At 45.0% G+C, this 143,790-nt stretch overlaps 3 protein-coding genes across 5 annotated transcripts; 2 read left to right on the top strand and 1 right to left on the bottom strand.

The window, feature by feature from the left end:
* Positions 1-24,381: 24,381 nt before the first annotated feature.
* On the top strand, positions 24,382-32,871 carry FABP3 (fatty acid binding protein 3; the record flags this gene model as incomplete). 2 transcript variants are annotated; one of them, XM_080691803.1, is made up of 4 exons in its annotated part: positions 24,382-24,454; positions 29,273-29,445; positions 31,586-31,687; positions 32,818-32,871. In XM_080691803.1, 4 exons carry the CDS (start codon positions 24,382-24,384, stop codon positions 32,869-32,871), a joined length of 402 nt encoding a protein of 133 aa, XP_080547929.1. The 2 variants fall into 2 exon arrangements, with proteins under 2 accessions (XP_080547929.1, XP_080547928.1); XM_080691802.1 differs by having other exon boundaries at positions 29,240-29,445.
* A 1,796-nt stretch (positions 32,872-34,667) lies between these two features.
* Positions 34,668-86,608, bottom strand: ZCCHC17 (zinc finger CCHC-type containing 17; the record flags this gene model as incomplete). 2 transcript variants are annotated; one of them, XM_080693104.1, is made up of 7 exons in its annotated part: positions 34,668-34,829; positions 53,045-53,193; positions 55,310-55,410; positions 59,444-59,535; positions 61,949-62,049; positions 77,051-77,108; positions 86,543-86,608. In XM_080693104.1, the coding sequence occupies 7 exons, from the start codon at positions 86,606-86,608 to the stop codon at positions 34,668-34,670; spliced, it is 729 nt and encodes a 242-aa protein (XP_080549230.1). The 2 variants fall into 2 exon arrangements, with proteins under 2 accessions (XP_080549230.1, XP_080549231.1); XM_080693105.1 differs by lacking the exons at positions 61,949-62,049; positions 86,543-86,608 and having other exon boundaries at positions 77,051-77,089.
* Positions 86,609-97,571: 10,963 nt separating this feature from the next.
* Positions 97,572-132,701, top strand: SNRNP40 (small nuclear ribonucleoprotein U5 subunit 40; the record flags this gene model as incomplete). Its single annotated transcript, XM_080692661.1, has 10 exons — positions 97,572-97,715; positions 103,405-103,534; positions 104,340-104,433; positions 107,080-107,245; positions 112,210-112,332; positions 119,430-119,550; positions 124,019-124,101; positions 126,968-127,029; positions 131,782-131,885; positions 132,652-132,701. The coding sequence occupies 10 exons, from the start codon at positions 97,572-97,574 to the stop codon at positions 132,699-132,701; spliced, it is 1,077 nt and encodes a 358-aa protein (XP_080548787.1).
* Positions 132,702-143,790: the final 11,089 nt, after the last annotated feature.

The raw sequence follows: 143,790 nt of genomic DNA, 5'->3' as shown, positions 1-143,790 counted from the left end.
GTACCAGGGCCCTTTAGGGACGAGGAAGTGTCTGCTGGATGGCTCTTCCACCAGTGTCTTCCAGGGTCCATCTGCCTCTTAACATTGGTTGGGGGCATACCTGTAATATCAGTACTTGGGACGCTGAGACAGGAAGATCTCAGGTTTGAGGCTAGCCTCAGCAATTTAGTGAGCCTCTCAGCAACTTAGACAGACTCTGTTTCAAGATAGAATATAAAAATAAAAAGCTCTGGAAGTATAGCTCAGCAGTAGAATGCCCCTGGGTTCAATCCCCAGTACCACAAACAACCACACGCAAAAAAAAAAAAAAAAAAAAAAATTGGTTTTGGTCTTAGAAGTCTCTCTTTGATTTTATAAGTGACCGGATTTCCTGCTCCGTCAGACACGCATTCTGTTCTAACCCTTCAATAATCCCATCCCGCACTTCCGCCGTGTCACCTGCAGCCACTTTTCCTGCAGTGTTAATGGTGTCATCCTCACGGCTGCTGTCATCCTTGTCACTCCAACTCAGAACCATACTGGCTGTTTAACTGTCAGTCATGCAAGAAAAACCAGAGACACTTTTTTTTTTTTTTTTTTTAGTACCAGGGCTAGAATCCAGGGGCATTCGTGTGTGTGTGTGTGCGTGTGTGTGTGTGTGTGTGTGTGTGTGTGTGTGTGTGTGTTACTGGAGATAGAACGATAGAACAGGGACCTTCTACCTCTAGGCTATAACCCCAGATCAATTTTATTTTTTATTTTGAAACAGGGTCTCACTAGTTGCTGAGGCCCTCACTAAGCAGCTGAGGCTGGCTGTGAACCTGCGATCCTCCTGTCTTGGCCTCCCAAGTACGGGGATTACAAGTGTGCACCACCAAGCATTCCACCTTCGAGCTATACCCCCAGCTGTGTGTGTGTGTGTGTGTGTGTGTGTGTGTGTGTGTGTGTGTGTGTGTGTGTGTGTTACTGGTGATTGACTGACCTAGGAGCATTCTACCTCTGAGCTACACCCATCCCTGTTTTATTTTTATATTTATTTATTATTTCTGTGTATGGTACTGGAGATTGAAACCAGAGGCATTCTACCTTTGAGCTACACTCCTAGCCTAATTTATTTCTTATTTGGAAACAGGGTTCTGCTGGGTTGATGAGTCTCACTACTTGCTGAGGCTGGCTGCAACCTCAGATCCTCCTGTCTCAGCCTTCCAAGTACTGGGATTTCAAGCATGTGCCACCACACACACCTGGCTTATTTTTTTGTTTTGAAACAGGGTGTAAGTTGCTGAGTCTTGCTACTTTCCTGAGGCTATCTTGAATCTGCAAGCATCCAATCTCAGACTCCAAGTACTGGGATTATAGGCCCGCGCCACCATTCCTGGATAAGAGCCCCGTTTTGTTTTGTTTTGTTGGTACTGAGGATTGGACCCAGGGGCATATTCATTCATTCCCCCCCCCATTTTGTGTGGTGCTGGGGATTGAACTCAGGGGCATTCTACAGCTGACCTACATTCCCAGCTCTATTTTTTAATTTTTTATTTGGAAACAGGGTCTCCCCAAGTTGCTGAGGCTGACTTTTAACCTGTGATCCTCTTGTCTCAGCCTCCCAAGTACTGGGATTGTAAACATGTGCCACCACACCTGGTGAGACTTTGTTTCAAAATAAAAATAAGGCCAGGCATGGTGAGATTTTGTTTCGAAATAAAAATAAAATAAGGCCAGGCATGGTGGCCCACGCTTGTAATCTCAGCATTCCAGAGGCTAAGACCAGAGGACTGCAGCTCACGGACAGCCTCAGCTACTTAATAAGGCTCTTTGCAACTCAGTGAGACCCTGTTTCAAAATAAAGAATAAAAAATAGGCTGGTTAGAGGCTAGGCTAGACAAATTAGCAAGCTCTTATCTACAAATAAAAAGTAAAGGAGCTGGGGGTGTAGCTCTGAGGTACAGTCCCACCCCACCCCACCCCCCCTCCCCCAGCACAATTCCTCACACTTAAAAAAAAAGCCAGGCATGGTGGCACACACCTGTAAACCCAGTACTCCAGTACTTGGGAGTCTGAGGGAAGGATCGAAGATTCAAGACGGGCCTCTGCAACTCAGTGAGGCCCTCTGCACCTCAACCCTCTCACCCGCGAGGTGAGAACGGCTACCTCTGCTTTTCAACAAGGCAGTAGGCACAGGGGACGTGGGGTGGCGTCTGAAGTTGAGTTGGTGTGAGTGGACGCCAGGTTATTCAACCCCCAAGCCCACCCTCTTCCGCTCTGATACGTGGTGCGGGCAGGGAGCGTGGGGGTCCTGGGCAGCGCGGAGAGGAGGCCTAGTGCAGCTCTGCGCAGCCAGAGTCCGGGTCTTGGGGCAAAGACCTGCAGCAAGACCAGGGCTTTGGCTGCGCACAGCCAGGCTCCGACCGCCTTAGACACCGGGGCAGGGACTGCAAGTGACTGATGTCAGGAAGCCCGGCCTAAGTCCCGGCTCTGCCTCTGGCTCTCAAGGTGACCTCCAGCAGCTCCCTCTCTTCCAGACCTCCGTTTTTCCCGTCGTCCCAAGTGCAGATGACTCAGGGCTTGGAGCCTCTGAGCCGGGCCGCGCACCTAGCTGGGCTCCGTAGCGCCCCCTGGCGGACAAACGGCGGCGTGCCTCCATCCGCTCCCAGGAGAGCGCTGGGAGAAGCTCCTGCCCTCTGGACCCTTGGCCCTGGGTGCGTGGAAGAGGCACCCAGAGCCTCACTTCCAAGTTTTTCTAGTAAAAAGGACCATGTCTCTCACACAGGCATCTTTAAAATACTGAGACTAGTAATAGAACATCACCTCTGTCTCCCTGCTCTAGGGTGTCCTGGGACTCCAGAGTTTTCTTTTTCTTTCTTTTTTTTTTTTTTTTTTTTTTTTTTTTTGGTGATACTGGGTGTGGAACCCAGAGGCTTTCTACCTCCGGCCTATACTCCCAGATGTATTTTATATTTTATTTGGAAACAGGGTCTCACTAAGTTGCTGAGAGCCTCACTAAGTAGCTGAGGCTGGCTTCGAACCTGCGCGATCCTCCTGTCTCAGCCTCCCAAGCGCGGGGATTACAAGCGTGCACCACCACGCCCGGCGACTCCAGAGTTTTCTGTGGATCTGGTCCAGGCGAGGCTGCTTCATGATGGGGTTATGTTTTTTCTTCATCTTGCAGGGGGTCCTGAGCTCCTGGAGCCAGGCCCTGGAGCCTGTAGGATCTCACATTGGCCATCGCGGGGACAGGTTGCATCCTCAACTCAGGGTCCTTGGCTTCTGACAGAAAGAACTTTAGCATGAGCCAATTTGAGACATGACAAGAAATTTGTTTAGGAGAGTAGGAAATACACATTCAAGGGAGAAAAGGGGAATGCGGGCCGCCCCAGATGTGAGAGAAGACCCTTTGGGAGCGCAGGACTCTTCTCTTCTTGGGGGTCTTCATGAAGGGAGGCAAAGGAGGTTGCGAGGATGACCTCAGCCAGTAGCCACAGGTGGCCGGGTCCGCTTCCGGGTCCTGAGCTGGCATTCCACTCCAGATACCTCCCTGAGGACAGTCAACAGAAACTTGGGTGTAACAGGCCTAGGCCAGGCTTCCATGTTAAGGTTACCTTTCCCTTGTTTGCTTTTAAGTCTTGGTCCTGCCTATCCATTTTATTGCTTCTGTCTTACCTCCGGACAAGTCACAGCACACACTCTCTGGGGCAGACAGCCTGAGTTCAAATCCTGCCTCCCTTTCTTACCAGCTGTGTGATCTTGGGCAGGTGACTTAATTTTCCTGTGTTTCGGTTTCCTTAGGTATGAGGATAAAACAGGGTACCCACCTCACAGGGTGGTGAGGATTAAATGAGAGCCGAGGGCAATGCCAGCCCCCTCCCTGCACATGCCAGCCCGCAGGACCAACTCAGACTGAGTGGCCAGCAATACCCATGACCTGCTGGACAGTGTCATGCACCAGACACAGTTCTAACCCTGGGCCTGATAGTGAGTCCCCCAAAGCTAACTCTAGATACCTCTCTGGGCACCTTAAGCTTCCACCCACCCCATCCCTGAGCATCAATCTTATCATTCTATTTTTCCTGAGGCTTCTTTTCTCCTCTCCCCTTACCCTCTCCCCCAGCCCAGGGCTCTCTTCTCTAACTATCACTTTATTCTTATCTAATGTTGCAACCAGGAGCCTGGGGAAAGGTGCTCAGGTCAAAGGGGGAGAGGGCAAGAGAAGCCCTCTGGGCGCAGAAGGACCGAGATGCAATGCTGCTTCTTCCCAGAAGAGGGCGCGCTGTTACTTGCAGCTGACGCGGCTTTAAGGAGCTCGGCCCTGCCCGGCGCCACCCAAGGCCAGAGCCAGCGCTGACCTATCATCTCACAATCACACCGAAGAAAAGCAAGGTTAAGAACCCCCCAGCTTCCAGATGGGGAGAGAGACTGAGGTTCCACAGTAGCACTGAGTCTGAGCTCTGCTGCAGGGTGTGGGACTCACAGCAGACACCCCAGCTCGCCCTGCCTCCCACCTGAGGTCCAGGAGACCTGCCGTCCAGGGACCGTCCAGGGACCGTCCAGGGACCGACCAGGGCGCAGAAGGGCTCTGGCGTGGGCTGCCACGAGCACGGGAAGCATTTCTTAGGCTTTTCATTCTTGACTCCCTCCCACACACGCCTCCAAATCAACCTTTTTTCTTTCTTTTATTTTTATTTACCGGGATTACTGATGTGTACCACCACACCCGTTACCTCCTTGCCCCGCTCCTAGCATCCTCTACCTCAGCTGAACTATGGGGTTTGAGTGAGGCCGCGAAAGGCACAGCTCATAGACTGGGCTGTCATAGCCAGACATCTGCCCCCAAGTGAGTCCCTTGGGTCAGGCCAGAAAGTCTCTTGTCCTAGAAAGGGAAAACAGCTCTGCACTGCAACTTAGTGAGACCTTGCTTCAAAATAAAGAATGATAAATAGGGCTGGGTGTGTAGCTCAGAGGTAGAATGCCTCTGGGTTCAATCCCTAGTACTGAGAAAGAAAAAGAAAAAAAGAATAAAATAGGGCCGGGGTGTAGCAGTACTGTTAAAAAAAAAAAAAAAAGGAATATGGGTGTTAAGAGACTTACAAGCAGGGGCCGTGGTGGTGCACGCTTGTAATCTCAGCATTTGGGAGGCTGAGACTGGAGGATCGTGGTTTGCGGACAGTCTCAGGTACTTGGAGAGGCCCATCTCAACTCAGTGAGACCCAGTTTCAAAAATAAAAAAAGAACGCTGGGCATGGAGTAGCTCAGAGGTAGAATGCCCCGAGTTCCATCCCCAGTACTAAAGAAAAGAGAGAGAGAGAGAGAGAGAGAGAGAGAGAGAGAGAGAGAGAGAGAAACTGACTCTGAACATGGTGGCGCACAGTTGTAATCCCAGTGCTTAGGAGGCTGAGACAGGAGGCTCACACAGATTCGTGAGACCCTGTTTCCAAATAAAGTATTAAATAGGTCTGGGAGTATAACCCAGAGGTAGAAAAGCCTCTGGAATCCACCCTCAATACCACAAAGAGAGAGAGAGGGAGGGAGGGAAGAAAGGAGAGAGAGAGAGAGAGAGAGAGAGAGAGAGAGAGAGAGAGAGAGAGGAAGGGAGAGAGAGGAGAGAGGGGGGAGAGAGAGAGAGAGAGAGAGGAGAGAAAGAGAGAGAGAGGAGAGAGGAGAGAGAAACAGAGAGAGGAGAGAGAGACAGACAGAGAGAGACAGAGAGATTCTTACAGTCTGCACGGTCCAGAAAACTACCCTGGTTTTATTTTTTTTTATTTGTAGCACAGAAAATTGAACCCAGAGACATTTTACTCTTAAGCTAAACCTCCAGCCATATATATATATATATATATATATATATATATATATATATATATATATATCTGGCTTCCTGAGAGTCTTTCTAAATTGCTGAGGCAGGCTTCAAACCTGCTGTCCTCTATCTCAGCCTCCCAAGTACTAGGATTACAGGCATGTGCTAGCACACCTGGCTTTGCCCTGCCTTTTTGGAATAATAAATCTTCTTGGAAGGGAATGAGGCTTTGTCTTTGAGATGTACCTCACCCCTCATCTGTTTAGATGTTGGGAGACCCAGCTGGGCATGTTGGTATACACCTGTAATCCCAGTACCTGGGATGCTGATTTAGGAGGAACTCTGGTTCAAAGCCAGCCTCAGCAGCTTAGTAAGGCCCCACCTCCCCCACCCCAGCAATTTAGTGAGATCTTATTTTAAGTTAAAAAATAAAAAGGGCTGTGCTGGTATTATAAAATTGCTCTGGTACTAATTTCCAAACTGTAAAAAGCAGTCAGAGCCTGGGTGCTGCGCAGGCGCTCAGGCGGGGGTGGAAGCCGTCACACCGCAGAGCTCCCCTCTCTCTCTCTCTGCCCTTTGGTCTGATGCTTAACCTATAACAAGAATGTAAAGGAAATTAAGGCCTTTCACCTTAAAAGGCCTAGAGACAATCAAAGCTTTTAGCTCTAAAAATATGTGGAGGCAATCAGTGCCTCTGTTTACCTCCTCTCCTGGGTATAGGAAGGGAAACTCCTTGTGTGCTGTGTCAAAGCACCCAGAGTTGATGAGGAACTGATTCAATAGAGGCCTGATACAATAGAGGTGGAAACCAGATAGATAATTGAGCCTTGCACTAGGTAAGCTGTCTGAGAGGCGAGAGGTTCCATTGCTGGGCTCTCCAGCCTGCAGGCAGGATGCTTTTCTTCTCTTCCCTTTATATTTCCTACTGGTTTTGTAATAAAGACTTGTTGAAGCTGAACCAAGCTGTCTATTAGTTTTAATTTCTCTATTCAACACATTCTAGTTGAACAGAGGAAAAAGAGCCCACAGCACCCTTACAACAATAACACTCAGGACAGAGGATTTCAGTGGTGTGTGTGTGTGTGTGTGTGTGTGTGTGTGTGTGTCTTGTGCTGGGGACTGAACTCAGGGGCATTCCACCTCTAAGCTACACCTTCAGCCCTATTTTATTTTTCATTCAGAAACAGGATCTTCCTAAGTTGCTGAGGCCCTCACTAAGTAGCTGAGGCTGGCCATGAACCTGCTGACCCTCCTGTCTCAGCCTCCCAAGTTCTGGGATTGCAAGCCTGCGCCAACACACCCGGCTGATTTCAGAGTCTTTTTTTTTTTTTTTTTAACCTCTGTTTCAGAGACCTTCAGTCCCCTGGTAGCTCTGCTGTCCTTCCCTCCCTCCCTCCCTCCCTCCCTCCCTTCCTTCCTTCCTTCCTTCCTTCCTTCCTTCCTTCCTCTTTTTCTTTCTTCCTTTCTTTTTCTTTTTTATACTAGGGATTGAATCCAGGACAATTTTATCTCCAAGATACACTCTCAGCCCTTTTGGTTTTTTTATTTTGAAATAGGGTCTCATAGCTGCTGCGGCTGGCTTTAATACCTGAAATCCTCCAGGCTCAGCATCCCAAGTCCTGGCATCACAGGCAGTTGCCTCCACACTCCATGTTTCCCAATCTCCCTTATGGCAAGACTGCATATGTGGCTAGTCTGTGGCCAAGAGAGAAATGTGGGGCTGCCAGGTCACAACTTTGACTGGGAGAGGTGTGTCCCTCCCTGCTGGCTGCCTGTGGGTGTGGTAGCCCTCCTGGACCACGTGGACGGCCACAACGGTCACAGCTCATGGCCCATCTCCTGTCGAGCCCCACATGTCCCAACATACCAGTCAGATCATGAAATTCCCTGCAGGAGCCCAATGACCAACAGACCTTCCTTCCTTCCTTCCTTCCTTCCTTCCTTCCTTCCTTCCTTAGGCCTCGTACATTCATGAATGTTAGGCAAGCGTCCTACCACTGAGGTATGAGCCACACCCCAGCCCCTCAGTGATTTATTTTCTTTGTGGTGGTACTGGGGATTGAACCCAGGGACCTTTTACATTTGAGCTACACCCCCAGCCCTATCTTACTTTTTGGTTTTGAAACAGGGTGTCAGTAAGTTGCAGAGAGCCTCAAACCTGCTGGTCCTCCCATCTCAGCCTCCCAAGTACTAGGGTTACAAGCGTGCGCCAGCACACCCAGCCCCTCAGTGACTTTCGATCACCTTCAGAAGAAAGACCAAGCTTCTCCGGACTGGAAGGCCCTCCCGCCTGGCCCTCGCTACCTTTCAGCTTTGTCACTTTCCATTTTTATCCTCTGCCCTCACCCAGGCCAGTCATCAGGAAGAGCTTGGCCTTCCTCTGCTATTCTTTCCTCTGCCTTCCCAGGTCCGCTCCCTGCACCTAGGAAACGCTGTGCCCTTCAAGACCCAGCCTAAGCCGGGAGTGGTGGCGCACACATGTAATCCCAGCACTTGAGAGGCTGACACAGGAGGATCGTGCAGGTTCGAAGCCAGCCTCAGCTACTTAGTGAGGGAAGCTCTCAGCAACGTAGTGAGACTGTTTCCAAATAAAATATAAAATAGGTCTGGGAGTGTAGCCCAGAGGTAGAAAGTCCCTGAGTTCCATCCCCAGTACCAAAAAAGAAAGAAAGAAAGAAAGAAAGAAAGAAAGAAAGAAAGAAAGAAAGAAAGACCCAGCCTAAAGAGCTACTCTGGTGTGAAGCCTCTCCTGATTCTCCTGGGAGGCACAGGGGAGTGGCTGCTCTTCGTGGTCTCCAGCCCTCCGCTAGCAGCAGCCATCTTCTCACCTCCTCGTCTTTCTGTGAGGGCAGGATCCAAGTCTAGGTAATTTGTTGTCTCAGCACAGGGCTAAACAGCAAGCCAATAAGCAGTCAAGTGCAGAGAAAGAGAGAGAGAGAGGATGTGTGTGTGTGCGTGCGTGTGTGTGCGCGCGCTTGTGCGTGTGCATGTGTGTGTGTATATGTGTGTGTGTGTCCTGCCCTGGCTGGAGGCCCAGGCCAAGGAGACAGGGAGCACATCTAGAAATAGCTCCAGACAGGCCGGGTGCCAGATAAACCAAGTCTACGCGAGAAGGTGGGGCAGGAGGGGCCCAGGGACACAGGGGAGAGGGCCGGCCATCAGTGGCCCTGCTGTGGGGCCACCGCCCTCAGGGTCTGTTAGCCGAGGTGGACGGTCTGCCTGACTGCTGGTGGGCTGTCCTGCACTCAGATCGCAGTGACCCTCAGTGACCAGTGAGTATTCTGGACTGGGCTGAGCGTCACCTGCTCCCTTGGCCCCATTTGTAGGGCAAAGGGGAGCCTGCCAGCCTACCCACTGATGCCGGGACGGACAGGCGTGAGGCAGGGACACTGGAAAAACTTGTCCTCTTTCCACTCTGCTCTGTGTTACCCTCTTCCCCACTTGGAAATTTCCTTCGTTTGAACCGCTGGCTGCCCCCACTTGGAGGACTGAAGCAACATCTGCCCTGCCCTCCACCTTGGAGTTGGAAGTTGAAGGAAAGAGACAGGGCAAGGTCGTCACAGCGCAAGGACGGCCCCTGGGGTGGGGGAAGGGCGGGGCCTGGCTCCCATCTGTAGGTTGGGCACCGGAACACTGGTACCTACATCATTACCTTTCCCCCTATTTTATTTTATTTGTGTGTGTGTGTGTGTGTGTGTGTGTGTGTGTGTGTGTGTGTGATTGGAGATTGAGCCCAGGCCGTTTTATCTCTGAGCTACATCCCCAGCCCTATTTTATTTTTATTTTGAAACAGGGTCTTGCTAGAATCTCACTACTTGCTGAGACTTTCCTCAGACCTGAGATCCTCCTGTCTCAGCCTCCCGAGTACAGGGATTACGGGTGTGCACCACCACACCTGGCTTCCCCTATTTTATTTTTATCTCATTTATTTTGTGATATGGGGGATTGAACACAGGAGTATTCTACCTCCGAACTACAACCCCAGCCTGATTTTTATTTTCTTATTTTGAAACAGGGTCTTGCTAAGTTGCTAAAACTGGCATGAACCTGCAATACTATTGTCTCTGGAATTGCAAGCATAGCTATATTAATTAATTAATTAATTAATTAATATATTTATTTGTTTGTTTATTTATTTATTTATTTTTGTGGTACTGGGATTAGACCCAAGGACACTATCTCCAAGTTATACTTTCATCCCAATTTAATTTTTTAAATTTATATATTTATTTATTTATTTTTGCAGTACTAGGGTTTGAACCCAGGGGCATTTTATATCCAAGCTACTCCCTAAGCCCTATTTTTTATTCTTTACTTAGAAATAGGGTCTCATTAAACTGTGGAGGGCCTAAGTAGCTGCAGCGGGCCATGAACGTGAGCTCCTCCTGCCTCAGCCTCCCAAGTACTGGTATTATAAGCTTTTGCCACATCGAAACAGAGTTTCACTAAGTTGCTGAGGCTGGCTCCGAACCTGTGAGGCGCCCAAATACTGGGATTGCAAGCATGTGCCATCATGCCCAGCTTTTTAAATTTTGAAACAGGGTCTCACTAAGTCACTGAGGGCTTTGCTAAGTCTCAAACCTGCAATCCTTCACTAGGCCTGCCTCACTAGGCTATTGTCAGGGTTACAGGAGAAGAAAGACAAAACGTGGCTGAGAGCGGTGTCCGCAGGTGCCACGTCCACATATCCAGTGAAGGTAAGGGACACCTCCCCAGGGCCGCCCTGCCCCTCCCCTCCCCATGGCCCTGCAAACAAGCCAGTGACCCTGAGCCCCCCAGGCGGAGAGCCCTGGCTCTGCACCTGCTTCCTGGAACACTTGTGGCTCTGGACACCTGACGCCAGGAGCAGCTCCCCACAGCCCTCACCCAGGGACACAGTGGTCTCTTGTTCTCACCAGCCAGGCTCAGCCACCTCCTGGAACCGCCTGCAGCCTTCCAGTCTTGAGCATGCTGTTCCTGAACAGAATGCACGCTGAGTGTGACCCCTGGGCCACCTGCCTGGTGCCAGGAGAGGGGATGCTTGGTGCCAGCATGAGGTGGTGAAAACAGGCCAGTGGCATAGGGGGTGGGAGGTGCTGTTTGTGAAGCATCTGCTTTACCTTTCTTTTTATTATTATTATTATTATTATTGCGGGTCTGGGGGTTGAACCCAGGGGCATTCGACCTCCGAGCTACACCCCCTGCCCTATTTTTTATTCTTTATTTTGAAACAGGGTCTCACCAAGTTGCAGGGGGCCTCACTAAGTAGCTGAGGCTGTCTGCGAACCTATGATCCTCCTGTCTCAGCCTCCCAAATGCTGGGATTACAATTGCGCACCATCAAGCCCATCTGGGTTTATCTTTCTAGTTATACATCCTCTAAACCAGTATTAGAGGTATTTAGATTTTTATAAAAGCAACTTTTCATTCTTTTCCCCTTTTCTTTCTTCTTTCTTTCTTTCTTTCTTTCCTTTCTTTCTTTCTTTCTTTCTTTCTTTCTTTCTTTCTTTCTTTCTTTTGTGGGGAGGTACTAGAGATTGAACCCAGTGCCATTCCACCTTTGAGCTCCACCCTTTATATATCTATTTATTTACTTTATTTTGAATCAGGGTCTTGCTCAATTTCCGAGGCTAGCCTCGAAGCTTTGATCCTTCTGTCTCAGCCTTCCAAGTACTGGGATTACAGGAGTGCACCACTGGACCAAGTGAGGTAACATTCTCATCTGATAGAAGAGGACTTGTTTGGGGGAGGAGGGAGAAGCCAGGATCAGCCCCAAGTCTGGGAACCTGGTTTCTTTACTTCCTGGGAACAACCCTATCCCCCCCAAAAAAGCCTCCCTGGAGATGCAGGCCACACAAACATCCAGAAGGGCAGTTCTCACCTGGGAGAACCTAGGGTGCCACTACACACCAGAAACGACCCAGTGTCCGGGCCTGGAGGATGGAGTGAGAGAGAGGACCAGAGAGAGGAGCTTTGGGCAGGAGGAAAGCTGAGAGCCCTGGTGGGGGCAGAACTCTCAAAAGTAGAGAATGCTGAAGAGGACCAGTAGCTTTCTTTGTTCCGGAGAGACTTTATCCACTATAGATATTGTTTAGCTGAGCATGGCGGTACACACCTGTAATCCCAGTATTTGGGAGGCTGAGACAGGAGGATCACAGGTTCAAGGCCAACTTGGGCAACTTAGACCCTCAGTAACTTAGTGAGATACTGTTTCAAAATAAGAAATAAAGTGCCGGGCGTGGTGGCGCACACTTGTAATCCCAGCATTCCGGAGGCTGAGACAGGAGGATCGCGGTTCGCGGACAGCCTCAGCTACTTAGTAAGGCCCTCTGCAACTCAGTGAGACCCTGTTTCAAAATAAAGAATAAAAAACTAGGCAGGGGATGTAGCTCGGAGGTCGAATGCCCCTGGGGTCCATCCCCAGACTTGCAAAGCAAGCAAGCCGGGAGTGGTGGCGCATGCTTGTAATCCCAGCATTCAGGAGGCTGAGACTGGAGGATCGCGGTTTGTGGACAGCCTCAGCTACTTAATGAGGCCCTCTGCAACTTAGTGAGACCCTGTTTCAAAATAAAAAATAAAAAATAGGGCAGGGGATGTAGCTTGGAGGTCAAATGCCCTTGGGTTCCATCCCCAGAGCCGCGAAAAAAAAAAGAAAAAAAGAAAAGAAAAAGAAAGAAGGAAAGAAAGGCAGGCTAGGGAATAGCTAAGAGGTAGAGGGCCCCTGGGCTCAATCTCCAGCAATACACACACACACACACACACACACACACACACACACACACACACACTTTGCCAGCCCTGTGCACAGCAGAGAGCAACCCAGAATAGTCTAGCCCTGGAGGGGCCTCCGAGTAACAGCAAAAACAGACTGAAACAAACAGACCGCATCGAAGCGGGGCAGGGACCATGGCAGCGGGAACAGAGCTGCCCGGAGACGGCACAGGTCAGGTGAAAGAGGACAAGGAGTAGAGTCAACTAGAAGATGGTCGGCGCTCGGCAGGAAGCAGCTAGAGAGAAGTGTGAGCCGGCAAGGTTGGAAGTTCAAGCGGCTGCGGCAGGAGGGGCAGAGGCGCTGGGCTGGCCCAGGGGCCTCCCCGGGCTGTGCTGAGCGCCTCGCAGCCAGGGAGAGGCCGGAAGAGAAGAGTCGGCCCAAGCTGCCTTCCCCAGCTTGCCCGTCTCGGGGCAGAGTCCTCGGGAGCCCGCTAGGTAGAATCCAGATGTTTTTCTTCACAGATGAATAAACTGAGACCCAGGGAGTTCGTGGCTTGCCTGAGGTCACCAGCTAGTGTATAAGTAACAGAGGCAAGGCTGGGACTCAAGTGAGTCTGACTCGAGTCCCTAAAGCTGGAGAGGTAGCTAGGTTCACGCTCACGAATTCATTCATTCATTCATTCATTGTCAGGGGCTGTTCTTGGAACAGGATTTCAGTAATAAATTCCATAATTCCAGCCATGGGTGGTGTTGCACGCCTGTAATTCCAGCATTTGGGAGGCTGAGACAAGGGGATCGCGGTTTGTGGACAGCCTCAGCTACTTAGTGAGGCCCTCTACAACTCAGTGAGACCCCGTTACAAAATAAAAAATAAAAAATAGGGCTGGGGGTGTAGCTCAGAGGTAGAATGCCCCTGGATTCCATCCCCAGTACCAATATATATATAATTTCCAAAATAAATTTTCAACTATATATATATATATATTAATTTCCAAATATATATAAATATATCCAAAATAAATAAATTTCCAACTATATAAAAATATACATTTATTAATTTCCAACTATATATAAATATATCCGAAATAAATAAATTTCCAAATATATATATATATATATATATATATATATTCCAAAATAAAGAATAAAAAAAATAGGGCTGGGGGGTGTAGCTTGGAGGTAGAGTGCCCCTGGGTTCCATCCCCAGTACCTCAAAAAATAAGTAAAATTAAAATAAGGCTGGGCGTGGTGGCGCATGCTTGTAATCCCAGCATTCGGGAGGCTGAAACAGGATGATCGCAGTTTGCGGACAGCCTCAGCTACTTAGAGAGGCCCTCTTCAACTCAGTGAGACCCTGTTTCAAAATAAAGAATAAAAAATGGGGCTGGAGGTATAGCTCGGAGGTAAAATGCCCCTGGGTTCCATCCCCAGTACCTCAAAATTAAATAAATTAAATAAATAAATAAAAATAACCTGGGCAAGATGGCACATTCCTATAATCCTAGTAATTGGGAGGCTGAGATCAGAGGATCCCAAGTTTGAGGACAGCCTAAACAAGTAATGAGGCTCTCATCAACTTAGCAAGACCCTGTTTCTTTTATTTATTTATTATTATTATTTTTTTTTGGTAGTACTGGGAGTGGAACCCAGAGGCTTTCTACTTCCGGACTATACTCCCAGACCCATTTTTTATATTTTATTTGGAAACGGTCTCACTAAGTTGCTGAAAGCCTCACTAAGTAGCTGAGGCTGGCTTTGAACCTGCGCGATCCTCCTGTCTCAGCCTCCCAAGCACGGGGATTACAAGCATGCGCCACCATGCCCGGCTGACCCTGTTTCAAAGTAAGATAAAATAGGGCTGGGGGTATAGCTTGGAGATAGAAAGCCCCTGGATTTAATCCCCAGTACCACACAACAAAATAAAATAAAGAGTAGGGGGTATAGCTAGGAGGTATAATGCTTCTGGGTTCAATTCCCAATATCCCCATAAGTAAGCAAATAAATTTATTTGACCAAAGAAACAGATGAGACAAGGCTAAAGAGCCTGGGCTAGTACCTGGGAGGCTGAGACAGGAGGACCGCAGGCTGAAGAACAGCCTCAGCAATTTAGAGACTTAGCAAGTTAGCAAGACCCTGTTTCTAAATAAATAAATATGGGCTGGGGGTGTGGCTCTGGGGTAAAATACCTCTGGGTTAAAAAAAAAAAAAAGTTTGGGCTTTATTCTATCAGCAACAGAGAAAGCAGCAGTTTCTGGGGAAAAGAGTTTCCCCCATCCGCCCCTAAGCCCCTGGCAGGGAGTGCTGTTCTTCTAGGGAACAGTCTGCCCTAGGAAGTGGTTTCTCAGAATCGAACTTGTGTTGAGCAAGCCTGTGCCCTGGGCCATCGTTTGTCCTCTCAAACACGACTATCCAGAACTCTTGAGGAACAAGGAAGCAGATTTCCTGGTGGCATCTGCTAGGGAACACCCCCTCGCCCACTCCGCCTGTGACTGCAGTCCCCTAAATGTGCTCAGGGGGCAGGGCTGCAGCTCTGTTACCCCGGATTCCCACTGAGCCCAACATAGCCCCTGGCATAGAGGGTGCTCAGTTAAGATGATTGGAATGGACACATTACTTAAAGAGGGAAAGGAGCTGGAGGTAGTGGCACACGCTTGTAATCCCAGTACTTGGGAGGCTGAGACAGATCACTGGTTTGAAGCCAATCTCAGTAATTTAGCAAGACTCAGGCTTGATCTAACAAGATCATGGCTGTGGACAGCCTCCGCTACTTAGTGAGACCCTCTGCAACTTAGTGAGACCTTGTTTCAAAATAAAGAATAAGCCAGGCCTGGTGGCTCACGTTTGTAATTCCAGCATTTGGGAGGCGGAGACCAGAGGATTGTGGTTCACAGACTGCCTCGGCTGCTTGGCGAGGCCCCCTTCGCAACTCAGTGAGACCCTGTTACAAAAATAAAAAGACTAAACTGAGCGTGGTTGTGCACGCTTGTAATCCCAGCATTTGGGAGGCTGAGACCGGAGGATCACGGTTCGCGGACAGCCTCAGCTACTTAGTGAGGCCCTCCTCAACTTTGTGAGACCCTGTTTCAAGATAAAGAATAAAAAATAGGGCAGGGGGTGTAACTCAGAGGTAGAATGCCCCTTGGTTCTATCTCCAGTACCACAAAAAAAGATAAATAATAATAATAGGGCAGGGGGTATAGCTTGGAGGTCGAATGCCCCTGGGTTCCATCCCCAGTACCACAAAAAAATAAAAAATAAAAAATAAAATAAAGAATAAAAAAATAGGGCTGGGGGTGTGTAGATCAGAGGTAGAATGCCCGTCCCCAGTACAACGAGAGAGAAAGAGAGAGAGAGAGAGAGAGAGAGAGAGAGAGAGAGAGAGAGAGAGAGAGAGAGAGAGACGGAAGAAGGATATTTATCTGCAACATCTAAAGGCTATCCCATGACATCAATGAGAACATATACTTGGGTCCTTTTAATTCAGTTTCTCAAAGGAACTTGGCTCATTCAGTTGTCCTGGAGAGGAGACCTGGAAGGGAGAATGAGACTGATGGAGGAAGAAGTTGATTTCTACACTTGGAATTGACTGGGTCCTCTGCTTACTTGAAGGAAAAGAATTTCAGCTCTGGGCGTGGTGGTGCATGCCTGCAATCCCTGTTTGTGGGAGGCTGAGACAGGAGGATGCAGGTTCAAGGACAGCCTCAGCAAGTAGTAAGACTCTCATCAACCTAGTGGGACCCTGTTTCTGAATAAAAAATCAAATCAGGGTGGAGTCTAGCTCTCTGGATTCAATCCCTAGAACCACAAAAATAAATAAGTAAATAAAATAAAATAAGGCTGAGGATGTAGCTCAGAGGCAGAATGCCCCTGGGTTCAGTCCCCAGTATCACACACACAAAGAAAGAATTTCAGCAAGTAACAGTCAGAAACATAGAGATTTATTCAGGAAAGTAAGAAATACACATTTCAGCGGGGCATCGTGGCGCACGCTTGTAATCCCAGCATTTGGGAGGCTGAGACAGTAGTATCGTGGTTTGTGGACAGCCTCAGCTACTACTTAGTGAGGCCCTTTGCAACTCAGTGAGACCCTGTTTCCAAATAAAGAATAAAAATATAGGGCTGGAGGTGTAGCTCAGAGGTAGAATGTCCCTGGGGTTCCATCCTCAATACTGAAAGAGAGAGGAGAGAGAGAGAGAGAGAGAGAGAGAGAGAGAGAGAGAGAGAGAGAGAGAGAAGAAGAAGAAGAAGAAGAAGAAGAAGAAGAAGAAGAAGAAGAAGAAGAAGAAGAAGAAGAAGAAGAAGGAAGAAGAAGAAGAAGAAGAAGAAGAAGAAGAAGAAGAAGAAGAAGAAGAAGGAAGAAGAAGGAAGAAGAAGGAAGAAGGAAGAAGAAGAAGAAGAAGAAGAAGAAGAAGAAGAAGAAGAAGAAGAAGAAGAAGAAGAAGAAGAAGAAGAAAAGAGGTAACACATTTAAGGGAGAATGTGAGACACCCTTTGGGGGTGCGGCAGGAGAAGGTATGTGAGGAGGACCTCAGTCCTGTGTCACAGGTGATTTAAGCCTTTTGCCCAGGCTGTCAGCAGCTTCACTGGGGCCATCCGTGAAAATTCAGCCAAGATTCTGGCCCTGGCCGAGTCTGTTCAAAGCACCACCGTCTTTGAATAAGGAATAAGCCCCCAACATGGGCCGGAAGTGTTTCTGTCAGTACTGGAAGGAGGTAGGGCTAAGTGATCTTTGAATGTATTATCCAAGACTTCTACCCAGTGAAGCTGAGCCGGGCATGGTGGTGCACACTTGTATCCCATCACTTGGGAGGCTGAGACAGGAGGAGCTCAGGTTCGAAGCCAGCCTCGGCATCTTAGTGAGACCCTGTTTTCAAATAAGAAATAAAATTGGGTTAAGGACTTAGAATGCCTCTGGGTTCAATCCCAAGTATCAAAAAATAAAATTCCCAAGGTGACTTTGGGTGATTTTGGGGTCACTTTCAGGTCCTGACCTTCACTCCCCCATTCCTGGGCGGCCACTCCTTTGTGTGATCTCTGTGGTCTGATCAACAGATAGCTCCCTGTAGATAGTAACAGAGACTTGGGTGTCACAGGCTTTATTACAGGATTGAACCCGGGGGCATTCCAGGTCCAAGCTACACCCTCAGCCCCAGATTTTATTTTTATTTTGAAACAGAGTCTGGCTAGGTTAAGGAGAATCTCACTACTTGCTGAGACTGTCCTTGAACCTGTGATCCTCCTGTCTCAGCCTCCAAAATACTGGGATTACAGGCCTGTGCCACCATGAAGGCCTACAGTTTTCCATGTAAAGTTACATTTTCCTTGTTCTCCTTTTGTTTTCTTTCTATTTATTTCTTCTATCTTATCTCAGAACTATCTGTTGAATATTTGTATGTGTAAGGTTGTTCACTTATTTGTTTTTTGTTTGTTTGTTTGTTTGTTTTTGGTTTTTGCAGGTCTGGGGATGGAACCCAAGGACATTCTACCCCCGAGCTACACCCCCTACCCTTTTTTTTTTTTTTTTTTTTTGGTGGTACTGGGGTTCCTGGAAGCCCTTCTACCTCCGGGCTACACTCCCAGACCTATTTTTTATACTTTTTTATTTGGAAACAGGGTCTCCTAAGCCAGCACGCGGCTGGCTTCGAACCTGCGCGATCCTCCTGTCTCCGCCTCCCAAGCGGGGGGGGGGGGGGGGGGGGATTACAAGCGTGCGCCACCACGCCGGGCCCCTGCCCTATTTTTTATTCTTTATTTGAAACAGGGTCTCACTGAGTTGCAAAGGGCCTCACTAAGTAGCTGAGGCTGGCTGCAAACCATGATCCTTCAGTCTCAGCCTCCCAAATGCTGGGATTCCAAAGCTCTTATTCTCTCTCTTTTGATTTTTTTTTTTTTTTTTTTTTGGCACTGAATTGAACCCCAGGGTATTCTACCTCTCAGCTACAACTCAGTCCTATTTTATTTTATTTTTATTTTTTATTTTTTGGTGGTACTGGGGTTCCTGGAAGCCCTTCTACCTCTGGGCTACACTCCCAGACCTATTTTATATATATATTTTTATTTGGAAACAGGGTCTCTTAAGCCAGCGTGGTTGGCTTTGAACCTGCGCGATCCTCCTGTCTCCACCTCCCAAGCATGGGGATTATAAACCTGCGCCACCACGCCCAGTTAACCCAGTCCTATTTTAATTAATTAATTAATTTATTTATTTTTGCAGGACTGGAGAATGAACCCAGGGGCATTTTTACCTCTGAACTACATCCCTGGCCCAATTTTTTTAAATATTTATTTTGTTTTTATATTTTTATTTTATTTTATATGTGTTGGGAGGAGTACTGGGGATTAGACCCAAGGGTATTCTACCTCCAAACTACAACCCAACCCAATTTTTCTTTATTTTAACGGAGTCTCACTAAGTTGCAGGGGGCCTCACTAAGTAGCTGAGGCTAGCCACAAACCTGGATCCTCCTGTCTCAGCCTCCCAAGTACTAGGATTTCAAATGTGTGCCACCATGCCCAATTCCTTATAATTTCTTTCTTTCTTTCTTTCTTTCTTTCTTTCTTTCTTTCTTTTCTTTTGTTCTTTCCTCTTTTTGTGGGTCTGGGGATGGAACCCAGGGGCATTCAACCTCTGAGCTACACCCCCTGCCCTATTTTTTAATATTTATTTATTTATTTATTTATTTATTTATTTATTTTGCAGGTCTGGGGATGGGACCCAGGGGCATTGGACCTCCTAGGTCGAATAGGCCCCTACCCTATTTTTTATTCTTTATTTGAAACCGGGTCTCACTGAGTTCCAGAGGGCCTCACTAAGTAGCTGAGGCTGTCCGCAAACCACGATCCTCTGGTCTCAGCCTCCTGAATGCTGGGATTATAAGTGTGCGCCACCACGCCAGGCTCCCTGGTGTGAAATTGCAGAGGACCTCATGAAGTAGCTGAGGCTGACCGTGAACATACGATCTTCCTTTCTCAGCTACAAAGTACTGGATTACAAGCATGCGCCACCATGTCCGGATTAGTGGTTTCGAACAGAGAAGTAGCTGAGGCTGGTCTCGAGCTCGAGATCATCCTGTCTCGGTCTCCCAAGTACTGAGATTACAGGTGTGTGCCGCCAAGCCCGCTGCCTTCCTCTCTGAGAGGGGAAAGGGGTCTCAGAGAGGAAGGGCTCATTCCAGTTCTCTAGTAAGCAATAGGCATTTAAACACACCAGGCACCAAGGGTGGGGATGGAGAGTGGGGAGCAAAGGGCTGTCTGAGACCTCAAGAGTCCATGACAGGCAGAGACAGAGAGTCTAGCTGCCATTACCAGCAAAAGAGAAAAGTTCCCAGTTGAAGTGCTGGGGGTAGGGTAGATGTGGTTGGCACCCTGTGGCTTGGGTCCTGAAGGGACAAAAGGAGGCCTCAAGGTCCCTGGGCCAGTGGGGCCCCAGCTTAGGGTCATTATCTCCTCCAGGCTCTTTCCCTTGTTAGTAGCACACTTCCTAATGGCAGGGTCCAGATGGCAGGGAGGCTCCAGGAAACATCAGAAGATGCTGAACAGGCCTCTCTCCTCCCTTGCCCCATGGCCCCATGGATCATCCGGTGCTGCCAGCCCATCTCATTGGCTCATTCCTGATTACTCATCTCTCCTCTTCTCCATCTTCTCAGCCTGTGGTTGCCATGGAAACACAGAACAGTGATATCACCACAGGCCAGAGCTGGGGAGATGCTGCTCTTGGCCAGCACTGGTTCTGCTGTCTGCCAGATGTTATAAGCCACATCTGGATATGCCCAGGGCAAGAAGAGCAGGAAAAGGACCAGGGCTCACCTTCCTCCCAGGAAAAGGAGGATGGCAGAGGACGCGAGTGCTCAGAGAGAAAGGGAGGGAACTGTACATCCTTAGAAGGAGCATGAAAATCAGGTGGATGGTAAAGGGAGTGTGACTTAGGAGTTGGCCTGGGAGACTCGGTCAGGGCATGGCAGTTGATCTGGGGTGTGTCTGAAGCACCTCTAAGCCACGCTGCTCATGTTGGGTAGGGCCCAAGAACGGAAAGAATTTCCAGGCAGCGCCTCCAACCCAGCGGATTCCAAAGGCCTCTACTGCCCTTGCTCACAGCTGCAGCAGTTTCTAGTTCTCAGAAATTAGAAAAGGAGAATTAGGCTAGACGTGGCAGTATGTCCCTGTAATTCCAGTACTTGAGAGGCTGAGACAGTAGGATCACAGGCTCACCACCTGTCTCAGCAATTTGGTGAGGTCTTCAGCAACTTAGCAAGACCTTGTTTCAAAATAAGAAAGGTAAAGCCGGGTGTGGTGGCGCACGCTTGTAATCCCAGCATTCGGGAGGCTGAGACCAGAGGATTGCAGTTTGCGGACAGCCTCAGCTACTTAGTGAGGCCCTCTGCAACTCAGTGAGACCCGGTTTCAAAATAAAGAATAAAAACTAGGGCCGGGATGTAGCTCGAAAGTCAAATGCCCCTCGGTTCCATCCCAGGACCCGCAGTAAATAAATAAATAAATAAATAAATAAATAAAATAGGTAGTTGGGCGTGATGGCACATGCTGCAATACCAGTATTTGGGAGGTTGAGATCGGAGGATCATGGTTCACAGACAGCCTTAGCTATTTAGTGAGACCTTCAGCAACTCAGTGAGACCCTATTTCAAAAATAAAGAATAGCCGGGCATGGTGGCACACGCTTGTAATCCCAGCATTTGGGAGGCTGAGACTGGAGGATCGCGGTTCATGGACAGCCTCAGCTACTTAGTAGTGAGGCACACCACAACTTAGTGAGACCCTGTTTCAACATAATAAAAAAAAAAAATGTAGCTCAGAGGTCGAATGCCAATGGGTTCCATCCCCACACCCGTAAAAAAACAAAAAGGAATAAAAATAGGGCTGGGGGTGTAGGTTAGAGTTAGAATGCCCCTGGGTTCCATCCCCAGTACCATAAAAAAGAAAGAAAGAAAGAAAGAAAGAAAGAAAGAAAGAAAGAAAGAAAGAGGAAAGAAAGAAAAAAGGCTGGAGGGGTGTGTAGGTTGGAGGTAGACTGACCCTGGGTGCCCTCCCCAGTACCAAAAAAAAAGAGAGGGAATGAATTAGAGAAGCAAAAAGAGAAATCTGCCTTGGGTGAGCCAGCGGTGAAGGTGAGGCCCAGGGTCTGTCTTAGGGGTGTTCTGCACCATCCAAAAATAAAAACAATGGCATAGGAGCAGCAGCAGCAAACATTTATTGAGTGAGCCGTGCTCAGCTTTTTTTTTTTTTTTTTTTTTTTTTGTACTAGAGACTGAACCCAGAGACATTCTACCTCTGAGCTACAACCCCAGCCCTATTTTATTTTATATTTTGATTTTTTTTGGCACTGAGGATTCAATCTAGGGGCATTCTACCTCTGAGCTACATCCCCAGTCCTATTTGTATTTGACAACAGGGGCTTGCTATGTTAATGAGAGTTTCACTATTTGCTGAGGCTATCCTCAAACCTACAATCCTGTCTCAGCCTCAGCAATGCTCAGCATTTTAAGTATATGTTCTCATTTGATCCCCAAAATACTTCTACTTCTACAATCAAACAGGGACTCAGAATGACTTAGGTGCCCAAGGCAACAGAGCTCATGTCCAGGGAAGTCAGGATGGAACACAGATCCTTCTGCCCGCAGCTGTCAGGCCAGCCCTGGCTCTCTACCACGGCACTGGGAGGCCCCTCTGGGAAGACAGCTCAGCTCCCGGGGTCTCTGGCCGCTCAGTCCTTGAGAGAGGAGCCCTGTGCCTGAAGGCTGTGCCCTTGAGCCACAAACTGCCCAAACCCCGCTGCCAGGCACCTGTTCTGGTAATGATGTCACCAGGGCTCCCTGCCCAGCCCTCAGGCCTGTCACTGTAAACTTTGGCAAAAATGGGTCTCGCAGGCTTCTGGCAACTAGGGGGAAGAGGACTCTTTCTTCCTGGCTCCTTTCCCAGAACAGTCGGGGGAAGGAACTTCCACGTGGAGAAGCGGAGGCCTGGGAAGGATGGCCGGAGCATTACAGGTGTGTGGCTGCCCTGTGCTGGCACTCACGGGGAGCCTAGACAACCTTCTTCAACTGCGCTCCGGTTTGCCCGTCCCTCCGGCCTAGGGCACTGCTCTGGCTTTGAACCTGTGATCCTCCTGTCTCAGCCTCCCAAGTACTGGGATTACAGATGTGTGCTACCAAGCTCATCTTGCAAGATCTTGTTTCAATTTTTTTTTTTTTTTTTTTTTTTGTGGTACTGGGGATGGATGGAAACCAGGGGCCTTCTACCTCCGGGCTACACTCCCAGACCTATTTTATATTTCATTTGGAAACTGGGTCTCTTAAGCCAGCTGAGGCTGGCTTTGAACCTGTGCGATCCTCCTGTCTCAGCCTCCCAAGCACGGGGATTACGAGCGTGCGCCACCACTCCTGCCCGGTTTATTTCAACATTAAAAAAAAAAAAAGAAGAAATAAATAAAAGAAAGGACAGGGGATGTAGCTTGGAGAAAGAATGCCTCTGGTTTCAATCCTCTGTACCACAAAAAGGGGAGGAGAAATTATAACACCTACTTTATGGCTTGTGTGTGTGTGCTGGGGATGGAACCCAGGGGCATGTTATCTCCAAGGTACACCCCCAGCCCTTTTGTTAAAAGTTACTTTTTATTTTGAAATAAGGTCTCTCCCAAGGTTGCTGGAGGCCTGGCTAAATTGCTGCTGCCCGCATGGAATCTGCGATCCTCCTTTCTCAGCCTCCCAAATACTGAGATTACAGGAGTGGGCCACAGCTGGATTTTTTTTTTCCGGGTCTGGGGATGGAACCCGGAGGCATTTGACCTCCGAGCTACACCCCCTGCCCCATTTTTATTCTTCATTTTAAAACAGGGTCTCACTGAGTTGCAGAGGGCCTCACTAAGTAGCTGAGGCTGTCTGCGAACCGCGATCCCCCTTTCTCAGCCTCCCAAACGGCTTGGATTTTGTTTGAAAGCACAATGTGATTATGTATTTAAAGCCCTGAGCACTCAACAGACACCGACACAGGGAGGCTCTTTTTATTACCCAAAGTGTTGTAAACTGCAAAGTCACAGCCTGCACGGTGGGCCGAGGGGAGCCGAGAGGAAGGCCTGGAGGTGGGGGCTGCAGCTCTCCCGCGGGCCGGGGAGGCGGCCTAGGGCCCCGAAGAGCTTCGGATTGACAGAATTTCAGGCGGGAGAAGGGGAAGAGCCCGAGCTCAGAGCTCAGAAGAGCCTGGAGCGCATCAGGGAAAGGTGGGGACTGGAGGAGACATCCCGCAGGGAGGGGTAAGCACGTGCGGGGCTGGCGCCGGGTAAGGGTCACGCTATTGCCCGGAGCAGGCGAGGGCACAGAGGCGGCTCGGCGGCGGCGGCGTGTGTGTGTGTGTGTGTGTGTGTGTGTGTGTGTGTGTGCGCGCGCGCGCGCGCGTGCAGGCGCGCTCTGGGCCCCGCTCACCTCCGGCCCATCCTGACCTTGCCCGCTGCCCTCGGAGCCTCCGGCTGGCCACCTCTAAGTGAGGACAGACAGCCCGCGCCAGCAAGGTCAGCCCGGGCTTCCCGGCGGGGACGGCGGCCCAGGGGTGTCGGTGGCGTGCGCCCTAGCCCGCGGGCTGCGCCCCAGCCCTTCCTCCTCGGGTTCCCGAGCGACCTGGAGGCCGAGAGGGCTGCAGGTCCGGCCAGCGGGGCGCGGGCTGGAGGCCGGTCCGCGGGGACGCGGCCAGCGGGCGCGCCGTCCCCTCCCTCCCCCGGCAGGTGGGGGAGGGGCTCCAGCCCCCCGGCGCGGCGCTCGCCGGGGCTTCCTATTTCGGGAGCGGGGGGCGTGGGCCTCGCAGCATCATGTGACGCAGGGGCTATTTAAAGTGGCAGCCCGAGCCGAGCCGCCGGTCCCGAGTCTCCGCACGCCGTCCGCCTCGCCGGTTCTTCCGCAGCCTCGCCCAGCCTCACCATGGTGGACGCATTCGTGGGCACCTGGAAGCTAGTGGACAGCAAGAATTTTGATGACTACATGAAGTCGATCGGTGAGCGAGCCCCAGGGCTCAGGATGCGGGCCTGGGAGGGGGCGGCCGCTGCGCTCCCGCCTTGCTCGTGCCCCGCGCGCCCGCAGCATCCGAGCCTCCGGGATGGACGGGGCTGGAGGACGGCGGGCGGGATGCGGAGGCCGCCGCCTGCCGAGGGCGCCTGGCGGGCACCACAGTCTCAACCTGGCCGGGGATGCCCAGCGCGGGAGGCGCAGGAAGGAGGCAGCTGAGTCCCTGGAGGTCGCGTTGGCAGGTGCTTTGGAGAAAGAGGAAGGAGGGTTTAGGTAAAAGCAAGAGCACTGACCGAAGAAGGCGGGAGCATAGTTTGGCGAGAAAAAAGGGTGTGGGTGGTCTAGGAATTGGAGGAAACCATCGGGAAAGGGAATGAGATAGACAGGGAGGGCACTGTGGTTTAAAGTAGGAGCGATCTAGGAGGAGGGAGATTGAGGGAGAAAAGTCAGTGGCGAGGATTTGGGGTCGGTGTGCGTTAGGGACGCCGGGCAGTCCGCAGCCCTTCCCTCGGCCTGTGTTCGGTGGGGGAGCCGTGTCGGGGGGAGGGGCGCTCCTCACCGGCTTGACCTTGGCCTGCAGTGGTATGCAATCAGGACTATCCGCAGCCTAGCGGTAGGTAGGGTGGGGCCTGAGGCCCCTCACCGCCTGGGGCTTCCCTAAACCGCAGCCTCAGCCGCCAGGTCAGTGAGGGGGAAGGGTGGAGGGAGCCTTTGGACTTCTGGGGAGCAAGGTGGAGGCCTGTTAAGGAAGGGGCTCATTGTGGTGGGAAGCTGTGGAGAGCTGTGTGGTGATAGAATGAAGAATAAAGTTTCAAAGACTCTTAACAGGTAAGGACCTTGGAGATCCTCCCATAGCGTGTCTAGCCCGACAGACAAGGAAACTGGTCCAGAGAGAGTAGAAACTTGTCCTATAAATTCCAAAGCAGAGGCGGTAAGAAAACCTCGATTTCTAGATCCATAACCCAGAGCTCTTCCCTCTAAGTGGGAGCGGTGGTACTCCATCAAACTGGGACAAATGGGATCACGGTTGAGCTCGGTTCCAGGCCTTCCTCCTGCGGAAGGAGGGCTGGCTGTAGCAGATATGCAAAGGGGTGTGTGGGGTCCCTCTCACCTCTGCTCCTTGGAAGTCTGAGACCAGAGGATCAGAGGTTCGAGGTCAGCTTTGGCAACTTAGTAAGACTTTCAGCAATTTAGCGAGACCCTGTTTCAAAACAAAAAGTAAGGGCCGAGGGTGTGTGTAGCTTGGAGGTAGATCTCCCTGGGTTCAACCCCCAGTGTGTGTGTATGTACATTGTGTTTTATATATGTGGTGTGCACGTGCACGCACACACACACACACACACACACACACACACACACACACACACACACACACACAATGAAAGAAAGGAATGAAGAGAGGGAAAGAAAGGCCGGGACTCCCAGCAACTGTTGGGGAAACTGGATTGCCTGGATTTAGCATCTCCTCCAAAGCAGACATTTGTGCCAAATAAGTAAGTCTCTGAACTAAGCTGCAGCAACCTTACAGTACTTGTCCTTATTCTGTCCCAGCTTGAGGCACTTTTCCCCAAGGACCTTTGCATTGGGCATTTTTTTGTTGTTGTTTTGTTTTTGTTTTTCTTTGTGCTGGGGATTGACCCAGGGCCTCCAGCATGCTAAGCTAAGCTCTACCACTGGGATACACCCCTAGCCCAAGGCAGCTTCTTAGTTAGGGTGCTGAGATCCCATTCAGCCTGCTTTTCTCATCTGATAGAAAGCCTGAAGCTCACTGGAAAAAAAAAAAAAAGACTGGCCTCGGGCTCTCAGTAAATAGCTTCACTTTTTCCCCCCTTCTTTTTGTGGTACTGGGGATTGAATCCAAAAGCATTCTACCTCTGAGCTGTACCTCTATCCTGTTTAAAAAAAAAAAATTTTTTTTAAAATTGAAACAGGGCCAAGCCACTATTTGGGAGGCTGACACAGGAGGATTTCAAGTTTGAGGACAGCCTCAGCAGGTAGTGAGACTCATCAACCTTGTAAGAACGAACCTGCTTCAGAATAAAAATAAAATGGGGTGGGAGTGTAGCTCAGAGGTAGAATGCTCCTGGGTTCAATCCCCAGTGAAGAAGAAGGAAGGAAGGAAGGAAGAAGGGAAGAAGGAAGGAAGGAAGGAAGGAAGGGGGCCTCACTACGTTGCTGAGAGTTTCACTAAGTTGCTGAGGGTGCCTTCTCCTACCTTATCCTCCTAGGTTTTGTGAACCCTAGGATTGCAAGGTGTGTCACCACACCTGGTGGCTTGGGCTTCTTCTTTTTTTTTTTTTTTTTTGGTATTGGGATTGAACCCAGGGGCCTTTTACCTCCAAGCTATACCCCCAGCCCTATTTTATTATTATTTTTTCTTTATTTTGAAACAAGGTCTTACTAAGTTGCTGAGGCTGGCCAAGAACCTGCAATCCTCCTGTCTCATCCTCCCAAGTACTGAGATTACAAGCGTGTGCCCTCTCACCTGGCTGTGGCTTCTCTTCTTAACAGAATACATATCCTACTGAATCTCCTAAACCACTGTGTGTGTGTGTGTGTGTGTGTGTGTGTGTGTGTGTGTGTGTTTGGTTCTGGGGATTGAACCCAGGGGCATTGTATCTCTGAGCTACATTCCCAGCCCTTTTTATTTTGAGACAGAGTTTCACTAAGTGGCTACATTGAGTCTTGCTACATTGCTTAGGCTGGCCTCAAACCTGTGATCCTCCTGTCTCAGCCTCCCAGATACTGGGATTACCGGTGTGCACCACCACACCTGGCTGATGCTCCTAAATCCTGTCAGCAGTTTTCTTGGATTCTCACCATTTCAGTGGTTTCCTTCCCTAAACACTCCATACCTGGACAAGTCCCGAGCAAACACAGATCCTAGTGTAGTGACAGGCCCTGCTCTGCTCTGGGGAGTATGACCGGCCAGACTCATTGATAGCAGGGGGCAAAGCCACATCCCTTCTTGGCCAGGCAGGGTGGACTGGCATCTGCACAGCTGAGGAGCCAGTCCCTGCCCCTCCTGCTACAGACCAAAGGCTCTCAGTGGGCAGAGGCCCAGCCTCGTACCAGTGACCACAGACACAACCGGTGGCCTTGGAGCCTGGACTGAGTATGTGCTGGACAGCCTAGCACAGTGCTGGATAACCCGCGTAGAACATGCAGTGTGCTTGCTTCTGACAAGCACTGAGCAGCCAGGCACATCTGGGGACCCGACACGTCTCACCCCACTGGGCTACCTCCTGCCTCACCTCGTCCCATAGGACAGCTTAGCCAAGGCTGCTGGGGGCAGAACCACAGTGCAGCCATGATGGGAGGTTGGTAGAAAAAGGGGAGATCCCAGGAAGATAGAACCTGATGGAATGAAGGTTCGATCTAGTTCTGTGCCCTTCACTTGCTTATAGGACACTCGGGACTCTGCTCACACCCAGGGAAGCCACATGTGGGCTAGGAGTCCAACTGGCATTAGACTAGGAGTTGAGAGGCCTGGATTTGAGTCCTAATTCATCGTGGCTACCACTTCAGGCCTCTCCTGAGTCTGTACAATGGGACAGGTTCTCCCTTTGTTCCTACCTCCTGAATAAAAAAACCTCTGAACTGGCTGTGATGCCAGATGGGGAACAAGAGCACTAATGCTCAGGCTTCAGATGTCCAGAGGTGGCACATTCCTGTTCCCGTGGGCTGGAGCTCCGTGGTGAGCCTGGTGCTCCTCCGTGGGAGGTGGCACGGCCGAGCAGCCAGGTGAGCTCTGGAGTCGGCTTCATACCTTTGATCTCAGATTTATGACCAAGTTTAAACTCCCATCTTATTGTTTATGCCTACAAAGTGGAGATAATAGTATCAAGGGGACCAGAAGGACTGAAGTGTAATACTTAGCACACGGGAAGTACTTGATTAAGCTTAGCATGGTGGTGGATGCCTGTAACCCCAGTACCTGGGAGGAAGAGGCTGAGACTGGAGGATCACAGGCTCTAGGACCACCTCAGCAATTTAGTGAGACCATGTTTCAAAATAAAAACAGAAAGGCGTGTAGCCTGAGGTAGAATGGCCCTGGGTTCTATCTCCAATACCAAAAAATAAATAAATTAAAAGAACACTTGATTACCTTGTTCTATTCTCAGCTCTGTTATCAACTTGCTAGGGCACGCCTGCCCCTTACATTTCTCATCTGTCAAAAAGGATCAAATCTGAGCCAGGCGTGGTGGCGTATGCTTGTAATCCCAGCACTTGGGAGGCTAAAACAGGAGGATCGCGCAGGTTCGAAGCCAGCCTCAGCTACTTAGTGAGGCTCTCAGCAACTTAGTGAGACCCTGTTTCCAAATAAAGTATAAAATAAGTCTGGGAGTATAGTCGGGAGGTAGAAAGCCCCTGAGTTCCAGCCCCAGTACCACAAAAAAAAAAAGAAAGAAAGAAAGAAAAAAAAGGATCAAATCTGTTTGTCACTCAGAACTAAAAGGAAGATTAAATAAATAAATAGATAGCCGGGCCTGGTGTGCAGGCTCATAATCCCAGTACCTGGAAGGCTGGAACAGGAGGGTTGCAGGTTTGAGGCCAGCTTTGACAATTTAGCAAGACCCTGTTTCCAAAAACAAAAAAAAAAGTAAAATATAGAGCTGGGAGTGGAGGTTGGAGGTAGAACATCCCAAATCCAATCCCTGGCGTCAAAAATAAATAAAAGAAACGGCTCTGAAAGCTTTCATCTTCCTTCCCACTTCCCCACACCCTGGCCTAGGCATTATTCCCTGAGCCCGTTCATGCCTATCTGCTCCAGCTCATAATACATCGCCTTCTCCCTGGCTCTCAGGTGTGGGCTTTGCTACCAGGCAGGTGGCCAGCATGACCAAGCCTACCACAATCATCGAGAAAAATGGGGACACCATCACCTTAAAGACTCAGAGCACCTTCAAGAACACGGAGATCAGCTTCCAGCTGGGGATGGAGTTCGACGAGACAACAGCAGATGACAGGAAGGTCAAGGTGAGTCAGGAGAAGGGTTAGGGGAGCGAAGGGTGCTGAGATCCTACAGGGGTAGGGCCTGGGTCTTGGTTCCTTGTCACTGCACCCTGGGGAGGCAGGCTGTTATGGGGGACTTAAGCAGAACAATGTTCACAAAGCCTGTTCAGTGTTGGAACGTCCCTGGGCATGCGCACAGTAGTTGTCTCTGTCTTCTTCCCTACGAGCTGCCTCTGGAAGTGGGCGCGCAGAGCCAGGGTGTTCTGACCCGGGCGTCTGCTCCAGCTCCAGCTCACAGGGTGTGCAGTGAATGGCTCTGGGTTTCCTTCCTCTTCCATAGATAGAGGAGTAAGAGGCCATGGTTGTGACGTGAAGGGAGTCAGGAATGGTGCCCAGAAGTGAGAGCCCTCCAGAGGTCACCCAGTCCTTTAGCAGCAAGGGAGGCAGCCGGGAACTAAAGGCTGAGACCCACTCAGACACTTCCTCTCTGCAGCCTGCCACTCCCAGGCCTGGCCAGTGACACTGACAAATCCCCACCAGGGCTGACAACTGACAGGCAGGAAGGGCTGTGTTGAAATGGGCATTCATGTTATTGCAGGTGTCTTAACCCCTCTCCTGGGGCGGGGATAGAGAGCTCCCCGCCTGCCCCGGTCAGGGCGCTGTCACCCATGGTGGTTGTCTTGGATGCTTGCCTCAGGACTCCTAGCACTCGGCCAGGCATGGGGACAGAAATATGGGGCTCTGACTTCTACAGGGTGTTTACAGCAGGACCCTACCATGATCCTAAAATTCAGCTCTCTAGCTATTTTCTCTTCCCTGCAGCTGCCCCCAGGAAAAACAGCATAGAGGCTGGCCTCCCTACAAAGAGGAGCTGAAGCCCAGCCCAGGACCGCGCAGCAGGCTTATCAGGGCAGGGGATGGCACCCGAAGATGGTAGCTTACCTTGATGAAGGTGGCTATTCAACCATTCTTGAATTTGCCACCTTTTTTATTTTTTGTGATACTAAGGATTGACTTTTTTTTCTTTTTATTTTCTTATGGTACTAGGGGTTGAATTTGGGGGCATTTTACATTCAAGCTATACCCAGCCCTATTTTTATTTTGAATAGGATCTTGCAAGGTTAATAAGAGTCGTACTACTTTCTGAGGTTGTCCTTGAACCTGCCATCCTCCTGTTTCAGCCTCCCAAATACTTAAGATTACAGGCATGCGCCACCACACCTGAAAAATTTGCCACCTTCTTAAAGGGCAAGAATCTCAGTCAAACACAAAAGTAGTTCTCTAGGATGTCAAGGCCAAATATAATCTCTGAGTGGGCAAAAACTAGGGGAATGAGAACAAGGAGTAAGGTGAGATATCAACAGCTTACGATTTAGGCGACCCGAACATGTAAACACAACCTTGCCAGTCTCCCACCGAAACTTGCTCAGCCAAGGTTCCTTAGTCTGGTCTATAGCTCCCAAATTCCTAGAGAAGAGACCTGGGACAGCTGCCAAATGAGAACCAGCTGATGCAGGCTGGCAGCACCCACAGGACAAAGTGGCCATTCCAGCCAGGGCTGAGGAACACTCCAAGGACACCCCGTCCGGGGACCTGGCAGTTGCTGCCCTCTTGTCACTGAGGGCGTCACGTGCTGAGAAGAGAAGGGGAGGTCCAGTTTTCCCGACTTGCCATCGCTGAGGGTTTTTAGACAGGGTGGTGGCCACACACTAGACAGACATCCTCAGTACTCCTCCACAGCCAGTCTTTCTCAGGCACACGGACAGGTACATACCCCTACGTCAAAGGGGAACTGGGGCTGTGGGCAGTTGAGGAACTGTTGAGGAACTGAACCCAGGGCCTCCCTTGCTAACTGAGCTACACCCCCAGCCTAAGTGCCCATATCTGAAGTTCGTGGTACCTCAAAGCTGGGCTATCTGGCCCCACCATGCTGCCTGTTTCTCCCTACTCAATACCTGGATGCCCCGCCAGCTGCCAGGCAGCCATGGAGCAGAGTCTGGAGGTAAACAGGACATCCTGTGGGGACAGGCTGGAGGTGAGCTGCCAGAGCTGCCACTGTAGCACCGTCACTAGTTTGGGTCGGAGGCTGTGTCCTCTGTGGCCCCAGTGTCCTAACCCCATCCTGGCTCCTATCACTATTTAGGCCTCTACTCTCTCTCCACAGTCCATTGTGACACTGGATGGAGGAAAACTTGTCCACCTGCAGAAATGGGATGGGCAGGAGACGACCCTTGTGCGGGAGCTCAGTGATGGGAAGCTCATTTTGGTAAGTTGGGCAAGTTTGGAGCCTCATCGAATTGGTTACTACTCCTGTACCTTCAGCCAAGCCTGGTTTAAAATGCCAGGGTCAAGCTGGGCGTGGTGGCACACGCTTGCAATCCCAGAGCTTGGGAGGCTGAGACAGGAAGATCGCACAGGTTTGAAGCCAGCCTCATCTGGCTTAAGAGACCCTGTTTCTAAATAAAATATAAAATAGGTCTGGGAGTGTAGCCTGGAGGTACAAGGCCCCTGGGTTCCATCCTCAGTACTACCAAAAAACAAACAAACAAACAAATCCGTTTATAGGCTGTGTGACTTTGGCCAAGTCACCTTCTCCAGCTGCAGCTGTAAAGTGGGCATTAATGACACCCACCTTTCAGTGCAGCTGAGAACCGTGACTGCACAGCAGAACGCATCACTGAGGAGGAAACAGCAGGTGCTCCTTAGCCTTGGTTCTTTCTATCTTGCCTCCACCAAGAAGTAGAAAGCAGGGCCAACCTGACCCGGCTCCCCAGGAGCACCTCCACTTCCATCAGTACTTCTTGCTTCTCTCTAGACTGGTAATGAGGAGCGCTGAGAGCAGCAGTCTCTTCTCCCCATTCCAGTCCCACCTCCTCAGTGCTTTCTGTCTGGCCTCCTGCCTCTTGCCTGGGTGGGAAGTCACACAACCTGACTGGCAGGTCTCCTCAGGGATAAGCCCAGGGACTGCACTTGGAGTATGTGGGCTGAACGTCCAGGGGCACAGACTAGTTGGGTTTCAGGAACCTGGCCCTGGCACTGCCCCAAGTGAGGAAAAGAATGGAGAGTAGGTAGCTCAGCACAGCTATTCCTCAAGAGTCCCTGGACACTTCTATACATCTCTGTCTACTATGTGCCAGGCACCATCTCGGAGAGTAAGGATAAAAGAAGCTGGAAGGTGTGTAGGAAGGAGAAACTCTAGGATCCTGACCCAATTAATTCTTTTTATGGCTCCATTTTTCCTAATCTCTAAAATAGGAATATAGTGCCCAGCCTAAAGATAAAATGTATGTACAATGCCTGGCGAGCAGTAGGTACTTAAATGACAACTGTTGGGAGGAAGGGGTGGAGGCGCTCCTGGCCTCCCTGCTTGCCCTGTCTGACTCTCTTTCCTTCCAGACGCTCACCCACGGCAGCGTGGTCTGCACTCGCACTTATGAGAAGGAGGCGTGACCGCCAGCGCATCACACCTGCTCCTCTGCCAGCTGGCTTCCCTGGATCAGCACCACATTGCCTCACCTTTTTTCCTCTGGCATTTTGTATAAATCCACTTCAGTTGGGAAGTTCTTCTGGGGCCAAGTGGCACCAGCCTGGATCCAGTTCCAGTTCCCATTGTGTATGTGGTTTGTCTGTTATTTTTAAAAACTGTATCCAAAGGGTGCTCTGAGGCCAATAAAGCGGAGCGAAGGCCGCCTGGTCGCCTTTTTGCTTTTCAGTTTCTTTTCCTCATGTCAGCCGGCAGAAATGGCCACCTACGGGGCATTCAGAAAGGAGCCCTGGATAAGCCGCTGCAACGACGACCTCGGCACTACTAGCTAGGCAGCCATACGCACTCGGGAGCAAGACAGCTGCATCTCCACCTCCCCCTGACGCCACCTCCAGGGAGAGGACACGGTGGAGCAAGGGTGGGGATCCCTAGGTGCGGCTGCTGAACTCACCTCGGGCCCACCTGTACTGAAGACCTTTGGGTCTGGCTGTCAGTGGAATGCTGTGGTCTCCGCAGAGCACAGGACCCAGACCTGTGCTGGGAGAAGATGACCAACGGCCAGGATGCCTGTTAGGCCCCTACCTGTGCACCAGACTAGTACTCAAGGTCATACATTCTTACTGGTTCTCTAGTTTACTCTGGGGAAAGAGGTCATCTCTGATGAGTACAGAAGGGAGGGCTTATAAGTGATCTCCCAAGAAAGCTGTGACCTGCTAGTGCCCCCAGCTCTGTACTCAGCTGGGCTGGTCTCCAAGGTCTAAGATAACATATTAAATGTTTTTTCTGCCAACAATGCAGGCTCAGTGCCTTTTAGTCTGTAAGCTACCCAGGAATTAGGTAGGCTTAGAGGAATAAGAACTTTTAGTAGTAAACCGGGCGTGGTGGCGCACGCTTGTAATCCCCGCGCTTGGGAGGCGGAGACAGGAGGATCGTGCTGGTTCTAAACCAGCCGCGCTGGCTTAAGAGACCCTGTTTCAAAAATATAAAATAGGTCTGGGAGCGTAGCCCAGAGGTAGAAGGGCTTCCAGGAACCCCAGTACCACCAAAAAAAAAAAAAAAAAGAAAAGAACTTTTAGTAAGTTTACAACTAAACACACTTCCATTTAGTGCCAGAAATTTAAGTAGAGACCTGAAGTGGAATCGTGGACTCACACAGTAATAAAGTAGAGGGATGGTCTTGGCGTCAGATGTCTGGTTCAGTGGCCTGTTGAAATGTCATACACAAGACAAGTCACACTGCAAGTGACTGTTTCCTGGCTGTGCCACAGGCAGTCACTTCTCACACAGTAGAGCCATGGTGGGGAATGGAGAGAGCACCACGTCCTGCCATTTCTCCCTCTTTCACTGGAAGCAGCAGACCCACCCACCCAAAAATGGGCAGGGCAGACGGCCAGCAAGGCGCCAATCACTGTTCAACTACAGGCTCTCCTCCACGGCAGTGCCTGTGGCTCAGCCTGGACTCCCGCGGAGGAATCCAGCTCTGGCAGTGGCAGCTGGGCAGGCTGATGGGCCTCCTGCTGAAGGCTGGGAATGAATGGGTGGGTTGCAGGGGTCACTTGCGAAGGGACCAGGAGTGATCAGGGGAAAACAACTCATCTGGGCGGCTGCTTCCGATCTCTAATTCCCAAACTGCCTGCGGTTGCAAGGACATCGTGGCCCGTGGGAGCAGTCGGTGGGGTGGGAGACGGAGTCCTCCTGGTCTCCGGAGCCAGGGTCCGGGGCACACAGCCTGGCTCATTCTCTCCACCCCACACGCCTGCTCTCACTCCTTGTGCTTCTTCCTGTGCTTCTTCTTCTTCTTCTTCTTCTTGGCCGCCTTGCTGTCCTTTGACGTGTGCTTCGCCCTCTTGCCCACCTCACTCTCCGAGTCTGAGCTGTCTGAGTCGGATGACTTCCTGTCTCGGTGTTTCTTTTTCTTCTTTTCCTGAAAAGAACAGTTTATAATTCATTGTGTGTGTTTGAAACTTGATGACAGAGTTGGGTGTGGTGGTGTACACCTATAATCCCAGTCCTTGGGCGGCTGAGACAGGAGGATCACAGGTTTAAGGCTAATCTCAGCAACTTCATGATACCCTGTTTCAAAATAAAAATTAAAAGCTGGGAGCTAGCCCAAGTTCAATCCCTAGTACCGCCTGCACACATGCACACACACAAAATCGTAGCAGATAATTGTAGAGGATGACTTGATAAATGTTAAGACAATATTAAAAGCAAAGTAAAATTTTCAAGTACTGACAAAAAATAGCCAAAACAAGTAAAATAACTAAGATATAGTATCTATTGTAAATTCCAGTGTATGGTGTGTATATAGTCATACATACTTGTATGTACTTAATACACATGGAAAACACTGGAAAGAATACAAACTGCGTTCAAGTGTTACTCTGGAAATGAACTGAATGGAGGGAAAGGACAGAGGTCTTTTACGTGTGTGTGTGTGTGTGTGTGTGTGTGTGTGTGTGTGTGTGTGTGTGTTACCGGTGATTGAAGTCAGGGAGATTCTACTTCCAAGCTATACTCACAGCCATCTTTTTTCCCTCCCTCCCTTCTTTCCTTCCTTTCTTCCCTTTACTTTTTGCAGGTCTGGGGATGGAACCCAGGGGCATTCGACCTCCAAGCTATACCCCCTGCCCTATTTTTTATTCTTTATATTGAAACTGGGTCTCACTAAGTTACAGGGGGCCTAAGTAGCTGAGACTGTCCGTGAACCACGATCCTGCAGTCTCAGCCTCCTGAATGCTGGGATTACAAGTGTGTGCCACCATGCCTGGCTTGCTATTCTTTATCTTGAAACAGGGTCTCACTAAGTTGCAGAGGCCTCACAAGATTGCTGAGGCTGGCTGTGAACCCAAGATCACATTTGCCACTACACCCAGCTGGCCTCTCAGTCCTCCTGCTTCAGCCTCCTGAATATCTGAGATGATTGGCATTGCACCTCCACCATACTGGGCTCTATTACTTCAATTTTTTGTTCTTGTGGTACTGGGGGTTCAACCCAGGGGCATTCTATCTCTAAGCTACACCTCCAGCCCTATTCTATTTTTTGTTTGGAAACGGGCTAAACTGTGGAGGGCCTAAGTTGCTGAGGCTGGCCATGGACTTGCAACTCCTGTCTCAGTCTCCCAAGTGCTAGGATTACAAGTGTACACCACCATGCCCATATTATTCAATTCTTTGTATGTGTGTGTGTGCGTGCGCTACTCAGGGTTGAACCCAAGGCATTCTACCTCAAAGCTACACCTCCAGCCCTATATTTAGCCTTTATTTTTGAAACAGGGTCTCACTAAGTTGTTGAGGGCCTAAGTATCTGAGGCTGGCTGTGAACCCATGATCCTCCTGTCTCAGCCTTGTACTGGAATTACAAGTGTGTGCCACCAGGGCCAACTACTTCAATTTTAAAAGTGAAGGATATTAAACCTGGAAGGATCCCTAGATATTATATAGCTTATCTAGTGATAATGACTCACATATCCAAGGTCACAGAATAAAGAAATTTAAGACTCATGTCTCTCAGTTCATTTTGTTAGGCCCTACCATCAATGATTAGCCTCTTTCACTCTCCTTAAAAATCTCTAACCATAACAACCTTACAAGATTATACTGATAAAGAACAAAAGCTTAGAACTGTCCCAGAAAAAGATCCCCAACCCCATGCCATGCTAACAGAATAACAGCACAAACCTGCACAAGGATGGAAGGCAGATTCCTAGGCTTCTATGGGGGCGATGTGAGCGGTTCTTAAGCATTACATTTTTTCTTGAACTTTAAATACTTTTTTTTTTTTGCGGTACTGGGGATGGAACCCAGGGGCATTCTACCTCCGAGTGACACCCCCAGCCCTATTTTTTATTCTTTATTTTGAAACAGGGTCTGAGTTGCAAAGGGCCTCACTAAGTAGCTGAGGCTGTCCTCGAGCCCAGATCCTCCTGTCTCAGCCTCCCAAATGCTGGGATTACAAGTGTGTGTCACTATGTTCCATCCCTATTTTTTCTCTTTATTTTGAAACAAGGTCTCACTAATTTGCAGAAGGCCTCACTAAGTAGCTAAGGCTGGCAGCGAGCCTGTGATCCTCCTGTCTCAGCCTCCCAAGTACTGGGATTACAAGTGTGTGCCACCAAGCCCGGCTTCTATATTACCTTATTAAGGTTTCTAAAAGAGGGAGAGACTACAGGAGGAGAAAAGGCAAAAACAGAAAAGGGTGAGGCTGCTGTTCTTTCTGCAAGCTTCCAACCAGCATCCTGAGGGTTGTATGTTTGTCTGAGTAATGTAGCAGGTGTTAGGAGCTGACTGTGAGATGGCAGAAAGAACAAGGAAAGACGTGTTAGACAAACCTGAAAGTTTTACTTACTGTTTACCATTCAATAACCATGGCAATCATCTCATCCCCCTGAGGCCTAGCCTCTATAAATGGAAGACAGATAAGAATAACACCTACGGCACATGACTGTGGTGATTTAATTAGATAGATCAACTAGTACCTATCTCACATGGCTTAGAAAAGTTAGAAGCCACTTGCCAGCTGGGTGTGGTGGCACATGCTTGTAATCCCAGTACTTGGGAGGCTGAGACACAAAGATCACATAGGTTGGAAGTCGACCTCAGATACTTAGTGAGGTTCTCGGCAACACCAGAACATGGGCTTTAGCTAGTGAGGAGGACTGGGGAGATGGTCTTCCCTTAGACCTCAACCGCCATGCAAAGGTGCCATGTGAAATCAATCCAGATTCCAGCAGCTGGTATCATTTGCATCTTGGGCCTAACCCTAAACTAAAGAATAAAAGAAAATTATTTCAGAAGCTGAAGTTCGCCGGGCGTGGTGGCGCATGCTTGTAATCCCCGCACTTGGGAGGCAGAGACAGGAGGATCGCACAGGTTCGAAGCCAGCCGCGCGCGCTGGCTTAGGAGACCCTGTTTCCAAATAAAAATGTAAACATAGGTCTGGGAGTGTAGCCCGGAGGTAGAAGGGCTTCGAGGAACCCCAGTACCACCAAAAAAAAAAAAAAAAAAAAAAAAAAAAAGAAGCTGAAGTTCAACAGGAAACTTGGGAATTGGGTGGAGCTTTTCTGGGTCTTTGACTGCACTTAAGTAGGAAGGAGAAGCCCGGTGTGGTGGTGTGCACACACCTGTGATCCCAGTACTTGGGAGGCTGAGATAGGAGGACTGCAGGTTCAAATCCAGCCTCAGCAACTTGTCAAAACAAAACAAGGCTGAGGTTGTGGCTTTGGGGTAGAATGCCCCTGGGTTCAATCCCCAGTATCCCTCCCCCCCAAAAAAAGTAAAAGGGTGAACAAGATGTGGCAGTACACACCTGAATACCAGCTAGTCTGAAGGCTGAGGCAAGAAGAGTGAGCTTGAGACTAGCCTGGGTAATGTTGCAAGAGCCTGTCTCAAAAAAAAAAAAAAAAGATAAACACCAGAAAGAAGCCATTGCTCAGCCAGGCATGGGCATGGTGGGACTCCCTTGTAATCCCATTACTTGTGAGGCATTGACAGGAGGATTGCAGGTTTGATGACAGCCTCAACGAATAGTGAGACTCTCTTCAACCTAGTGAGACCCTGTTTCAAAATAAAAATAAAATAGGCTGGGAGTATAGCTAGGAGGGCAGAACTCCCTTGGGTTCAATCCCCAGTACCAAAAAAAAAAAAAAAAAAAAAGAAAGAAGCCATTCTTGAGCTGTCTCTAAGACCCTCTCTAGGAAAAATTCATACCTACTGCTAGAGCGTTTTCTCTATATCCCTGAAATAGGATAGCAAGTGGCCCAGTGTGAAAGCAAGACAAAAATAAAAGCCAAGCCGGGCGTGGTGGCGCACGCTTGTAATCCCAGCACTTGGGAGGCTGAGACCGGAGGATCTCAGCTACTTAGTGAGGCCCTATGCAAATCAGTGAGAACCTGTTTCAAAATAAAAGAATAAAATATAGGGCAGGGAGGGGGTGTAGCTCGGAGGTCAAATGCCCCTGAGTGCCATCCCCACACCCACACACACACACAAAAAAGTATAAAGTGAACATAATTATTCTAAAGTTTTCACGAAAAAAAAAAGCTGTGACATTTAAGAGGTTGACTGAAGCCAGGTGCAGTGGAACACATCTGCAATCCCAGTACTTGGGAGGCTGAGACAGGAGGATTACATGTTTGAGCCCACCCTTAGCAATTTAGAAGACTCTCAGCAATTTAGTGAGACCCTGTTTCAAAATAACAAATAAAAGGGCTGGAGGTATAACTCAGAGGTAGAAAGTTCCTGGGTTCAACCTCTAATATAATATAACAAAAAGGTCAATTATTCTGTGAAGAGAATCAATAAGCAGGATGTGTTACAATGTTGCAAGCATACATTAGGCTTTCAATTGTTTTTCAATTTTAAATGTAACTGATCGGGTGTGGTGGCACATACCTAATTCCAGTACTTAGGAGGCTGAGCCAGGAAGATCACAGGTTCGCAGTCAGCCTCAGCTACTTAGTGAGGCCCTCTACAACTTAGTGAGACCCTGTTTCAAAATAAAGAATAAAAAAATAGGGCTAGGGGTGCAGCTTGAAGTTAGAATTCCCCTGGTTCAATCCCCAGTGCCACACAAAAAAATTAATATAATTAATTGGTCTTCCATGTAAGTATAAGATGCCAGTTTATCATAGTTTGGAAAGGAAAAAGCAGGATCAGAAGAAAAAGTTTCATTAGCCAGGCATGGTGGCATACACTGTAATCCCAGTACTTGGGAGGCTGAGTCAGGATGACAGGTTAGTGGCAAGCCTCAGCTACTTAGTGAGACCCTGTCCCAAAATAAGAAATAAAGAATAGAGCTGGGAGCTGGGCGTGGTGGTGCACATTTGTAATCCTAGCATTTGGGAGGCTGAAACAGTAGGATCATGGTTCACAGACAGCCTCAGCTACTTAGTGATGCCCTCTGCAACTTAGTGAGACCCTGCTTCAAAAATAAAGAATTAAAAATAGGGCTGGGGGTATAGCTCAGAGGTAGAATATCCCTGGGTTCCATCCCAGTACTGCAGAGAGAGAGAGAGAGAGAGAGAGAGAGAGAGAGAGAGAGATTGATAGATTAGAGCTGGGGGTAAAGCTCAGAGGTACAATGTCCCTACGTTCCATCCCCAATACTGGGGGAAAAAAGTTTCATTAACCAATTTATAAACATTTACTATCTATGAAGCACATTAGAAGACCATAGATAAGCCAGGCGTGGTGGCGCAGCTTGTAATCCCAGCATTTGGGAGGCTGAGACTGGAAGATCATGGTTCATGGACAGCCTCAGCTACGTAGTGAGGCCCTCTGCAACTGAGTGAGACCTGGTTTCAAAAAAAAAAAAAAAAGAATAAGCCGGGCGTGGTGGCGCAGGCTTGTAATCCCGGCTCTTGGGAGGTGGAGACAGGAGGATCGCGCAGGTTCGAAGCCAGTTGTGCTGGCTTAAGAGACCCTGTTTCCAAATTTTAAAAAAGTATAAAATAGGTCTGGGAGTGTAGCCCAGAGGTAAAAGGGTTTCCAGGAACTCCAGTACCACAAAAGAAGAATAAAAAATAAAAAAAGAAAAATAATGAAAAATAGGGCAGGGGGTGTAACTAAGAGATCGAATGCCCCTGGGTTCCATCCCCAGATCCACAAAAAGAAAAAAAAGAAAAAAAAGGACATAGTTATATACAGTGGTGCTTAAGAGATAAAGAAACACAGATTTTTAATATAATAGAATAAATAGAGAGTACATAATGCTTCTAGTGCAAAGCATTGTGCAGGTACTAGGGAGCAGGTGCAGAGTAAACACTCAGCAATAGATCCTGGTACCAAGCTCTCCAAACTGAAACCTACCTCATCAAACAAGGAAAAGAGTAACTCCTTACATCCACACAGTACATTCTCCTTCAACAAATATTTATTGAGGATTGTCTAAGAGCCAGAAATACCCATTAATTAATTTTTCTCATAATAATAGTTGAATGAGATCAGAAACAGGAGCCCTCAAGAAACAATGTTTTTGTCAGGGAGAAAGACTAAGATACTGCTGGGCGTGGTGCCGCACAGTTGTAACCCCAATACTTGGGAGGCTGAGACAGGAGGATCACAGGTTCGCAGCCAGCCTCAGCTACTTAGTGAGGTCTTCCGCAACCCTGTGCCAAAATAAAAAATAAAAAATCGAGCTGGGAGCCGGCGTTGTGGTACATGCTTGTAATCCCAGCATTTAGGAGGCTGAGACCCGGAATATCGCGGTTCACGGACAGCCTCAGCTACTTAGGCCCTCTGCAACTCAGTGAGACTCTGTTTCAAAATAAAGAATAAAAAACTAGGCAGGGGGTGTAGCTCGGAGGTCAAATGCCTCTGTGTTCCGTCCCCAGACCCGCAAAGCAAGCAAGCAAGCAAGCCGGGTGTGGTGGCTCACGCTTGTAATCCCAGCATTCCGGAGGCTGAGACAGGAGGATCGCATAGGTTCGAAGCCAGCCGCAGCTACTTAGTCAGGCTCTCAGCAACTCAGTGAGACCCTGTTTCCAAATAAAATATAAAATAGGTCTGGGAGTGTAGCCCGGAGGTAGAAAGCCTCTGGGTTCCACCCCAGTACCACCAAAAAAAAAAAAAAAAAATCAGGCTGGGGGTATAGCTTGGAGTAGAATGCCCCTGGTTCAACCCCCAGTGCCAAAAAATAAAGTACATAAAAGACTAAGATACTAGGTAGTTCCTGGTAAGTGATGTACAACGAGTACACCATCCCACCAGCGCAAACAAATCAGTATGTCCGAGCGGTCGGGAGGTGGTGCCATGAAGGGCATGCGGTGCGGGCTTTGAGGCACGAGTGTGTTTGGCAAGTGGAGTTGTAGTGGCAATGCTGACGGAAGGAGGGAAGCGGGGCCTTCTGTCTAGGAGGAAGAGCGGATGAAGCAAGGGCAGAGGCTCTTTCAGGAAGAGACGAATTACTGTGTGGCTTACTCACTATGCAATGGACCCTAGCCCTTCTTTCCTTTGGGAAGACATCGGTCCAGGAATTGGCCTTTCTTCTTCTACTTCTTTTTTTTTTTTTTTTTTTTGTGGGTCTGGGGATGAAACCCAGGGGCATCTGACCTCTGAGCTACAGCCCCTGTCCTTTTTTTTTTTTTTTTGGCAGGTCTGGGGACAGAACCCAGGGGCATTCGACCTCCAATCTACACCCTTGCCCTATTTTTTTTTTTTTAATTCTTTATTTTGAAACCGGGTCTCACTGAGTTGCAGAGGGCCTCTGTCCTATTTTTTAATTGTTTATTTTGAAACAGGTTCTCACTAAGTTTCAGAGGGCCTCACTAAGTAGCTGAGGCTATCTATGAATGGCGATCCTCTGGTCTCAGTCTCCCAAATGCTGGGATTACAAGTATTCACCACCACACCCAGCTTGGCCTCTCTTCTGAATCAGTCTCCCTCTTTACTGGCTCATTATCAACAACAAGCAAATATGCTAAATGGTTTCCATTAGAAAAAAAACAAAACACACCTCAAAACCTACTGTGCAACTATAGTCAGGTTTTTACCCCATCAACCACTCTATTGAAATAGTTCTTTTCCAAAGTTACTACTGATAAGTCGGGTCCCTCCCACCACGTGATCTCAGCAGCAGGAACAGGAAGTGGAACGCCGGAAGCCAGAAGCAGAGAAATCGTGATACTCCAGGTGCCTCGAGACTTCAAACATTGCGAGACCACAGATGTTGGGAGAGAATCGGTGCCTATAAAACATCGGTGCCTCTGACCCACCACGTGACTCAGCTGGCTGATCAGGAATATGTGCAACTCTCCAGCCGTGTGGCCCCTTCCCCCACGGCTGGCTGACTCCCCGGAGGGTGCCGGGTCCAAATAAAGCAGCGGTCTCTGATAACCCGGATGGTGTTTTTATACCTCCCTCCTAAACTCCCTAACTCTATTTTCAACCTTTCAACTACTAAACTCTATGTGGACAAATCCAGTGCTCAATTCTTTTTCATTTACTTTATCAGTCAGTCAAGATGGACACACCCAACTTCTACCACATTCTCTTGCATTTTCACCAACTTCCTTGGCTGTTCCTTGTCAGTCTTCTTTGCTGATTCATCCTCATCTCTATAACCTCTAAATACGGAGCACTCTGGGCCTGTCCTTAAATGCCTTCTCTTCCCTATATTCTTCAGGTGATCACGTGTGTGTGTGTGTGTGTGTGTGTGTGTGTGTGTGTGTGTGTTGCTGGGGGCTGAACCCAAGAACATTCTACCTCCAAGTTACACCTCTAGCCCTAATTTATTTGGAAACAAGGTTTCGCTAGGTTGAGAGTCTCACTATCAATCCTCCTGTCTCAGCCTCCCAAGTACTGGGATTGCAGGACTGTTCTGCCACACCTGGCTATAATCTTATGAACATAAATAACATCTTATTTGTAGATGACGCCCAATTTTATATATTTTACAGGCTTCTCTCTTTAACTCCAGGCTACACAGTCTTTTCCACAGTCCACTTGGATACCTGACAGGCACCTGGATTCGTATGCCTCACCCCTCCCAAACCTAGTCTTGCCCAGCTTCCTTTCCCACTGTCACAGACAACAGCTCAAACTAAACTCCCTGATTGCTCCCCACTCTCATACTTCTACATTTCTTGCTCCAAAAATCTTGGTGCCATCTTCACCTGTTCTCTTTCCTACCTCACCTCCAATCCCTCAACAGATTCTGTTAGCTCTGTCTTCAAAACATATCCACACTTCCACCCCTCATCATTCATTATCATTCTAGTCCAAGCCAGCATTACCTCTCACCTGGATTAATACTGTTTAACTGGCTTGAGCTTCTGCCCTTTCCTTCTGACCATCTAGTTTCCGTACAGTAGCAGGAATAATCCTTTCTTTGTGGTACTGGAGATGGAACCCAGGAGCATTCTACTCCCATGGTACAGCCCAGCCCTATTTTATTTGCTTTATTTTGAAACAGGGTCTCACTAAATTGCTGAGGTTGGTCTGGAACTTGTGATCCTCCAGTCTCAGCCTCCCAAGTGCTGGGATTAGAGGCCTGCACTGCCACACCCAGTTTGGAGTAATCCTTTTAAAATGTAGGGCATCTCATATCATTTCTCTGCTGAAATCCTCTAATAACATCTATCTCACTCTAAGTGAAAACTGGAGACCGCACCATCACTAATACGGCCCTCCGAGACCAGGTGCCCTTGGCCCTCTCCAACCCTCTCCATTCACTCCCTCCAGCCACGCTGGCTCCCTTCCTCTTTCCACACCAGGCCAAGCTCACTCCAACACTCAGCGACTGCACTTGCTGGAATCTTCTTTCTTTACTTATCTGAATAACTGTCTTCAGACATTCTCTCAAATGACACTTTACAAGAGAGGCTTGCCTAAAACGCGCCCAATGTAAAATGGCAAGTCATAGACGGGCGTGGCGGCGCACGCTTGTAATCCCCGCGCTTGGGAGGCTGAGACAGGAGGACCACACAGGTTCAAAGCCAGCCTCAGCTACTTAGTGAGGCTCTCGGCAATTTAGTGAGACCCTGTTTCCAAATAAAATACAAAACAGGTCTGGAAGTATAGTCTGGAGGTAGAAAAGCCCCTGGATTCCACCCCCAGTCCCACCATAAATAAATAAATAAATAAATAAATAAATAAATAAATAAATAAATAAAATGGCAAGTCATGGCTGAAGAGTAGCTCAGTAGTAGTATTTGCCTAGCATGTACAAGGCCCTTGGTTTGATCCCAGCACTACAAATAAATAAATAAATCATTCATTCAAATATTCCTTATAACCCGTAACCAAAATTAAACTTCTCTAGGCTGAGCGTGGTGGTGGTACATGCCTGTAATCCCAGGACTTGGGAGGCTGAGACAGGAGGACTATAGGTTCAAAGACAGCCTCAGCAAGTAGTGAGATTCTCATCAACCTAGTGAGAGGTGTTCCCAAACAAACATAACAAAACAAAACAAAAAACCAAGGCTTAGCCCAGCGGTAGAATGCCTCTCGGTTCCATCCCCTGTCCCCCTATACCCCCCAACAAAAACTTCATCTAGGCTCATGCACTGTTATTGCTATTATTTTTTTCATTTGTTTACCAGTTTATTGTCTACTGCTGCCATTAAAATCTCAGTGGTATGAAGATAGATTTTTTTTTAAACTAGTGATTAAACTCTGGGACATTCTACCTCTGAGCTACACCCCCAAGCCTTATTTTTTATTTTGAAACAGGGTCTCACTAAATTGCTATGGGTTCTTCCTAAATTGCAGAGGCTGGTCTTGACCCTCTAATCTTCCTGTCTCAACCTTCCGAGTACTGGGATTACAGCCATGAGCACAACACATGATGAAGATAGGGATTTTGACTGAACACTTTGTTTAGTTTGTGCCTCCAGTAACTAGAACAGAGCTTGGTACATAGTAGGATCTCTGTTAATGAATGGGGTTGGAGTATAGTGTGTTTAAGGGGACTGGTGGGAGATGATTCTGGAAAGCTGAAGAGATTGGAAGTCTTTTTTTTTTTTTTTTTTTTGGTGGTATTGGGAATTGAACCTAGGACTTTGCATATGCTATACATGTGCTCTTCTGCTTCCAAGCTACAACCCCAACCCTTGAAGAGTTGTTTATTTTTTTTGGGGGGGGTAGAACCTCTCAGCTATGCCCCCAAACCTATTTTATTCTTTTATTTGGAAAAAAAGGTCTAAGTTGTGGAGAGCCTCACTAAGTTGCTGAGGCTGGCCCTGAGCCTGCAATTCTCCTGTCTCAGCCTCCCAAGATCTGGGATTACAAGTGTGTGCCACCACACCCAGCTCTTGAAGGGTTTTAAAGAACTTCATGCCAGGTGTGGTGGCGCACACTTGTAATCCCAGTACTTGGGAGGCTGAGACAGGAGGATCACACAGGTTCGAAGCTAGCCTCAGCTACTTAGTGAGGCTCTCAGCAACTTAGTGAGACCCTGTTGCCAAATAAAACAGAAAATAGGTCTGGGAGTATAGCCCAAAGGTAGAAAGTCTCTGGGTTCCATCTCCAGCACCACAAAAAAACAAAAACAAAAAACAAAAAAAATCAATTCCTATTTTATAAACACTTCATAACCCATTTCAATTTGCAACAGTTTCTTCTTTTTTTTTTTCAGTAATGGGGGGTGGTAGAACACAGGGGCATTCTGCCTCCGAGCTACACCCCTGACCCCAATTTTTTATTCTTTACTTTGAAACAGACTCTCCCTGAGTTGCGGAAGGCTTCACTAAGTAGCTGAGGCTGTTCTTGACACTCAATCCTCCTGTCTCAGCCTTCCAAATGCTGGGATTATAAGAGTGCGCCATCATGCCCGGCTTCTTCTTGTTTTAATTATAATCAAAAAATGACATAATTTCCAAACAAAAACTGTCATCGTACTGATTATAAGATTAAACCAATGCATCCAATTATGGATAAGGGAATGCCTCCAACATATGGGTGTTTAGTGAAGAGGATGAGGTGTGTGTCCAGGTGAGAAAGAGTTTTAATTCTTGCCCAGATCATCACCCTCATTATTCTTCACTAGCAGCAGCAAGAGTCAATCCCCATTCCTCTCCAAACTGAGGGCAGGTCTCACTGAATGAAGAAGTCCTAGAAGCTGTAGTCGGCAGAAATACGGGGTCTATCTATCCAAAGGCAAGCAGACCTATTATAAGCTAGGTATTTCTGGAGCAGGTGACATCCTTCTTTCCATAAGCCATCTCCTAGTTCCTCAATTGGCCTAGAGTCTTTTGTCCTAGAGGCTTTGCATTAAGCATTTTCATCTATCCAAATGCAGAAAAAGTGAGACAGTGAAGTAGACTTGTGAGAAAACAGAGATGAAATCCAGCAGCCCAGTTTCTGACTTCCTGGTTCCAGTCCTGGGAGGTCTGGCTATACTTAATTTCTTGTCCTTGGATATCCATGAGATCCAATAACCTCCCTGGAGTGAGTTTCGGTCCTTTATCATCATACATATATACGCTGGCTTCTTATCTTCCCCTTTAAGAGATTAGCTGCTTGTGTGTACAGGCTATGACCTTTATTTCATGTGAGTTGCTTATCACATATGCCTTCCGCACATCAGCCATTCTTCCTACCCACTGACCAACCTGATAGCATAGGCTGCTAAAGCATTTCACATCAGAGGAGCCTGCTCCGTTCTACACTGGGCTCCCAGAGTTCACGAGTGCTGGAAGAGGTGTCCAAATCTGCAGCTCACACTCCAAAAAGCACATTCCAGTCAAAAAGTTTTTTTGTTTTTTTTTTTGGTGGTACTGGGGTTCCTGGAAGCCTTTCTACCTCCGGGATATACTCCCACGGGCTACACTCCCAGACCTATTTTTTAACTTTTTTTTTATGTGGAAACAGGGTCTTTTAAACCAGCGAGGCTGGCTCTGAACCAGCGCGATCCTCCTGTCTCCACCTCCCAAGCGCAGGGATTACAAGCGTGCACCACCACGCCCGGCGTCAAAAAGGTTTTGCTGGAAAGGAAAGCCAACCTCCTACCAGAACCAAAGTTACAAAGTAAGAAGAATCAGACAGACGTGGAATCTTGATTTATGGTTACCAAGGTAAATACTACATGACTGCTAAGGGTAGCTGGTAACAAAACAAGAACCAGCCAAAGTCTGACCTTCTAAGTCATGTGGTGTCAAGTACATAACACATTTGTGGCCAGATAATACATATTTGTTTGACAATTGAATACTGAAGAGTTAAATAAATGAATGGCTGAAGTGTGGTACACAGAATATTTTTAGTAACTTAGGGACCTGGGCTCTTTTTTCTTTTTTCTTTTTTGGCGATACTGGGGATGGAACCCAGGGGCATTCTACCTCTGAGCTACATCTTCAGCCCTATTTTTTTATTTTGAAACAGGGTCTCACTGAGTTGCAAAGGGCCTCACTAAGTAATAGCTGAGGCTGTCCTTCGAACCGCAATCCTCCTGTCTCAGCCTCCCAAATGCTGGGATTATAAACATGCGCCACCACGCCCGGCTTCGGGACCTGGGCTCTTATTATAGCACTTTCTCTTATATTTGTGTGACTTTATGTGAGTAAATTTCTCTAAATACTAATTTTCTTCATGTGTAAGAAAATAGAAAGGTATTTTATAAAGTATACCTACTGAACAAATTGAGAATAAAAAATAATGAAGGGATTAACAGTGAAGTGAAAGTAGAGTAATACCACGTAAGATCCTGGTAGAAGCAGTGGGCACCCAGAGGTTTTAAGCTTCTCACATCCTAAGAACATTTTTTTTGGTGCCAAGGGTTGAACCCAGGGCTTTGTGCATGCTAAGCACATGTACTACCATTGAGCTATGCTTCTAGCCCCAAAGTATTTGTTAATCCAAGAGGACTAGTGAATTATAAGTTTATATACACAAAGGTACTTTTAAGAAGGTTTAATGGTTATTATTGCTATTTTTTTTATCAGTTGACTCCTCTCCTAAGTGAAGGAAATGGAGTGTGGGATGGCAGTTTGACTAAACAGGTCATAAGAAGCCTTATTATCTATCCTGCAGGGAGTGGTGGCACACTCTTGTAATCCCAGTACTTCCAGGTTCTTGGCCAGCCTCAGCTACTTAGTGAGGCCCTCAGCAACTTATTGAGACCTATTTCAAAACAAAAAAAATAAAAAATAGGGCTGGGATGTAGCTTGAAGTGAGTCTGAAGGACGAAAATTGACAGTGAAAATTTGACAGTAAAGTAATGAGGTAAAACAGGTTTTTTTGTTTTGTTTTGTTTTGTTTTGCAGGTCTGAGGATGGAACCCAGGGATATTCGACCTCCGAGTTACACCACCTGCCCTGTTTTTATTATTTATTTTGAAACCAGGTCTCACTGAGTTGCAGAGGGCCTCACTAAGTAGCTGAGGCTGTCATCCTCCGATCTCCACCTCCCAAATGCTGGGATTACAAGCGTGCGCCACCACGCCCAGCATAAAACAGGTTTTTAAAACATTTTTGGAGTCAGTGTGGTGGCGCACACTTGTGATCCCAGAAACCAGAGGATCGTGGCTGTCTGCAACTTAGTGAGACCCTGTTTCAAAATAAAGAATACAAAATATGGCAGGGGGTGTAGTTCAATCCCCAGTAACACACACACACACACACACACACACACACACACACACACACACACGCTGGGGGTGTAGCTTGCAGGTAGAAGTCCCTGGGGTTATATCCCCAATTCCATGAAAATAAAGTAAAATAAAAGGCGTCTTGCTAAATTATAATGTATGAGCCTTGAATCTGTAATCCTCCTGTCTAAACCTCCAAGTACTGGGATTACAAGAGTGTTTAATTCCCAGCACACAAAAAAAGGGTGCAAATATGGATTAAAAAATAAGGATAGTCGGGCTTGGTGGTGTATGCTTGTAATCCCAGCATTAGGGAGGCTGAGACCTGAGGATAGCGGTTTGCCAACAGCCTCAGCTACTTAGTGAGGCCCTCTGCAACTCAGTGAGACCCTGTTTCAAAAATAAAGAATAAAAAATAGGGCAGGGAATGTAGCTTGGAGGCTGAATGCCCCTGGGTTCTATCCCCAGACCCGCAAAACCCAAAAAACAACAACAACAACAACAACAACAAAAACAAATAAAAATATAAAATAGGTCTGGGAGTGTAGCCCAGAGGTAGAAGGGTTTCCAGGAACCCCAGTACCACCCAAAAAAAAAAAAAAAAAAAAAAAAAAAAGGACTAAAAAATAGGGCTGGAGGTGTAGCTCAGAGGTAGAATGTCCCTGGGTTCCATTCCCGGTACCGCAAAAAATAAATAAATAAATGAATAAAAATAAAAGGATATAAATACTTAATTTAGGGGTTATTAGTATTAGGTGGCATAGTAATACATTCATATTAGTAATATAGGATTTTCTTTTTTTTTGTTTCTGGTCTCAGCCTCCCAAATGCTGGGATTACAAGCATGCGCCACCACGCCCGGCTGTACTATAGGATTTAAAGGTATGGGATTACAATCTTGCGCCACCACACCCAGGGAGGTGAGTATCCTGCAAGGAACACTGCCACCAAAGATCACAACAATATATATATATATTTTTTTGCTATACTGGGGGAGGAACCCAGGGGCATTCTACCTCTGAGCTATACCCCCAGCCCTATTTTTATTCTTTATTTGAAACAGGGTCTCAATGAGTTGCCAAGGACCTTACTAAGCCATGACCTGCGATCCTCCTGTCTCAGCCCCCCAGATGCTGGGATTACAAGTGTGCCCAGCTTAGACCACAACAATCTTGTTTTGCAAATGTAAGAACTGAAGTTAGAGAGCCCAGTTACACAGCTGGTCAGTAGCACAGACACACCTCCAACCTGAGTCTGAATGACCAGACCTGAAGTCTGAGGTACCTGTGGGACACGAGTTACACTAGTTAGTGATGTAACTAGTTACACTAGTTAGTTACACTAGTTAGTGATGTGAAAGGCATCAAGGCAGCTGAAGTTGTTTTTTTTTTAAGGTACTAGGGATGGAACCCAGGAGTCTTCTACTTCCAGGGTACACCCCCCAAGTCCTATTTTATTTGAAAACAGAGTCTCGCTAGGTTCCTGAAAGCCTCACTAAGTAGCTGAGGCTGACTTCAAACCTGTGTGATCCTCTTGTCTCAAGTCTCCCAAGTACTGGGATTACAAGCATGTGCCACCATGCCTGGCAGCTGAAATTTTAGGATTGAACCAAGAGTGTTCTACCTCCAAGCTATACCTGGAGCTCCATTTTGTCTTTTGTTTTGAAATAGGGTCTCACTAGGTTGTTGAGCTATCCACAAACCTCAGATCCTCCTGTCTTAGCCTACCAAGTGCTGGAATTACAGGAGTGCACCACCATGCCTAGCTCTAGCTAATTCTTTTTGTGTGTGTGATACTGGGGATGGAACCCATCGACATTCTACCTCCAAGCTACACCCTCAGCCCTTTTAGTTTATTTATTCATTTATTTTTTTGAAACATGGACTCACTAGGTGGCTGGCGCTGTCCTCTAATCCTTTTTTTTTTTAAAGTAGCATTGGGGACTAAACCCAGGGACATTCTACCTCCAAGCTACAATCTCAGCCCTATTTTATTTATTTTTTTATTTTGAGCAGGGTCTTGCTGGGTTGATGAGAGTCTCACTACTTGCTGGGGCTGTCCTCAAACCTGCAATTCTCCTGTCTCAGATTCCCAAGTACTGGGCTTACAGGTGTGTGCCTCCAAAGCAGGCTTTCTAGCTAATTCTTATAATGGTATGGCCCTTTTCCTCACCTACAACATGAAGATAACACTTAACATGTAAATAATGCCTATGCAGAGCAAGGATTTCATTATAGTCTTTTTGTATTCCTACAGTTTGCAATGCCTGGTACAAAATAACCACACAACAAAAGTTTGCTAAACATCTGAAAACACAACTCAGTAATTGGTCAATTAGAAAAATTCTACACCAAAGCCAGGCGTGTTGGCGCACGCTTATAATCTCAGCATTTGGGAGGCTGAGACGAGAGGATCGCAGATAGCCTCAGCTACTTAGTGAGACCCTGTTTCCAAATAAAGAATAAAAAATAGGGCTGGGGGTGTAGCTCAGAGGTAGAAAGCCCCTGGATTCCATCCCTAGTACTGGAAAAAAAAAAAAAAAGGAAAGGAAAGGAAAGGAAAGGAAAGAAAAAAATTCTATACCATGGGGGAAAAAAAACACTTTTTGATGAAAAAGCCACTTTTTGATGAAACTGTAGCATAGTTCTTTTATTTCTTCTCTACATAGCATGCTACCAATGCATGGTTTCTTTCTGCAGCATAATATGATGTTTATGAATTGCTCTGCTCTGAGTAGTAGAAGAAAGAATTCAACAAAATAGATATTCTTAGCCTTAGCTACTTAGTGAGGCCCTTTACAATTCAGTGAGCCTGTTTCAAAATAAATAATAAAAAAAATAGGGCTGGGATTATAACTCGGAGGTAGAATGCCCCTTGGTTCCATCCCTGGTACTGAAAAAGAAAAGAAAAGAAAAGAAAAGAAAAGAAAAGAAAAGAAAAGGAGAGAAAAGAAAAGAAAAGAAAAGAAAGGAGATATTCTCACATACTGCAGGGAACAAATAAGTACTTTCTGGACAGCAAACTCATAAAATGCATCACTAAAGCCTTAAATTAGTTATTTTACTTGGGAATCTATATATAGAAAACAGTAATAAATGTGGGCAAAAGTTTAGGTTGGAAGTAATGAAAATTATCTAGTAATTGGAAAATAAAATAACAATCATATAGCCCCAGGATAGAGTATATTTTTTACAATAATTTTTTGAAAAACTCTTTTTTTTTTTTTTTTTTTTTTTGCGGGTCTGGGGATAGAACCCAGGGGCATTCGACCCCCTGCCCTATTTTTTATTCTTTATTTTGAAACCGGGTCTCACTGAGTTGCAGAGGGCCTCACTAAGTAGCTGAGGCTGTCCACGAACCACGATCCTCCAGGTCTCAGCCTCCCGAATGCTGGGATTACAAGCGTGCACCACCATGCCTGGCTTTGAAAAACTCTTAAAATGAGAATATAAGTAAAATGAAAATATAGGACATAAACTATACTTTTTTGTGTTTTTGTACTGAGGATTGAACCCAGGTGAATTCTACCTCTGAGCTATACCTCCCCAGCCCAATTTTTATTGTTTGTTTTCAAACAGTACCTCACTAGGTTGCTAAGTCTCACTACTTACTGAGGTCCTCAAACCTGTGATCCTCCTGTCTCAGTCTCCCAAGCACTAGAATTACAAGTGTGTGCCACCATGCCCGGCAATAATTTTGCATTTATATGTGTGTATAACTATATATCTGTGCATGTATGTATAAATAAAGTGACCTAGAAAAAATAGATTATACTATGATTATAATAAGAGTCTCTCTGGGTGGAAAGATTATTGAAGATTTTGATTTTCTTTGTTTTCAGTATTTCTAAGATTTCTGCAAAAAGCAGATTTTCATTTTTTGTTTGTTTTTGTGGTGCTGGGGATTGAACACAGGGCATTCTACCTTCAAGCTATACTCCAGACCAATTTTACTTGGAAGTAGGGCCTCACTAAGTTGCTGAGGCTGGCATCGAGCCTGCAATCCTCCAGTCTCAGCCTCCTACGTACTGGGATTATAGGTGTGCTCCATCACACCCAGCTGCATATTTTCATTTTAAAACTTGAAAAAATATAATAAAGCAAGATAGCACTCACCTTCTTTCTTTTTCTAGAAGAATTCCTTGTGGGATCAGGCTTCTCAAATTCTGCTGTCTTGGCCTCTTCTTTTTCTTCTTCTTCTTCATCAGGTATCAGAGAATATTTGGTCCCACCAGGTTGCATGAAGCAATCCTTTGCAAAGTGGCCTGCAAGAGAAGCAGAAAAGGTAGAAGAAAGCCGTCCCTCCTCTCAGCAGGTGGGTCTTCCCCATAGGCTCTGGAGAGAGGCCGGCTGGTTCAGGTTATTACTCTGTTCAGAGAAGATTTTCTGTCACCTCAAGATGGCATCGCTCAGTCACCCAGAGCCAAGGGAGCACTGGTCTTAGAGCTGGGAAACACGGGTGCTGCTTTGGAATGGCAGAGGATATGAGAACACAGGCTTGTGCTGGCTTCTATTAGCAATGGGGCTTATTAATTTTTAAAGATCTATTTTGGAACTTACTCCTAACAATGAAAGGCTGTTCCAGAGAGCAGGATGGTTGGCAAAGGGAGCTGAGCCAAACCCTAAAGGAAGATGTGTGGCAGGAAGTGGTCACTCACATTCAAGCTAACACACAGAGAGGAGGCACAGTCCCCTAGATGCACTGAATGTCCACAGATTGCCAGGTCTGGCATGGGGCTCAGATCATCAAGTCCAACATCTTGCATTTACAGAGAACCATAAAGGCCCTAGAGTTAAGTAGCTCAAGGTCACACAGATAGCAACAGAGGTAAGACATCACAGGACTCATGCCTCCATGCCCTGTGCTTTACTATACCAAGACCAACTATCATTGGCCTGACATTTGCTGACTGCGACAGATTCCACTTCTCTTATTCTTTTCTGCATTATGTGAAGGCTACTGGATACATGTTCAAGGTAGGAGACTCCATTCTTCCCGAGCCTACAGTGCAGTCGGGGGCCCTTTAACAGGTGCTATACTCTACACAGCTGGTTCTGTCCAAGCTTCTGGTAGATCCCATCTCAGGAGCAGAGAGGAACCATATAAGATAATTAAGTTAGCATGTAAATTATTTGTACTGCTTAGTCTAGAAGCTGGATGGAGCCTAGAAAGGGAACATAGCAAAGCTTCCCAAGTATCTGGACTATTCCTACAATTCCCATGAGGAAGTATTCTTTCTCTCAATTGTACTTCCTTCCACTACACTAATAATCAATAAGGACTTAAACTTTACAACATCAACCAGGGTAGAACTGCTCTCAGTCACTGCAGGAAAACAGAGTAGGAGAGATGAAATGCTAGGGAGAAGAGGTGACAAATTGAGGTCACTGTGAAAATGAGAAGCTGGCAATCCTCATTACAGCTCCAGAGAGGGAAGTCAGGCTGAAAGAGCTTTTTAATATTTGAGTAAGACTAGAAGAAACCTGAGCAAACAGAGCTAAAAGAAAGTGACTATCCTTTTTTTTTTTTTGGGGGGGGGTACTGAGGATTGAACCCATGGGTATTCTACCTCCAAGCTACACCCCAAGCTCTTTTTAAAATTCTTTTATTTTGAAGCAGGGTCTCACTTAAAGGCCAGACTTGAACCTGCTATCTTCCTGTCTCTGCCTCCCAAATACCATCGTGCCCAGCTGATTATCCTATATTCTTTACTATTAAAAGGATATGATATTCAGAATACTGAAGTTAAAGAGATAGAGATATGGAAACTTAAGGAATATATTTTCTCTGTATGTGTGGTACTGGGGATTAGATTGAATTCAGGGGCATTCTACCTCTGCGCTATACTCCCAGCCCTATTTTATTTTTTTATTTTGAAATAAGAGTCTCACTAAGTTGCAGAGGGCCTCACTAAGTTAATGAGGCTGGCCATGAACCTGCAATCTTCCTGTCTCAGCCTTCCAAGTACTGGAATGACAAGCATGTGCCACCACACCCAGCTCAAGGAATATATTTTCAGATCATTGAATTTTTAAGAACAATAACTGTCCTTAGAGATAAAATGTAGAGTGCTGACCATAGCCAAACATTCTTACTCCTCCTGGCATAGCAGATAGGGATCTTGCCAAGGCAGGGCTACGGGGTCAGGGGTGTGAGGTAGGGGCGAGGAGATTATATGATATATCACAGGGCCGGCATTTAGAAAAGCAAACAGAAAAAACATCAAGAAAAAACATTCTGATGTAAGTCTGATAGGAGTAATAGCATGACGTGTACCCATCACCTGGCTAAAACCCAGGGTGAGCTAAACAAAAACACTGGCCTATCTCTTCAATCCATTCACAAGGAGAGAAACAGGAATGGCAAAGGCTTCTCCTTACCTTTACAGCCACACTTCTTGCAGGTGGTGTTCAGAACAGCCTCAAGGGTGATCTTCTGCGCAGTGTAATCCTGGAAGGACCGCCTCCGCCTCTCTTCTTGCCTGTAATGAAAAGGATACTGACGTTCCCCTCCTCAGAGATGTGCCAGAAGTGCTACAAGATAAGCTGTACTTTGTTTTTCTGTTTTGTTTTTTGGCAGGGAAGGTGAAACAAGAAGGAAAAGCATCAGACCAAACAAAACAGGCAGTGAAAGCAATGATTTGAAACAGTCCTCCCTTTCATTCAGGACAAGGTTTTCAACTAACGAGACCAGGCCTTACCTCACTATTGTGCAGAGGATGAAACATATTACTCACCATGCTAAACAGGTAACTCATAAGTTTTGAGCTACACTCCAATCCCCTCCCCCTTTTTTGTGGTACTGGAGATTGAACTTAGGGGCATTCTACCTCTGAGCTACACATCCAGTCTTTTTTTTTGCTGTTTTGTTTTGAAACAGGGTCTCACTACGTTGCTGAGGGACTTGCTAACTTGCTGGGGCTAGCCTCTCTAACCTGTAATCCTCCTGTCTTAGCCTCCCAAGTACTAGAATTATAGTATGTGCCACCATGCCCAGTTTATACTGCCTGTGGGGGGGGGGTACTGAGCACTGTACCTTGGGTACAATTCAAGCTACACTTTTAGCTCTATTTTACTTTCTTTTTTCTTTTGAAACAGGACTTGCTAGGTTTGGGAAAGTCTCATTACTTGCTGAGGTTGACCTTGACCCTGCAATCCTCCTATCTCAACTTCCCAAGTACTGGGCTTATAGGCATGTGACACATGTTTGGAATAGAATTCACTGGAGAAAAAGCAACTTATGACAATGCAATCAGTAAGTGCAGGCTTTAATATTTTTGTGTTAAAAAAAATTCTAAAAGCCAGGCCTGGTGGCGCATGCTGGTAATCCCAGCATTCAGGAAGCCGAAACCGGAGGATCATGGTTCACGGATAGCCTCAGCTACTACTTAGTGAGGCCCTCTGCAACTTAGTGAGACCCTGTTTCAAAATAAAGAATAAAAAATAGTGCAGGGGGTATAGCTCGGAGGTCGAATGCTGCTGGATTCCATCCCCAGACCCTCCCCCCCCAAAAAAAAAAGATTTCTAAAGCTGAGCATGATGGTGGATGCTTGTAATCCCAGTACTTAGGAGACTGAGACAAATGGACTGCAGGTTTGAGGATAGCCTCAAGAAGCAGTGAGACTTTCATCAGTGTAGCAAGACTCTGTCCTAAAAATAAAAATAAGGCCAGGCGTGGTGGCGCACGCTTGTAATCCCCGCGCTTGGGAGGCGGAGACAGGAGGACTGCGCAGGTTCAAAGCCAGCTGCGCTGGCTTAAGAGACCCTGTTTCCAAATAAAAATATAAAATAGGTCTGGGAGTGTAGTCCAGAAGTAGAAGGGCTTCCAGGAACCTCAGTACCACCAAAAAAAAAAAAAAAAAAAAAAAAAAAGAAAAGAAAAAGAAAATAGAGATGGGGGTGTAGCTCAGAGGTAGAATGCCCGAGTTTAATCCCCAGTACCAAAATAAATTAATAAATATAAATTTAAAAAATATTTCTACTGTAAAGAGTTTATAATCAGCCATATAAGCATTTTAATATTACAGACTAAACTATAGAAGTACAAAAAACTTTAGGTCACATGCAAAAGCTACACCTGTATTCCCAGTACTTGGAAGGCTGAGAAAGAAGGATGGAAGGTTTGAGGCCAGCCTCAGCAAATTAAAGAGACCCTGTTTCAAAATAAAAAAGAATAGTTGGGTATGATGGTGCAGGCCTATAATCCCAGTACTTGGGAGGCAAAGACAGGAGTATTCCAAGTTCAAGGACAGCCTCAGCAATGTGGCAAAGCTTTTAGCAACCTAGCAAAACCCTGTTTCAAAATAAAAAAATAAAAAAGGGCTGGGGGTGTAGCTCAGAGGTAGAACAGTCCTGGGTTCAATCTCTAGCACCATAAACAACAACAACAACAAAAACCCAAAAGCAGTAATAAATAACATCACAGTTAACCAAAGGATAAATGTATAATTTGGGCTGGCTTTTTTTTTTATGGCACTGGGGATTGAACCCAGAGACATTCTACTGCCGAGCTACATCCCTAGCCCTAATTTTTTGTTTTTAAACAGGGTCTTGCTAGGTTGATGAAAGCCTCACTGCTTGCTGAGGCTGTCCTCAAGCCTGTTATCCTGTCTTAGCCTCCCAGGTAATGGGATTACAAATACGTGCCACCCAGCTGGGTTGGCTCTCTCAAACACAGAAAATAATTAGTAAATTCCCTAAGGTCTCTCAGGAGATCTAACAATCTAAGAAACCCAGGTTAAAAATTCAAGAAAGAAGCTGGGCGTGGTGGCACACGCTTGTAATCCCAGTACTCGGGAGGCTGAGACCCGGAATATCGCGGTTCGCGGACAGCCTCAGCTACTTAGTGAGGCCCTCCACAACTTAGACCCTGTTTCAAAATAAAAAATTAAAAATATAGGGCAGGGGGTATAGCTTGGAGGTCGAATACCCCTGGGTTCCATCCTCAGACCTGCAAAAAAAAAAAAAAAAAAAAAAAAAAAATTTAAGAAAGAATTTTTTTTGGTATCTTTATACTGAGGATTGAACCCAGAAACAGGGTCTTGTTATGTGGCAGAGGCTATCCTTAACCCTGATATCCTCCTGTCTCAGTCTTCCAAGTACTGGGATAAAAGCATGTGGCCACCACGCCCAGCTCAAGATTGTTATTATTATTTTTTTTTTTGAGGTACTAAGGATGGAACCCAGGGGTATTCTACCTCTGAGCTACACCCCCAGCCCTATTTTTTTATTCTTTATTTTGAAACAGGGTCTCACTAATTGCAAAGGGCCTCACTAAGTAGCTGAGGCTGGCCAAGAAACACGATCCTCCTGTCTCAGCCTCCCAAATGCTGGGATTACAAGCATGTGCCACCACACCTGGCTTCAAGAAAAAATTTGAGACAGCAAATTTCCTTTATCACCAAACATTATCCAAGACTGACAAAAAAACTTCCATTTTTTTTCTTTTTCTTTTTTTTTGGTGGTACTGGAGCTGGAACCCAGAGACTTTCTAACTCTGGGCTATACTCCCAGACCTATTTTTTATATTTTATTTGGAAACAGGGTCTCACTAGGATGCTGAGAGCCTCACTAAGTAGCTGAGGCTGGCTTCGAACCTGTGTGATCCTCCTGTCTCAGCCTCCCAAGGGGAGGAACTACAAGCGTGCACCACCATGCCCGGCTTCCAGACCTATATTTTCATACTTCATTTGGAAACAGGGTCTCACTAAGTTGCGGAGAGCCTCACTAAGTAGCTGAGGCTGACTTTGAACCTGTGCAATCCCCCGTCGCAGCCTCCTAAGCACTGGGATTACAAGCGTGCGCCACCACACCCAGCTAAAATTTCCATTTCTAAATGAAAGGTTGGAAGAGCAAATAAAAGGAAGGTACTATGTTCAGAAGATGCAGAGGTCTAAATCCCAGTGGAGTTGCTCTTAGACTATCCTAACCTCCTACCTGGTCACTACCTTTCTTTGGCCCTAATGTAGAAATCACTAGGAAAGAGGTAAATAATATTTCATGAATGCTTGTTGCTAACTGGATAAAGGACAGAAGCAAAAAGAAAAGAAATTAAGAGGACAGAAACGAAACTACTGATGAAACTCTCTATGCTAGGTGATTTAGGTTTCCTCTAGTAACTCTATGCATTCACATTCAGAGATTATTATTATTATTATTATTATTATTATTATTATTATTAGTGGTGCTGGAGATTGAACCCAGAAGCATTTTGCCTCTGAGCTACACCCCCAGACTGGTTTTATTTATATGGAAACAGGGTCTCACTAAGTTGACTGGAGCCTCACTGAATTGCTGGGGCTAGCTTCAAATCTATGATCCTCCACTCTCAGCCTCCCAAGTACTGGGATTATAGGAATGCACCACCACACAGGGCTCACCTACACTTTACACCTCTCAAAACCAAAGATGACAAGGTTACATAACTAGTCAATATCACGAGGCCTATAAATGGTAGAGTTCCCGGTTCAGTCTGATCTACTACAGAATTTTGTCCTTTCCAAACCTTTTACCTACTCAATGATAACGTTGTTGGGATCGAGGTCTTTCCCAGTACCTTGGTTGACAACTTTCATGGAGAGGGAAACTTTTATCCTATCATTTTTCATCTGAAAAAGACAAAAGAGTCACCAAAAAACTCTAAGCACGTAATTTCGACTGCCGAGTTAAAATATCTAAGAATCAAAGTTTTCATCACCATAACAAACACTGAGCTCCATTAATGGACAGGTACTATTCTAGGAATGTTGAGAGTACAAAGAAGTGTCATAGGCAGGCCCTATGGGAGAAGAATTGTAGAAAATGGTCTTTTTCTTATCTCTGTCCCCGAAAGGGAAACACAGAAATGTTTACTCAGAAACACTAGGCCTGTGGAGGTAACCAGGTGGGAAAAAAATAAATAAATAAAGTTAATTTCAGCATAGTGACTGGCTTCTTCTTTTTGTTTTGGGGGTACTGGGGGTTGAACCCAGGGGCACTGTACCTCTGAGCTACACCTCCAGTTTTTATTTTGAAATAGGGTCTTGCTAAGTTGCTGAGAGTCTTGATAAATTGCTGAGGCTGGCCCCAAAAGATTTTCCTGTCTTAGCCTCGAGAGTACTAGGATCACAGGCCTGCACCACCATGCTTGACATGTCTACAGCTTCTTTAAGCATGGTAACACTTGTTGATCACTGTGTGTGTGCGCTACTGGGGATTGAACCCAGGGCCTTCTATCTCTCATCTATACCTCTCGCCCTTTTTATTTTTTGCTTTGCTAGGTTACAGAGCATCGCACCAAGTTGCTGAGGTCCTGGGACCTGTGACCCCCGTTTCAGCCTCAGAAGCGGTGGGATTACAGGTGCGCACCCCACGCGCAGCTGGTTGGTCATATTCAGATGCTTTTGCTTCTGGCAGCACGTGAAGCCCATCTTGACTTCAGGGTCATTGCATCAGCTATTCTCTCTGCCCAGACCATTCTCTTCTCAACTCTTCATATGACTATTTCCTTTTCCCTTGGATCTCAGCTCACTTACCGCTTTCTCAGCCCTTTCCTGACAACTTTCTCTAAACCTACTTTCAATATCGTTTGAACCCAATATAGTTAATATTATAATTTTTTTTTTTTGTGTGTGTGTGTGTGTGGTACTAGGGATGGAATCCAGGGGCTTTTCTACCTCCAGGCTACATTCCCAGACCTAGTTTATATTTTATTTGGAAACAGGGTCTCACTAAGTTGCTGAGAGCCTCATTAAGTAGCTGAGGCTGGCTTTGAATCTGTATAATTCTCCTGTCTCAGCCTCACAAGTGCTGGGATTATAAGCGTGCGCCACCACACCCAGCTATGTTTGTTTACTTTTAAAAACTTTGTCTCCTCCAATTATACTCTATATAAGTTCTACATGAGCTGTGATCACTTCTATCTGGTTCACTATTGTATCCCCCAAACCTAGCACATACTGAACCCTCAACTATTGTTGTGTAATAGTTCTTCCATGCCTTGTTCCTTGGTGTAAGAGCAGAATGAGTGTGTGTTCGCCTGCATCCAGGAGTCCGCACATGCAATGCCCTGCACCCTCAAGCAAGCTGCTATTAACAGCGCACTTGAGACTCTCCTCAATTCCCTCACACTGCATGCTGCCAAAGAGAGGAAAAATGACTGCAAACTCCTTTTTTGTTCTGCCCAAAGGGAAGTGTACCTGGTAGGTATTCTTTGAAATTTGTGATAAAAACCTATCCTCAAAATTAAGTATCCATCTCTTTTTTATCTTCCTGCGATCCTCCTCCTGTCTTGGCTTCCTAAGTACTGAAATTATAGAATTATAGGCATGCACCATCACACCCGGCCTGCACCACACTTTCATAGTCTACAACATTGTTCTGAGTTTGCAGGGCAGACAGCCAGAAGATTTAAATTCAAGACAGACAACTGTGGCAAGAGTGTGTATGTGTGTGTGTGTGTGTGTGTGTGTGTGTGTGTGTGTGTGTGTGTTACTGGGGATTGAACCCAGGGGCACTCTACCTCTGAGCTACACTCCAAGCCTACTTTTTATTCTCTATTTTAAAATACAGTCTTATTAAATTGTAGAGGGCCTCACTGAGTAGCTGAGGCTAGCAATAAACTAGCAATCCTCCTGTCTCAGCCTTCCAAGAACTAGGATTACAAGCACGCACCATACTTCTGGTGTGGCAGGATTTTATTTTATTTTTTTGGTGGTACTGGGGGTGGAATCCAAAGGCTTTCTACCTCCGGGCTATACTCCCAGACCTATTTTGTATTTTATTTGGAAACAGGGCCTCACTAAGTTGCCAAGAGCCTCGCTAAGTAGCTGAGGCTGGCTTCAAACCTGTGTGATCCTCCTGCCTCAGCCTCCTGAGCGCCGGGATTACAAGCGTACGCCACCACGCCCAGCTGTGTGGCAGGATTTTAAAATAAGATTATACACAATTAACAACGTTCACACATTCACCATCATAAAACTCCATGAAAATCTCAACTTATCCTAATTCTTTCTTACAACACGAAGCTGAACAGAACTTTACCTCTCGGCCAATGAGCTTCACCCACACTTTGTCTCCGACATCTACTATCTCAGAGGGCTTATCCACACGGCAGGATGACATGTGAGTTCGATGGACCAGACCTGGGCGCAAGAGAAAGAAATAAAGCACAGAATATGTCTAATGTTTTTATTCTAAATTGCCAGATAAGAAGACAGGCGTTAAGAAATGCAAGGGAAAAGTGAAACTTTTCACTGAAAAATGCAAATTACTTTTTTTTTTTGGTAGGTCTGGGGATGGAACCCAGTGGCATTCAACCTCCCAGCTACACCCCCTGCTCTATTTTTTATTCTTTATTTTGAAACAGGGTCTCACTAAGTTATGGAGGGCCTCACTAAGTAGCTGAGGTGCACACCCCCAAGGCCCCAAGCACAGGCTCTATAAATTACTTTAAAACTGCAAATTAAAATAATTTAAACTGGGTGTGGTGGGGCAAGCCTGTAATCCCAGTACTTGTAGGCTAAGACAGGTGGATCACAGGTTCAAGGACAACCTCAGTAACACTAAGACCCTGTTTCAAAATAAAGAATAAAAAATAGGGCTGGGGTATAGCTCAGATTACACTGCCCCTGGGTTCAATCCCCAGTACAACAACAAAAAAAAAAAATTGACATCACTTTTAATATATAATTATCAAATACTCTTCAAATTACTGATTGGCTGGGGTCATTACTTGATCATAAAGCATATGCTTAGCATAGGCTACTCTGGGTTCAATGCTTAGCACCAAAAACTATAAATAAAAATACTGCTGAATGTAAGTAAATATGTAATAAAATCACAGCAATAATACAATATTGGTAGAAATATGAGCTAGTAAATATTATTTTCTTTTGTGGCGCTGGGGATTGAACCCAGAGGCATTCTATCTCTGAGCCACACCCACAGCCCTGTTTTATTTTCTATCTTAAAATGAGGTCTCCCTAAGCTTCTGAGGCTAGCTTTGAGGCTTTGAAAGCCTCCTATTTCAGCCTCACAAATACTGCACCTCCCACACCCAGCTTGGTAAAATACTTTGAAAACAAAGGCATAAAGACATTATTCAAGCCAGGCACAATGGCACATACTTGTAATCCCAGTACTTGGGATGCTGAGACAGAATGATCACAGGTGCGAGGACAGTCTCAGCAAGTAGTGAGATTCTCATCAACCTAACATGATATTATTTCAAAATAAAAAAATAAAATAAATAAAATAGGGGTGCAGTATAGCTCAGAGGTAGAATGCCTCTGGGTTCAATCACCAGTACTAAAAGAAAAAGAAAAAAAAAAAATGCTGGGCCTCATGGTGCAGGCCTATAATCCCGGTACTTGAGAGGCTGAGACATAGGATAACAAGTTCAAGGTCAGCCTAGGCAACTAAATGAGACCTTGTTTCAAAATAAAAAATAAATAATTTTAAAAGGGGGGATGGGGTATAGCTCAAAGGTAAAATGCCCTTGGGTTCCATTCTAAGGACCACACACAGACATAAAATATATTATTTCTATGATGTAAAAGTATCACTAATTTTTTTCCCAAAGAAAAAACCCAATAGAGGCAACAAACATGGGCATAAAATATTTTCAGTATTGTTATCTATAAAAGTTTAAAACAAGCCGGGTGTGGTGGCACATACTTGTAATCCCAGCATTTGGGAGGCTGAGACTGCAGGATCGTGGTTCGCGGACAGCCTCAGCTACTTAGTGAGGCCCTCTGCAACTCAGTGAGACCCGATTTCAAAATAAAGAATAAGAAATAGGTCAGGGGTTGTAGCTTGGAGGTCGAATGACCCTGGGTCCCATCCCCAGACCCGCAAAAAAAAAAAAAAAAAAAAAGTTTAAAACAGAACTGAGCATGATAGCACATGTCTATAACCCCAGTACTTGGGAGGATAAGATGGAAAACTGCAGGTTAGAGGACAGCCTCAGCAACATGGCGAGAATCTCGGCAACTTAGTGAGACCCTGTTTCCAAACAAAAAAATAAAACATAAAAAAGAGCTGGGGTGGAACTCAGAATTAGAATGCCCTTGTTCAGTCCCCAGTTCCCAATATCACAAAAAGAAAAAAAAATTTTAAACATAAAATTGATAAAACTCAGTGATCAATAATTAAAAATTAGCTTGGTAAACTATGATAGAAATCTATCAAATAAGCCAGGCCTGGTAGTGTACTCTTTTAATCCTGTACTTGGGAGACTGAGACAGGAGGATTGCAGGTTTAAGGCCAGCCTCAGCAATTTAATGAGGCCTTCTGCAACTTAGTGAGACCCTATTTCAAAGTAAAGAATGAAAAATAGGGCTGAGGGTGTAGCTCAGAGAATGCCACTGGGTTCAATCCTCAGTAAAAAAATAAATAAATAGCCAGGCGTGGTGGCGCACACTTGTAATCCTCGCACTTGGGAAGCGGGGACAAGAGGATCGCACAGGTTCAAAGCCAGCCTTGCTGGCTTAAGAGACCCTGTTTCCAAATAAAAAAATATAAAATAGGTCTGGGAGTGTAACCCGGAGGTAGAAGGGTTTCCAGGAACCCCACTACCACCAAAATAAATAAATATATAAATAGAAGAAAAGTAAATATCCATCTAAATTATGTACATGAAAAAAAGAATATAAACCAAGTACCTTATTAATCTAGTAAGTTAGCAACAACAACAAAAAAATTTACAGCATTGAGGATGGAACCCAGGGGCATTCTACCTATACGCTACTCTCTCAGCCCTATTTTTTATTCTTTATTTTGAAACAGGGTCTCACTGAGTTGCAAATGGCCTAAGTAGTTGAGCTGTTGGTGAACCCGAATCCTCCTGTCTCAGCCTCCCACATGCTGGGATTACAACCATGGTCCACCATGCTCAGCCCTAGCAAAATACGTAGAAAATAATAACATACAGGAACTGGGCAAGGTAGTATATGCTTATAATCCCCAGCATTTGGGTGGCTGAGACAGGAAGATGGTGGTTCACAGCCAGCCTCAGCTACTTAGTAAGGCCATTTGCAACTGAGACCCTGTTTCAAAATAAAGAATAAAAAATAGGGCTAGGTATTTAGCTGGGAGGTAGAATGTCCCTGAGTTCAATCCCCAATACTGCAAAAAATTAATTAAATTAAATAAAATTAAAAGGATTTATGTGTAGTGGCACATGCCTGGAATCTCAGTACTTTACACTCTGAGACAGGAGGATGGCAGGTTTGAGTCCAGCATGTGGAAATTTAGTGAAATCCTGTTTTAAAAATAAAATAAGGCTGGGCTGGGTATGGTGGTGCACTCTTGTAATCCCTGCACTTGGGAGGCTGAGACAGGAGTATTGCACGGGTTCGAAGCCAGCCTCAGCTACTTAGTGAGGCTCTCAGCAACTTAGTGAGACCCTGTTTACAAATAAAATAAAATTAAAAAATAGGTCTGGGAGTATAGCCCGAAGGTAGAAAGCCTCTGGGTTCCACCCCCAGTACCACCAAAAAATAAAATAAAATAAAACAAAACAGGGCTGGGAGTATGGCTCTGAGGTAGAATATCCCTGGGTTAAATCCCCAGTACCACCTCTCAAGTGTGTGTGTGTGTGTGTGTGTGTGTGTGTGTGTGTGTGTTGTAAAATATTTACAATAAGTACGACTTCTCTGTCTGTCTAGGGTCCTTCCCATGGGAGGACCACCCTCCCAATATTTTATAATCCAGTCAGTCCACGTGATTTGGTTGAAGCTGACCTACCTCCAACTGTGCACACAAGACAAAGGTTTAGTCAATCAAGGACTTCATACCCCTGGCCACAGTAATTGATTGGTTCAGGAAGCTGGCTAAATCAATCATCTCTCTTAAAACTTTTGTAAGGATTATAAAATACAAAAAAACTGCCAACATCCATGTTTACCACCAGATGGCGAGAGTGCAGAGGGAAGCAAAGAACCACAATGGTAAGCAAGAGACAGCCCGGAGGGTGTACACTCAGCCCTGATAATCACTGAGGCGGGGTGAAGCTAGACTTTTCCTGCAAGTCTTCTGCAAAACTGGCCAAAGGGGCTCTCAACTGCTTCGGCCCCTTGCAACAAAGAGTAATTTTTTTCACCATAATTATTTTGGGAATCTGTCCTAAGAAAATACTTTTTCTTTTCTTTTCTTTTCGATTGAGGTCTACGTTACTGAGCTATCCTCAAACTCCTGGATCCCTGGGCTCAAGCAATCATCCCCCCTCAGGCTTCTAAATGGCTAGAATTACTGGTGCATGGCACTGTGCTCAGCTCAACACATTAGCTCCAGAAAATTTAGAAACAAACCAATATCCGACATAAGAGTAATGATTAACTAGGGCATATAGTTACTTAAAGGCCATTCAAAAGATTAGGTAAGAATAATCAATAATTCGTTCTTTAGTGTCAAACACTGTAGGCACCTAGCATTTCCCCATGCTAAAAACAAAAGTATAATGCAAAATGCTTAAAATAAGGAGAGGGATGTGGCTCAGTGGTAGAGTGCTTGCCCTGGGTTTGATTCCTTAGCACTACAAAAATAGACAAATGCTAAAAATACATTTTAAAAAATGGAAAGAAGCTGCACGTGGTGGCACTCACCTGTAATCTTACTACTTGAAAGGCTGAGACAGGAGGATCACAGGTTCAAGGCCAGCCTCAGCAACTTAGTGAGACCCTATTTCAAAATAAAAAATGAAACCGGGTTGGAGGTGTAGCTCAGAAGTAGAACACTCCTATCTAATCTCTAGTACCACTTGTACGCACACACTTTCTTTTGTGGTACTGGGATGGAACCCAAAGGCATTCTACCTCCAAGTGACACCCCCAGCCCCATTTTTTATGCTTTATTTTGAAACAGGGTCTCACTGAGTTGCAAAGGGCATAAGTCTTAGCTGGGCTGTCCTTGAACCTCTTGATCCTCCTGTCTCAGCCTCCCAAATCCTGGGATTGTAAGTGTGCACTACCACACCTGGTTCCTATATATATATTTGTGTGTGTGTTCAGGGGGTACTGGGGTTCCTGGAAGCCCTTCTACCTCTGGGCTACACTCCCAGACCTATTTTATACTTTTTTATTTTTTGAAACAGGGTCTCTTAAGCCAGCAGGGCTGGCTTTGAACCAGCGTGATCCTCCTGTCTCCGCCTCCCAAGCACGAGATTACAAGCGTGCGCCACCACGCCCGGCTCCTTTTCATATTTTGAAATGGGATTTCACTAAATTGCTGAAGCTGGCCTCGAACTTGCGGTCCTCCTGTCTTAACCCCCAAGTAGTGGGATTACAGATGTGCTCTGTCACGCGTGGCTTTATCATTGTTTTATCATTCTTCCTACTTATTTTTTTTTTAAGTTTACTGTGAAACAGTATGCACTGTTATGCCAGTTTGATTCAACTTCATGTTGCTTTGTTTTTCATGGCCTTGGAGGAAAGCAATACCATAAATGTATGACATATAGCCTAGATGTATAGTAGGCTATAACATCTGTCCTCTCCTTTCAATTTAAAAAAGTAAAAGATGAATTCACCTATAAATAGTGAAAACATTTCTTTTTATTCCCTTCCGTGTGTGTGTGTGTGTGTGTGTGTGTGTGTGTGTGTGTGTGTGTGTGATTGGTACTGAGGATTGAAACCAGGGGCATTCTACCTCTGAACTATACTCCTACCCCTTTTTATTTATTTTTTTATTTTTATTTTTGTGTGTGTGTGTGTGTGTGTGTGGTACTGGGGTTCCTGGAAGCCCTTCTACCTCCTGGGCTGCACTCCCAGACCTATTTTTTTAATTTTTGGAAACAGGATCTCCTAAGCCAGCGCGGCTGGCTTCGAACCTGCGCGATCCTCCTGTCTCCGCCTCCCAAGCACGGGGATTACAAGCGTGCGCCACCATGCCCGGCCTTATTTTTTAGTTTGAAACAGGGTCTCACTAGGTTTCTGAAAGTCTTGCTAAGTTGCTGAAGCTAGTCTCAAATCTGCGATTCTCCTGTCTCAGCCTTCTAAGTACTGGAATTCAAAGTGTGCTGCACAATACCCAACTTGAAAATATTTCTAATTATATTCTAATATATACTCCAAAGAAAACAGAAACAAAAGTTCTTTGCTTGCCAGACTGCATGGCAGGGTGTTTTCAAAATGATTTGTACCTATTCTTTTTTTTTAAACTTTCTTCTCTTTTTCTCTATTTTCCCCCCTCACCTCTTCTTTGTGGTGCTGGAGATCAAACCCAGGGCCTTGTACACACTAAGCAAGCACTCTACCACTAAGCTACACCCTGTGCCCGATTTCTGACATGAAGCCATAAATGCCCAAGGGGCATATAAAGTCCATCAACGTGTTCAATAAACCGAAAATGACACTTAAACAGAATAAGTGCTACCTGAACGTCTGCCAGGAAAAGTAGAAAAAACCCATCTACTGACTTGGAAGGTGGTAGTTTCTCAATCAGCACGTGAGAGAAAGTCTCCCAACCATTAAGTTCAACATTAATTTCTTTCACAACTTCAACTAGAAATAAAGAAAAAAGTAAAAATTTCAAACCATTACAGGTTAGCCACAGCCAAGTAATGTCAACGTCGAAGGTTTAACTTTGGGACTCTAAATTTCCCGTCCAGAATTTCAAGTGAGTCATCTCCAATAAGTGGCATATAAAAATAATGTAAGCACATAAGTTAAAGTGTTTTCATATCCTGAAACATTAACTAAAACCCACTATACAGTAGGCAAAGACAGATCCAAGGATGAGTAAAACATGACCCAGCTAGTCAAACAACTGAATCTCCAGTATGGACATCATTCCCATTTCACACATAAGGAAACCAAGCCTCAAAGACTGAGTAACTGAGTGGCAGAGCTGGGACTAGTTCATTTGCTCATTCTATAAGATAAGTCGGGCGTGGTAGCGCACACTTATAATTCCAATACTTGGCAGACTGAGACAGGAGGATCCGAGCTCCTGGCCAGCCTCAGCTACTTAGCGAGGCCCTCTGCAACTTAGTGAGACCCTGTTTCAAAATAAAGAATTAAAATAGGGCTGTGGGTGTAGCTTGGAGGTAGAATGCCCCTGGATTCAATCTCCAGTACAGCAAAAAAAGAAAAAAGAAAAAAAAAAAGAAAGAAAAAGTAAGATTTACTGAATATCCACTATACCCCAGGCAATGTACTAGGCCCTGACTCATCTGAATAGTCTATTTGGTGTAAATTCCCTCATTTTTATTATACACCATTGTGATTTATTTACATTTCTAGAACTTTGAACAATCTGAGGCCAGCAGGAACTGTTTTCTTATCTTTGATTCCCACTGGAAAAGGTAATCAGAAAATGGAACTCAAGCCAGGCATAGTGGTATATGTTTATAATCCTAGTACTTGGGAGACTGAGACAGGAAGATCGCAGGTTCACAGCTAGCCTCAGCAATTTAGCAAGGCCTTCCAGAATTTAGTGAGATCCTGTTTCAAAATAAAAATAAAAATAGGGCTGGGAGGTGTAGCTCAGAAGTAGAATGTCCTTGGGTTCAATCTCCAGTACCACAAACAAACAAACACGCAAATTAAAAACACATGGAACTCAATAATTATTTACTGGCCAGCCACAGTTAGTGGTACATGGAAGAAGGATTACAAACTCAAGGCTAGCCTGAGCATCTCAGGTGACTCTGTCTCAAAAAAAACCCAAAAAACAAAAAACTAAAGCTGGGCATGATGGCACACACCTGCAATCCCAATACTTGGGAGACTGAGACAGGAGAATCATAGGTTTGAGACTAGCCTTAGCAATTCAGTGAGACCTTGCTCAAAAATAAAATATAAAATAAAATCAGGCGGGGGGGGGTGTGGCTCAGAGGTAGAATGTTATTGGTTTAAATCCCCAATAGCATAAATAATAATTTTTAAAATTACTTACCAAATTAATTGCTAAATATATTTCAACTTCCACCATAAGAAAAAACTCTAAAAGTATAATACTGAATAATCTGGTCTTAAATTTTCATAGTTTAGTGTTAGTGAGTAGAAATCAGCAGGAAAAAATTGTATAGGACTTCATTGTCTACTATGATAGACACTAGGTATTGAACTAGTCTGAGTCTGAATTCATTAAAATAAATAGCCAGAGGTAGTGATGTAAGCCTGTAATCCCAGAATTTAGGAGGCTTAGACAGAAGGCTAACAGGTTCAAAGCCAGCCTCAGCAACCTAGCAATATCCTGCCTCAGAATTTAAAAAAAAAAAAAGGCCGGAGGTATAGCCCAGTGACAAAATGAACCTAGGTTCAATCCCCAGTACTGCAAAAATAAAAAATAAACTAAAAAGGAAGATGTGAGAGAGAGAGAGAGAGAGAGAGAGAGAGAGAGAGAGAGACAGAGAAGAGAAGAGAAGAGAAGAGAAGAGAAGAGAAGAGAAGAGAAGAGGAGAGGAGAGGAGAGGAGAGGAGAGGAGAAGAGAGGAGGAGAGGGAAAATGAGAATGAGTGTGTGTGTGTGTGCACGCGTGCGTCTTTATCCCTCTTCCTGGCAATGAATCCTAGGACCCTTGGGACTCTTAGAGTGGCAGGAGTATCTTTTGTTGTTCATAAGAAGGCGCTCTGATCACATATGAGTTCATGCAATAAGGTGACAGAGTGGGGCCCCTGGTAGCCTCCAGTAGGGGCTGGTCACCAGAAAGAACAAGTGATTTTATAGAGTTAGAAGGTTCAGTCTCACTCACCAACCTCCCCCACTTCCTGGAAAGGGAATTGGGGACTGGAGATAGAGCTCTTTAAAAAAAAATCCTACATGGAGCAGGGCATGGTGGTGCACGGTTGTAATCCCCGCGCTTGGGAGGCTGAGACAGGAGGATTGCACAGGTTCGAAGCCAGCCTCAGCTACTGAGTGAGGCTCTCAGCAACTTAGTGAGACCCTGTTTCCAAATAAAGTATAAAATAGGTCTGGGAGTATAGCCCAGAGGTAGAAAAACCCCTGGGTTTCACCCTCAGTACAAAACAAAACAAAACACAACAAAACAAAAAACAACAATAAAAAAACCGTTCATGAAGAGATCTGTAGAGGTCCATGAATACATCCTAGTGCTGGTAGGGGGGTACCAGAAAAGACACAAAAGCTCTCCATAGCACAACACTCACACTCACCCCATGCATCCCTTCCATTATTTGGCTCTTACAAAGCTGTATCCCTTATCATAAACTGGAAAAGTCATGTAAAGTGTTTTCCTAAGTTCTGTGAAGTAATCTAGCAAGTTATCAACTTGAGGGGGTTGCAGGATTTACTGTCAGAAATTATGTACAGAGACAATCACGTAGAACTGTGAAATCTGAGGCTAACAGTAGAGAATGTCAGAATCGAATTGCTGGATATCTCGTTGGTATCCAAAGAAATGGTGAATTTGTTAGCATCCAAAAACAAATCAGAAAAGGTACAGAACATTACCATCATCCCAGAAAGTTCTGTTGAACAACACTATGAGGGAAAAGAAAAATCTCCTTTAGATCTGAATCCTAAGAAAAGGGTCTGCAACACAGCAGTGGTTAAAGAATTTTGAGAACAGAAGTCTGGAAAACGAATTCAAATTAGAGTCTACCTTCCTAAATCAAAGATGTTAAGTTGGTCAGACCAGTCAGTTCACTTCATTGCCCAATTCTTTCAATGTGGGACCTAATGATCTTTCCCCTCAGAGAAGCTATGAGAGACTTCAGGGAAGTCAACGGCTCAAGTGACCTCCAACGTCCCCGCCCAGAAGATGCCAAGATTAGAACTCAGGGTTTCCACCTAATTTGTCTGGCTTCCTTAGCTTTCTCTTCTAATGCTTGTCTTAACATAGCTGACAGAATGACGGACTGATTTGTAAACTGTCAGTCACAGAGGCATTAGCTGACAGGGTAGAGACAAAAGTGAGTGGAAAACTGATTACTGAAAGATAGCAGGCCCTTAATCTCCACATAGTCCCCTGAGTGTAACATAAATGCCTAAGTAAAAATGGCACTTTAGGCGCTGGTAGCCATGGCAAGCACACTAACTAGAAAATCTGTCTTCGGATAGAAAGTGATTCGGGTCCTACAGAGGTGGGGATGAGTTCCACCTCATTAAACTACCCAGGCAACATAAAATGAAAATCTTAATTACAGACTGTTGACCGCCCGTTTGAAACTACTGGTAAGCCATTTCTAATGCAAAGATGCAATCTGCAGCACAGCAGGCTCCAAGGCTAGTGGCAGGACAGTGTTAGTCAAAGATCAGCTGTTGGGCTTTTAGAAAAGAAAAAAAAAAAGCTTAAAAAAAACCGTAAGAAATAAAAGTCCCTCTTCTATGTCCATCCCTCTTTAGCAAACCCAATTCCCAGCTGTAACCATTATTAAGAATTTGTGGGACTTCTGGGAAGATGGCGACCGAGAAAAGCAAGGCTTAAGAGCCCCGCTAACAACCAGTCTCCATTACCACAAAACCAGCGCCTTTCATAGCCAGAAAACACCATCACCAGAAAAACAAAAAAACCACCAGGCTCCAGAGAGAAAGCGGACTGAGAACAGAGCTCAGGGCCACAGAGGAGACACACGCGCCCGAGGACGCGGCAGCAGCACCATACTGCCGGCGGCAGTGGCGAACTCAACGGACGGCTACAGCAAGCTGAGGTGAGCCGCTGCGGAACAGCCAGGCGGGATCTTTCGGCGCAGAGAGCATTTAAAGCTCCCAGTGACCGAGTTCAGCACATGCTGCAGGGATTCAGAGTGGAAATCAAAACCAGAGAAGAAAAAATACGCCAGCCTCACGGCCGAGGGCATGGCAGCGGCGCCATATTGTTACCGGCGGCGGCAGCAGCAGTGAATTCAACGAGTCCAGTACAGCTACATCTGCGTACTCAAGAACAGTGAGTCAAATTGCGGGCCACAGAGGAGAAATCCCAGTACTGTACCTCCTGGGACTTGACCCAGTGAGGGAGTGGTGGTGGCAGAGATATCACACCATAGGAGAACGTGCAACCTGGCACCCCCCATAGTTTAAAGCAGCCTCTATCGACTCCCTGGGTCGGAGACTCTGTGATACAACCCAGTAAAGGAGTAGTGGGGTCTGAGATAATACAGACTCGAGATCCAGAGCACCTTAAGTGAAGCCATAGTGACCCAAGGGAAGAACCCAGAGAAGGCACAAACCTCCGAAATCATGGGAAAGAGGAATAACACTGGAGTAATGAATATGCACAACCCCACAACATCAGAACCCGATAAAACAGAAAATCAGAGATTTCTAGAAGATCAAATCAGGAAAATAACTGTAGAAATAATAGAGGTGCTTCGAAAAGAACTCAGAGAGAGCCAAAAAGAGATAAAGGATGCAATTAATGAAGTAAAGGCCTCAATTCAAAGCACAAACAACCGATTAGACCACATGGAGAACAGAATCTCGCTCTTAGAAGATGAGCAATCCAAAAATGAACGCATAGTTTCTAATCTAGAAAAAAATATCCGACAGCAGGAATCTGACATTGAAGAAATATGGGCCCTTCTTAAGAGAGCTAACCTAAGAATAATTGGAATAGAGGAGGGAAAAGAAAGTGAAACCAAAGGGATCAACAATCTCTTCAAGGAAGTAATAGCAGAAAATTTTCCAAATATAGAGCAAGAGGTTGATACACAGATCCAGGAAACTTATAGAACTCCCTTTAGACAGGATCGGAGAAGAGGATCCCCACGCCACATAATTGTCAAAATGACCAATGTGGAAGCCAAGCAGAGAATCCTAAAGGCAACAAAAACAAAGGGCCAAGTGACATTCAGAGGCAAACCAATTAGAATCACTCCAGACTTCCCAAACCAAGTCATGAGAGCCAGAAGGGCTTGGAGTAACATATTCCAAACTCTGAAAGAAAACAACTTCCAGCCAAAAATTTTCTACCCAGCAAAACTTTCTATCAAATTAGATGGAGAAATAAGAAGCTTCCATGACAAACAGAAACTGAAGGAATTTATGTCTTCAAAACCAGCGCTAGAGAAAATACTCAAAGAGATTAACTACAAAGAAGAAATAGGTAACACTCACCAGAACCAGAGAAACAAGAGTTTCCATCCAACAGACAACTAAGATTGGTTATCTGTGGAGATTCATTATTTATGTTAGTCTTTTACCTATCTCTAAATTGTATTGTTTGCCTTTATTGTTGTTAATTTTTAGGATTTCTAGTTGGAATATTAATATACCTTCAGATATAGCATTTGGAAATATTTTATCCAATTCTGTTAGTAACTTTTAACTCTGTTTACATTGTCTTTGGATATACAATATTTTTTTTTATTTTTTAGGGAGTTTGTATATTCTTCTGTTGCCTGTGCCATTGAAATCATATCCAAGAAATCACTGCCAATTTCAATGTTGTGAGGTTTTATGACCCAGATTTTCTTCTAAAAGTTTATAGTCTTAAGATTTATATTTAGGTCTTTTATCTATTTTAAGTTAATACTTGTATGTGGGATTAGGTAAGGGTCCAATTTTATTCTTTTCCATGTAATTATTATTTTTCAACAATATTTAGTTAAAAGATTATTATTTCCACCACCAAATGTTCATGGAAACCTTGTCAAAAATAACTTGACAATATATGAAAGAATTTAGCTCTAGGCTTTTATTTAACTCCAATGGTTTATATATTTGCCTTTAGAACAGTACTACACTGTTTCAATTATTGTAGCTTTAAATGGTTTGAAATCAGAAAATATATATCTTCTAGCTTTGTTCTTTTTCGAGATTGTTTTGGGTATCTAGAGTCCATATTTCATATTAGGATAGATTTTTTTTCTGAAAAATAAATATATAAATATATGATAGTTTCACCTAAAAAAAAAAAGAAAAAAAATTCTCTGGTAAGAAAGAAAGGAAAAAGAAATATTGAAATGTTATCTTTAAGTTATCAAAAGCTTGGTATCAGACAAATGAAACTGTTATGTGAGATTATCATTGTTAATTTTGGATAAATTGCTATAATACTAGATGTAAACCACTAAGCCAAGCATGGGAAGGAGGGATGGGGAGGGAATGGGGTGGGGATTGGGTGGGGGCTGACTGGGTGATGTGTGCATGTATGTCTACAAAAGTTTGTATCCCACTATGATGTATGAGTACAGTGCACCAATAAAAAATTAAAAAAAAATTTTATTTTCCTAATAAAATATATTGGTCAAAGTAAAAAAAAAAAAAAAAAAAAAAAAGAATTTGTGCTGGGTGCAGTGGCAAACACTTGTAATCCCAGTACTTGGGAGGCTGAGACAGGAGGATCACAGATTTGCAGCCAGTCTCAGCTACTTAGTGAGGCTCTCTGAAACTCAGTGAGATCCTGTTTCAAAATAAATAAAATAGGGGTAGGAAGCAGCTCAGAAGCAGAACGACTCTGGATTTAATCCCCAGCACCAGAAAAAAAGAAAAAAAAAAAAACTATTTTGTTAGCTGGGCAAAGCAGCACACAACTATATCCCAGCTACTCCGGAGGCAGAAGCAGGAAGACTGAAAATTCAAAGCCAGCCTGGGCAAGGTATTCAGACTGGTACTTGGAATTGCCCTCAAACCTGCAATCCTCCTGTCTCAGACTCCTAAGTACTGGGATTACAGGTATGCTGCCACTGAATCCAGCTTTTTGAGTGTGTGTATGTGGTACTAGGAATTGAATCCAAGGTCTCAAGGATGCTAGGCAAATGATATACAACTGAACTATATACTCCTTTCTTTCTTTCCTTTCTTTCTTTCTTTCTTTCTGTCTTTCTGTCTTTCTGTCTTTCTGTCTTTCTTTTTTTATAAGACAGGGTCTCGATGAATTGCCCAGGTTTCAAACAGGATTTCACTAAATTGCTGAAGGTCTTGCTAAATTGCTGAGATTGGCCTCAAACCTACAATACTCCTGTCTCAGCCTCTCAAGCACTGGGATTACAGGTATGTGCCACCATGCCCAGTTTTAATAAATCTTTAATTTATTGAAATAAGAATCTACTAACAGAAAAAGTAGAAAGCTCACTGGGCTAGGAATTAGAAGGCTTTGGTTCTTGTCTTAGGCATGTCATTACTTAGCTAAATCACTATAGGCAGACCTCCAGATCTATAGAACTCATCTTCTTTTCTTTTTTGCAGTACTGGCAAATTTCTAGAGTAGATATGGCTCAAAAAAAATAAATACAATTAATTATACTGTAGTCTTTTTTCCAAGTCAGATGGAACCATTTTTCTGAATTAAGACATGTTAGAGCCGGGTGTGGTGATACACGCTTGTAATCCCACCATTTGGGAGGCCAAGACCAGAGGATGGCAGTTCCAGACAGCCTCAGCTACTTAGTGAGGCCCTCTGCAACTTAGTGAGACTTTGTTTCAAAATAAAGAATAAAAAATAGGGCAAGGTGTGTAGCTCGGAGGTCAAATGACCCTGGGTTTCACACCCAGACCTGCCCCCCCCCAAAAAAAAATGTTAAAGCTGGGCCTGAGCTGGGCATGGTGGCGCGCGCTTGTAACCCCAGCATTTGGGAGGCTGAGACCGGATCGCAGTTTGCGGATAGCCTCCGCTACTTAGTGAGGTCCTTTGCAACTCAGTGAGACCTTGTTTCAAAATAAAGAATAAAAAATTGGGCAGGGGGTGCAGCTTAGAGATCAAATGCCTCTGGGTTCCATTGCCAGACCTGAAAAAAAAAAAAAAAAAGCTGAGCATGGTGGTGCATGCTTTAATTCTAGCACTTGGGAAGCTGAGACAGGAGAACCAGAAGTTCCTGGCCAGCCTCAGCTACTTAGTGAGGCCCTCCACAACTCAGTGAGATCCTGTTCTAAAATAAGAGGATAAAATAGGGCTAGGGGTATAGTGTACCTCAAAGGTAAATGTTCCTGGGTTCAATTCCCAGAACCACAAGAAAAAAAAAAAAGAGCTGCTAAATAGGTTGGGGTGTACCTCAATGGCAGAGAATATACTAATATACTTAGTGTACAAATAGCCCTGCATTCAATCCCAACACATACACACACACACAAAAGGACATGCTAAAAATGAACTGTCACCACTTATCTGTATTCATATACTTACACTAACAAAAGAAACAAACAATACACACTCTGAAATATGTAGAACCTATAATTAGGATGTGATGGAGTTATAGTAGAGAGACTGAAATAAAAGGGCTGATTGCAAGTTACAGGCTCCTACCTTGCTTCCGGCAGCCTGGGATTTTGATAAAGGCTCCATAGTCTGTCACCATAGCAACCTATAAAGATAAAAAAATTTAATGTTACACAAATAGGAATCTTTCATCCAGAGCATTAAACCTAGTCTCCTCTGAATTTCTACTTGCTACTGACTTGCCTCTGCTACAAAACTGTCTAAATGGTATTTTGTCAAAAAATATTTTCTTTTGAAATTTAGGCTGAAAGGTATATGTGTAACTGTCATATATACAGGAACCCATGGTGAGACTAGAGTCACATGGTATAATGGTAACTGAGGGACACCCAAATCCCCCACCTACTGAAAATACCAAAGGAATCTTATGAATAAAGGGACAGGAATCAGGTAATAAAGTGACACTTATTTTCTGTGGTAGGGGATGGAACCCATGGGCATTCTACCTCCGAGCTACACCACTAGCCCTATTTTTATATTTTATATTTTATTTAATTTTTATTTTTATTTTTGGTGGTACTGGGGGTGGAACCCTGGGGCTTTCTACCTCCCGACTATACTCCCAGACCTATTTTTATATTTTATTTGGAAACAGGGTCTCACTAAGTTGCTGATAGCCTCACTAAGTAGCTGAGGCTGGCTTCGAAACTGTGTGATCCTCCTGTCTCAGCCTCCCAAGCATGGGGATTATAAGTGTGCGCCACCATGCCCGGCTTTATTTTTTATTTTGAAACAGGGTCTCACTGAGTTGCAAAGGGCATAACTAAGTAGTAGCTGAGGAGGTCCTCAAACCGCAATCCTCCTGTCTCAGCTTCCTAAATACTTGGATTACAAGTGTGTACCACCTCACCCAGCTCTAAAGTGACACTTTTAATTAGATGAGACTGAGGCTTCCAATCTCAATACAGATAACTTTAATAACTTGGGACAGATCATAAAAAGCATACTCCCCCCCCCTTTTTTTTGCAGTACTGAGGAGGAACCCAGGGCATTCTACCTCCAAGCTACACCCCCAGCCCTATTTTTTATGCTTTATTTTGAAACAGGGTCTCACTAAGTAGTAGCTGAGGAAGCTGGGCGTAGTGGCACATGCTTATAACTCAGTATTTGGGAGTCAGAGACAGGAGGATCATGGTTTGCAGACAGCCTCAGCTACCTAGTGAAGTCTTTGCAACTCAGTGATACCCTGTTTCAAAATAAATAATAAAAAATGGGGTGGGGAGAATAGCTTGGAGGTAGAATGCCCCTGGGTTCCAACCCCAATATTGCAAAAAAAAAAAAAAAAAGTAGTAGCTGAGAATGTCCTCAAACTGTGATCCTCCTGTCTCAACCTCCCAAATGTTGGGATTAACATATGCCACCACACTAGGTTCAGAACATCCCTTTCTTTAAAACTTCAAACCAGACCACTATACTTCCGATCCAAATCTGAGCCTTGGGTTTTATCAAGATTGAGAAAAGCTGGGTGTGATGGCACACACTTGTAATCCCAGCGTTTGGGAGGCTGAGACAGGAGGATCACGGTTCACCAAGAGCCTCAGCTATTTAGTGAGGCCCTTTGTAACTCAGTAAGACCCCGTTTCAAAATAAAGAATAAAAAATAGGGCTCGAGATATAGCTCCGAGGTAGAATGCCCCTGGGTTCCATTCCCAGGACTAAAAAATAAATAAATAAATAAAAAAGATAAGGAGTCAATATACAGACATCTGACTGAAACTGAAAAGATATAACCAGAGATAAAAAGAATTGTCCCCCAGTGTTCTGTAGAGCTGACCTAACACGAAGTCAAGGTTTCATGCAATACATGTTAGTGATGAGAAGCCCAGAATCCCTGCAGAAACATTATCCCAAGATCTTTTTCCTTTTCCTCATTCTTATAGTTGCCCCTCCCCTTTGGACTGGGATCAATACTGCCTAAATTCATTACTTGTAAAATATTCAATGTTTTGTTCTTTCCAATGTCTTTAGTTAGTTATTGGGTCTTGAGCAATCACTGTTTTAGCCTCAGTGATAACGAACCATAATGAACATGAAGGGACCAAATAAGATAACTCCGCCAGGCATGGTGGCGCACGCTTATAATCCCCGCGCTTGAGAGGCGGAGACAGGAGGATCCTGCAGGTTCGAAGAGACCCTGTTTCCAAATAAAAATATAAAAAAATAGGTCTGGGAGTGTAGCGCAGAGGTAGAAGGGCTTCCAGGAACCCCAGTGCCACCAAAAATAAAATAAAATAAAATAACTCCTGCTGCACTATTCATAACATATACTGAATATGTGCAAAATACTATTCAAGACCCTCACAACACTGAATGAAGTTGGCACTACTATTTGCATCCAACAGATGACAAAGGTGCCAAGCATACTGGTGCACAACCATAATCCCAGTACTTGGAGACGGAGACAGGAGAATACAGGTTCAAGGTTAGCCTCAGCAATTTGGAGAGATCCTGATTCCAAATAAAAAATAAAAGGGCTGGGGGTATGGCTTGTAGGTAGAACACCCCTGAGTTCAATCCCTAATAAAACAACAACCAAAAATCAATAGATGACAAAATGATGCACAGAAAGGTTAAGTAGTATATCCAACATACAAGGCTAGTAAGTAGCAGAGCTGGGATTTTGAACCCATAGAATTTTAACTATTCTAGAGCTCTTTTCAGGTTCCTTTATTCGAATGACCAAAAACAATGTGACATTTGCTATTCTATCTATAGCTGGCAACAACTTCAAGAAGTATATATGAAGCCAGGGCCTGGTGGCGCACACTTGCAATCCCAGTACATAGTTCACGGCCAGCCTCAGCTACTTAGTGAGGCCCTCTGCAATTTAGCAAGACCCTGTTTCAAAATAAAGAATAAAAGATAGGGCTAGGGGGTATAGCTTGGAGAAAGAATAGCCCTGGGTCCAATCCCCAGCACTGCATAAAGAAAAGAAAAACATATGTTAGGTTCCTATGTTGCTGAAGAGGCAGAATAGTATAGGTATAGAAAGAACACAGGCTTTGGAGTGAAAGATGTAGTTTTTAATTTCAGCTCTGCCATTTCTTACTTGCGGGATATTGAACACAACTTGCCTCTCGGGCCAAGTTCCCATTTGCTCCCACTTTGCTGCTGCAGGTAAATGATGTACATAAAATGTCTGGCACTGGTATTTGGCACACTGTGCATTCAATAAAGTGTAGCTTTTTTTTTTTTTTTTTCAGTACTGGGGATTGAACCCAGGGGCATTCTACCTCGGAGCTACATCTCCAGGCCTATTTTATTTTTATTATTTGGAAACAGGGTCTCATTAGGTTGATGAGGGTCTCAATACTTGCTGAAGCTGTCCTAAAATCTGCAACCCTCCTGTCTCAGCCTACCAAGTATTGGGATTATAGATGTGTGCCACCACACCTGGCTTCATTTCCCATTTCTTTTTTGCAGTACTGGGGATGGAACCCAGGGGTACTGTATCTTCGAATTACACCCCCAGCCTTATTATTATTATTATTATTATTATTATTATTATTATTTCTTCTTCTTCTTCTTCTTCTTCTTCTTCTTCTTCTTCTTCTTCTTCTTCTTCTTCTTTCTCCTCCTCCTCCTCCTCTTCCTCCTCCTCCCCCTCCTCTTCCTCTTCCTCCTCCTCCTTTTTATCTTTGGCAGATCTGGGGATGAAACCCAGGTGCAATCAACCTCTAAGCTATACCCCCTGCCCTTTTGTTATTCTTTATTTTGAAACAAGGTCTAAACTGCAGAGGGCCTAAGTAGCTGAGGCTGTCTGCGAACCATGATCCTCTGATCTCAGACTCCTGAATGCTGGGATTACAAGTGTGCGCCACCATGCCTGGCTTGTCCCCCCCCCCTTTTCTTTTTGCTGGTACTGGGGGTAGAACCCAGGGGCTTTCTATCTCTGGGCTATACTCCCAGACCTATTTTATATTTTATTTGGAAACAGGGTCTCACTAAGCTGCTGAGAGCCTAAGTAGCTCAGGCTGGCTTCGAACCTGTGAGATCCCCCTGTCTCAGCCTCCCAAGCGCAGGGATTACAAGCGTGTGCCATCAAGCCCAGCTTCATTTCCCCTTTTGTAATGGGGGTATTGGGACAGAGCACCTGAACTACCTCTCCAAGACGCAGCATGAAGAGTGGGTTTGTGAGTCAAAAGTTCTAAACTCCTCTTTGAGACTAATGGAGAAGCTGTGCCAAAGTAAGGACGAGACAAAGAAACAGTACAATCACACAGATACTCAAATCAAGGCAAGGCAGAGTCATCGGAAGGACTTCAGAGACCTGGTCCATTTCTGTCATTTTTTTTTTTTCATTTCTGTCATTTTTCAAATAAGGAATAAAGATCAGAGACAAAAAGTACTTACCAAGTTCACATACAATTTGTCGATGCAAAAAGGACTCTCCAGATAAAGAAAATATGTCTTTCCATTTTTGTTATATTTTATTTTTTTAGCCTTTTAGTTACCAAAGGTACTTTGACTGATTTTTTGCTCCAAAATTCTAGAAAAAAGTCTCCTATTGTGTAACATTATTTAGGAGCATAATTATCTAAGACATTTAACAGGAGCATCTGGAAGTTAGTGCTCAAAACACCTTGCTGCTATAAATTAAGACAATCTCACTTTTAAATCCTGAAGCTCCAGTGTCACATTATGGTCTTTAGAGGTAATAACAGACCTTAATTTGGCCTCTCCCAAAAGGACAAGTTAATGTGCTCCAGAATAAATGCACTCAACTCTTCAGTTAGGAAAAGGCATTCTTCCCTACTTCCAGCACCAGGTGTTCCCATCACTGTGTCTCCTAGGGCGCAGTCAGAGTGGAAATTAACAGGATGGCACCTGCTGCAGATGATCACACAGTCTGCCTTGTGTCCCAAGAATAATTACTCAAATGACCCGGGAGAACAAATTCAGTAATTATCTCAACTGAATTTAAGCCCTAGGTAAAATGAATTTCCCATCTTTAGATTAGAGGTGGCAGTGGCCTTGAAATTCATTCTCCCAATAATGTAAATCATGAGTTTGAGGTTCAGAGACACAAGATTCTTGTCTAAAGTCACAAAGTTAAAAAGTAGCACAACCACTAGGATAGAATAGAACATTTTTGACTTCTAGTCCAATGCTATTTCCACTTTACCAGCCCAAGCTCCCCTCAGCATTTCTTTCACTATGGCAAAAATGAGCCAAATCCCAGCCAGGCGTGGGGGCGCACGCTTGTAATCCCAGCATATGGGAGGCTAAGACAGGAGGATCGCGGTTCGATGACAGCCTCTGCTACTTAGTGAGGCCCTCTGCAACTCAGTGAGACCCTGTTTCAAAATAAAGAATAAAAAATAGTGCAGGGGGTATAGGTTCCATACCCAGAACTGCAAAAAAAAAAAAAAAAAAAAAAAGAGGAGTTAATTAGCCGGGTGTGATGGTACACACCTGTAATCCCAGGACTTGAAAAGCTGAGATAGGAGGACTGTAGGTTTGAAGCCAGCCTCAGCAAGCACTAAGACTCTCATCAACCTACAGAAACTCAGTTTAACAACAACAAAAAAAGGGGGAAAAGGGTGTAGCAGAGGTAGAATGCCCCTGGTTTCAGTCCCCAGTACCTCCTCCCACAAATTAATTAATTATTTAATTAAAAGAGTTAATTAAATTAGGTGTGGTGGCACACATCTATAATCCCAATACTTGGTAGGCTGAGACAGGATAGCAGATTGGAAGCCAGTCTCAGTAATTTAATGAGACTCTTAGCAACTTGGTGAGACCCAATTTCAAATAAAAATTAAAAAGAACTGGAGGTAGCCAGGCTTACGATACATTCCTTTAATTCCCATGCTTGCAATAAGACAGGAGGATGGTAGGTTTGAGGACAGCCTAAGCATGTAGTGAGACTCTCATGAACCTAGCAAGGTTTCAAAATAAAACAGGAATGAGGTATAGCTCAGAGGCTGAATGTCCCCAGGTTCAATCCCAAGAACAAAAAATAAATAAAAATAAATTTTAAAGTAAGTGGTCAGCCAGGCATGATAGCACATGCTTGTAATCCCTGCATCGTGAGGCTGAAACAGGAGGATCACAGTTCACAGACAGCCTCAGCTACTTAGTGAGGTCCTTTGCAACTCAATGAGACCCTGTTTCAAAATAAATTAAAAAATGGGCTAGGGGTGTTGCTCAGAGGTAGAACCCCCTGGGTTCTATCCCCAGTACCACACACACACACACACACAAAAAAAAAAAAAAAAAAAAAAAGCAACTGGTCTTCCTTTTAAGTATTAGGCATTCATTAAATGGACATTAAATGAATAATTCTGAAAATAAGTTTCTTCTTTCCAATTTATCATAAAATTCCAAGTCATTTCTAAAGCATACTTTTTCAAAATGTGCTCCTCAAAGAGAACTATAAACAAAACCATAAAGTCCTCTCTGGACATTTCCCAGACCATTCTTCTTGATAGAAATATGTAATACCTATACTAATTCAAGCCCTGCCTCATATAAGAAAAAGCTGCAGGTCAGGAGCCACTTTAGGAGAAATCTGAGCCATCTCTAAGGGGCAGAGCCCTCTTTCCTTTCTTTTGTTCAGTGCCTAAAAAATGAGAACTTTGTGATGAGAAGAGTCTATTTTACTTCCCATGCTGTCCCTTCCTTTTTTGAGCTCTGGAACACTACTGACCTTTGGGGTACCATGGGCCATAAAGTAAAGCACAGAGACTGTAAAGAGCAGAGTCGCTCACTATTCGTTAGAATGTTATCATCCTTTTTAGCTTTGCTGTTACATTACCAGTTAGGATCAACTTAACAGAAGTGAAGAGCAATGATTATAAGTGATGGACAGTAATAAAGTCTCTCCTCCAGGACCTCATATTAGCAGGAGATGAAACTTGTCTTTCATAAAACAAGTATAAATGCCAGAAGAATATCGTTAAGACACTTCAGACTCAAAAGACACCAAAAAATACTTGGGGGCTTAATTTTCATTTCAAGAGGAAGGAGATAACACTATTAAATCCCTATTTCTATCATTTTGTAGAAGATAGCTTATTTAGCCATCACAGCTATCTTGTGGAAGTAGTTATCTCCATCTGACAAACAAGAAAACTGAGGCTCAGAAGGATCAAATGACACTCTGGAGGATCACAAATTAGAAAACAAAGGAGCTGAAACTAGAACAAGTTCTGCCTGCCTTCCAAACCTTTGCCCTCTAAAAAAATGCAATTTCTTTTCCCTCAAAGGTTGATCAGAGTTCTCAAAAACATATTAAGTATCTACTATTTTCTACCCACTTACTTGAAATTAAGATATACAACACGACATATATGTGCCCTTGCGGAGTTTAATGTCTTGTGAGGAAGACAGACATTAAACAAGTACATGATGAAGTATGGGCAGGACTTATTTGTTTATGATAGGTAAAAGATCACTGAGGAGATATTAGGGCTGAGCCTTAAAGATGAAAAAAGAGCTAGGCATGGTGGTGCATACCTGTAATCCCAGTACTTGGAGGCCGAGACAGGAGGATCACAAGCTCTAGGACAGCCTCAGCAGGTAGCAACTCTCAGCAACCTACCAAGATTGTTTAAAAAAAAAAAATTAAAATGGGCTGAGAGTGTAGCTTAAATTAGACTGGCCCTGAGCTCAATCTGCAGTGCCACACACACACACACAAAAAAAAAAAAAAGTTGGAAGAAAAGTGAGTAGATAGAAAAAAGTTCTGAACTGGGTGTGGTGATGCACCCTTATAATTCCAGTAGTTGGGAAGCCGAGACTGGAGTGAGACCTTGTTTCAAAACAAAAATAAAATAGGGCTGGGGGTGTAGCTCAGAGGTAGAATGCCCCTGGGTTCAATCACCAGTATCACAAAAAATGAAGGAAGAAAGGAAGGAAGGAAGGAAGGAGAGGTGCTATAGGTAAGTTTTAACTTTGGTCCTCAACTGGCTTCGAATCTGTGCGATGCTCATGTCTCAGCCTCCCCAGCGCAGGGATTACAAGCATGTGCCACCATGCCTGGCCTCTACTGGCATCTTAATCTCAGACTGCTTAGTCTCCAGAACTGTGAAAAATGAATATTTTTTTTATAAACTCCCAGTCCTAGGTACTTTGTTATAGCAGCAGTCTCAGTACTTGAGAGGCTGAGAAAAGGAGGATTACAGGTTCAAAGCCAGCCTCAGCAATTTAGCAAGGCTCTCAGCAACTTAGCAAGATGCTGTTTCCAAATAAAAAATAAAATAAGGGGCTGGGGTGCCACTCAGAGTTTAATCCTCAGCACCACAAAAGAAAAAAAATTGAAAGATAATGTCCAGATTTATATTATGGATACCTAAATATAGAATGGTTTCTTTCATTTGCTAAAATGAAAGACTATAAGAGAAACAGATTTGGTGAAAAAGTTAAAAGTTCAGTTTAAAATGTAAGTTAGAGATTCTATATGGTATCCAAATGAAAATGTCAAGAATACAGCAGAAGTCTATGGCTTAGAAGTAAATGTGATAGCCAGATGCCTCAGTGGCCCTTCCCACTTAAGCCCAAAGCTCCCGTGAGCCTCCAGCACACACACCCATCAAGTCCAGCTGCTTTTCACCATCAGTCTATTGTTACGTGTATGTGTGGTATTTGGGGATTGAACCCAGAGGCATTCTATCGCTAAGTTCTACTCCCAGACCTATTTTATTATTTATTTTATTTTATTTTTTGCAGTGCTGAGGATGGAACCCATGGACATTCTACCTCCGAGCTACACCCCCAGCCCTAATTTTTATTCTTTTTTTTTTGTTGTTGTTGTTGTTGGTGGTGGTGGTGTGTGTGTGTGTGTGTGTGTGTGTGTGTGTGTGTGTGTGGTACTGGGGTTTCTGGAAACCCTTCTACCTCTGGGCTACACTCCCAGACCTATTTTTATACTTTTTTTTATTTGGAAACAGGGTCTCTTAAGCCAGCGCAGCTGGCTTCGAACCTGTGAGATTCTCCTATCTCCACCTCCCAAACGCGGAGATTACAAGCGTGTGCCACCACGCCCGGCTTTTTTATTCTTCATTTTGAAACAGGGTCTCACTGAGTTGCAAAGGGCCTCACTAAGTAATAGCTGAGGCTGGCCACAAACCACCATCCATCTGTTTCAGCCTCCCAAATGCTGGGATTACAAGAATTTTGTTTTATTTATTTATTTTTATTTATTTGGGGGGGGGGTACTGGGAATGGAACCCAGGAGCATTCTACCTCTGAGCTAGACCTCCAGCTCTATTTTTTATTCTTTTTATTTTGAAACAGGTCTAAGTTGCAGAAGGCCTCACTAAGTAGCTGAGGCTGCCGGCAAACCAAGATCTTCCTGTCTCAGCCTCCTAAGTACTGGGATTACAAGTGTACACCACCACCCCGGTATCACTAAATTGCAGAAAGTCTCACTAAGTGCTGAACCTGGCCACAAACCTGTGATCCTTTTGTCTCAGGCTCCCAAGTACTGGGATTACAAGTGTGCACTACTACATCCAGCTCTCAATCTATCCTTCAAACACTATAAAGGGGAGGTTTTCAAAGCACAAAATATACCTCTCCTTGGAAAATAGTGTAGAGAGCAGGCAAGTTTTCCATGGTCTCAGGTCTTCCTGAATTCATCCTTAATTGTTCTATGGTTCCTCCATTTCTCTTCTGTTGAAGCTAATTCAAATGTCCTGTCACAAAGAAATAAGTAACAATTAGAAAGACAACTGCAATAAACAAGGAATTATGCAGACTGGCCAGCTTGTCCCATAAAATGATACCATTAGATTGAAAACAATGTGCTTTTATACAAATTTTTAGCTATTGTAATTGTGGAAGTTTTTGGACACTGTAATCTTATTCTTTCCTTCTCTCTCTCTCTCTTTCTTTCTCACTCTCTCTCATGTGTATATGTGTGTGTGCGTGCATGTGTGTCTTTGTGTATGCTAGGGACTAACACAGGGCCATTCTTCCTCCAGTTACACCTCCAGTTGTTGTTTTTTTTTTAACATTTAGCCATTTTTATTTCAAATCCATAAATACATTTGCTCAACCTACAACATAAGTATAAATATTTAATGCAGAAACAATATCTATGCTGATGGTTTTGCAACTCCTCCAAAAATCTCACCACTCTCTGGAGCCAACCTACTACGTTTATTTCATTAGATCAGACCATGTCCAATGCCTTTCCAAGTTCCTCAAACTTCTATGGGTATGTTGAAACTGGCATGGAGCCTGGAATCCCATCTTAGCTCCAGATGGGAATTACAAGCACATACACACCTGGCATTACATTACTAGCCAATTCTCAGGTTCCAAAGTTTTTACTACCAGATTAGCAAAATTCTGTTTATGTGGCTACTTTTTTCCCTTCAGTATGGTAGACTGAACACAAGACCTCACACACTAGACAAATAAATGCTCTACTGCTTAACTATCTCCAGTCATAAATGTCCGCTTTAAGAGACAAATTTACCCCCAACATATGAAAAGATGTTGGAAATCTCTTTACAGATCCCTAAATATCAGGTCAATGGCTATTAATTGCGGGCCTTCTTATGACCCTAAGTAAGATTCCGAATCAGAAGATGGAATTCTGCAAAACAAGGCATTCATTAACACGAGGCCTGACAAAGGATTACAAGTTTGAGAGCAGCTTCAGAAACTTTTCTGAGGCCCTGTATTAATTTGTCACATAGGACTTAAACCTTGAAAAAAATCTATAGAGATTTTTGTTTTCTGTATGGTTTATCTCCTCAGTCATGGTCCATAGGACTCTGAGAAGCTGTAGGAATATGCAGGCGCAGACACAAAGCCCAGCTTCATCTCCAACGTTGTGGAAAGGGACTGTACATCACAGGGCCAGGCCCTATGCTCCCCTACGCCACTAGGACAGAGCCCGGGGAGAGTGACCTCCTGGGGTATACACGTTGGTCAGTTGTTTTTATTTATTTATATTTATTATTATTACTTTATTTTTTTATTATTTTTTTTGGGTGGTACTGAAGGTGAAACCCAGAAGCTTTTTACCTCCAGGCTATACTCCCAGGCCTATTTTATATTTTTATTTGGAAACAGGGTCCTCACTAAGTTGCTGAGAGCCTCACTAAGTAGCTGAGGCTGGTTTTGAACCTGTGTGATCCTTCTGTCTCATCCTCCCAAGCGCGGGGATTACAAACGTGTGCCACCACGCCCAGCGGGGATTACAAGTGTGCGCCACCACGCCCAGCGGGGATTACAAGTGTGCGCCACCACGCCCAGCAGTTGTTTTTATTTTATAACAGGGTCTTGCTAAGTTGCTAAGGTTCTCACTAATTTGCTCAGGCAGGTCTTAAATCAGAGATCCTTCTGTCTCAGCCTCTCAGGTACAAGTTTGTGCCACCATCCCCAACTCTTATTTCTTTTCAAATTGTTATTTTATAAGACATCAGATTACTAGTTTTGTTTTTTGATTGTTCTATTTTTATTCTTTTGCCAGGGAAGACTTTTTGGAGAAAGGAATGTATGTGCCTAGATCTCAAAGAAATGAAATAATAATGAAAGTTAGCCAGGTGTGGCAGCTCAGGCCTGTAATACCAGTACTTAGGAGGATGAGACAGGAGGCTCACAGGTTAGAGGACAGCCTCAGCAACCTAGTGAGACCCTGTTTCAAAATAAAAAAATAAAGTAGGGCTGGGGATATAGCTCAGAGGTAAAATACCCCTAAGTTCAATCCCTAGCACACAAGAAGGGAAAAAGAAGTGCTAATATTTATCACATAGTTACTACATCTGAACATTTACTAAGCAGTTTTTTTTTTCCATTTTTCTCATCACTGTGTCCAAAATATCTGAGAACAACAACTTAGAGGAGAAAAGGTTTAGTTGGGCTCACAGTTTCAGAGATTCAGTTCATAGTTGCCAGTCTCCAAGGACGAAAATACAGCAGCAAAGTATAAAGAAAGGATATAGCTCTCACACCATAGCAGCTTGCAGCAGAAAGTGTGAGAGGAGGAATCAGGGACATACATAGTCCTGAAGGCCACAGTCCCACTGACCCAACTCCTCTAGCCATGCCCCAACTCTGACCCTTCCTGCACTGGGGACCATGCTTTCAACATATCATCTTTTGGGGACATTCTGAATCCAAATCATAATAGCAATAGACATGTAATAGTTCACTTAATCCTCAACTCTCAAGATGTAGTTAGGTTCTATCATTATTAGTACAATATCATATTATACTGATGAGAAAACCAAGGCTTCCAGAAGTCAAATTTCTAAGCCCATGTCAAAAAGTGATGAAATGAAGTCAGGTATGGTGGTGCATGCCTATAAATTCAGCTACTCAGGAGACTGTGGCAGAAAAATGAAGGCAACTTAAGCAAAACTCTGTCTCAAAATACAATTTATTTTAAAAGGGCCAGGCACATGGCTGACAGACAGAATGCTCCTGGGTTAAATTCCCAGTACCCCCCCCCACACACACACACAGAGCCAGCAAATGGCAGAGTCAAAGCTGGCAGACCCCATGCTCTAAGCCACCAGGTTAAACATTAAATATGAAGTAACTTTTAAAAAAAGAGCTTAGCCAGGCGTGGTGGTGCACGCTTGTAATCCCAGCATTTAGGAGGCTGAGACTGGAGGATCTCAGTTCACAGACAGCCTCAGCTACTTAGTGAGGCCTTCCGAAACTTAGTGAGACCCTGTTTCAAAATAAAGAATAAAAAAAATAAAAATAGGGCAGGGGGTGTAGCTTGGAGGTCAAATGTCCCAGGGTTCCATCTCCAAACCCACGAAATAAACAAACAAACAAACAAACAAACATAAAAAAGCGTAAGCTGAGGGTGGTGGTATACACTTATAATTCCAGTACTTAGGAGGCTGAGACAGTAGGATCACAAGTTTGTGGCCAGCACTAGCAACTTAATGAGGTCCTCCACAATTTAGTGAGACCCTGTTTCAAAATAAAAAATAAACTCGGTGCTGGGCATGGTGGCGTACGCTTGTAATCCCAGCATTCAGGAGGCTGAGGCCAGAGGATCAAGGTTTGCGGACAGCCTCAGCTACTTAGTGAGGCCCTCTGCAACTCAGTGAGACCCGGTTTCAAAATAAAGAATAAAAAATAGGGCAGGAGGTGTAGCTCGGAGGTCGGATGCCCCTGGGTTCCATCTCCAGACCCACAAAAAAAAAAAAAAGAAAGAAAGAAAGAAAGAAAGAAAGAAAGAAAGAGTGTCCTGAGAAACTGCTGAGGGTCTTGCTAAATTGCTGAGAGTGGTCTCAATCCTGCTATTCTCCCAAGTACTAGGATTACAGGTGTGAGCCAACACACCCGCTGGCATCCTTTTTTTTTCCCCCCTCTATTCTGGTGCTGAGAATCCATCCAACCCTGGGTCTCACACATTCACAAACTCAAAAAATTGACAAGGATTGAGGTACATCATCTAGAGTTGCCTTGTATAGTTCTGGAAGCACAAGTAAAAGCACTTTTTCATTTGAGTGTTTAAAACAATTACACTACATAGGGAAGCAATAGACCCAGTTATTAGCCACCCTCTTCCCAAAGCGAGGGACAGAAGAGAAAAATGTGGTATACAAGTGGAGGAATCGGTAAGGGGATGGCCCAGAGCAAGGTCAGAGCCTATGTTGAGTGAGGAAGGAATCTGCAAAGTGGAGCAACCAACCCAGTGTGGGGAAGAACAGGGTGAAGAAGGTGCACAGATACATTAAAGCAGTCCAGAGGGGGAAGTCAGAGCCCAAGCACAGAGTGATGGGACATTAGATCTGAGAAGTAATACACTGTCCGTTTTATGATTTTGTAGCTATAACATGGTTATATAGGATTGCGGTTCTGTGACAGCCTCAGCTACTTAGTGAGGCCCTCTGCAATTTAGTAAGACCCTGGTTCAAAAATAAAGAATAAAGCCAGGCGTGGTGGCGCACACTTGTAATCTCTGTGCTTGGGAGGTGGAGACAGGAGGATCACGCTGGTTCGAAGCCAGGCCTGCTGGCTTAAGAGACCCTGTTTCCAAAAATTTAAAAAAAAAAAGGATAAAATAGGTCTGGGAGTGTAGCCCGGAGGTAGAAGGGCTTCTAGGAACCCCAGTACCATAAATAAATAAATAAATAAATAAATAAATAAATAAATAAACAAATAAATAAGGCAAGGGGTGTAGCTCAGAGGTCAAATGCCCCTGGGTTCCATCACCAGACCTGCAAAAAAAAAAAAAAAAAAAAAAATAGGGCTGGGGAGTGTAGCTTAGAGGTAGAATGCCCCTAGGTTCCATCCCCAGTACCGCAAAAAATTTAAAAAAAATTTAAAAAGCTGAGACAGGAGGATCTCAGGTTCAAGGCCAGTTTCCACAACTTAGTGAGACCATTTCAAAAAAAGGGGGGTTGGGGGCTGAAACCAGGCATAGTTTTATTTATTTATTTATTTTTCAGAAGATCAAACACCTTGGACGTTCTTTAAACTTTTTGGCTATGTTCTATTTTCTTTTTCCTTTTTTTTTTTTAAATTAGGTATTTTGTGGCAATTATTTATTTATTTTTTTTGCAATCATACATCACTTTGGAATATAAGACTTGAGAGGATATACAAGCACACATCATCCAATAAGCCCTCATCCAATCACCATCCCATTCCCTTCCCCTCCCTTGATCCCATGCTTAATTGGTGATTATCTTTGATATAATTGTTTATGCACCTCATGAGTTTTAAAGAGATTCCATCCTCCCTCATCCCCTCCCCTCTGATTGGTCACCTTAATTGCTTCTCAATAGGGCCCTTTCTACTACTCTACCTCCTCCTGTTACCCCTTTCCTCCTAGTTCTTGCTAATTAGGGGAAGCATCTGGATTTTATTTTCTGTGATATTTCTCTGTGCATGCCGCATTGCAAGTTCCCATCCCACTTTTGACGGCCCCAGTAGTGGCCTGGACACCTGGAGGACTCTGATCCCGACCTCGCTGGCTCCAGCACTGGCCTTGCCTCATGGGAGGCCCCAATCCTGGCCTCGCTGGCCCCTGCACCGAACTAATCCCTCGGCTGGCTCCTCTCCCGGCCTCAGAGGCCCCAGCACTGGCCTAGCCTTACAACAGGCTCCGATCCTGGCCTCGCTGACCCTGGCACCAGCCTAACCCCTCGGCAGGCTCTTATCCTGGTCTCCCAAGTCCCAGATCCATCCTTGCTTCACAACAGTTTCCAATCCCGGCCTCGCTGGCCCTGGCACCGGCCTTACCCCTCGGCAGAGTTCGATCCCAGCCTCATAGGTCCCAGGACCAGTCTTGCCTCATGGCAGGCTCTGATCCCAACCTTGCTGGCCCCGTTACTGGCCTAACCCCTCGGCTGGCACCGATCCCTGCCTCGGCGGCCTCAGTAGCGGCCTTGCCTCATGGCAGGCTCCGATCCCGGCCTCGTTGGCTCCAGCACTGACCTCACCCCTTGGCAGGCTCTGATCCTGGCCTTGAAGGCCCCAGCACCGGCCATACCTCAAGGCAGGCTCCGATCCCAGCCTCACTGGCCCCGGCACCGGCCTAACCCCTCGGCAGGCTCCTACCCAGGCCTCAGAGGCCCCAGAACCGGCCTTGCCTCACAGCAGACTCCGATCCCAGCCTCGATGGCTCCAGCACTGGCCTAACACATCAGCTGGCTTCGATCCCGACCTCGGAGGCCCCAACACCAGCCTTGCCTCACGGCTGGCTCCGATCCTGGTCTCGCTGAACCTGGCACCGGCCTAAGCCCTCAGCAGGCTCCGATTCCGGCCTCGGAGGCCCCAGCACTGGCCTTGCCTCACAGCAGACTCCGATCCCAGCCTCGATGGCTCCAGCACTGGCCTAACACATCAGCTGGCTTCGATCCCGACCTCGGAGGCCCCAACACCAGCCTTGCCTCACGGCTGGCTCTGATCCCGGCCTCGCTGGCCCCGGCACCGGCCCAAACCCTCGGCAGGATCCAATCCCAGCCTCGGAGGCCCCAGCACCGGCCTTGCCTCACAGCAGACTCCGATCCCGGCCTCGATGGCCCCAGTACTGGCCTCACCCCTCGGCAGGATCCAATCCTGGCCTTGGAGGCCTCAGCACCGGCCTTGCCTCTCAGCAAGCTTCGATCCCGGCCTCGCTGGCTCCAGCACTGGACTAACACATCAGCTGACTCCGATCCTGACCTTGGAGGCCCCAACACCAGCCTTGCCTCACAGCTGGCTCTGATCCCAGTCTCGCTGAACCCGGCACCAGCCTAACCCCTCGGCAGGCTGCGATTCTGGCCTCAGAGGCCCCAGCACTGGCCTTGCCTCACAGCAGGCTCCGATCCCAGCCTCATTGGCCCCGGCACTGGCCTAACCCCTCGGCAGGCTCAAATCCCAGCCTTGGAGGCCCCAGCATCAGCCTTGTCTCACGGTAGGCTCCGATCCCAGCCTCGGAGGCCCCAGCACCAGCCTTGACCCACAGCAGGCTCCGATCCCGGCCTTGCTGACCCCGGGACCTGCCTAACCCCTCGGCAAGCTCCGATCTCGGCCTTGGAGGCCCCAGCACTGGCCTTGCCCCACAGCAGGCTCCGATCCCGGCCTCACTGACCCTGGGACCTGCCTAACCCCTCGGCAGGCTCCAATCCCAGCCTCAAAAGCTTCAGTAGAGGCCTTGCCTCACAGCAGGCTCCGATCCCAGCCTCGCTGGCCCCGGCACCGGCCTCACCCCTCGACAGGCTCCTATCCGAGCACTCTCTTCACCCAGCAGATTGTCCCACGTTCCCAAGGGTGTGTGGTGGTAGTATTCTGCCTCTGAGGTATTTTCTACAAAAGTTTCAGGTGTATTACGTCAGATCTCTGCCTCCCTGAGTACTTGCTGCTGCCAGTGCGACTGCCTCCACCATTTCAAATCAGAAGAGAGTATGTGTGGTTTGGGGAGGATGTGGGATCAGGCACTCGGTAGCAATGAAAATTTTTTTTTCTTTCCAGGTGGGAGGGGGGTCCCCTAAGGGTGCCCCGCCCGGGTCGGCCCGGGGGCCTTCCGGGTATGGGGGGACGCCTAAGGGTGCCCCACCCGTGCCCGCCCACCCTCCCAGGGTCGGAGCCATGCAGCCCGGACCTCCAGGTCCTTCCGGGTCCAGGCATAGTTTTAGATGCCAATAATCCCAGTATGTGGAAGGGTGAGACAGGAGGATTGCAGGTTTGAAGACAGCCTTAGCAAGTAGTGAGATTCTCATTAACCCAATGAGATACTGTTTCCAAATAAAAATAAAATAGGGTTGGAGGTGTACCTCAGAGGTAGAATGCCCCTGACCTCAATCCTCAATACCACAATAACAAACAAAACAAAAAGTGACACAGGCCTGCAATCCCAGTACTTGGGAGGCTGACAAAGAAAGCCCGCAGGTTCACAGCCAGCCTCAGCAACTTAGTGTGGTCCTGTGCAACTTAGTGAGATCCTGTTTCAAAGTAAAAGGGCTAGGGGTATAATCCTGAAGGTAGAATGCCCCTGGGTTCAATCCCCAGTACCATTAAAAAAAAAAAAAGAGCTTTGATAATTCCTCATCCTCTTCAGCTACCAGAGTCTCTCCTCTTTACCACTATACTTATAAAGAATGCTGTCTAGATTCACTGCCTCCATTTCCTTGCCTGAATCCTAGCCTCAAATATAGATTCTGAAGCCAGGCATGGTGGCACACGCTTGTAATTCCAGCATTTCAGAGGTTGAGATAGGAGGATCACAGTTCCAGGATAGCCTCAGCTACTTAGTGAGGCCCTTTGCAACTCAGTGAGACCCTGTTTCAAAAAAAAAAAGAATAAAAAAATAGGACTGGGGATACAGCTTGGAGGTAGAATGCCCCTGGGTTCCACCCCCAGTACTGCAAAAAAAGGCTTCTGGACTCATCACATCAACAAAATAACTTAGTACTAAGAATTGAATCCAGGGGAATTCTACCACTGAGCTACAACCTCAGCACTTTCTTATTTTTTTTTTTTTACAAGGTTTCATTAAGTTGCTAAGGCTGCCTGGAACCTGTGATCCTCCTGTCTCAGCCTCTCAAGTACTGGAATTACAGGCTGCTCCACCAAGCCAGGCAACAACAAATATTTTTAAGTTCTCTTATTACTTAATAAGGACCTTCTACCACATGCCATTTCTTTATTCCTGAGACATTCCTTGAGTCCTACTATCTCTTCCTTTTTTACTCCTGTAGGTTCATTGATCTGTTCTTTAACATTGTTGTAATTACTTAAGGTTCTAACTTAGCTGACTTCATGTACACTGACAGCTCAATTATCACATATATGCAAATTATCCCCAAATATATACTTACAACAAAAATATCTCTCTTTTTTTAAATGTCTCTTTATTTTTATTTATTTTTTATTTATTTATTTTTGGTGGCACTGGGGTTGGAACCCAGAGGCTTTCTACCTCCGGGCTATACTCCCAGACCTATTTTATATTTTATTAGAAACAAGGTCTCTAGCCGGGCGTGGTGGCGCACGCTTGTAATCCCCGCGCTTGGGAGGCGGAGACAGGAGGATCGCGCAGGTTTGAAGCCAGCCGCGCGCTGGCTTAGGAGACCCTGTTTCCAAAATGAAAATGTAAAAATAGGTCTGGGAGTGTAGCCCCGAGGTAGAAGGGCTTCCAGGAACCCCAGTACCACAAAAAAAAAAAAAAAGAAAAGAAACAGGGTCTAAGTTGCTGAGAGCCTCACTAAGTAGCTGAGGCTGGCTTCGAACCTGTGCAATCCTCCTGTCTCAGCCTCCCAAGTGCAGGGATTACAAGCGTGCGCCACCACACCCAAAAATCTCTTTTGAGTGCTAAAAGTTTATTTCAAACTGCCTCCTGGATGTTATCAATACCCCCTCCCACTAAAGTACAAAAGACCAAAAAAAATGTCTCTAGTCATATTCTAGTGTTCCCTATCTCAGTGAATACATTATCTATTCAACTACATAACCCAGAAACCTAGGAGGTACCTTTGATTCCTCTTTTCACTCTCTGAATCCAATCCATTGCCAAATCTTACTCATTTTACCTCCTCTTTATCTCTAGACTCTGTTTAATTTTCTGCAGTTCCACCACTGTGTCAGTCCTGGTTGACATTTCTAACCAGGATTACCCCATATACAAGTGATCCATCTGCATCCACTAAGGCTCCCCTCCACCTCAGTCTGTTCCCATCATGAAGCCTAAAGAATCAAACCACCTCTTCCACTATACCCCAGGGGAAGGAAAACCTCAGTGACTTCCTGACAGCTTTAAAGCTACAAATTCCTGCAAGCCGGGCATGGTGGTGCACGCTGGTTCGAAGCCAGCCTCAACTACTTGGTGAGGCTCTCAGCAACTTAGTGAGACCCTGTTTCCAAATAAAATATATTTTTAAAAAAATAGGTCTGGGAGTATAGCCCGGAGGTAGAAAGCCTCTGGGTTCCACCCCCAGTGCCACCAAAAGCTACAAATTCCTGCAAGGTCTGACCTCTGTCACCTCCAACTTCATCTTGTACCATACTCCCTTCATTCTCTTTTATACCAGCCACAATGGTTCTTTGTGTCTTTTAGTCATTGTCCTCACAACTGATACCAGACCTCTGCCTATGCTGTTCTGTATAGAATGTTCTGCCTTTCTCTTCACCTAATTAGAATCCTTGCATCAGATAAATGCTCAGTCATCTTTTCCTCAGAAAGCCTTCCTGCTTACTTACAGCACTCATAGCATCAGTATCTTTCTTGGGTAGCCCTTCCTATTTTAGAAAGATCATTGTTTAACATGTTTTCCTCAACATCCCCTAACCGCCTGAGAATAGAGACCATGCTTCGTTCACAATGTAATCCCTATCGCTCTGCACAACAAAAATCAGGTGGACGACTGACGACACTTGGTTCACTGGCAAAAGCCTCACGTTTTCCAACAACACGGTCCTCTGGAGAAGGGGTCGGACAATTCCTTCATCACTGTGTCTCTCAGGAACATATTACAAATCACTGCAGAATCCGTGGCAGAAACAAGTCGGCCTCCTCATCCACGTGGGGCACTGAAAGAGGCTGGAAGACAGGCCTTTCTCGCTGGAAACGCCAGGCTAGGGGTGGACACAGTCGGCGCCTGTTGAAACAGGCGGCCATGAAGAGCCAGCTGCAGGTCTGAGTCCTGCCGCCAAAGACCCCAGAGCCAGCAAAGGGACTACTTGCCGGAGCTGGAGACGGGGGGCGGGAGCTCCCGCCCCCTGCTATCAAGCCTTCGGCTGAGAATGGCACGGTCAGACTACACACCGGTGGCGTGGCCTCCAGATTCGAGCAGCCACCCACTCCTGGCCTCCCCTGTACTTACTCAGCGTCAGCTCCTGGTCTCCGAGCCGCAGCAGTACCAGAAACACCAGATCCAGTCAGAGTTCCCACCCACAAGACAGCGCGCCTAGGAGGGACGCCAGCTCTGCTAACCAATCCCTGAATCGCACTCTCGTGACGTCATGAGGATATAACCAATGACAAGAGGCCATCCAGAAGGCGGTGCAGAGGGGGATACTAAAAGCTGATTGGTTACTCCAAGCCGGAAGTGCCTTAGGAAGAACTAAATGAGAGCCAATCGCGCGGCGCCGGAGGCCGTCGGCGCGGTCTGTAGCGGCGCTGAGAAAAGTGGCTACCGCCATGATAGAACAGCAGAAGCGCAAGGGTCCGGAGTTACCGCTGGTCCCAGTCAAGCGGCAGCGGCATGAGTTACTGTTGGGAGCGGCGGGGTCCGGCCCCGGAGGGGGGCAGCCACCCGCTACGCCGGGAGCTTTACTGCAAGCGGTAAGTGAGGAGGCAGGCGGCCTTCGGCCCTCGGCTCAGCTCGCGGTCCTCGGCGCTGTTCCGGGCGGCTCCGTACTGCTGGGCGGAACCAGAATGTAGCTGAAGTTAAAACAGATAAAGATTATTAAGAGGTCCAACATCCTGCAGTATGCCTTATACACGTTCCCCTCTTTGGCGCTTGTTTTCAGCCTTTCGACCGCCCTGTGAGGTAGCATTAGAAGTAGTTAAATCCTTGGGCTGAAAACCTGGGACCCGGCTTCAGCATCCTAAATATTCTAGAGATGCAACATAAAATAAGCATTCAGAAATGTTTGTCGAGTGAATGAATGAATGAAGAAAGTAAATTATATTGGTCGCTTTAAGACTTTGGACAAGTTGCTTCTCTCTTTAGTTCTCTGCACTAGCGTTATTAACAGCAACCGAACAATAACATTCATTGAGTCTGTCCTAAGTGTTGAGGCAGGAGAGAGAACCTGGGCACGGGAATGTGGGTTCCCAGGTACGGGGTATTGCAGCTTAAAATAGGATTACCAGGAAAGCCCTCACTGAAAAAGAGGTATCTGAACAAAGATTTGAAGGAGCCAAGTGTGCAAAGCATGTGGACAAAGTAAAGAAGGCCATCTTCATCACTTTCTGTGAGGTGGGGAGAGGTGAGCAGTGAGCAAGACCTGTGGGGGCTCCAGGAGATCAGGGCCCACAAGATGATAATTCAAATTAAGGATTGAAATTGGTCAAAAGACATTAGGTCGCTGGGCGTGGTGGCACACGCTTGTAAATCCCAGCATTTGGGGTGCTGAGACTCGAGGATCGCGGTTCACAGACAGCCTCAGCTACTTAGTGAAGCCCTCCGCAACTCAGAGAGACCCTGTTTCAAAATAAAGAATAAAAAATTGGACAAGGGGTGTGACTCGGAGGTCAAATGCCTCTGGGTTCCATCCCCAGACACACACACACACACACACACACACACACACACAGACATTAGGTGTCCCAAACCCAGTTCAGACCAATCATAAAAGAACAGATGGTGTGGTGCATACACTTATAATCCCAATCTTGGAAGGTTGAAACTGTAGGATCACAGGATTGCTGCCAGCCTCAGCTACTTAGTGAGGTCCTCCACAGGGTAGTAAGACCCTGTTTCAAAGATAAAGAATTAAAAAAAAAAAATAGGGGATGTAGCTCAGAGGTTGAATGCCCCTGGATTCCCCAGTATTCATATTCCCCCCCCCTCTCTCTCACACACACACACACACACACACACACACACACACACACACACACGCAGATGGGAAACCTCAGTATGGTTTGTTTTTGGTTTTTGTTTTTGTGGTACTGGGGTTCCTGGAAACCCTTCTACCTCCGGGCTACACTCCCAGGCCTATTTTTATATTTTTATTTGGAAACAGGGTCTCTTCAGCCAGCAAGGCTGGCTTCAAACCTGCCCGATTCCTGTCTCCGCCTCCCAAGCGCGGGGATTACAAGTGTGTACCACCACACCCGGTTCAGTATGGTATAAAAGCTGCACCTCCCAAGAGCTTACTGATTACTGTCTTTCAGGGACCATTCCCCCTCCCATGGTGGGGAGCTCTTTTTGTCTTCCATCTTTCCGTGACTTAAAATAATTTCATATTTCTACACCCTTCGTTAATCCTGGGACTTCATTTGTCAAAATCCACTGGACAAGAATCCTATAAGAGAAAACACCCCTATTTCAGTGTTTTGTATAATAAAATCTCCATTAATGTTGGTAACAGCCTAAGCATTAGGAACAGCTATTTTTCCCATTTTCTAGATTGAAAAACAAGCTCTTATCTAATAGGTGATAGATTTTTAATTAGAACCCATGCTCCTAACTGCATTTCCTATAAAAGAGAGAGTGATCACACCTTTCCTACTATGCTAATAGGCTCAGGTGAGGAAGTATGTGTGCCCTCTCAATTCCTCAATCAGCCTGTCACCTGACTGGCATAGTCCTCAAAATATCTACGTAAGCCAGCCAACTGCCTGTAGTCCTAGCTATTTGGAAGGATGAGGCAAGAAGATTGCTTGAGCCCAGGAATTTCAGGCCAACTTGGTCAGCATAGCAAGACCAGTCTGGGGCATGGGGATGGGGTCCTATATAATAACTTAATACCACTTTTATCACCTCCATGTAATTTGGCATTATTGCAGGAGGGGGCCTGATATTCCTAGCCTTGTGTGGACAATCTGTTATCAGTCTGACAACCAGGGGAATCCTTCTAAACATCAAATCACATTATCCTCTGCTGAAAAATTCCCAGTGGTTATCCATTTCATTCAGAGTATAAATCAAGGTTCTTAAGGTTATTTTCTCTCTTTACTGATATATCAATTTTGTATTGCTCACCCTGCTCTAGTCACACTGGCATGCTCTGCCTCAGGGCCTTTGCATTTGCTGGGCCTTGGGCTAGAATGCTTTTCCAGATGTCCACATGCTTTGCACACTTGGCTCCTTCAAATCTTTGTTCCGATACCTCTTTTTCAGTGAGGGCTTTCTTGGTAACCCTATTTTAAGTTTCAGTATCATATACTCTGGAACCTACATTCCTGCTTCATTTTTCTCCATCACATACTACCATCTATGTATCTATGTTTTACTTATTTTCTTTCTTCTTGCCTCTTTCCAAAAAGAATTCAGTGTCTAATTATTTCACTTATTTTGTTCAGTTTTGTTATTTCCTCAGTGCCTTGGTGTTTTGTTTTGTTTTTAGGGGCATTCTACCTCCAAGTATCGAAGTACGACAGCAGCCCTATCCCGCTACCCCCTCCCCTCGCGCACGCACGTGCGCGCGCACGCACACACCCCGTACTCGGGATTGAATCCACGGGCATCCTACCTCTGAGCTATACCCCCAGCCCTATTTTATGTTCTTTACTTTGAAACAGGATCTCACTAAGTTGCAGAGGGCCTCACTAAGTAGCTAAAGCTGACCACAAACCTGCATCCTCCTGTCTCAGCTGCCTAAGAACTAGGATTACAAGCGTGCATCCACCACACCCAGCCTGATTTTTTATTTTGAAGCAGCTCACTAAGTTGCAGAGGGTCTCACTAAGTAGCTGATACTAGCCATGAACCTGCAGTCCTCCTTTCTCAGCCTCTCAAGTACTGGGATCAAGCGTATACCACCACGCCCAGCCTTGTAATTTTTAAATAAATAAATACACTGGAGCTGAGCATGGTGGCGCACGCTTGTAAGCGCAGCATTTAGAGAGGCTGGGGCAGGATCGCGGTTCGCGGACAGCCTCGGCTACCACTTAGTGAGGCCCTCTGCAACTCAGTGAGACCGTTTCAAAACAAAGAAGAAAGTGCTTGCTTTTGCAGCACATAGACTAAAATTGGAGTGATACGGAGAAGATTAGCATAGTCCTTGCACAAGGATGACATACAAATTTATGACGCATTCCATATTAAAAAAGAAGAAGAAGAAGAAAATAGGGCTGGGGGTGTAGTGGGAGGTAGAATGACCCTGTGTTTCATCCTCAGTACCACAATAAATAAATAAATAAATAAATAAATAAATAAATAAATAAATAAATAAATAAATATACCGGAAACTACTAAAGAGATTAGAGAATTATTAGTAGTGTACTTATTTTCCCTATTTGACAAGTAAGAATCTCAGCCCAGGTTTAGGTGAACTGCTAAGCCTAGGCTTAATTCCACGACCACCATCAGAACTACTTTGGCAGCCAGGTGTGGCACACACGTGTAATCCCAGTACTTGGAAGGCTGAGACTGGAGGATCACAGGTTGGAGGATAGCCTCAGGACTCTCAGCAACCTAGCAAGTCCCTGTTTCTAAACAAAAATTAAAAGGTCTGGGGGTGTGTCTTGGAAATAGAACTCTCAGGATTTATTCACCAGTACTACCAAAAACTCCACCTAGCAGGGTTCCACTCAGGCCTGTAATCCCAGTACTTGAGAGGCTGAGACAGGATTGAAAGTTCAAGGCCAGCTAGCACTCCGTAATTTAGCCAGACCTTTTGAAAGTAAAATAGAGCCCAGACCTGGTAGCCCAGGCTTGTAATCCCCGCGCTTGGGAGGCGGAGACAGGAGGATCGCTCAGGTTCGAAGCCAGCTGTGCTGGCTTAAGAGACACTGTCTCCAAAAATAAAATAGGTCTGGGAGTGTTGCCCGAAGTTAGAAGGGCTTCCAGGAACCCCAGTACCACCAGAAAGAAAGAAAGCAAGCAAGCAAGCAAGCAAGCAAGCAAGCTAGCTGGGTGTAGCACTTGTAATCCCCACATTCAGAAGGCTGAGACAGAAGGCAGAAGGATCCTGGTTCACGGACAGCCTCAGCTACTTAGTAAGGCCTTGCAACTCTGTGAGACCCTGTTTCAAAATAAAGAATAAGCCAGGTGTGGTGGAGCATGCTTGTAATCCCAGCATTCGGGAGGCTGAGACCAGAGGATCGCAGTTCACGGACAGCCTCAGCTACTTAGTGAGGCCCTCTGCAACTTAGTGAGACCCTGTTTCAAAATAAAGAATAAAAAATAGGGCAGGGTGTATAGTTCGGAGGTCAAATATCCCTGGGTTCCATCCCCAAACCCACAAAATAAAAAATTTTTTTAAATAAAGAATAAAAAATAGGGCTAGGAGTGTGGCTTGGAGGTAGAATGCCCCTGGGTTCCATCTCTAGTACCAGACCAAAAAAAAAAAAGTAAAATAGAACTAGGGGTATAGCTGAGAATAGAATGCCCTTAGGTTCAATCCCTAATACCACAAAAATAAAACAGGCTGTGGATATAATTTATTAGTAAACTACCCTCAGGTTTAATCCTTGGTTTTTTTGTTTTTGTTTTTGTTTTTTGTGGTACTGGGAGTAGAACCCAGGGGCTTTCTACCTTCGGGCTATACTCCCAGACCTATTTTGTATTTTATTTGGAAACAGGGTCTCACTAAGTAGCTGAGGCTGGCTTCAAACCTTCGCGATCCTCCTGTCTCAGCCTCCCAAGCGCGGGGATTACAAGCGTGCGCCACCACGCCCGGCTCTAATCCTTGGTTTTGGAGGCAGTTAAAAAAAAAAAAAAAAACTAGTTCTCCTAATCATCTGTACCCTTCTGGTTGTTGGGGTGGCCAGTTTAGTCAGTCATTAAATGAACTAGAGACTAGGAAAACGTTTTTGAATAGCACAGGCAGGGTCCCTGTACTTGGAGAGCTTCATTTCTCTGGGAGAAAAGACAACATATGTGAGCAGTTATGTGAGGAAGATAATTTCAGATAGTGGTAAGTGGTGTGAATTAGTACAGTGGAGTTAATTGAATATAGGTGGGGAGGCAGTGTGCTACTTGAGTTTAGTCACAAAATGACTTCCTGAAGAGGAAATATTTGAAAAGAGCCACAGATGGAGGAAAAGGTTTTTTCCGGAGACTTCAGATTTACAGATCTGAGACAAATAAATGAGTTTAAAGTGTTTGAGCAGTCAAGTCGGCTATCGGACAAGAACAGACGGAGGGAGGAAGAGAATTAGTGTAGCGGGTAGATGGTGGAACGTTCAGGAGAGTGTCAAGTTGGAGGCATGAGTTATGTGAGCAGAGCTACCATTCTCTAATCAGAAGAAATCCTCTCATTGTTTGCCTGGTGCATTCCCTCTGCCCCCCATCCCCCGGTTTTGTAGCATCCTTTGCCTATATGCAGTGGCCACCTCATACTTCTCTTTTCTTCAGGGGCCTCCAAGGTGTTCCTCTCTTCAAGCCCCAATCATGCTGCTGTCAGGACATGAAGGAGAAGTCTACTGCTGCAAGTTTCACCCCAATGGATCCACATTAGCATCTGCAGGATTCGACCGACTGATATGTAAGGCATAACTGTTGAATCTGGAGTAATTGTTCCCTACCAAAATATTTATTATTCATTTATTACGGTACTGGAAATTAAGTTCAGGGACACTGTACCACTAAGGTACATCCAAACCCTTTTTGTTCTTTATTTTGAAACATGGTGTCACTAAGTTGTCCAGGCTCAAACTTACAATCCTTCTGTCTTAGCCTCCCAAGAACTGTGATTACAGAAGTAACTACCACACGCAGCTTGGCGTTAGTTTTATTTCAGTGGTAGGAAAATTGTTCCACTTGGTAGAACCAGTAGTCTTCTAAAAGAGCATTTAGAAGAAATTTTAGAACTGTTATTCTTGTAAATTCATAACGAGCTTTTTTGGTGGTTTTTTTTTTTTTTTTTTTTGTGGTATTGGGGATTGAACCCAGTGGCACTCTACTGCTGAGCAACATCCCTAGCCCTTTTTTTTTTTTTTTTTCTTCTTTTTTTGGTGGTACTGGGGTGCCTCGAAGCCCTTCTACCTCCGGGATACACTCACACGGGCTACACTCTCAGACCTATTTTTTACTTTTTTATGTGGAAACAGGGTCTCTTAAGCCAACGCAGCTGGCTTTGAACCTGTGCGATCCTCCTGTCTCCGCCTCCCAAGCGCGGGGATTACAAGCGTGCGCCACCACGCCGGGCCCCAGCCCTTTTTTTTATTAAGTTATGGAGGGCCTCACTAAGTAGCAGAGGCTGTCTATGAACCACAATCCTCCTGTCTCAGCCTTAGTAATGCATTTTCATTTGCCTAGTAATGTTCACAGAAGCCCTCTTGCCCTGACAGTGTTGTGGAATGTCTATGGTGACTGTGATAACTATGCCACACTGAAGGGACATAGCGGAGCAGTGATGGAGCTGCACTATAATACAGACGGCAGGTGAGTTCTGCATAACGGAATGACAGCTGCTTCTCCTATGCTTTTTAGCATCCTCCCATCTTTCATCCTTGAGTTTCCTCTTTCAGGAGACCTTTTGTCAGAAATTGTAGTTTAGATATCTATTTTATTATCATTATTACTGTCACCACAGGCAAGGCGTTTATTATCTGTGTGCACAATTATAAATACACTGTCACTGTCATCTGATGTATTAATAGTCCATACAAAATTTTTTACAAGACAAAGCAAAATGTAATTTTTTTTTCTTTGAAACAGAGTCTCACTGAGTTGCAAAGGGCAACTAAGTAGCTGAGGTTGGCCACGATCCACAGTCCTCCTGTTTCAGCCTCCCAAATGCTGGGATTACAAGTGTGTGCCACCACTCCCAGTGCAAAATTAATTTTATATATAGAAATTAGCTACTTTAATTATAAAAGTAATAAAGTATTATTTTACGAAGCAAAGCAGATTAAAAAAAAATAGTCCAGAGCCGGGCTGGCCGTGCACACTTGTAATCTCAGTACTTGGGAGGCTGAGACAGGAGGATCACAGATTCATGGATAGCTTTAAGCTACTTAATGAGGCCCTCTGGAACTTAGTAAGACCCTGTTTAAAAATTAAAAATAGGGCTGGGGCTATAACTCAGAGGTAGAATGCCCCTGGGTTTCATCCCCAATACTGCAAAAGATTAAAAAATAAAGAATAAGCCAGAGTGGTGGTGCATGCTTGTAATCCCAGCATTTGTGAGGCTAAAACCAGAGGATGGTGGTTCGTGGACAGCCTTAGGTACTTAGGTCCATTGCAAATCAGTGAGACCTGGTTTCAAAATAAAGAATAAAAGATAGGGCTGGGGGTGTAGCTCACAGGTAGAATGTTCCTGGGCTCCATTCCCGGTACTGCAAAAAAAAAAAAAAAAAATAGTCCATAACCATGGTGGTGCACACCAGTAATCCCAGTACTTGGGAGACTGAGACAGGAGGATCTCAAGTTCAAAGACAGCCTCAGCAATTCAGCAAGATCCTTTTTTGTTGTTTTTGTTTTGTTTGTTTGTACTAGGGATTGAACCCAGGGGCTTTCTACCTCTGTATTATACCCCCCAGCCTTTTTTTTTTTAAATAGGGTCTCACTAAGTTGCTGGTGTAGGCTACAAATCTGTGATCATCCTGTCTCAGCCTCCCAAGTACTGGGACTATAAGCATGTGCTATCATGCCAGGCCAAGAATCTGTTTCAAAATTTAAAAATACAAAGGTCTGGGGGTATAGCTTAGATCTAGAACACTCTGAGGTTCTATCCCCATCACCGAAAAAAGTCCATATTCTTACCATTCCAAAGATAGTCATTGTTGATATTATAATTTTTCTAAAGCCTTTTATCTACCAAAACTCTTTAGTTTTGATATATTTGTTAGAAGTGTGTTTTGTTGTTGTTTTGATCTGGGGATTGAACCTAAGAGGATTCTACCTCTGAGCTATACCCTGAGCCCTATTTTATTATTTTGAAACAGGGTCTTGCTAAATTGCTGAGACTAGCCTCAAATCTGTGATCCTCCTGTCTCGGCCTCCCAAGTACTGGGATTACAGATATAAGCCACCATACCCAGCTTTGTGTGTACAATTTTATCTGCTGATTTTTTCCCTTTAACATTGTTCACTTAATACCTGCTATCATAAACATAACCACATAATTTTAGAATATTTGTAGATGCCAGGTATGGTGGTACACACCTGTAATCCCAGTACTTGGGAGGCTGACACAGGAGGATCAGGTTGGAGGACAGCCACAGCAAGTAGTGAGACTGTCATCAACCTAGTGAGACCCTGTTTCAAAATAAAAATAAAATAGGGCTGGCGATGTGGCTCAGAGGTAGAATGCCTCTGGCTTCAATCCCCAACACCACAAAAATAAAAAAATAGGGCATGTGGTGTAGCTTAGAGTTAGAACACTCCTGGGTTCAATCCCCAGTACCAAAATAAATAAATATAAGTAAACAAAAACTTTGGGTTTTTGTTTTGTTTTGTTTTGTTTGCAGAATTGGGGATAGAACTTAGGGGCATTCTACCTCCGAGCTACATCCCCAGCCCTATTTTTTATTCTTTATTTTGAAACAGGCCTCACTGAGTTGCAAAGGGCCTCGCTAAGTAGAAGCTGAGGCTATCTGTGAACCGCGATCCTCCTGTCTGAGCCTCCCCAGTGCTGAGTTTACAAGCGTGAGTCACCACGCCCAGCTGTAAAACTTTGTTTTTTTTAAAGCAAGGATTGGAGTTGTTCAGCCCTTGGGTCCAGAATTCCGACATTCAGTCTTACCTCTACAGCAGAGGGAGTAATTAAACAATTCCAAGAGGGAGGATGTCTTATGTGTAAAATGTGAGCTATCATAGGAGGAAGATATCAAAGAGTTGCTGTATTAGGTGTGTGAATTACAGGGGCACACAGAAGGACATGGTTTTAAACTTCGTTCATCGATGCTATGACTGGGTCTAGGACATGAGTAGGATTTCCATAGGTAGAGTAAAGCATGCCAAACTAGAGAGCACAACAGGTCAGTGATTAGAAGAATTTGTCACGTTTTAAAAGGCAGGAAAAACAGATTGTTATTGTTTCTTTTTTTCACTTGATCCTTTTGTGTTCTTTTTCTTACCTTCTAGTATGCTCTTCTCAGCATCCACAGATAAAACTGTGGCAGTGTGGGATAGTGAAACAGGCGAGAGGGTTAAAAGACTAAAGGGACATACTTCCTTTGTGAATTCCTGTTATCCAGCCCGGAGGGGCCCCCAGCTTGTCTGTACTGGAAGTGATGATGGTACAGTAAAGGTAGGTGTTATCAATACATGTTACAATTTGAAGTCATAATGGGAGCGCCTTATCTTGTCTTCTCACCTGTTGGTGTACCCTCCTGCATACCTTAGTTTTCTATTGTTATTTATTTATTTTGGTGGTACTGGGGGTGGAACCCAGAGGCTTTTCTACCTCCGTACTATACTCCCAGACCTATTTTATACTTTATTTGGAAACAGTCTCACTAAGTTGCTGAGAGCCTCGCTAAGTAGCTGAGGCTGGCTTCTAACCTGTGTGATCCTCCTGTCTCCGCCTCCCAAGTGCTAGGATTACAAGCGTGCGCCACCAGGCCCAGCCATAACTTAGTTTTCTAATAGTCACTTCTCAAAGCAACCCTTCAAAATTTCCCTATTTAGCTGGGCATGGTGGCGCACGCTTGTAATCCCCGCGCTTGGGAGGCAGAGACAGGAGGATCGCGCAGGTTCAAAGCCAGCCGCGCACGCTGGCTTAGGAGACCCTGTTTCCAAATAAAAATATAAAAATAGGTCTGGGAGTGTAGCCCGGAGGTAGAAGGGCTTCCAGGAACCCCAGTACCAAAAAAAAAAAAAATTTCCCTATTTAAAATAATAGGTAGTGGTGTAGTGGTACATGCCTATAATCCCAGTACTTCAGAGGCTGAGATGCGAGGATTGCAGGTTTGAAGCCAGTCTCAGAACTTAGCAAGACATTCAGCAACTTAGCAAGACCCTATTTCAAAACTACAAAGGTCGGCCAGGCGTGGTGGTGCATGCTGTAATCCCAGCATTCGGGAGGTTGAGACTGGAGGATCGCAGTTCACAGCCAGCCTTAGCTACTTAGGCCCTCTGCAACTTAGTGAGACTGTTTCAAAATAAATAATAAAAAATAGAGCAGGGGATGTAGCTCGAAGGTCAAATGTCCCTGGGTTCCATCCCCAAACCCTCAAAATATAAAAAAATAAAAATAAAAAGGTCTAGGGGTATAGTTTGGAGATAGAATGCTCCTGGGTTTAGCCAGGCATGGTGGTGCACACTTGTAATACCAGCATTTGGGAGGCTGAGACAGGAGGATCATGGTTTGCAGACAGCCTCAACTGCTTAGTGAGGGCCCTTGCATCTTAGCGAGACCCTGTCTCAAAATAAAGAAAAAAAATAGGAATGGGGGTGTAGCTTGGAGGTAGAATGCCCCTAGGTTCCATCCCCAGTACTGCCAAAAAAAAAAAAAAAAAAAGTTTTTTAAATAAAAAATAGGGCTGGGGGTATAGTGTGGAGGTAGAATGCCCCTGGGTTCAATCCCCAGTACCATGGTGGGGAGGGGTACACCTGGGTTTAATCCCCACTACCAAAAAATCAATAGGCACTGTTTTAATGGCTCTGCAGAATAATATTAAACTCATAGAATAAACTGCTACTTGCAATAAAATGAACATGTGGATTTGCTTCCTGGCTCAGCTATTAATTTTGTCACCTTGAGCAGTTCACAGTTTTTTGTATGTGTGGTACTGGGAATTGAACCCAGAAGCAGTCTACTTCTGAGCCTACGCTCTCACCCCTTTTAATTTTTTTATTTTTTGTTGAAACAGGGTCTACCTGAGTTACCATACATAGTCTCAACCCTGTGATTCTCCTATCTCAGCCTCCCAAATGGTGAAATTACAGGTGTGTACCAGCACCAAGCTAGCAGTTCACTTTGTTTGTTTGTTTGTTTGCTTGTTTGTTTGTTTGTTTTTGCAGTACTGGGGATTGAACTCAGGGGCATTTTACCTCCAAGCTACACTCCTAGTCCTATTTTCTTATTCTTTATTTTTAAAATAGGGTCCCACTAAATTGTGGAGGGCCTACACTAAGTAGCTGAGGCTGTCCGTGAACTTGTGATCCTCCTGTCTTGACCTCTCAAGTACTGGGATTATAAGTGTGCACGACCATACCCTGCTTGCAGTTCACTTTTCTGAGCCTCACTTTTTTCATCTTTAGAATAGTTGCACAGAGCCCAGCATGGTGGCGCACACTTATAATCCCCATACTTGGGAGGCTGAGACAGGAGGATCACGGTTTGCAGATAGCCTCAGCTACTTAGTGAGACCCTTTGCAATTTAGTGAGATCCTGTTTCAAAATAAAGAATAAGCTAGGCGTGGTGGCGCACGCTTGTAATCCCCGCACTTGGGAGACGGAGACAGGAGGATCGCACAGGTTCAAAGCCAGCGTTGCTGGCTTAAGAGACCCTGTTTCCAAATAAAAATATAAAATTAGGTCTGGGAGTATAGCCCGGAGGTAGAAGGGTTTCCAGGAACCCCAGTACCACCAAAAGTCAAAAATAAAAAAAATAAAAATAAAGAATAAAAAATAGGGCTGGGGTTGTAGCTCAGGTAGAATGCCCCTGAGTTCCATCCTCAGTACCGCCAAAAAAAAAAAGGAATAGTTGCACAGAAGCCTGGTGTGGTGGTGCACTCTTGTAATCCCACTACTTGGGAGGCTGAGACTGGAGGATCATGCAGGTTCAAAGCCAGCCTCAATTACTTAGTGAGGCTTTTAGCAACTTAGTGAAACCCCGTTTCCAAATAAAATATAAAATAGGTCTGGGAGTGTAGCCCAGAAGCTCAGAGGTAGAAGGCCGCTGGGTTCCATCTGCAATACAACCAGGGAATGGGGGCAGGGGGGATAGTTGAGGAGAGCTGGGTGTGATGGTGCATGCTTATAATCCCAGTACTTGGGGAGCTGAAATAGGACAGCCTTAGAAACTCTGGAGACCCTGTTTTTAAATAAAAAATAAAAGCCGGGCATGGTGGTGCACACTTGAATCTTGCACTTGGGAAGCAGAGACAGGAGGATCGTGCAGGTTCGAAGCCCGCCTCGCTGGCTTAAGAGACCCTGTTTCCAAATAAAAATATAAAAAAATAGGTGCCTGGGAGTGTAGCCCGGAGGTATAAGGGTTTCCAGAAACCCCAGTACCACCAAAAAAAAATAAATAAAAATAAAAAGAGGACTAGGGGTATAACTCAGAGGTAAAATGCCCTTGGGTTCAATGTGTATATTCTCAAGTACACACACACACACACACACACACACACACACACACACACACCACCTACCCCTACCCTCAAAGACTCTGTTAAACTACCCAAAGATTCTACTTCAATAGGTCTGGAATGGGAATCTTTAAAGTGTTCGAGTGTTTTTGTATAGCAGAGCTGACATCTTAGAAGCCACTGATTTCATCCGGCACCATTATTTTACAAATGAAAATGAGGTCTAGAAATAACAGCTTATATCAAAGACACACAGGATACACTGCTTCATGGTATCTGCCTTCTTTCCTTTGACACTAATTTTGGACTCTGGCTTGGAGTGCGTGTATTTTATTTCTTTGTGGTACTGGTGGTTAAACCAAGGGATATTCTACCACTGAGCTACATCCCTAGTTTTTGAAACTATCTTTAAGTTGTTGAGGATGACCTCAAACTTAGGATCCTCCTGCTCAGCCTCCCAAATAACTGGGATTGCAGGCCTTTGTTGTGGCTGTCGAGCAGTCCTGATTTTAAAATGCTGTTTTTTGTTGTTTTTTAAGCCAAACATGATGCAAACGCTTGTAATCCCTGTACTTGGGAGGCTGAGACAGGAGGATCGCAGGTTCTTGGCCAACCTTGGCTAGTTAGTGAGGCCCTCTGCAACTTAGTGAGACTCTGTTTCAAAGTAAAGAATAGAGCTGGGCAATTAGCGGGAAGGTAGAACACCTCTGGATTTGTACTGCGGGGTGGGGAAAGATGGAAAGAAATCTCACTATATTGTGTTTTTTTATTCATACTTTAAGAAAGGAATATGAGGGGATAGAGAGGCTTTGTATTTAAAAGAATATGAGGACGTAGAGAGACTTTGTATTTAAAAAAATATTTCCACGCTGGACGTGGTGGAGCACACTTGTAATCCCAGCATTCAGGAGGCTGAGACCAGAGGATTGCAGCTCACAGACAGCCTTAGCTACTTAGTGAGGCCCTTTGTAACTCAGACCCTGTTTCAAAATAAAGAATAAAAAATAGGGCTTTGAGGTGTAGCCTGGAGGTAGAATGCTCCTGGGTTTAATCCCTTTTGCCACAAAAATAAAAATCACCCCCCCCCCCCAAGAAATGGGCCAAACACAGGCACAGTGGCTCAGGCCCCATGGGGCAGGAATATCCCAAGAGCTTAAAATTATAAAATTGTAAGTGATTTATTCTACCAACCAGAGATGTGTTTATGTCCTTTAACTTAGGGGTATTCTATACAATTTTTTTTCTTTTTTATGGTACCAGGGGTGGAACCCAGGGGCTTTCCTACCTCCGGACTATACTCCTAGACCTATTTTATATTTTATTTGGAAACAGGGTCTCACTAAGTTGCTGAGAGCCTCACTAAATAGCTGAGGCTGGCTTCAAACCTGTGCAATCCTCCTGTCTCGCTTCCCAAGCACAGGGATTATAAGCGTATGCCACCACGCCTGGCTCTATATAATTATTTCTTTTTGTGTGTGTGTGGGTCTGGGATTGGAACCTAGGGGCATTCGACCTCCGATCTACACCTCCTGCCCTATTTTTTTTAATTCTTTATTTTGAAACCGGGTCTCACTGAGTTGCAGAGGGCCTCAATTAGTAGTTGAGGCTGTCCACGAACCATGATCCTCCAGTCTCTGCCTCCCGAATGCTGGAATTACAAGTGTGCACCACCATGCCCGGCTATAATTATTTCTTTCTTTTTGTGTGTGTGTGTGGTACTGGGGGTGGAACCCAGAGGCTTTCTACCTCTGGGCTGTACTCCCAGACCTATTTCATATTTTATTTGGAAACAGGGTCTCACTAAGTTGCTGAGAGCCTCACTAAGTAGCTGAGGCTGGCTTCGAACCTGTCTCACTCTCCTAAACACAGGGATTACAAGCGTGTGCCACCACGCCCGGCTTATAATTATTTCTTAGTAGTGTTGTTATTGATACACTACCTGTTCCTCTCCTTCAGCTATGGGACATAAGGAAGAAAGCAGCTATCCAGACATTTCAGAACACATACCAGGTGTTAGCTGTGACCTTCAATGACACAAGTGATCAGATTATCTCTGGTGGGATAGACAATGATATCAAGGTATGTTGGATGTTTCTTTATAGTTCCCTTTCACCTGCATATACTCAGAAATGAATCTTTGCAAACTGAGATTGTGGATTTTTTTTCTTTCTTATCTTCATTGACTAAATCAAAAGTTTTATTGTAGTCATTAAATACCATCAAAGATCAGGAGATAAATGTTGTAAAGTATGAATTCCCTCAGTAGGGTACTGAGAAAAATACAGAATTTATTTGTATTTCATCCCCCACCTAAAGACATTTAAAATTTTTTTAATTATCTTGGTCTAATGAGATAGCAGTGAATTCGTTTGTGATTCTCTACCCTCTTTTGTTTTTGTTTTTCTCTTTGTTTTGAGAGAGAGAGTGTGTGTGTGGTACTAGGGCAGTCTACTTCCGAGCCACACTTTTAAAATTTTTTTGAAACAGTGTCTCACAAGATTGATGAGAGTCTCACTATTGCTGAGGCTGTCCTCAACCCTGTTTTGGCCTCCACAGTTAGGCACCACCATTCCCGGCTGTGTGTTATTTTTATTTTATTTTGTTTTTGCAATAGTAGGTAAACCCAGGGGCATTCTTCCTCTGAACTACACCGTTACCCTATTTTTTATTCTTTATTTTGAAGCAGTGTCTCACTAAGTTGCAGAACACCTCACTAATTAGTTGATCCTGTGGTCCTCCTGTCTCAGCTTCCCAAGTACTGCGATTATAAGCATGCACCACCATACCTGATTGTGTTTCTTTTTGATACTATGGAAACAAAATCTTTTAAGTTTCTCTAAGAACAAGAGAAAGTAATAATATTAGAAAAGGCGGCAGTAGACAATACAGTGTAGCTCAAGTTTTGAACCAGTTAACTTGGATTCTAATCCCAGTTCCACCATTTTCTAGTTTTGTGACTCCATTCATTTAAGCTTCATGACAGTCTCATGAAATAAAGACTTTTGCCAGGCAAGGTGGTACATACTTGTAATCCCAGAACTTGGGAGGTTGAGTCAGGAGGATCACAGGTTTATAGCCAACCTCAGCTACTTAGTGAGGTGCTCCGCAACTTAGTGAGACCCTGTTTCAAAAATAAAAAAAATAAGGCAGGGGGTATAGCTCAGAGGTAAAATGTCCTTGGAATCAATCCCCAGTACCACAAAAGTAAGAAGACTTTTTGTACTCAGGATCAAGCCCAGGAACATAGTACCTCTGAGCTGCATCCCAGTCCTATTCATTCATTCATTCATTCATTCATTTTGCAGGTCTGGGTATGGAATCCAGGGCAATTGACCTCCGAGCTATACCGCCTGCCCTATTTTTTATTCTTTATTTTGAAACAGGGTCTCACTAAGTTGCAGAGGGCCTCACTAAGTAACTGAGGCTGTCCACGAACCACAATCCTCTGGTTTCAGCCTCCTGAATGAATGACTGCTGGGATTACAAGTGTGCGCCACCACACCCAGTTCTATTTGGGGGGGGTGTCTGGGGGTGGAACCCAGGGGCATTTGACCTTTGACCTAAACCCCCTGCCCTATTTTCTACTTTTTATTTTGAAACAGGGTCTCAATAAGTTGCTGAGAGCCTTACTAAGTGAGGCTGACTTCAAACCTCTGCAATCCTCCTGACTCAGCCTCCCAAGTGCTGGGATTACAAGCATGGGCCACCATGCCCGGCCTTTTTTTTTTTTTTGGTGGCACTGGGGTTCCTGGAAGCCCTTCTACTTCCAGGCTACACACCCAGACCTATTTTTTATATTTTTACTTGGAAACAGGGTCTCTTCAGCAGCACGGCTGGCTTCGAACCTGCGCGAACCTCCCAAGCGCGGGGATTACAAGTGTGCGCCACCATGCCCAGCCTGTTTTTTATTTTAAAACAGGTCTCACTAAACTGCTAAGGCTAGCCTCAGACCTGCAATCCTTCTGTCTCAGCCTCCCAAGTTCTTTGGGATTGTAGAGTTTTGCCACTATACCCATTGAAATCACGACTATTAATGCCATTTTACAGATGAAAAAGTTGCTCTGAAAGAGGTACAGTAACCTAACCCAAAGTTACACATCTGATAAGTGATCGTACCTCAGTTCAAAACCCAGAGATTGAACAGGACGTCGTAGTGCATGCCTGTAATTCCAGCCTTGGAAGGCTGAGACACAAGGATCATCACAGATTCAAGGGCAGCTTCAGCAACTTAGCAAGATGCTATTTCAAAACAAAAATTTTTAAAAATGACTGGGAATATATCTTGGAGGTAGAATGCTCCTGGGTTCAAGCCTCAGTACTACACACATGCACAGAGATTGGTCTTCTTGAGTCATATTTTTAAAAATGACTGGGAATATATCTTGGAGGTAGAATGCTCCTGGGTTCAAGCCTCAGTACTACACACATGCATAGAGATTGGTCTTCTTGAGTCATATTCTAAGCACTCATGATTTAGGAGTAAACCGTTCCTTCTTCCCTCCCTCTTTTTCTTTTTTTAATTTTCTTACTGTTTTGGGGGAGTACTAGGGCTACACCCTCAGCCCTATTTTTTATTCTTTGTTTTGAAAAAGTGTCTCACTGAGTTGCGGAAGGCCTCACTAAGTAGCTGAAGTTGGCTGAAAACCTGAGATCCTTCTGTTTCGGCCTCCCAAGTACTGGAATTGCAAGAGTACACGCCATGCTTGGCTATGAGAATTTAATAACCCTCATCTCCACTATAGGGTTAGACTAGCCTAAAAGTAAAAATCTCACATTAGTGAGGTCTTCTTACTACAAATAGTACGGCTTACTTGGGGTTCTGTAGAATGTTCCTGAGCCTCCTATAAACAATACTGCTAGTCCTAAAGATGAACGCAGTTCTGTTTTAAGACTTGAAGATTTTCCATGTCTTCTTAGATACCTAATGTTATACCTTGTCTTAGAGTAAGTTATTTTTACAGACAACAAGTCCTAATTGTTGACTATTAACATGTATCAGTTTTGCTCTGAAATCTGAATTTAATCTCAAATGTGAAGAGTGTATAAAGTTCGATGGGTTTGTCTTTTTTTTCTAAAATATTCTTTCCTAGCCTAGTATGGTGGTGCACACATGTAATTCCAGTACCTGGGAGACTGACAAAGAAGGATCACAGGTTTGAAGACAGCCTTAGTATCATAGCAAGACTGTCCAACCTAGAGAGGCCTTCTTTCAAAACTAACAGACAAAAGGACGAGGGTGTGGTTTGGAGGTAGAATGCTTCCAGGTTCAATCCCCAGTACCAACAAAAAAATGTGTGTGCAATTGTGTGTGTATATGTCTTTGGTGAAGTAGTTCCTGGGTACCCCTTTGTAAATTTATGCTAGGCTTGGTCGCACGTGTCCCAAATTCGGGAGGCTGAGACAGTAGAATGCCAGGATGGAGGTCCGCCTTAGCAACTTGGCCCTTCACGAATAAGGAGTGCAGGTCTCAAGGATGAAAGCCTGGAACTAGTACACAAGTGCTGAGACTGGTAGCAAGGTGTGCATTCTCTTGTTACTAAGCTGAAGATTTCAACATTGACTACTAGGAAGCTGAGGGACAATGGCTTAAACAAAGTGTCAGCCATTTCAGGCTCTCCTGATTAACCCTTTCTGCTGTACTGGGTGTGGAATCTAGGGGCATTCTACCTCTGAGCTATACCCGCAGCCCTATTTTTCATTCTTTACTTTGAAACAGGGTCTCAATGAGTTGCAAAGTGCTCTCTGAGTAGCTGAGGCTGGCTGCAAACTGTAATCCTCCTGTCTCAGCCTCCCAAATGCTGGGATTACAAGTGTAATCCCATGCCCAGCTGGGAAAGAACATCTTGATACAAATGTATATAAATTGTGTTGTGCCAGATATAGTGGCACCTGTAATCCCAGTACTTGAGAGGCTGAGACAGGAGGATCACAGGTTGGAGGATAGCCTAGCAATTCAGCAAGACCTTTAGCAACTTAGCAACACCATTTCAAAATAAAAATAAAGAGAGCTGGGGGTATAGCTCAGAGGTAGAATGCCCCTCGGTTTAATCCCCAGTACCACAAAAATGAGTAACTGTGCATTTGGATGGAGAAAGTACAGTTGTCTACCTTATGTACTGCTCTGGTATATAATACCTGACCATTTCTGGATGAGGGAAAGCGTCTTGTTTTAGGGGACAGCAAAAGTTTATTCAATTAAATAAATTACATGCAAGCCGCACGTGGTGGCGCATGCTTGTAATCCCAGTATTTGGGAGGATGAGACAGAAGGATCCGGATTCGCAGACAGCCTCCACTACTACTTAGTGAAGCAACTCTGAGACCCAGTTTCAAAATAAAAATAAAACATAGGGCTGGGGATGTATCTCAGAGGTAAGAATACCCCCTGGGTTTCATCCCCAGTACCACAAAAATAAAGAAAAATAAGTTAATGAGTTAAATTTTGGGGAAATTTCATATAATACCTGTGACCTTCACAAAATTGCTGTTTTCTATGTGACATCCAGACTTTCTGTCAGTGCTGGTATTTTTTACACAGTTGCAATTTGTGTATACATAAATGCTATTTTGTATTTTCCTTTCTTGCTTAATAGCTTATTATGTAAATATTTTCTGCATTTGGGTTTTAGAGCTATTTTTAGGAACTGCTTAATACCTTCCAATTATTGAGGGCCTGCCATGTACCAGGCATATGCAAAACATATTTATTTGTAATCTTTATAACAGCCACAAGAAGTAGATGTTTCTTTGTCTTTCAGAACAGGCTCAGGAAGGGCCCAGTGACAGCTCTGGTGTGTTCTCACCCTCAGTCTCCTTTCCACTCTACTGTGCTATCTCCTTTGTCAAAACTCATGATGGTCCAATGTGCTTATAAGGCATTTAGCAAGCCATCTTTACCCTATTTGACGTTTAGGTTATATACTGTATATCTTTTGTGTTTATACATATACACATGTTTTCATTATTGATTGTATATATATTATTGTAATGTCAATACTTTATTTTTAGTAGCTAAAAATAGCTTTTTTCTTTAATGCCTAATATATATATCGTAATTGGAAAATGACCTCTAAAATAATTTTATTTTTTATTAAACTTTATGGTAGGCTGGGTGTGGTGTCACACATATATAATCACGGTACTTGAGCCAGGCATGGTGGCTTACTCCTGTAATCCCAGCATTTTAGAGTCTGAGATGAGGATCACAGTTCACAGACAGCCTCAGCTACTTAGTGAGGCCTTCCACAACTTAGTGGAACCCTGTTTCAAAATAAAATAAAGGCAGCTGGGTGTGGTGGCACATGCTTGTAATCCCAGCGCTTGGGAGGCTGAGGCAGGAGAATCACACAGGTTAGAAGCCAGCCTCAGATACTGAGTGAGGCTCTCAGCAACTTAGTGAGACCTTGTTTCCAAATAAAGTATAAAATAGGTTACAGGTATAGCCCGGGGGTAGAAAAACCTCTGGGTTCTACCGCTAGTACCACAAAAAAAAAAGAATAAAAAATAAAGGCGGGGGGGGGCATAGCTCAAAGGTCAAATGCCCCATAATAATAACAATAACAATATAATAATCCCAGTACCTGGGAGGCTGAGACTGGAGAATCCAGGTTCATGGCCAGCCTCAGCTACTTATAGTGAGGCCCTCTGCAACTTAGTGAAACCCTGTTTCAAATTAAAAGAATAAAGCCATGCTTGTAATCCCAGTACTTGGGACAGAAGAATCACAGGTTCTCGGCCAGCCTCAACTACTTAGGCCCTCCACAACTTAGATCCTTTTTCAAAATAAAGAAGAAAAGCCTGACGTGGTGGCGTACACTTGTAATCCTAGTACTTGGGAGGCTAAGACAGAAGGATTATGCAGGTTCAAAGCCAGCCTCAGCTACTTAGTGAGACCCCATTCCCAAATAAAGTATAAAATAGGTCTGGGAGTGTAGCCCAGAGGTAGAAGGTCCCTAGGTTCTATTCTCAGCACCGCAAAAAAATAAAATAAAGAAGAAAAAATGAGGCTGGCGGAATAGCTTGGAGGTAGAATGTCCCTGGGTTCAATCTCCTGTACTGTAAAAAAAATAAAGAAAGAAAGAAAGAATAAAAAATTGTGCTAGGGGTGTAGCTCAGAGGTAAAATGCCTCTGGGTTCAATCCCCAACACCACAAAATAAGTCTTTATCGTGTGTGTTTCTGTGTGTTGCTTGGGATTGAACCAAGAATGTTCTCATTCTGAACCACATCCCAGCCCTTTTCTTTTGCGTGGGGGTGGAACCAGGGGAATTCTACCTCTGAACTGAACTACCCCCTAGCTTATTTTTTATTTTGAAGTAGGATCTCTCTAAGTTGTAGAGGCCTCAATAATTTGATGAAGCAGGCCACGAACCAGAGAGCTTCCTGTCTCAGCCTCCCAAGTACTGGGATTACCTGTATATGCCTACAAACCCAGCCTAAACTTTATTTTTAGAAAGACAAGTTGAGCCTGGCGTGGTAGCGCACACTTGTAATCCCAGGATTTGGGGGGCCGAGACCGGAGGGTCGCGGTTCACAGACAGCCTCAGCTACTTGGTCAGGCCCTTTGCAAATTAGTGAGAACCTGTTTCAAAATAAAGAATAAAAAATAGGGCAAGGGGTATAGCTTGGAGGTCAAATGCCCCTGGGTTCCATCCTCAGACCTGCAAAAAAAGAAAAGAAAAAGAGAAAGAAAGAAGAAAAGAGTTGTAACGAGGCATGTTTGTAATCCCAGTAGTTGAGGAGCTGAAACAGGACAATTACAGCATCACAGATTTGAAGCCAGCCTAGACAATTTAGAAGGGTCCTCCTCAGCTTAGTGAGACCCTGTTTCCAAATAAGAAATAAAATCAGGCTGGGTGTTTAGCTCAGAGGTAAGATGCCTCTGGGTTCAATCTCCAGTGGCACCAAAAAAAAAAAGAAAGAAAGAAAGAGAAGAAAAACAGGGTTGGTGATGTAGCACAGAGGTAGAATGCCTCTGGGTTTAATCCATAGTACCACCAAAAAAAGGCAAGAGTTATTTTCTCTTTGACAGAAATTCTGTAGTTTGTGGCAAATTATTGTCCCATACCCAGATTTAAGAAGAGATACCAATTTTTCCAGGCAGTTGACTCTTAAATAATTCTGTTTCTCTGCTATTTCTTAGTTTGATTTCTGAGAGTGCTTTTCTTGTTTCTGTAGGTCTGGGATTTGCGCCAAAACAAGCTGACCTACACCATGAGAGGCCATGCAGACTCTGTGACTGGTCTGAGTTTAAGTTCTGAAGGCTCTTATCTTTTGTCCAATGCAATGGACAATACAGGTAACTTTGGAGAGGAAATTTGTCCTATGCCCAGCCTCTGAGGACACCAAAGAGTGGGCATTGTACATTAAAAATATATTAGGGAGCCAGGCATGGTGGCACATGCTTGTAATTCCAGTGTGCGAGCCTGAGATAGGATTGCGGTTCGCAGTGAGACCAACTCTCTTTCTAAATAAAGGATAAAAAATAGGGCTGAGTGTGTAACTCAAAGGTAGAATGCCCCCGGGTTCCATTCCCAATACCACAAAAAAAAAAGTGTATTAGGGAGCCAATAAGGTGGCACACTCTTGTAATCCCAGAGGATCACGAGTTCACAGCCAGCCCCAGCTATTTAGTGAGGCCCTTTACTACTCAGTAAAACCCTGTTTCAAAATAAAGAATAAAAAATAGGACTGGGGTTGTAGTTCAGAGGTAGAAAGCCCTTGGGTTCAATCCCCAGATCTGCAAAAAAAAATTGTATACTGGGGTTGGGAGTGGTGGTATAGGCCTGTAATTTCAATATTTGGGAGGCTGAGACAGAAGGATTGCAGGTTCAAGGACAGCCCCAGCAATTTAGGCCCTCAGCAATTTAGTGAGACCCTGTTTGAGGGGAAAAAAATTTGTGCTGGGGGGCTGGAGTGGTAGCTCAGTGGTAGAGCACTTGCCTAGCATGCACAAGGCCTGGATACAATCACCAGCATTGGGAAATGAGAAAAAGTATGTGTACCCGGTATACTTGAGAGGACAAGGGAAGAGTTGGGGATGGCTCAGAGATTCTACCAGGTACATGTTCTACTACATGAGAACATGTAGTAGTTTTGCTTTAGATAAGATGCTCCAGAGCCCAGGACTGTCATCTCAGAGCTGTCATGTAGCCCTTGGACAACTTAACACACAGTATTTCTCTCTGGACATCAGTTTCTACACGTATAAAACTAGAGGACCGGGATTTATGTTTAAGGCCCATTTCAACTCTCATATGCAACAAATGCAAGCAGGACACAAGAGTCTCTTGTCTGATTTAACATGAAGGTGAGAGTGGGGGTCCATTCAAGGCAGTCCTTCAGCATGTGCAGAGAGCACCATGTTTGGATAATCAGGCGACCAGTGTGCTCTTTTTTGCCATGTGTCTTCCCCACTCTAAAAGTATTGGTATCTGCACAGGCCTGTAATCCCAGTACTTGGGAGGCTAAGGCAGAATTGCAGGTTCAAAGAACAGTTTCAGAACCAAGCGTGGTGGTACACGCTTGTAATCCTAGCATTTGGGAGGCTGAGACAGAAGGATCACAGTTTGCAGACAGCCTCAGCTACTTGGTTAGGCCCTTTGCAACTCAGTGAGACCCTGTTTCAAAATAAGGAATAAAAAGTAGGGCTGAGGGTGTAGCTCAAAGGTAGAACGCCCTGGGTTCCGTTCCCAGTACCCCCAAAAAAACGTCCTGATTAAAAGATGTCATTAGAGGCTGGGCATGGTGGCACACACTTGTAATCCCAGCATTCGGGAGGCTGAGGCCAGAGGTAGGCCGAGGCCAGAGGATCGTAGTTCATGGACAGCCTCAACTACTTAGCGAGGCCCTTCACAACTCAGTGAGACTCTGTTTCAAAAATAAAAAGACTATGGGAGGCTGAGACAGGAGGATCGCACAGGTTTGAAGCCAGTCTCAACTACTTAGTGAGGCTCTTAGCAACTTAGTGAGACCCTGTTTCCAAATAAAACATAAAAAAATAGGTCTGGGAGTATAGCCCAGAGGTAGAAAAGCCCCTGGGTTCTACCCTCAGTACCACAAAAATAAATAAATAAAAATAAAAAGACTAAAAAATAGGTAGAATGCCCCCTGGGTTTTATCCCCAATACCACACCAAAAAAAAAAAATCAAACAAAAAAGAGATGTCACTAAAGGAGTGCATGGGGGAGGACTCACCAACTGCTGTGTGTATGGATGTCGCTATCACTGAGCTACGTGTACATCTTGACTCCAGGGGAGTCACTATTGACGAGCTCTAGTATTCTTCATAGTGAGGAACAGTGAGGCTCCCTAAATGGTTACTAAAAGAGCAGACAGAAAAATGTTTTGTTACGGCTACATAATGAAATTATAAATAAGCCAGGCGTGGTGGCACACACTTGTAATCCCAGCATTCGGGAGGCAGACACTGAAAGATCACGGTTTGCAGCCAGCCTCAGCTATTGAGGCCCTCCACAACTTAGTGGGGCCCTGTTTCAAATAAAGAATATAAAAAAATAGGGCAGGGGTGTAGCTCAGAGGTAGAATGCTCCTGGGTTCCATCCCCAGACCCAAAAGAAAGGAAGGGAGGGAGGGGAAAAGGAAAGGAAAAGAAAGGAAGGAAGAGAGAAGAGAGATTTGAAGCCAGCCTCGGCTACTTAGTGAGGCTCTCAGCAACTTAGTGAGACCCTGTTTCCAAATATAAAAAATAGGTCTGGGAGTAGAGCCCAGAGGTGGAGGCCCCTGGGTTCCATTTCCAGTAAAAAACACACACGCGCACGCGCGTGTAGTGAGACTCATTGATCTAGCATGACCTTGTTTTAAAATGAAAAATTCTGTGTGTGTGTGGGGGGGGGTATTGGGGGTTAAACCCAGGAACATCATTCTACCTCTGAGTTACTCTACCTCAGCCCTTTTTATTGATTGATTGTGAAACAGGGTCCTACTAGGTGCTGAGAATTGCTGTGTTCCTGAGGCCTTCCTGTTTTACCCTCCTAAATACCATGCCCAGCAGGTTTGGTGGTTTGGGTACTGAGGATTGAACCCAGGGTCGTTCTGCCTCCAGGCTACACCCCACCTCTTTTTATTCTTTTTGAGTGGATTACAGGTGTGTTCCACCATGCCTAGCACAGTTTCTGATTTTTGATGGAATGTTCTTTTGTTATGATCTTGTACAAATTTAAACTGTTAATGTACCCATATGAGGAAAACTAGGAAAGGCCAATATTAAGTTTGATTTTTATAGGCTCATTGTCACAGCAGTCAGTGATATTTTTTTTTCCCCCCCAGTACTGGGGATGAAACCCAGGGGCATTCTACTTTCAAGCTATACCCTATTTTTTATTCTTTATTTTGAAATATGGTCTCACTAAGTTGCAGAGGGCCTTGCTAAATAGCAGAGGGTGGCCACAAACCTGTGATTCTCCTGTTTTAGCCTCCCAAGTGCTGGTATTACAAGTGCCCACACCATGCCTGGCCAGTCAGTGGTATTTGGATTGTCATAAAGCTTTAGTGGATGTGACTCTGAGTTGACGAAGAAATATTGGAGTTTTTTCCTTTGGTGTTTTGTGGTACTGGGGGTGGAACCCAGTGTCTTTCTACCTCCAGGCTACACTCCCAGACCAGTTTTATACTTTATTTGGAAAGAGGGTCTCACTAAGTTGCTGTGAGCCTCACTAAGTAGCTGAGGTTTACTTCCAACCTGTACAATCCTTCTGTCTCAGCCTCCCAAGCTCTGGGATTACAAGCGTGAGCTACCTTCAGAGCCTGGCTCCAAAGAAATGTTTTTTGAAATTAGTGTCACACAGCCAGGCATGGTGGCGCATACTTGTAATCCCTGTGCTCAGGAGGCTGAGATAGAAGGATCGCACAGGTTCAAAGCCAGCTTTAACTACTTAGTGAGGCTCTCAGCAATTTAGTGGGACCGTATTTCCAAATAAAATATAAAATAGGTCTGGGAGTATAGTCCAGAGGTAGAAAGCCTCTGGGTTCCACCTCTAGTACCACCAAAAAAAAAAAAAGAAAGAGGCCGGGCGTGGTGGAGCACGCTTGTAATCCCCGCGCTTGGGAGGCAGAGACAGGAGGATCGCGCAGGTTCGAAGCCAGCCCTGCGCGCTGGTTTAGGAGACCCTGTTTCAAAATATTAAAAAAATGTAAAAATAGGTCTGGGAGTGTAGCCCGGAGGTAGAAGGGCTTCCAGGAACCCCAGTACCAACAAAAACAAAAACAAAAAAAAAGAAATCAGTGTCACACCAACCTGCATTCGGTTCCAGATCCCCAGCGTTGTGTTGGCCATTTCTCCCTCCTCCTCCTCAGCTTTCTTCTGTGCTTTTAACCCTGGCTAATGGGACTTTGATGCATTATAATTCCACCAGGGGTTGGGGGTTCTTAACAGGTAGCAAGTTTGTTATGCTGTACCATGTCCATTCAAGGAATGCTCTTTGATACTGGTTTCATGATACTGATTTCAGCTGGGTCCTACTTATTTATTTATTGGTTTTGTTCTCCTTTAGTACTAAGAACATTCTACCTCTGTCTACACCCCCAGTCCTTTCTTATTTTTTATTTTTTTATTTTCAGAGTCTTACTAGGTTGCTGAGGCTGTCCTCAAACCTGTGACCCTCCTGTCTCAGCTTCCCAATTATTGGGATTTCAGGCATGTGTCACTGTACCTGGATTTAGCTGGGTTCTCAGGAGGCCTTTGGCTAATAGTTTTGGTTGGTTGGTTATTTGGTCAGCTGGTTGATTGGTTTGGATTTGTTTTGCAGTGCGGGTCTGGGATGTCCGACCATTTGCTCCCAAAGAGAGGTGTGTGAAGATATTTCAAGGAAATGTGCACAACTTTGAAAAGGTGAGTGCGTTTCAAAGTGGTTTCACTGTCCACTTAATGTAATAAACATTTAAAGTGATTCTAAGGATAAAAAGGAGTAGCTAAAAAAAAAAAAAAAAAAAAAATTAAGGTCAGGGGGATATGGTGGTTTACACCTGTAATCCCAGTACCTGTGAGGCTGAGAGAGAAGGATTGCAGGTTCAAGAACAGCCTCAGGAAGTAGTAATACTGTTATCAATTAGAGAGACACTGTTTTTTGTTTTTCAGTTTGGGTTTTGTTTTGTTTTTTGGTGGTACTGGGGTGGAACCCAGAGGCTTTCTACCTCCAGGCTATACTCCCAGACCTATTTTATACTTTATTTGGAAACGGTCTCACTAAGTTGCTGAGAGCCTCACTAAGTAGCTGAGGCTGGCTTTCAGCCTGTGTGATCCTCCTGTCTCAGCCTCCTAAGCACAGGGATTACAAGCATGCACCACCATGCCCGGCAGAGAGACACTGTTTCAAAATAAAAAATAAAATAGGACTAGGGGTGGAGCTCAGAGGTAGAATGCCCCTGAGTTCAATCCCTAGTACCACACACACACACACACACACATAGTGTCTCTGTCTCTGTCATCCATCTCTCTCTCTCTCTCTCTCTCTCTCTCTCTCTCTCTCTCAAGGTAATGCTGAGTAGAGAGTATCTCTGCTAAGAATGGGCTTCATTCTAGTAACTGTTCTTTGTCGAAACTCTTCTTACCAGAAATAAAACTAATAGAGATATATTGAAGAAGGCAGTCACATAGCTTTGTAGCCATGAGGCATGCCCTCAAACTCAGGACTCCTACTTTTACTCCAGCCTCTATAGGACACTCACTTTTTATTCCTTAGAAATCCTAACCCTCAAGCCGGGCGTGGTGGCGCACGTTTGTAATCCCAGCATTTGGGAGGCTGAGACCCGAGGATTGCGGTTCATGGACAGCCTCAGCTACTTAGTGAGGCCCTTTGTGACTCAGTGAGACCTGGTTTCAAAATAAAAAATAGGTCTGGGGGTGTAGCTCAGAGTTAGAATGCCCCTGGGTTCCATCGCCAGTACCTAGGGAAAAAAATTCCTAACCCTCTCAAATCAGTGTCTCACGGGGGCCCAAGCTCCCATAGCCATTACCCACATGATCTCCCTTGACCTCCCAATGACCTGCTGCTTGAACTCTGAAACATGTCATTCTTCCAGTAAGCACCATGGCCCATGTTACGAGAGAAACTTTTCTCAAACCCTCACTTTGCCAGGTCAGCTCTATTAGAAGCAGTTTTTCCCCTTGAAGAATTAGTTGATCAAGGCTGATGTTTTCTTTTTGAAAGTTCGTTTGAGATTATTTCACTTTTTAAATCAAATCTCATTTTTTGGTTGTTTTGGTTTTATTTTTATGAAAGATTAAGTAGAAAAGGAAAAATAGGTAAGAACAAGAAAACAATTTGTTGTGTGTGACCAAGATAGAGCAAATTGAGCCTTCATTTATGGGTAAAACAAATTTTTGTTGGCAGGACTAACCTAACTGTAACTGAAACATTTTCTACAGTTAGTTTTTATGTGGTATAAGATAATAAAGTATGCTGTTTGGGACCACAAAATATAAGGTCATACTGATTATCTTCCTGTGGACAATAATCAAAAGTCTAGTTAGAGCTGGGCATGGTGACGCATGCTTGTAAGCCTAGTATTCGGGAGGCTGAGACAGAAGGATCACAGTTTTTAGACAGCCGTAGCTACTTAGTGAGGCCCTGTTTCAAAGTAAAGAATATAAAAGCTGGACGTGGTGGTGCAGGCTTGTAATCCCAGCATTCTGGAGGCTGAGACCTGAGAATCGCAGTTCACACAGACAGCCTTGGCTACTTAGCGAGGCTCTACACAACTCAGTGTGACCCTATTTCAGAAATAAAAAGACTAAAAGATAGTACTGGGGATGTAGCTCAGAGGTAAAATGCCCCTGGGTTCCATCTCCAGTACCGTAAAAAAATAAAATAAAATAATAATAATAATAATAATGATAATGATGATGAATATAAGCCAGGCGTGGTGGTGCACACTTGTATTCCCAGCATCTGGGAGGCTGAGACAGGAGGATCTAAGTTCACGGACAGCCTCAGCCACTTAATGAGGCCCTTTGCAACTCAGTGAGACTCTGCTTCAAAATAAAGAATAAAAATAGGGCTGTAGCCGGGCATGGTGGCGCATGCTTGTAATCCCCGCGCTTGGGAGGTGGAGACAGGAGAATCGCGCAGGTTTGAAGCCAGCCACACACGCGCGCTGGCTTAGGAGACCCTGTTTCCAAATAAAAATGTAAAAATAGGTCTGGAAGTGTAGCCCGGAGGTAGAAGGGCTTCCAGGAACCCCAGTACCACCAAAAAAAAATAAAATAGGGCTGGGAGTATACCTCAGAGTTAAGAATACCCCTGGGTTCCGTCCCCAGTACTGCAAAAAAAAAAGTAGCTGAAGGCCAGCGGCGTCCAGTGGTATTCCTGTCTCATCCTCCCAAGTACTGAGATCACAAGCATGCACCACCAAACCCAGCTTACTATATTTTTTTGCAGTAATGCAAAAAATATATGTGTATATATGTATGTATGTGTGTGTGTGTGTATACATACATACATACATACATACACACACACACACACACACACACACACACACACACACACACACAGAGAGAGAGAGAGAGGTGGGGGAGGGAGAGAGATAGGACCTGGGTTGTACCTTGGAGGTAGAATGCCCAGAGTTCCAACCCCAGTACCAGGAAAAAAAAAAGTCTAGTTAGGAAATTTAAAGTCTCTCAGTAACTTAGTAGCCTACCAGAGAGGAATTGATCCATTGCCATTCAACGGATCCCTGCTTATTCATCATTACAGAATCTCCTGAGATGTTCTTGGTCACCTGATGGAAGCAAAATAGCAGCTGGCTCAGCTGACAGGTAAGGATTGCTGGCATGATGTAGAAAACCTGCAGCTATACAGGCCTTCTCATGTTTAAACGTGAAGCGCAGACAGGACTAGAGCAGCCCTACAGTTACAGCTGTGCTCAGAGATGAAGCCATTTGCATTATGAAGGACTTAAGATGTTTGTGAGACAAACACTTCTTTTTTTTCTTTTAATTAATTTTTTTTTTTTTCCAGTACTGGGGATGGAACCCAGGGGCATTCTACCCCTGAGCTACACCTCCAGCCCTGTTTTATTTTTTATTTTCAAGACAGGATCTCACTAAGTTGCAGAGGGCCTCATCAGTAGCTGAGGCTGGCTGATAACCCGTGATCTTCCTGTCTCAACTTCCCAAGTACTGAGGTTACAAGAGCACACCACCGTGCCCTACTGGACATTTTTCTGTCTTCTTACATTTTAAGCCTAGAAGTCGGCTGTGTATCTGATTCTGTTGAATTCTTGTTGCCATCCAAATACAGTTCAGACTGTCTGGTCTCTTGGCAGAGTCTTCTAATTCCATTCTTTCAAATACATATCAAGCACTCACTTTCTGGCCATCACATAACCCTTCCCTCACATGGAACTCTCCTTATTCTATCCTGCCTTCTGCTTCCTCACCTCCCAGTACCCTCTCATGCCTCCTTATCCTTTATCCAGGATAAGGTACCCATATCTTTCTAGTACCCACCTCTGTGTTGTATCTATAAACTTCCCCTGGCCTTCTCTCTTCCTTACCTCTTGAACATAACTAATTTTCCTTTGCCGTGGTCACATTTCATCATTTCATACATCTAACTTTTGTTATAATTAGTAACTTGAGCCAGGTGTGGTGGCACACACTTGTAATCCCAGTACTTGGGAGGCTGAGACAGGAGGATCACTGATTGGGGCCAGCCTCGGCTACTTAGTGAGGCCCTCCTCAATTTAGTGAGACCCTTTTTAAAAATAAAGAATAAAAACATTAGCACTGGGTGTGTAGCTTGGAGGTAGAATGCCTCTGGGTTCTATCCCCAGTACTAGGGAAAAAAATAATTAGTAACTTGAAGTATGATGTTTCTGGGTTTAATCTTCAGTAGCAAAAACTAAACAAGAGTTGTCAGGTGACGATCTTAAGAAACAGACTAAGATATCTTGCATTCTACAGAGTAAAGGTCATTCCAGGGGGCTGGGGGCATAACTCAGTAGTAGAGCATTTGCCTGGCATTCATAGACCCTGGGTTCAATCCCCAATACCACAGGGAGAATAAATAATTATTATCAGGTAGGCCAGGTACACACCTATATTCCCTGGACTTGAGAAGCTGAGACAGAAGGAGCACAGGTTCCAAGCCAACCTCAGCAATTTTATGAGACCTAGTTTCAAAATTAAAAAATATAATGTTCTGAGGGTATAGCTCACAGGTAGAATGTCCCAAGTACCACAAAAAAAGGAAAAACCAAAGTGTTTTATATTAATTTTCAGCAGAGATAGTATATCTTTCTTATGTAATTAATTTTATTAAATTTTATTTTGAGACAGGGCTTTGTTTCACATTGGCCTCAAACTCATGATCCTCCTGTCTTGGCCTCCTGAGTATCTGGGGATTATGGGCATGTGCCGCCCCACTCAGTGTAGTCTCCACCACCACTACCATCACCCCCCCTTTTTTTTTTTTTTTGGTAGTACTGGAGATGGAACCCAGGGACTTTCTACCTCCGGGCTACACTCCCAGACCTATTTTGTATTTTATTTGAAAACAGGATCTCACTAAATTGCAGAAGGCCTCATCTAGTCCCTGAGGCTGGCTTCAAACCTACAATCCTCCTGTCTCAGCCTCCCAAATGTTGGGATTACAAGCCTATACCACCACACTCCCCCCACCCTTTTTTTATTTTTTATTTTGAAACAGGGTCTCCCTGAGTTGCAAAGGGCATCACTAAGTAGTGGATAAGGCTGTCTTCAAACCAGGATCCTCCCATTTCAGCCTCTGGAATGCTGAGATTACAAGCATGCGCCACCAGGCCTGACTTTATCTTTTAAATTATATTTGCATGCCCGGCCTGGTGGCGCATGCTTGTAATCCCAGCATTCGGGAGGCTGAGACCTGAGGATCGTGGTTTGTGGACAGCCTCAGCTACACAGTGATGCCCTCTGCAACTCAAGTGAGACCCTGTTTCAAAACAATAAAAAATAGGGCAGGGGCTGTAGCTCGGAGGTTGAATGCCCCTGGGTTCCATCCCCAGACCTGCAAAAAAAAAAAAAATGCATACATATATATATATATATATATATATATATATATATATATATATTTGCATGTTTTTGTTTTTTTCCTTGACAATGACTTTTTATTTTGCCATACTAAGGATTGAACACAGGGGTATTCTACTTCCAAACTACACTCCTAGCCATATTTTATTTTGTATTTTGAAACAGAGACTCAAATTGCTGAGGCTGGCTGTGAACCCTTGATCCTCCTGTTTTAGCCTCCCAAGTACTGGGATTATAAGCGTGTGCTGCCACACCTAGCTGACATTCGTCCTTTCTGACTTTATAAGGTCCTCCCCCCCCCACTGTTCCTTTAAACTTTACACATAGGAGCATAGCTCTGACCTAAGGGAAACCTGCATCTCTCTTCCTGCTGGGATTGGCCAGATTTCACACCCCACCTTGCCAATTAGCCGTAAGTTAGCCAGCAGCTCTGTTACCTAAGGACCTGGTTCCTACTGAAAGCTGCCATGCCACAGTGAGGAAAGGACAAGGAATCCCTCTAAATTTAGCATCTAATTGGCAGCCATCAAGAGTGAAGCCTTGAAGTAAGCCCCCGGAGATCTGGGGTTCTTCTCTCTTTTATGTGCCTGGGTATCTGTCCTTCCTTTTCAGTAAACTGCTTGTCAGCTTGGTCTGGGTTTGACAGATTTCCCCTTTGTACTTAGAAATCACCTTCTCATGTTCAGACTTGAAACTCTTGACAGCCCTGGTCACCGGGCCTGGCTGGGCCAGGAGTGACTGCTTCAGCCTTTTGATTTCATGAGGATCTAGTTGGTAGCGAATGTACTCGTCACAGCAATAGCCACCATCAATTCTGTGTGTCAAGCACTTTGCATGTATTATCTTATTTTTCTCAACAAAAGCTATAAAAACAATTTTTCCTCCATCATTATGGCATAGGAAAGATGCTTAAAGAAGTTAAGTGATCTAAGTGTACTTAGCTAGTAAATTACTGAGACTTGAAACCAGGTCTCTCTGACTTTGACTTTGTTCAGTTTCACTGCCCTTACCTGGATTAATGAGGACCAGTTATTTTTGCATGGCAAGAAAGAAGACAGCAGAGGACATGAGCATCAGAACCAAGGGGTCTAGGCAGGTGGGGTTTTACTTCTCTTCCATCTTGCTTGGAACTTTCTGTTCCTATGGAGTCCAGTAGGAGAGCTTGACAGTATAGTTAAGACGCTCTTGATTATAAACATTACATTTTAGACCAAAAGTGTAATGTTAGAACCAGGCATAGTGGCGCACACCTGTAATCCCACACTTGGGAGGAAGACAGAAGGATTGCAGGTTCAAGGCCAGCCTCAATGATTTGAGACCCTGTTACAAAAATTAAAAGAGGCTGGGATACAGTCTACAGGTAGAATATCTCAGGATTCAATAAGCAGTACTAAGCTGGGCGTGGTGGCTCACACTTGTAATCCCAGCATTTGGGGGACTGAGACCAGAGGATCTCGGTTCGCAGACAGCCTCAGCTACTTAGTGAGGCCCTCCGCAACTTAGACCCCGTTTCAAAATAATAAAAAATAGAGCAAGAGGTGTAGCTTGTTTTCCATCCCCAGACCCACACACACAAAATGAAATAAGCAGGAGAGAGAGAGAAAAAAAAGAGAAAGTAATGCTGGATCAGAACTAGGTTTTCTTTGTCTTGTCTTGTCTTTTGAAGGTGCAAGGGGTCAACCCATGATCTCACACATGCTAAGCATCGCTTACACCTTCAGTTGGATACTAGCCATTCTTTAATCAAGTACTGATAAGTTACTGAAATGAAACAAATACTCAAGTACCTGCTTCAAACCACCATCCTCATGAAGGTGATTTTCTCTTTAGTTAACCTGATTTAGACAAAGCCGAGCATGGTGGCACATACTTAGAATCCCAATACTTGGGAGGCGGAGACAGGAAGATCACGGGTTATTGGTCAGCCTCAGCTACTTAGTGAGACCCTGTTTCAAAATAAAGAATGAAAAATAGGACCGGGTATGGTGGTGCAAGCTTGTAATCCCAGTACTTGGGAGGCTGAGATAAGAGGATCCAGGTTCTCAGACAGCCTCTGCTACTTAGGCCTTCTGCAACTTAGTGAGACCTTGTTTAAAAATAAAGAAAAAAAAAAATAGGGCTGGGGGTGTAGCTTGGAGGTAGAATGCCCCTGGATTCCATCCCCAGTACTGCAAAAAATAAAAGAAAATACTAGTAATCCTTTTTATTTGTACTATTTCTCTCCCCCCGCCCCGGGCTATACTCCCAGACCTATTTTGTATTTTATTTGGAAACAGGGTCTCACTAAGTTGCTGAGAGCCTCACTAAGTAGCTGAGGCTGGCGGGGATTACAAGCGTGCGCCATCACGCCCAGCTTATTTGTATTATTTCTATTTCTCTACTCAGTTGCTCCATGTCTTCACTTAGGGTTTTTTCCTGGTTTCTAAAGGACAGAACACTATTCAAATAGCCCCACTTCTGGGAGGCCTTACTCTTGCTTTTGGTGATACCTTGCAGGTTTGTGTATGTGTGGGATACCACAAGCAGGAGGATACTGTATAAGCTACCTGGCCATGCTGGCTCCATCAATGAAGTGGCTTTCCACCCCGACGAGCCCATCAGTAAGTCTGTTCCTGAAGTGAAGCTGTGGTCTCCCCAGGGAGGCCTGGGGATAAAGAAATGGGCATCTGTTCTATGTGCATTCCCTTATAAACAGTCCTTACAGGTGTCAATGACAGTCTCATAAGGCTGTCCTAAGTGATGAGGTATGAGTAATGTTCCATCATCTTCTGTTTCTGGGTTCCATCCCCAGTACCACAAAAAAAAAAAAAAAGAGAAAGAAAGGGGATGGGGAGGAAGGGAGAAGAAAGAAAGAAGAGAGAGAGAGAGAGGACTGAGGGTATAGCTCAAGGATAGAATGCCCCTGGGTTCAATCCCTAGTACCACACAAAAAATAAATAAATAAATTGCAACTTAAACTTCATTATGTAGATAAACCAGGTAATAAACCTTAAATTTAAGGATAAAATGTACCTTTCTCCAGGGCTAAATATAACAAGCAGAAGCACTTTCCCTAAGTGACTGATACACACATCGATTCCTCTCTACAGGAGTGACTGTGAGGACCTTTTTCTTGGGGTTTGACTGACAAGGGACACTGGGATTTAGAGCTTGATAATGTGTTTCCCATAGTAGGGCCATCTGCCTGGTTGTGAGAGGGATTGGACTGAAAAGCCAGGCTGTTCCTGGGGATGCTGTTGAGGGGAATTCACGCTGAATCCAATTGCTCCTAGGTACCAAAATTGGCTCTTGACACAAGAGCCCTTGAGCCCCAAGTCTCCTTGAGCCTTCCTTATTCCAGTATCTTCTCTGTTCTTTCTCCCTCAGTTCTCTCAGCATCCAGTGACAAGAGACTGTATATGGGGGAGATCCAGTGAAGATGCGGGATGCAGGACTCTGAGGCTGCTTGACCTTGAAGCCTCCGGCTGCATAATTGGCGACACATGGTGCCCGGCTGACCTCCTCCCTTCAGATGACCATAACTAGCGAGAGACAGAGGCGGTGGCGGCCGTGTTCCAACAGCCACTGCACCCGGATGATTGAGGCAAGCTCCCGGCCGCCTCTCATACCGGCCAGATTTCAAGGACTGATTTCTCCTCCTTTTGTTCTGAAATCAGATCTCTTCAAGGGGATAGACACTCCTTGGTTTGCAGTTTCCTGTTTTCTAATCCAGGCAGTAACAGGGAGTATCAACTAAAATTTGTTGGTTGGGATTTCTTTGTTTTTAATTCAGTGATGGCTTGTATGATATTTTCTTTTTATGTTTCTCTGCATCATTTTATATTAAAAGCCAAATAGATGCCTTTTTACAAGAGTCATGTGGGCTGGATTTATTGCTATCTTTTCTTTGAGGTTTGATTGCTATAAATTAGAGCAGAGCATGATGTGGTCAGGGGATATAGTCCATTGAATCTTAGAGAAACTGTTTACTTAGGATTCCCCCCTCCTTTTCTGTATTTTTAGGAAATGTCATTTTGAAAATGACAACTAGTTTGGGGTGGGTGGGTGGGTGTGTGTGTGTGTGTGTGTGTGTGTGTGTGTGTGTGTTGCAGAGATTGAACCCAGGGGCAAGCTACAACCCCAGTTCTGCTTTTCTTTTCTTTTTCTTTTTTTTTTTTTCCTTCTTCTTTTTGCAGGTCTGGGGATGGAACCCAGGGATATTCAACTTCTGAGTTACAACCCCTGCCCAATTTTTTATTTTTTAATTTTGAAACAGGGTCTCACTAAATAGCTGAGGCTGTCCGTGAACCGCAATCCTCCAGTCTCAGCCTCCCAAATGAGGGATTATAAGAGTGTGCCACCACACCTGGCCTTTCATTTTTTATTTTGAGACAGTCTTACCAAGTTGCAGAGGGCTTCATTAAATAGCTGAGGTTAGAGTCAGGCATGGTGGTGCACACTTGTTATCCCAGCATTCGGAAAGCGGAGACAGGAGGATCACCGCTCATGGCCAGCCTCACCTACTACCTAGGCCCTTTGCAACTCAGTGAGACCCTGTTTCAAAATAATGAATAAAAAATAGGGCTGGGGGTATAGCTCGGAGGTAGAATGTCCCTGGGTTCCATCCCCAGTACCACAAAAAAAAAAAAAAAAAGTTATTATAGTCAGGCATGCTGGTGCACACTTGTAATTCCAGTATTTGTGTTTTGGAGGTTTTCTTGGGGGGGTTACTGGGGATTTAAACCAGAGGCATTCTACCTCCAATCTACACCCCCTCTCTGATTTTATTTCTTATTTGGAAACGGTCTCATTAGGGTGCTGAGGGCCTCACTGAGTTGCAGAGGCTCACTTTAAACCTGTGATCCTCCTGCCGGGCGTAGTGGCGCACGCTTGTAATCCCCATGCTTGGGAGGCTGAGACAGGAGGATCGCACAGATTTGAAGCCAGCCTCAGCTAGAGTGAGGCTCTCAAGCAACTTAGTGAGACCCTGTTTCCAAATAAAATCTAAAATAGGTCTGGGAGCATAGCCCAAAGGTGGAAAGCCTCTGGGTTCCACCCCCAGTACCACCAAAAAAAAAAAAAAAAAAAACTGTGATCCTCTCATGTCTCAGCCTCCCAAGTACTGGGATTACAAGTGTGAACCTCCACACCCAGTTTGTAATCCCAGTACTTGAGAGGCCTAGACAGGAGAATTGTGAATTCAAGGATAGCTTCAGCAAACAGTGAGACTCTTATAACCTAGCAAAACTCTGTCTCAAAATAAAAATAAAATACGGATGGGAATGTACCTTGGAGATAGAATACCCCTGGGCTCAATCCCCAGTGCCACATAAAAAAAGTGCTAGAGCCAGGTGTGGTGGCATATGCTTGTAATCCCAGCATTTGGGAGGCTGAGACAGGAGGATTGGGGTTCACAGCCAGCCTCAACTACTTAGTGAGGTCCTTTGCAACTCAGTGAGACCCTGCTTCAAAATAAAAAATAAACAAATAGAGCTGGGGGTGTAGCTCAGAGGTAGAACGCCCCGGGTTCCATCCCTAGTACTGTCAAAAAAACAAGTGCTATTATTTGTAGCCCAGTGTGGTGCTGCACACCTGTTCTCTCAGTACCTGGGAGGCTGAGACAGGAGGATGAGGTTCAAGACCAGCCTCAGCAATATACTGGGACTCATCAACCTACCAACACCCTGTTTCAAACCAAAAATTAAAAATAGCTGGGGTTATAGCTTGGAGGTAGAATGCCTCTGGGCTAAGTCCCCAGTACCACACACACACAAGAGTGCTATTATTTGCCTTCTACCACTAAAAACCTTAGTTGTTTTGTTTTCTTTTGTTTTTCAGTACTGGGGGATTGAACCCAGGGGATTCTACCTCCAAGCTACACCCCTCCCAGCCCTATTTTACTCTTTTTTTTTTTCTTTTCTTTTTTTGTGGGTCTGGGGATGAAACCCAGGGGCATTCAACCTCAGAGCTACAGCTCCTGCCCTATTTTTTTATTCTTTATTTTGAAACAGAGTCTCACTAAGTTGCAGAGAGCCTCACTAAGTAGTAGCTGAGGCCATCCGCGAACTGCAATCCTCCAGTCTCAGCCTCCCGAATGCTGGGATTACAAGCTCACAAGCGTACGCCACCATGCCTGGCAATTATTTTTTTAGATGAGGTCTCTTTAAATTGCCCGGACTGGCCTCAAACTTGTGATCCTTCTGTCTTAGCCTCCCAAGAACTGGATTATATAGGTATGCTTGGAATGTATGTTTGTTTTTGTTTTTTGAGGTACTGGGGATGGAAATGGGCATACTACTGCCTTTTTTTTTTTTTTTTTTTTTTTGCAGTACTAGGGATGGAACCCAGGGGCATTCTGAATACCTTCAAGCTACATGCCCAGCCCTATTTTTTATTCTTTTTTTGAAACAGGGTCTCACTGAGTTGCAAAGGGCCTCACTAAGTAACTGAGGTTGCCTTTGAACCTACACAATACTTCTGTCTCAGCCTCCCAAATGCTGAAATTACAACTGTGCACCACCACGCCCGGCTTTATTATTTTTATTTTATTTTTATTTTTTTCTTGGTGGTACTGGGGATGGAACCCAGGGGCCTTCTACACTCCCAGACCTATTTTTTATATTTTATTTGGAAACAGAGTCTCTTAAACCAGCTGAGGCTGGCTTCAAACCTGCGCGATCCTCCTGTCTCTGCCTCCCAAGTGCGGGGATTGCAAGTGTGCACCACCACACCCGGCTTATTTGCTTTTTTTTGTTTTGTTTTTTTTTTTTTTGGAGGTACTGGGGTTCCTGGAAACCCTTCTACCACCTCTGGGCTACACTCCCAGACCTATTATTATTTGGAAACAGGGTCTCATAAGCCAGCAAGGCTGGCTTTGAACTTACACAGGTTCAATCCTCCTGTCTCCGCCTCCCAAGTGCGGGGATTACAAGTGTGCGCCACCACACCCGGCTTATTTTTATTTTTTGAGACAGGGTATCACTGAGTTGCAAAGGTCCTCACTAAGTAGCTGAGGCTGTCTGCAAACAATGATCCTCCTGTCTCAGCCTCCCAAATGCTGGGATTACAAGTGTGCTGAGAATGTGTTTTTTCTGAATCTCCCAGTCTCAAAATAAGGAGAGCTTCATATCTCCAACCTGTTAACCTTTAGTTTACAAACTTGAATCATATTATGATAGGCTTTAAATCATTTAAAAGTTACAGGATAAGCTGGGCATGGTGGCTCATATTTGTAATCACAGTATTTGGGAGACTGAGATAGGAGGATTGCAGGTTCAAGGCCAGCCTCAGCAAGTAGTGAAACTGATCAACCTAGTGAGACAGACCCTGTTTCAAAATAAATAAAGCCAGGCGTGGTGCAGCACACTTATAATCACAGCATTTGGGAGGCTGAGACAGGAGATAGCAGGTTCACAGCCAGCCTCAGCTACTTAGGTCCTCTGCAACTTAATGAGACCCTGTTTCAAAATAAAGAATAGCCGGGCAGGCATGGTGGCACTTGCTTGTAATCCCAGTACTTGGGAGGCTGAGACAGGAGGATCGCACAGGTTTGAAGCCAGCCTCAGCTACTTAGTGAGGCTCTCAGCAACTTTTTGAGACCCTGTTTCCAAATAAAATATAAAATAGGTCTGAGAGTATAGCCCAGAGGTAGAAAGCCCCAGGGTTCCATCCCCAGTACCACAAATAAATAATAAAAATAAAATACAGAACAAAATAAAGAATTAAAAATAAGGCTGAGGGTGTAGCTTGAAGGTAGAATGCCCTGGGCTCAATCCTCAGTACTGGTAAGAATAATAATAATAATAAAGCACATAAAAGTTGCAATAGCCAGGCATGGTGGCACATCCCTATAATCCTAGTACTTGGATGTCTAAGACAGGAGGATTATAAATTCATAGGCAGCCTCAGCAACTTAGCCCATCCACAACTTATGAGACCCTGTTTCAAATTAAACCAGTCATGGTGGCACACACTTGAAATCTCGATACTTGGGAGGCTAGGAAAGGAGGATTTTAAGTTTACTACCAGTCTCAGCTACTTAGGCCCTCTAAACTTAGTAAGACCCTGTCTCAAAGAATAAAAAAGAGGGCTGGGATTGTAACTCAGAGGTAGAATGCCTCTGGGTTCAATCCCTAGTACCACCAAAAAAAAAAAGAGTTGGGCATGGTGGTACACGCTTATAACCCTAGTACTTGGGAGGCTGAAACAGGAGGATTGCAGGTTCGAGGACAGCCTCAGCAATTTAGTGAGGCTCTCAGCAACCTAGTGAGACCCTATTTCCAAATAAGAAAATTAGCCGGGCTTAGTGACACACGCTTGTATACCCAGCAGTTGGGAGGCTGAGACAGGAGGATCGCACAGGTTCAAAGCCAGCCTTAGCTTCTTAGGCTCTCAGTAACTTAGTGAGACCCTGTTTCCAAATAAAGTAGAAAATAGGTCTGGGAGTATAGCCCAGAAGTAGAAAGCCTCTGGGTTCCACTCCCAGTACCACCACCAAAAAAAAAAAAAAAAAAAAAAAATAGGGCTCAGACATAGAACACCCCTGGGTTCAATCCCCAGCACCAAAATAAATTTTAAAAAGTTACAGGATCTTATCCTGGGTTTGGGGCATAATCACTCAGTAAACATCAACCTCTGTTTTGTGGCATGAGAGTTATTGCTCAGGACTACAACAAATACAGTGTCCTAGCCACCTTGAGGAATGCCCAAACAGACTATCGTGGATCTTTATTTTTTTCAAGTGAGCACATGCCAAAGATTTATTGACTCATTGATGAAGGAACCAGCAGGACAGAAAGCTCCCCGACCAGTTATTTTAATACGGTAAATGAAGTTTGAATAGAGTACACTGGAGACACAGGAGGAAACAATTTATTGTGCCTGGGAGGGATGAGGAAGGTTCACAGAGTATGTGATTGTGCTTGGATCAGGACGTGGGAAGTGAGGAGGACTTGCCGGGTGGACAAAAAAACTTGCACAGTCCGAGAAACAACGGCACAAGATGGAATGCCCGGCACGTTTCACGGACAAAACAGTGTGTGATCAGAGACAGGAAGCGGCAGATAGTAAAGGTGCAGAATTAAGTAGAAGCCAAGTCCTGGAGAGTTTGTACTTCCGGTACCTGATCCTATATATGGGCTGAGGTTTCTTAGAATGTATCCCACAGAACAGTTTTCCTGCACAGGTTGCTATACACAAGCGCATAAAGATGTTCGGCTCACGTTTGGGAGCCAGGCGCCATGTGGTGCACCCCAACACTCCCAGTACACGGGAGGCTGAGACAGGAGGATGGCAGCTTCAAAGCCAAGGCACAGTAAAGCAAGTTAGACCTTGTTTCAAAACAAAAAGGCCAGACGTGGTGGCGCACGCTTGTGATCCCGAGGCTTCGGAGGCTGAGACAGGAGGATCGCGCAGGTTCGAAGTCAGCCTCAGCTACTTAGGCTCTCAGCAACTTAGTGAGACCCTGTTAACAAATAAAGTATGAAATAGGTCTGAGAGTATAGCCTGGAGGTAGAAAGCCTCTGGGTTCCACCCCCAGTACCACAAAAAAGGGGGCTGGGGCTGGGAGTGAAGCTGAGTATAGAATGACCCTGGGTTCAATCCCCGGTACCAAAATAATGTTTGGGTTTGGGAAAGACCGGTTAAAGAAAATGAAACTGGCTTCTTTACTTGCAGCCTTTAATATACTAAGTCCTGCGAGCTCTCCAGAGGGGAGGGTGACTCAGATTTGTGGCCTGGGCAGCCATTATAGGTATGGTAATATCCTTGCCTGGGAGATACGTGGCCAAAGATGGCACAGGAGCTGCTCTTCGTGCTGCCCACACTCTCACTGGTCACTCCCCAAACCCCTTGCCAGCACTACTAGGTCCTCACACCTCCCTGGGCTCCGCCCCCTCTGCCCACCTTCATTTTTTTTTGGGGGGGGGGCAATACTAGGGATGGAACCCAGGGGCATTCTACCTCTGAGGTATACCCCCAGCCCTATTTTATTCTTTATTTTGAAACAGGGTCTCACTAAGTTGCAAAGAGCCTCACTAAGTAGTAGCTGAGGCTGTCCTCGATCTGCAATCCTCCTGTCTCAGCCTCCCAAATGCTGGGATTACAAGCGTGCACCACCATGTCCAGCTGCCCACCTTCACTTGACTTGAACCTTGACACTGCACTCAAGCCCACCAGCCCCCCAAGATGTCCATAGGCTGGGAGGAGCCAGGGCTTCCTCTGACCTCAAGCGCCTCGGTTTTCCAAGTTCTCCAAGGGGCTGTGTAGGAGCCATTAGCAGGAAATAGCGCCATTTAGGATTTGAAGATGCTGCAAGCCTCGGCCTGGGGAATAAAGAATTGAGCATAAAACACCCCAGAGGGTGTGAGTTGCGCTCTCACTTTGGGAGAGATAGATTGCTCCCACATGAGTAATGGCATCTCTGGCTTTCAGTTAATTTCCCTCTGTGACTTCCACAGTCTTTCCTGATTAATACTCTTGGCATTGAAAGAGCCAAATTTCTTTTTCTCTGGGTGGCTTCTAGTGGGCCAAATTGTCAAGGAGGTTACTCTTAGGTCATTTTTGCATTGGGGGGGAGCCTTCCTGAAAGAGTTGTGTTTTCTCCCAGCCTGTCACCCCATTCCTGTCTAGCCAGTTTATAGACCCACCCATCAGAATACAGGCTGGCGTTGTCTTCCCTCACAGGCTTCCCATCCCTGGAGATCTTCAGGGGCTCGTAGAGTTATGTAATGATGGGTCCTGTAGGAGGCAGGTCCAGGCGTCTGCTACTCCAACTAAACAGATTATAGGCCGAGCTGCTGGATTCTAAGGCAAGACTCATCTTGTCAGGGACTGGCTCTGCTTAGTAGTATAAAGGACAGGTCAGGGCTCTGGTCAGAGTTGCTCTTTCACCTCAAAACTATGGCAGAGGCTGGGGATGTAGCTCAGTGGTCCAGCACTTGTCTAACATGCATAAGGACGTAGGTTCAATCCTTACCATTGCAAAAAAATTAAAACCTGCAGAATATTCACTTCTCACTGATAGACCTGCTGCTGCTTATTACTATCTCAAGGTGAGAGATAAAAGCAAATAAAAGATTGCGCTGAGCAATATGGGACTGAGGGCAGTTGACCCTTAGAATTGCTTCATTTCAAGACATTTGGGCAAGCCGGGCATGGTGGCACACACCTGTAATCCCAGTACTTGGGAAGCTGAGACAGGAGGAGTGCAGGCTCAAAACCATACACAGCAACCTAGTGAAACTCTCAGCAACCTAGAGAGACCCTGTTTAAAATTAAGTTTGTGTGTGTGTGTGTGTGTGTGTGTGTGTGTGTGTGTGTGTGTGTTACTGGGTATTGAACCCAGAGGCATTCTACCTCCAAGCTATATGCCCAGACCTATTATTTTTTTAATTTTTATTTAGAAATAGGGTCTCATTAAGTTTCTGAGAGCCTCACTAAGTACCTGAAGCTGTTTTCGAACCTGTGTGAGCCTCCTGTCTTAGCCTCCCAAGTACTGGGATTGCAAGTATGTGCCACCATGCCCAACTAAAATAAAAAAAATTCTAAAGGGCTGAGAGAGCTGGGCATGATGGTGCACGCTTGTAGTTCCAGTACTTGGGAAGCTGAGACAAGAAGGATTTCACAGGTTCAGAGCCAGCCTCAGCTACTTACTGAGGCTCTCAGCAGCTTAGTGAGACCCTGTTTCCAAATATAAAAAGTCTGGAAGTATAGCCCAGAAGTAGAAAGCCCATGGGGATACCATCCCCAGTACCACACAAAAAAAAATTGGGGCTGGGGGTGTAGTTCAGAGGTATAATGCCCCTGAACTCAATCCCCAGTACTGTAAAAAATAAAAATTAAAAAATAGCTGAGACCGAGCATGGTGCTTCATATTTGTAATCCCAGTACATTGGAGGCTGAGACAGGAGGATCACAGGTTCAAGACCAGCCTTAGAAATGTTAATAAGCCGGGCGTGGTGGTGCACACTTGTAATCCCCGGGTTTGGGAGGCGGAGACAGGAGGATGGTACAGGTTCGAACCCAGCCTCTCTGGCTTAAGAGACCCTGTTTCCAAATAAAAATATATTAAAAAAATAGGCCTGGGAGTGTAGCCTGAAGGTAGAAGGCCTTCCAGGAACCCCAGTTCCACCAAAAAAAAAAAAAAAATATATATATATATATATATATATATATATATATATATATTAGCAAGACTCCCAGCAACCTAACAAGACCTTCTTTCAAAAAAAAAAAAAAAATTAAGAAAGAGGGCTGGGGTGTAGCTCAGAAATAAAAAAAATAGAATGCCCCTGAGTTCAATCCCCAGCACTACAAAAAAAAAAAAAAAAAAAAAGAGGGAGAGATTTGGGCAGCTGATATGATGGTGCATCCCTGTAATCTCAGCACTTGGGAGTCTGAGATAGGAGGATCTCAGATTCATGGCCAGCCTCAGTTACTTAGTGAGAATCTGTTTCAAAATAAAGAATGAAAAACAGGGCTTAGGGGTGTAGCTCAGAGGTAGAATGCCCCTGAGTTCAATCCCCATTACCATAAGTAAATAAATAAATAAATTAGTTAATTAATTAAAAAGGTTGGGGTATAGCTCAGAGGTAGAATTCCCCTGGGTTCAATCCCCAGTACAACAAAAAGAGAGAGAAAGAGTTTGGTAGAGGGCAGGAGTGGGAGGAGGGTATCAGGAGTACATACTTAGCATTTGTGAGGCCCTGAGTTCAATCCCTATCACCAAAAAAAAAAAAAAATCAAGAGACTTGGGGCCTGTCAGCTAATATCCCAGGACAAAGGGAAGGGCCAGACTTAACACTATTGCCCCTGAGCCTATGGGACCCATTGAAGCCTAAGTCAGACCTCTGAGCCTTCCCTTTTTTTTTTTTTTTTTTTTTTTTGGCAGAACTAGAGATTGAACCTAGGGGCATCCTACATCTGAGCTATACTCTAGCCCTATTTTTTTTATCCTTTATTTTGAAACAGGGTCTCGCTAAGTGGTGGATGGCCTCACTAAGTGGCTGAGGCTGGCTGCAAACCTGTGATCCTCCTGTCTCAGTCTCCCAAGTACTAGGATTACAAGCGTGCATCACCACGCTGGCTTGAGCCTTCTTTTTATCAGTTGTCTCTACCCCACAGCCATAATGAGCCTTCTTGGGAAGAGCCCTCCCTCTGTGGCAAGCACTTGGCTCTGCAAATTCCTAGGCTCCAAGCTCCTTCTCACTCGACTCTGTAGTCCACCTGGAGTCTTACATTCTTCTTCAACATCGGACAGTTTTGTACCCAAGAGACATTCAACAATGTCTGTAGATACCTGGTGGGCGGCTGTAGGCCTCTAATGAGTACAAACAGGGTATACACAAGGAATTAGCAGCTCAAAATGTCATGGCAATGCTACTGAGAAGTCACGCTTGAGAGTATTGATTCACAAAGTGTGGTCCCTGGAGCAGCAGCAGCAATATCGCCTGAGAACTTACTAGAAATGAGACCCACTGAGTCAGTACATTTGGGAAAGTGGGGTTGGGGTATAGCTCAGTGGTAGAATGTGCAGAACCTGTGCAGAGCCCTGGGGGAGAGAGGTATTTGGCAGTCTGTGCTTTTTTTTTTTTTTTTTTTTTTTTTTTTGGTTACAGTACCGGGGATGAAACCCAGGGGCATTCTAGCTCTGAGCTATACCCCCAGCCATAATTTTTATTCTTTTTTTTTTTTTTTTTTTTTGTGTGTGTGTGTGTGGTACTGGGGGTGGAACCCAGAGGCTTTCTACCTCCGGGCTATACTCCCAGACCTATTTTCTACTTTATTTGGAAACAAGGTCTCACTAAGTTGCTGAAAGCCTCACTAAGTAGCTGAGGCTGGCTTTGAACCTGTGTGATCCTTCTGTCTCAGCCTCCCAAGCACGGGGATTACAAGCGTGCACCACCACACCCGGCTCTTATTCTTTATTTTGAAACAGGGTCTTACTAAGTTACGAAAGGCCTCACTAAGTAGCTAAGGCTGGCCAGGAACTGTGATCTTCTGGTCTCAGCCTCCCACTGTGGCCAGGTGATTTGGCCAGGGTCAGGGGGGAATGTCCTCTTCACTGATTGGCCAAGGTGGACCAGGAGAGGACAAGTCTTCCTGGTAACTGACCAGGTCAGGCTGGAGGGGAGATGGTGGCTTATCTGGCCAGACCAGGGCCTCTCAGGAAACAGACACTTAGCTCATGGGGAGTTTCTGAAAAAGAGACTTAATTCATCTGTCATACCACTAAACATCTAAGAAAACAAAATAACAATTCCTTAGTACAATCCAATCACATCAAAACTTCCTCAACATCAACAATTTCTTTTATTGTTATTTTTCACCCTGGAATCAATCAAGCTTTATGCATTTGGCAATTCTTTCTTTAGTGTCTTTTTATCTAGAACAGTCCCCCTACCTTTTTTCCCAATGAAGTTGACTATAAATGTAGGTGGTTTTATCTGCTGCTTCATAATATATCTGTGCTTGTTTTATATTAATAAGTGTTTATATTAATGACTAAGCACCAAGTAGAATCAACAC

This window comes from Muscardinus avellanarius (assembly GCF_963383645.1).
Source record: "Muscardinus avellanarius genome assembly, chromosome: 3".
In the NCBI taxonomy this organism is placed as follows: Eukaryota; Metazoa; Chordata; class Mammalia; order Rodentia; family Gliridae; genus Muscardinus; species Muscardinus avellanarius.
Note: the sequence above shows the minus strand (reverse complement) of the source record. Positions and strands in the feature narration are given on the sequence as shown.